Source organism: Grampus griseus (assembly GCF_964374135.1).
Source record: "Grampus griseus genome assembly, chromosome: 2".
In the NCBI taxonomy this organism is placed as follows: Eukaryota; Metazoa; Chordata; class Mammalia; order Artiodactyla; family Delphinidae; genus Grampus; species Grampus griseus.
The window spans coordinates 31,682,158-31,788,143 of NC_139018.1; the positions used below are offsets into that span (position 1 = coordinate 31,682,158).

General features: G+C 38.7%; 1 protein-coding gene across 1 annotated transcript; it reads left to right on the plus strand.

Moving 5' to 3' along the window:
* Positions 1–38,301: 38,301 nt before the first annotated feature.
* Positions 38,302–83,308, plus strand: SYNJ2BP (synaptojanin 2 binding protein). The gene is made up of 4 exons (XM_082648949.1): positions 38,302–38,463; positions 69,275–69,411; positions 78,109–78,204; positions 80,807–83,308. Exons 1-4 carry the CDS (start codon positions 38,400–38,402, stop codon positions 80,945–80,947), a joined length of 438 nt encoding a protein of 145 aa, XP_082505075.1. The 5' UTR covers positions 38,302–38,399; the 3' UTR covers positions 80,948–83,308.
* The last annotated feature ends 22,678 nt before the right edge of the window (positions 83,309–105,986 follow it).

Below are 105,986 nucleotides of genomic sequence, written 5' to 3' on the forward strand. Positions count from 1 at the left end.
TGACCATCCCCGCATGACCAGCCTCTATCCTGTGACTATCTAGGGACCCACAGTGAGTCATCTCATTAGCATAAACTCAGCTGTGGTCCCAATAACAAAGATGCTCCTGTCACTCAGGAAATTCCAAGTGAGTAGCTCCCTCCCAAGAACCCAGGACCAAGACCAGACAAATTCTTTATTATGTAACACGTGGGTATTGCGATGGCAGTTGTGCAGAAAAGAGATGATGGGGGCCTAGACTAGAATATTAGAAGAAGATATAGTCCGAAATTGTCAGATTTAAGAAATATTTTGACAGAAGTCAGTGATGGATTAGATGTGAGATAGGAATTAGAGGAGCTAAAGATGACTCCAGAGAAGCTGGCTTGAGTAATTGGATGAAAGTATTTGACCTTAATTGGGATGTGGAAGATTGATTAGCAGCAGATTGGGGCAGAAAGAGTGTTGGGGTAAAAAATCAAGAATTTTTTCATGTTAATTTATATATACCTGTTAAACTTTCAAGTGGAGATGTGAAGTAGGAGGGCAGGTCTTCACTTCAGTGGGATGTTTCCCACTGAGAATGTACATTTGGAAGTTGTTAGGTTATAGAAGCTATTTAAATCCATGGAACTGGATGGCATCACCTAGGGACTGTTTTGGTTGTGAATAGGTAAAAAAGGTGTGAAGACTGAGCCTTTTGAGATACTCCAACAATTTGAGATGGGAAGGTGAGGAAGAATGAATAAAGGGAGGCTGAGAGGAGTTAGGAAAATCACAGGTGTGTCTTTTTGTTACCAACTGGGGTTCTTGGCCTTCCTTAATCAACAGATATTGATAAGAGGCCAGACAAGAAATTCAGGCAAGACTTTATTAGCAGGGGGGAGCGAAAACAGGTAACAGGTTCCCTCGCTCGCTTGAACCCCTAGGGTGGGGGCCAGCTGATTCCTTATATGGGGAGAGCGTAGGGATGTGTCCATGGGTGGGGCTAAAGGGGTGGCTTAGGTGGTCTGCCCACCCCTTTGTGGTGTTGAGTGTAGGGGGCACGTGCAGTACCCTGCTTTTACTCCTGACACCGTGTTTTTGAGCCTGTTATACACCCAACAGTTTGTACTTCCCACGCCCTCACCCCTATTGCCCCTCGCCTCTCCCCACTGGTAACCACTAGTTTGTTTTCTATATTTGTGAGTCTGCTTCTTTTTTTGTTTTATTCACTAGTTCATTGTATTTTGTAGAATCCACATATACATGCTATCATAAAGTATTTGTCTTTCTCTGTCCGATTTATTTCACTTAACATAAGGCCTTCCAAGTCCATCCATGTTGCTGCAAATGGCAAAATTTCATTCTTTTTTTATGGCTAAGTAAGATTACATTATACGTATATATACATGTATATATACATATATATATATATACACACACACACACCCCACATCTTTTTTTCTATGGAGTATAATTGCTTTACAGTGGTGTGTTAGTTTCTGCTTTATACCAAAGTGAATCAGTTATACATATACATATGTTCCCATATCTCTTCCCTCTTGCGTCTCCCTCCTTCCGACCCTACCTGTCCCACCCCTCCAGGTGGTCACAAAGCACCAAGCCGATCTCCCTGTGCTATGCGCCTGCTTCCCACTAGCTATCTATTTTGTGTTTGGTAGTGTACATATGTCCATGCCTCTCTCTCGCTTTGTCACAGCTTACTCTTCCCCCTCCCCATATCCTCAAGTCCATTCTCTAGTAGGTCTGTGTCTTTATTCCTGTCTTACCCCTACGTTCTTCATGACATTTTTTCCCTTAAATTCCATATATATGTGTTAGCGTACGGTATTTGTCTTTCTCTTTCTGACTTACTTCACTCTGTATGACAGACTCTAGGTCTATCCACCTCATTACAAATAGCTCAATTTCGTTTTTTTTTATGGCTGAGTAATATTCCATTGTATACACGTGCCACATCTTCTTTATCCATTCATCCGATGATGGACACTTAGGTTGTTTCCATCTCCGGGCTATTGTAAATAGAGCTGCAATGAACATTTTAGTACATGACTCTTTTTGAATTATGGTTTTCTCAGGGTATATGCCCAGTAGTGGGATTGCTGGGTCATATGGTAGTTCTATTTGTAGTTTTTTTTTTCTTTTTTTTTAATAGGAGGCATTTTGTTGCTTGTATTGACCTTGCAGTCTCTTTTTTAGATGTTGGGGGTAGGAGTTTAGTAATTTATTTATTTATTTTTGCTGTGTTGGGTCTTCGTTTCCGTTCGAGGGCTTTCTCCAGTTGTGGCAAGCGGGGGCCACTCTTCATCGCGGTGCATGGGCCTCTCACTATCGCGGCCTCTCTTGTTGCGGAGCACAGGCTCCAGACACGCAGGCTCAGTAGTTGTGGCTCACGGGCCTAGTTGCTCCGCGGCATGTGGGATCCTCCCAGACCAGGGCTCGAACCCGTGTCCCCTGCATTAGCAGGCAGATTCTCAACCACTGCGCCACCAGGGAAGCCCTATTTGTAGTTTTTTAAGGAACCTCCATAGTGTTCTCCACAGTGGCTGTATCAATTTACATTCCCACCAACAGTGCAAGAGGGTTCCCTTTTCTCCACATCCTGTCCAGCATTTATTGTTTCTAGATTTTTATGATGGCCATTCTGACTGGTGTGAGATGATATCTCATTGTAGTTTTGATTTGCATTTCTCTAATGATTAGTGATGTTGAGCATTCTTTCATGTGTTTGTTGGCAGTCTGTATATCTTCTTTGGAGAAATGTCTATTTAGGTCTTCTGCCCATTTTTGGATTGGGTTGTTTGTTTTTTTGTTATTGAGCTGCATGAGCTGCTTATAAATTTTGGAGATTAATCCTTTGTCAGTTGCTTCATTTGCAAATATTCTCTCCCATTCTGAGGGTTGTCTTTTGGTCTTGTTTATGGTTTCCTTTGCTGTGCAAAAGCTTTGAAGTTTCATTAGGTCCCATTTGTTTATTTTTGTTTTTATTTCCATTTCTCTAGGAGGTGGGTCAAAAAGGATCTTGCCGTGATTTATGTCATAGAGTATCCTGCCTATGTTTTCCTCTAAGAGTTTGATAAGTTTCTGGCTTTACATTTAGGTCTTTAATCCATTTTGAGCTTATTTTTGTGTATGGTGTTAGGGAGTGATCTAATCTCATACTTTTCCATGTACCTGTCCAGTTTTCCCAGCACCACTTATTTGAATAGGCTGTCCTTTCTCCACTGTACATTCCTGCCTCCTTTATCAAAGGTAAGGTGACCATATGTGTGTGGGTTTATCTCTGGGCTTTCTATCCTGTTCCATTGATCTATCTTTCTGTTTTTCTGCCAGTACCATACTGTCTTGATTACTGTAGCTTTGTAGTATAGTCTGAAGTCAGGGAGCCTGATTCCTCCAGCTCCATTTTTTGTTCTCAAGATTGCTTTGGCTATTCGGGGTCTTTTGTGTTTCCATACAAATTGTGAAATTTCTTGTTCTAGTTCTGTGAAAAATGCCAGTGGTAGTTTGATAGGGATTGCACTGAATCTGTAGATTGCTTTGGGTAGTAGAGTCATTTTCACAATGTTGATTCTTCCAATCCAAGAACATAGTATATCTCTCCATCTGTTTGTATCATCTTTAATTTCTTTCATCAGTGTCTTATAATTTTCTGCATACAGGTCTTTTGTCTCCTTAGGTAAGTTTATTCCTAGATATTTTATTCTTTTTGTTCCAATGGTAAATGGGAGTGTTTTCTTGATTTCACTTTCAGATTTTTCATCATTAGTGTATAGAAATGCCAGAGATTTCTGTGCATTAATTTCGTATCCTGCTACTTTACCAAATTCATTGATTACCTCTAGTAGTTTTCTGGTAGCATCTTTAGGATTCTCTATGTATAGTATTATGTCATCTGCAAACAGTGACAGCTTTACTTCTTCTTTTCCAATTTGGATTCCTTTTATTTCCTTCTCTTCTCTGATTGCTGTGGCTAAAACTTCCAAAACTATGTTGAATAAGAGTGGTGAGAGTGGGCAACTTTGTCTTGTTCCTGATCTTAGTGGAAATGCTTTCAGTTTTTCACCATTGAGGACAATGTTAGCTGTGGGTTTGTCATATATGGCCTTTATTATGTTGAGGAAAGTTCTCTCTATGCCTACTTTCTGCAGGGTTTTTATCATAAATGGGTGTTGAATTTTGTCGAAAGCTTTCTCTGCATTTATTGAGATGATCATATGGTTTTTCTCCTTCAATTTGTTAATATGGTTTATCACGTTGATTGATTTGCATACATTGAAGAATCTTTGCATTCCTGGAATAAACCCTACTTGATCATGGTGTATGATCCTTTTAATGTGCTGTTGGATTCTGTTTGCTAGTATTTTGTTGAGGGTTTTTGCATCTATGTTCATCAGTGATATTGGCCTGTAGTTTTCTTTCTTTGTGACATCCTTGCCTGGTTTTGGTATCAGGGTGATGGTGGCCTCGTAGAATGATTTTGGGAGTGTTCCTCCCTCTGCTATATTTTGGAAGAGTTTGAGAAGGATAGGTGTTAGCTCTTCTCTGGATGTTTGATAGAATTCACCTGTGAAGCCTTCTGGTCCTGGGCTTTTGTTTGTTGGAAGATTTTTAATCACAGTTTCAATTTCAGTGCTTGTCATTGGTCTGTTCATATTTTCTATTTCTTCCTGATTCAGTCTTGGCAGGTTGTGCATTTCTAAGAATTTGTCCATTTCTTCCAGATTGTCCATTTTATTGGCATAGAGTTGCTTGTAGTAGTCTCTCATGATCTTTTGTATGTCTGCAGTGTCAGTGGTTACTTCTCCTTTTTCATTTCTAATTCTATTGATTTGAGTCTTCTCCCTTTTTTTCTTGATGAGTCTGGCTAATGGTTTATCAATTTTGTTTATCTTCTCAAAGAACCAGCTTTTAGTTTTATTGATCTTTGCTATCGTTTCCTTCATTTCTTTTTCATTTATTTCTGATCGGATTTCTTTCCTTCTGATAACTTTGGGGTTTTTTTGTTCTTCTTTCTCTGATTACTTTAGGTGCAAAGTTAGGTTGTTTATTCGTGATGTTTTCTGTTTCTTAAGGTAGGATTGTATTGCTATAAACTTCCCTATTAGAACTGCTTTTGCTGCATCCCATAGATTTGGGTCATCGTGTCTCCATTGTCATTTGTTTCTAGGTATTTTTTCATTTCCTCTTTGATTTCTTCAGTGATCACTTCATTATTAAGTAGTGTATTGTTTAGCCTCCATGTGTTTTTTTTTTACTTTTTTTCCCTGTAATTCATTTCTAATCTCATAGTATTGTGATCAGAAAAGATGCTTGATATAATTTCAATTTCTTAAATTTTCCGAGTCTTGATTTGTGACCCAAGATGTGATGTATCCTGGAGAATGTTCCATGTGCACTTGAGAAGAAAGTGTAATCTGCTGTTTTTAGATGGAATGTCCTATATCAATTAAATCTATCTGGTCTATTGTGTCATTTAAAGCTTCTGTTTCCTTATTTATTTTTATTTTGGATGATCTGTCCATTGGTGTAAGTGAGGTGTTAATATCCCCCACTATTATTTTACTGTCAATTTTCTCTTTTATAGCTGTTAGCTGTTGCCTTATGTATTGAGGTGCTCGTATGTTGGGTGCATATATATTTATAATTGTTATATCTTCTTCTTGGATTGATCCCTTGATCATTATGTAGTGTCCTTCCTTGTCTGTTGTAACATTCTTTATTTCAAAGTCTATTTTATCTGATGAGTATTGCTATTGCAGCTTTCTTTTGATTTCCACTAGCGTTGAATATCTTTTTCCATCCCCTCACTTTCAGTCTGAATGTGTCCCTACGTCTGAAGTGCGTGTCTTTTAGACAGCATATATGTGTTTTTGTATCCATTCAGCAAGCCTGTGTCTTTTGGTTGGAGCATTTAATCCATTCACATTTAAGGTAATTATCAATATGTATGTTCCTATGACCATTTTCTTAATTGTTTTGGGTTTGTTTTTGTAGGTCCTTTTCTTCTCTTGTGTTTCCCACCTCAAGAAGTTCCTTGAGCATTTGTTGTAGAGCTGGTTTGGTGGTGCTGAGTTCTCTTAGGTTTTGCTTATCTGTAAAGCTTTTGATTTGTCCATCGAATCTGAGATCCTTGCCAGGTAGAGTAATCTTGGTTTTAGGTTCTTCCCTTTCATCACTTTAAGTATATCATGCCACTCCCTTCTGGCTTGTAGAGTTTCTGCTGAGAAATCAGCTGTTAACCTATGGAAGTCCCCTTGTATGTTGTCATTTTTCCCTTGTTGCTTTCAATAATTTTTCTTTGTCTTTAGTTTTTGCCAATTTGATTACTTGTGTCTTGGCGTGTTTCTCCTTGGGTTTATCCTGTATGGGAACTCTCTGCCCTTCCTGGACTTGGTGGCTATTTTCTTTCCCATGTTAGGGAAGTCTTCGACTATAATCTCTTCAGATATTTTCTCGGGTTCTTTCTCTCTCTCTTCTCCTTCCGTGACCCCTATAATGCGAATGTTGTTGTGTTTAATGTTGTCCCACAGGTCTCTTAGGCTGTTTTCATTTCTTTTCATTCTTTTTTCTTATTCTGTTCCACAGCAGTGAATTCCACCATTCTGTCTTCTAGGTCACTTATCCGTTCTTCCGCCTCAGTTATTCTGCTATTGATTCCTTCTAGTGTAGTTTTCATTTCAGTTATTGTATTGTTCATCTCTGTTTGTTCTTTAATTCTTCTAGATCTTTGTTAAACATTTCTTGCATCTTCTCGATCTTTGCCTCCATTCTTTTTCCAAGGTCATGGATCATCTTCACTATCATTATTCTGAATTCTTTTTCTGGAAGGTTGCCTATCTCCACTTCCTTTAGTTGTTTTTCTGGGGTTTTATCATGTCCCTTCCTCTGGTAGATAGCCCTCTGACTTTTCATCTTGTGTATCTTTCTGTGAATATGGTTTTTGTTCCACAGGCTGCAGGATTGTAGTTTTGTTTGCTTCTGCTGAACATTATTGCTACGATTTATGTCGTAGAGTGTTCTGCCTATGTTTTCCTCTAGGAGTTTTAGAGTCTCCAGTCTTACATTTAGGTATTTAATCCATTTTGAGTTTATTTTTGTATATGGTGTTAGAGAATGTTCTAATTTCATTCTTTTACATGTAGCTGTCCAGTTTTCCCAGCACCACTTATTGAAGATACTGTCTTTTCTCCACTGCATATTCTTGCCTTCTTGGTCATAGATTAATTGACGATAAGTGCATGGGCTTTCTCTCTTGTTCCATTGATATACATGTCTGTTTTTGTGCCAGTACCATAGTGTTCTGATTACTGTAGCTTTGTAGTACAGTCTGCAGTCAAGGAGCATGATTCCTCCCCCCCGTTCTTTCTCAGGATTGGTTTGGGTATTCAGGGTCTTTTGTGTTTCCATACAATTTTCAAAATTATTAGTTGTAGTTCTGTGAAAAATGCCATTGACAATTTGATAAGGAATGCATTGAATCTGTATAATCTGTATATTAATTTTGTTGTTTTCTAGTGATGTCTTTAGGGTTTTCCAGGTATAGTATCATATCATTTGCAAACAGTGACAGTTTTATTTCTTCTTTTACAATTTGGACTTCTTTTATCTCTTTTTGTTCTCTGATTGCCACGGCTAGGACCTCCAAAATGTGTTGAATAAAAGTGGTGAGAGTGGGCATTCTCTTACCACCCACCTATATAAATACAGCATTCTATCTGAAAGTAGCAGAATACACATTTTTTTTTTAAGAATACACATTCTTTTCAAGTGCATGTGGAACATTTTCCAGGATAGATCACATGCTAGGCCACAAAACAAGCCTCAGTAAATTTAAGAAAATTGAAATCATATTAAGCATATTTTCTGACCACAATGCTATGAGACTAGAAATCAACTACAGGCAAAAAATTGCAAAAAACAGAAACATGTGGAGGTTAAACAATATGCTACTAAATAACCAGTGAATCACTGAAGATTTCAAAGAGGGAATCAAAAAATACTAAGAGAAAAATGAAAATGAAAATGCGATGATCCAAAACTTATGGGACCCAGCAAAAGCACTTCTAAGAAGGAAGCTTATAGCAATACAAGCTTACCTCAGGAAACAAGAAAAATCTCAAATAAACAAGCTAACCTTACACCTAAAGGCACCAGAGAAATAAGTACAAACAAAACCTAAGGGTAGTAGAAGGAAAGAAATCATAAAAATCAGAGCAAAAATAAATGAAACAGTGACTAAAAATACAATAGAAAAGCTCAAGGTAACTAAGTGTGGTTCTTTGAAAGGGTAAAGAAAATTGATAAACCTTTAGCTAGACTCATCAAGAAAAAAGGGAGTGGGCCCAAATCAATAAAATTAGAAATTAAAAGGGGAAGTTATAACCAACACCACAGAAATTAAAAGGACTATAAGAGACTACTGCAAGCAACTGTATACCAGTAAAATAAGCAATGTAGAAGAAATGGACAATGTCTTAGGAAGGCACAATCTCCCAAGACTGAACCAAGAAGAAACAGAAAATATGAACAGACAAATTACCAGTACTGAAATTGAATCAGTACCTAAAAAATTCCCAACAAACAAAAGTCTAGGACCAGTTGGCTTCACAGGTGAATTCTATCAAGCATTTAGAGAAGAGTTAACCTCTATTCTTCTGAAACTATTCCAAAAATTTGCAGAGGAAGGAACACTCCCTAACTCATTCCATGAGGCCAATATCACTCTGATACCAAAACCAAACATACCACAAAATAAAATTACAGGCCAATATCACTGATGAATATAGATGCAAAAATCCTTAACAAAATATTAGCAAGGTGACTCCAACAAATACATTAAAAGGATCATACACCATGATCAAGCAGGATTTGTCACAGGGCTGCAAGGATTTTTGAATACCTGATTATCAGTCAATGTGATACACCACATTAACAAATTGAAGAATAGAAATCATATGATCATCTCAAAAGATGTAGAAAAAGCTTTTGATAAAATTCAATGTCCATTTATGATAAAAATCTCTTCAGAAAGTGGGCATAGAGGGAACATACCTCAACATAATACAGGCCATATATGACAAACTTACAGCTAACATCATCCTCAATGGTGAAAAGCTGAAATCATTCCCTCTAAGATCAGGAACAAGGCTGGTGGTATTCTTGAATATACCATGTACATTTGACAAGTGAGGGTGAGGCTTATTGGGCCATTCCCTCTTATTATTTGCTGTGTCCAAGTTTTCCCATCCTCAAAAGGGAAAATCATTCTGGAGAGTCACATCTTCACGGGTCAACTGTTTAGTTTAGCCAAGAGTCAGCAGCAAACTAATACTTGCTTTTCAAAAGGAGTATACCTGTAGTCATGTTGGGGAGATGATGAATCTGAAGCCTCAAGGGGTAGGGCCTCTTGAGTAGAAGCTGCCTCCCTTTGCAGGAGGCTCCATTTGCAGTATCATCAGTCACAGAGGCTGGTAACTCAAAAGGTTCATGGCTGTGTGAGCCCAACGGTAGAGAGTGTGGAACAGCTTGCTGGCAAGTTTCCAAGACAGCCTTTTGGTTTGGGTCTTGTCTTAGTCCATTTGGGCTGCTAAAACAAAATACCATAGACTGGGTAACTTATAAAAACAGAGATTTACTTCTCACAGTTCTGAAGGCTGGGAAATCTAAGATCAAGTCTCCAGCAGATTCAGTGTCTGCTGAGAGCCTGCTTCCTGGTTCATAGCCAGTGCCTTCTCACTGTGTCATCACATGGTAGAGGGAGCTAGGAATATCTCTGGAGCCTCTTTTATAAGGCACTAATCCCAATAATGAGGGCTCTATCCCTAAAAGCATCTTTTAAAGGCCCCACCTCCTAAAACCATCATCTTTGGGCGTTAGGATTTCAACATATGAATTTTAGGGGAACACAAACATTCAGGCCATAGCAAGTCTCACTCAAAGGATGCTGATTTCAGATTATCCAATATAAAGAAAAAATAAGGTTCCTCAAAGAAGCACATAACTCTCTCCAATATTCAAAGAGTTCAGTATGGTGCTAAACCTCTTTCTTGTGTGTTTGGGGGTCAAGGAGGCAGCAGTTTTTCCTTGTTTGACAGAAAGATTGAGCTTTGTGAATCCTCACAGAATCCTAAACAGTTTTGCTTGTTGAGAAGCCCTCTGGATTTTGTCACGGTTAATCAGACAACCCTGCTAGTGGAAATGTGCTAATGTCAGTCGGAGCCATGAGACTGTGGCTTCTGATATGCCAACTAACAAGGTATCATCTATACAGTGAAATCTTTGGACACCAGAGAACAGAGGCACTAAATCCAGACCCACTCTGCTTACGGCTCAACCAAATTAACTTCTAATGTTTTTGGCCCATCTAATGTCTAAATCTTCATTGTGGACATCCTTTATTTCCACTCTTAGAATGCTTTGACTCAGCAGCTACAGCTGCACTGCATTTTGGCTGGGGCTACAGGTCTTTCTGCCTCCATTATCATAATAACATCCTTCCACATCCTACTTTGGAGGAGAATGAGCAACAATTAAAGTAGCATTTGATTGACTTGTTTGAATCCTAACTTTTGCTACTCAGCCTCTAAACACGCTTTAAAGGTAGGACAGAGGGGAACCCTTAGTCCCTTCTTGTCTACTACTTGGGCAAGACCATTCAGTAATGGACCCAGGTGAGTCTTCTAGTATCCTGTAAGCTGGCCTGTGGGGGCTTTTGTTCTTTTATTCCAGAAAACTATGTCCCTGTCAGCACGCCATCTTTGTCACCAAAAACTGTCCAGAAATGTGATAGGTCTAAGATTTTACCCTACATGCAACTTAACAAGTTAGCCTGCCACAGTTTCAAGGATGCTGGCAGAAGATAATATGATGCCTGGTTCAGAAAAAGGAATTTATTACTTATAGCACAGCAAGGAGCATGAGTTTCAAGTTCTTGTCAATTTAACTTACTGTAAAATCTCAGTGGGGTAAGGCAGAGGGGTCCTGGGGATACTGCACATATAGTACTTTTACATCATAACTGAGGAACTCTATGCTTTGGGAAACCAAATCTTTCATGGTAGGGTAGCAAATCTGCCCAATTTCTGCCCCGAAGGAAGACACTGTCTTTATTATATTGGACAGTAAACAAACCTGTCTTCTGTTCTGGAGTGTGACATTTTATCTTCCAAGTCAGTGCACTACGCAAACATCCTTGAGGATGTTCTAGAATAGTACCTGTCAGTGCTTCTGCATGTAAGATGTACAGAAATGTAAGAGATGCATGGAGAACTGTCTCCCTCCAGGTAAAGATATAGATAAATGTATTATCTAGTTCAGCCTTCTGAGAGGGACTGGAGGCAATTATACCCCAGTAGCAGTAAACACACTTCATCCCCAGATCTTGTGTTATAAAAAGCACAGTGTGCTCAAAGAAACCAGGTATCCTTGAAGAAACTGCTAATTACAGGACTCAAGCAGGTAAAATACAAGATAAGCCTGAAATATTTTGTGCCAAAGAGTAATGAAATGCTCAAATAATGATGGAGATATGTTGAAATGACACAGATACCAGCTTAAAGATGCTCCCGTGGGTCAAATCCAAGGCAATTTAGCATTAAAGTAAGTGAATTAGAGTAATGGACTATAAGCCTTTAATTATATGGAAGCCAACGAGTCCATACTGACACAATAAACAAAGGAAGTAAGGGAAGGGGGAAATCTGTTTATTACAGTAGAATGCCAAGTAATACATGTGGATAGAATGATGGGTAGAAAATCATCATTTGACAGTCTTCATTGTAACACCTCTTTCAGTGGAGGATTATCAATAAATCCTAAAATTAGTGGGTAAAAAATTGATGAGGAAAAGAATAATAACATAGTCTTAAAGTAATTCTCCATAAATTTCACATTAATTATAAAGAGAAACATGGTCACTTTTCAGTAGAGCCATCTATTAGACAACACTGTAAGTGTTCAAAGTTAACATAACCAATAATAGGACTGACCGACATCTTTACCTACTGATAATATGTGCTGAGATGGACATAACATTGATCACTTTTGTGGTACTGATTCCAAAAATAAAGTCACAGCTAAACGAAAATTGATGGATTTTCTACAAAATAATTGTAGTATATTCTTGTCATGAAAGACAATAAAAGACTAAGGAACTGGTCCAGGCTGTAGATTAAAGAGACATGGCAACTGAATGGAATATGTTAGGACAGGGAAAAAAGATGTAAAGGACAATTAAGGAACAGTTGATGAATGTGGTCCATGAATTAGATAATAGTATTGTATCGATATTAAAAGTGCTGGGGCTTCCCTGGTGGCGCAGTGGTTGGGAGTCCGCCTGCTGGTGCAGGCGACGTGGGTTTGTGCCCTGGTCCGGGAGGATCCCACATGCTGCGGAGTGGCTAGGCCCGTGAGCCATGGCTGCTGAGCTTGCGCGTCTGGAGCCTGTGCTCCGCAATGGGAGAGGCCACAACAGTGAGGGGCCCGCGTACTGCAAAAAAAAAAAAAAAAAAGTGCTGATTTTGATAACTATACTGTACTTATGTACAAGAATACCTTTTCTTGTATGTATCTTTATCTTCTTCCCTCCCTCCATTTCTCCTTCCCTTCCTTTCTTTCATCCTATTATCTTCTTTCTATTAACCTATGTATAAGTTATATATATGAGACAAGAAAGTAAGAGCAAGAGCAAGAGAGAGAGGAAACACAGTAAAGAAGTAAATTATAAGAAACTGGAGACATGGGTAAAAGGTAGATGGAAGTTCTGTGTAGTCTTCTGCAATCTCTCTGTAACAGCTAATTCAAGCCTATATAGAAAAAAACAAAAACAAAAAACAACCCAACAGAAAAAATGGGAAAAGAGCAAGACTTTTCAGAAAAACAAAAAATGATAACAAATAAAAGGAGCCAATAAATAATTTTAAAATAATCTCAACAGCATTCATGAGTGAAAAATTCAAGCTAAAATAATATACTATCTTCCACCTATCATTTTGGCAAGGATGTAAAGGTGTGATGCTAATTCTATTAGGGAAAAAAGACTTCTCATATAATGTTGGTATAAGGATGATTGGTGCAAGTTCTTTGAAGTAAAATTTGGTGATATTTATTACAAATTAATATGTAGTTACCCTTTGACCCAGAAGGTCCACCTCTAGAAATTTTACTCTCCCGAGACACACACTGATTCTGAATTTTCACTTAAAACTGTTGTAGGAGTAAAATTTAACACAAATAAAAATACCTGTCAATAGAAGTTAAAAATCTTATGAAACATCTATATATGAACTATACCACTACAGATGAAAGTAGACAGACTAAATACATTATTAAATAAACAAATCAAGTTACAGATAATTACAGTGGGGGAAATAATATTCCTGTACTTCCTACCATATATCCATCTTGATCCACAGGAAACTCCAAATCTCTCAAACCTATCTTCAACTGCTTAATTAACATCATAGTTAATCTGATGGGTTGGGGTTTGACCTTCCTGTTACCAACTTTATGGGCCAATGCAATGAAAGCCAAGGCACCCTGGCTATTGTCTAATCCATCTTTGGCCATCCTCCCAGCAGAAAGTTGTGGTCCCCATCCAGGCAAAAACAGGGTTGGTCATACCTCTCCAAGAAAACCTGAAGGGTACTATAAAATATAAATATAAATATATTTATATTTTGGGTGAGAGATACTAAGCTTATCTTCAGCCTCACATATAAGCCATATTTTCTGACACAGTTTTATGAGAAGCACTGATGTTTAGGGTTTAGGAGTACTTGCTCAAATTAAGAAATCCAATTTGTGATTCACCTGGTGATCATTTCTTGTTCCCTCCACTTGAAAGAATCCAGAGAGAAAGAGATCTGATGGTATGATTTGGGTCCCCTACCATTTCTGATGTGACACATAGAAACGTAAGTGTGTTTGGGTGTGTGTATGTGTTGTGTTTATGTATGTTTTGCTAGTTATACACTTGTATCACAGCAGCAGGCCTACCCTTCTCTACTACTCTTTAATACTGGGGCTGTGACTCAGCAAACTAATTTCCCAGATTCCCTTGATGGCTGCCTTCTGTCTAGGCTCTGCAAACCAGAGACACTAGCAGGAGTTTCCAAATTGGGAAAGGCATTTTCTTCCTGTTTGTACTTTCTGTCAGCATTTCTGTAGCAGCAAAACACAACTCTGGCTGTAACCTCCACCTTGTCTTGGTCATCCTATCACAAGCTGTCCCACCTCAAAAATACCACAGCTAGTTAGCTGCTGTGAGTCCTGGGTGGGTAATTCCCTATATTAAGTAAATCTACGTAGTTTGAAATATTAGTATGGTTTCTATTTTCATGACTAGACCTTGAAAGGTATTTATACATACTGAGAATTTCTAGATACTAATAGAAAAGTTAAACAATGTTACCCTTGGGGAGTGGAACTGATAAAGCTGGGAGAAAAGGGAACTTTCACTTTTATTCCTTCTGAATTCTGTTTTATATCTACTATAAACTGTTTCACTCCTACTATAAACTTGTTATTGCTGTCTGTAAATTATTTCACAGTATTTCAGCATATACACTTAGTTGCCCTAATCAGAAGTACAAATTTCAGTGATGACTGGCTAGGACTGAATCAAAAGCCCCTACTCCAGAAATGATTACTACCAGTTTTTTAGCTATCTTCACCCTGATCAATACCAGACATTCTATTAATTATTTTAATGGATTTTAGAAATAGGTTTTCATTGTTCTGAGTTTCACTGTTCTAAGTTCTGAGTTTCACTGTACTAAGAAATAATTAGAAAATTGTTTGAATATCTGCCAAACTCACAGTCAAAAGTTGATGTCTCATTATTTTAATTGGTGAGTCTGGGCATCTTTTCATATGATTTTTTCTATATTTTTTCATTTTTAACTGTTCATAGAAAACCTTTTTAAGACTGAATAAATGTTCTTGTGTTGTATTATTATCTGACCGAAACCAAGCATACAAACAAAAAAGTCATAAACTACTATATACATTTAGAATTCCACCTTTTTGTCAACAGAAATAGAGATGTACGTATAGATATTGATATAGATACATAGACATACTTCTATTTGTACCATGAACTTAAGCTAAACATTTAAAACTCCGATCTCATCATTTTCTTTCTCCAGGTTCGCTAGTACACATAAAGCAACTAACTAACCCCACATTCCTTAACTGCTTTATTTTGACTAAAATGTTCAATGGCAACAGATATTTGACTGCAGGTAACCACTGGTAATAATTTATGTAACTGTTCTGTCACTGAATGCTATGGAGAACCAATTTCACATTCCTACCTTAGGTTCTGTTCCTCTGGAAACACTTTTGGTACCAATAACCTTTTCATTCAGGACTCAGTCAGGGTTGCAGAATCACTATCAGTGTTTTAGGATAAGGGATTCATATAAAGGATTTAGACCTTATACAACTATGCAGAAGTGAAAGTCCAAAAGGAGGTCCTGGTGAATCAGAGAAGGGATCACCAACCAAACAATCTGAGAAGCCACACACATCCTGCTTCTGAAGTAGGAATGTAAAAGGAAGTTATTGCTTCCTCTGGAAGCAGATGACCCAGCAAGTGCTATGACTGAAAGCAAGAACATGTAGAAAGAAGGCCAGTGTGGTTGCAAAGTTGGCAGGGGTGGGAAGGTGGTTAATAGGGGGAAGGAAACACTGTGGTAGTATACGAGTTAAAGAGCTAAAAAGAGGCCATATCATATAGGCCCTATGGGCAAAATTAAGACTTTGGCTTTTCTTGTGAGATGGAAAGCTATTGAAGGGTTTTAAGTGGGGAAATAATATAATCCAAACTACACTATTAGAGCAAGAAAATGTAAGAAATAAAGGATAAAGGTAGGGAAAGCCAAATCATGAAGCACTGTATGCCCTTCTAAGGAATTTGGCTTTTACCTGAAGGCTAAGATAAAACATTGATGGATTTTAAGCAAGACACTCATAGGATAAAATTTGGATTCTAGAAAGATAACCTGGAAACATATGGAGGATGAATTTAGGTTTATAAGACTACAGTCAAAGAGACTATTGAATAGGTTCCTAAAACATTGTAGATAAGACTTCAAGGATATTAACTAAAGAAATTAGTTAAAGAATGGAGAGGAAGAAATATTTTTGATACTTAAGCACAAGGATTGACTGATTGATGGAAGAAAGAAGGGAGGAAGGAAGCTAGAGAGCAGTCTGGGCTATCTCACAGGATTGGTCCTTAAATTGCTAGGTGTATAGAGATATGTTTCACCTAAATAGAGAATAAATTAATAGGAATAGATATTTTTTCTGAGTGTCTTAAATGAGGGGACTATAAGACTTGTTTAAAATTTCTTAGACAAATTTATCTCAAGCACATGTCAAACTTTATTAACTCCTTTTTTTTTTGTTTTGTTTTCAAACTGCTCCATCCCACTGGGCTTAGGTTCATTTCATTCATCCTTTGATGCATCTGCTGGGGGCCAAGTGTCAGAGAAAAATGCACATAGGTGATGTGGAACTGGCATCAGAGTTTGTGTTCCAGGGTCACGTGCTGCCACATCTTGCTTACAACAGCTGCACAAACGCAGCCACTCGTCCCCGGGGCCACCCAACTTCTCTGGAGGGCCATGGTCTGTGCACCCCTCTGCAAGATGGGGCATGCCAAGGGGCACCCAGGGCCTTTACTCCAGAAGCTTTGGGAGGGGGACCGCCCAACGCTCCAAGGTACGCTTACAGTTCCTCAGCCACTCATGGCGCCCACTGCTCTGCCCTTCCCGCATCTTTATTACCTTCTTAACAAGGAGGCCAGATAGATGACTAACAAAAGAAAAGTGGACCAATTGAGAGAAGTTATGAAAGATTATATACGAGGGAAACACAGAATATTTACATAGACAGCTAATTGGGTTCTTTTAATTAAAAATATCAAAAATTAATTTCATAAGGTCATAAAAATATCATGTCCATATCAGTTGTTACAAAGGAAGTCTGTGAATGATAACTGAAGATGCCAGGCAGGCCAACTCTCTCCAAAAGGAAAAAACAGCACATTTAAAAAGCAAGTGATAGGGCTTCCCTGGTGGCGCAGTGGTTGAGAGTCCGCCTGCAGATGCAGGGGACATGGGTTCATGCCCCGGTCCGGGAAGATCCCACATGCCACGGTGCGGCTGGGCCCGTGAGCCATGGCTGCTGAGCCTGCGCGTCCGGAGCCTGTGCTTCACGACGGGAGAGGCCACAACAGTGAGAGGCCCGCGTACGGCAAAAAAAAAAAAAAAAAGCAACTGATAATATATCTGGGTCTAATACTGGAATAACAAGGTTTCATTCCCAACAGTAGCATCTGATAGGGCCAATTACCAGGAAAGCAGGAAGGTCAGCAGAGACCAGAAGCAACAAGTTCTAATTTTAAAGAGACCGTTGCCAGTTTATACAAAAGCAAAACGAAGATGCAGAATATATACCTTAACCAGGTGTTAGCAATAGGACAAAATTTTCTTTTGACAACCTGAAAAAAAACAAGGCTGCCTTTTGGAGGCAAACATTCTGGATTTTAAGGGTATCATTTTGAGGGTATCAGCAATGTCAATGGGAACAGCTAGAACTAAGTAATACAGGCAGGAAAGCCAAGACACTAGAGGGAGCAGCAGATGATGAAACAGCAAAAGACAACTGCAGTAACACCTTCACCAAGTGATTGAGTTTTAGTTTTGCCATCACTGAAATACATTCATTCACTGAAGGCCTACCATGTGCTGCTATCTATTCTAGAGATAAAGCACTGAACAAGAAGGAGTGGGGGCAGATAGCACACCAAATGCAAAGATCTAAAGGAAAAACGTAGAGGAATTGAGGAATAGATAAAAGGCCTGGGAAGATGGAAAGTAGTGAGTGGGGGTGGGGTGGTGGTTGTAGTAGTAGATGAATTAGAGAGCTAGACAGAGGCCAGATCATGTGGGATCTTATAGGCAATATTAAAAAACTTGACTTTTATTCTAAGTCAGATGAAATCAATTGAAGGATTTCAAGCAGAGGCATGATATCATCTGATCTACATTTTTGTAAGACTGAGCCGACTGCTATGGGAAGAATAGATTGAGTGTGGAGAATGGCAGCAGGGAAGACTGTTAGGAAGAATAGCAGAAGTCTAGGCAATAAATACTGGTGGTTAGGAATAGGATGATAGTAGCAGAGATGGTCCAATACAGGGTGTATTTTCCTGTATGTAGAGACAACTGGATTTTCTAATGGGTTGTATGTGGGGTATGAAGAACAGAATAGAATTAAGAATGATTCTTCAGCAGGCTAGCGCCAGTGTCAGGACCCACAGGCTCTGCAGCCAGCTTCCCTGGGACATAACCCACCCAAGAGAGGGTCAGCACCAGCCCCAGAACCCCTGGGCCCTGCAGCCAGCCACACCAGGACTCACCCTACTCACCAGCAGGTGGCATTAGCCTCAGGACCCCCCAGGCCATGCAGGCAGCTATATCAGGACCTAGACACACCCACCAGGGGCCAGCAGCCTCCGCGCAAGGCAGGGCCTGCCAGCCAACTGGACCAGGGGCCAGCCCCACCTACCAGCATGCCCACAGTATAGTTGGCTCCAAAACAAAAGGAGGGCCCACTCAGCCCATATAGGGATATCCGTAGATCATAAAGCTCTGGTGACCAGAGTGTGCTTCTGGGACACATAGAACATCGCCTACATAAGACCATTTCTCCAAGATAAGGAAGTGTAACCTTACTACCTAAGACATAGAAATAAACACAGAATTAGGCAAAATGAGGCAACAAAGGAATATGTTCAAAACAAAGAGACAAGATAACACCCAAGAAGAAGAACTAAGCAAAATGGAGATAACTTGGGAGAAGAATGGATGTACACAATGGAAGTTTAACTAAGAGTTAGAGAATATAAAGAAGAACTGAACATCTGAAGAATAAAATAACTGAAATAAAAAATACACTAGAAGGAATCATTAGTAGATTAGATGATACAGAGGAGTGGATCAGTGAACTGGAAGACAGAGTAGTAGAAATCATACAAACTGAACAGAAAAAAGAAAACAGAATTTAAAAAACTGAGGACAGTTTAAGAGACCTCTGAGACAACATCAAACATACTAACATTTGCATTATAGGGGCCCCAGAAGGAGAAGAGAGAGAAAGTGGTAGAGAACTTATTTTAAGAAATAATAGATGAATTTTTCCCTGACCTGGAAAAGGGAACAGACATCCAGGTCCAGGAAGCACAGAGAGTCCCAAACAAGATCAACTCAAAAAGGTCTACAACAAGACACATTGTAATTAAAATGGCAAAGATAAAGAGAGGATATTAAAAGCAGCAAGGGAGGGACTTCCCTGGTGGCACAGTGGTTAAGAATCCGCCTGCCAATGCAGGGGACATGGGTTCAATCCCTGGTCTGGGAAGATCCCACGTTCTGTGGAGCAACTGAGCCCATGTGCCACAACTACTGAGTCTGCACTCTGGAGCCTGCAAGCCACAACTACTGAGCCCACATGCCACAACTACTGAAGCCCGTGTGCCTAGAGCCCATGCTCTGCAACAAGAGAAGCCACTGCAACGAGAAGCCCACGCACTGCAACAAAGAGTAGCCACCGCTAGCTGCAACTAGAGAAAGCCTGCATGCAGCAATGAAGATCCAATGCAGCCAAAAATAAATAAAAAATAAATAACTTTATTTTAAAAAATCAGCAAGGGGAAAGCAACTAGTTATGTACAAGGGAACTGCCGTAAGACTGTCAGCTGACTTCTCAGCAGATACTGTGCAGGCATGATATATTTAAAGCAATGAAAGGAAGATACCTACAACCAAGAATACACTACCCAGCAAGGCTATCATTCAGACTTGAAGGAGAGATAAAGAGTTCTACAGACAAAGAAATGCTAAAAGAAAGAGTTCAGCACCCTAAACTGGCTTTACAAGAAATGTTAAAGGGACTACTCTACGTGGAAAAAAATTTTTCTAGAAGTATGAAATTTATGAAAGACAGTCCCTGCTCCACTCCATCCAGTTGAGGGACATTTTGCCCTCTGCTTCTGGGTCCCTTGGGCAGCCACCCCTGTGGGCACACACCTAGGCGCCATTCCTGCCCTGTGCTCCCTCCTGCTGCCTTTCACTTCCTAGCTGCCAAGATCTTGGAAGCTTTGAAGCTCAGCAAAGAAGGGAAATCCATTGAGAATAGTCTATAAAGAGACAAGAGACAAGATGGCAGAGTAGAAGGACATGAGCTCATCTCCTTTCACAAAAACACCAAAATCTCAACTAACTGCTAAACAATCATAGACAAAAAAGACTCGAACATACCAAAAAAGATATTCTATACCCAAAGACAAAGAAGCAGCCACAATGAGATGATAGGCAGGGCACTTTCGTGATATAATCAAATCTCATGCTGCCGGGTGGGCAACCCACAAACTGGAAGATAATTATATTGCAGAGTTTCTCCCACAGAAGTAAAAGTTCTGTGCCCCACGTCAGGCTCCCCAGCCTTGGGGTCTGAAATAAGGAGGATGAGCCCCCAGAGCATTTGGCATTGAAGGCTACTGGGGCTTCAGTGCAGGAGATCCACAGGATTGGGGGAAACAGACTCCACTCTTGGAGAATGCACACAAGGTTTCACATGCAATGGGAGACAGGGCAAAGCAGTGACTTTGTAAGATCCTGGGCCAGACCTACTTGCAGGTCATGGAGGGTATCCTGGGGAGTCAGGGGTCAGTTGTGGCTCACTGTGGGGGCAAGGGCACTGGTGACAGACACCCCAGGGAATACCCATTGGTGTGAGCTCTCTCGGAACTCACCATTCTGGCACTGATACGTGGCCCCACCCAATAGCCTGCAGGATCCACTGCTGGGATGCCTCAGGGCAAACAACCAACAGGGTGGGAACACAGCCCCACCCATCAGCAGACAGGCTGCCTAAAGTCATCCTGATCCAACAGCCACCTATAAACACACCCCCTTGACATGGCCCTGCCCACCAGAGGGAAAAACCCAGCTCCACACACCAGTGGGCAGGCACCAGTCCCTCCCACCAAGAAGCCTGCACAAGCCCCTGGACCAAGTTCACCCACCAGGAGGCAGACACCAGAACCAAGAAGAATTACAGACCTGCAGCCTGAGGAATGGAGACCACAAACACAGAAAATGAGACAATATGAGATGGCAGAGAAATATGTTCCAGATGAAGGAACAAGATTAAACCCCAGAAGAACAACTAAGTGAAGTAGAGATAGGTAATCTGCCTGAAAAAGAGTGCACAATAATGATAGAAAGGATGATCCAGATCTCAGAAAAGAAATGGAGGCATGGGCCAAGATGATACAAGAAATGTTGAATAAAGAGCTAGAAGCTTAAAAAAACAAAGAAAACATTGATGAACAATACAATAGCCGAAATGAAGAATAAACTAGGGCTTCCCTGGTGGCGCAGTAGTTGAGAGTCCACCTGCCGATGCAGGGGACACGGGTTCATGCCCCGGTCTGGGAAGATCCCACATGCCATGGAGCAGCTGGGCCCGTGAGCCATGGCCGCTGAGCCTGCATATCTGGAGCCTGTGCTCCGCAACGGGAGAGGCCACAACAGTGAGAGGCCCGCATACCGCAAAAAGAAAAAAAAAGAATAAACTAGAAGGAATCAACAGGAGAATAAGTGCATCAGAAGAACAAATAAGTGGATGGAAAACAGATTGGTGGAAATCACTGCTACAGAACAGAATAAAGAAGGAAAAATGAAAAGAAATGAGGACAGTCTAAGAGACATCTTGAACAACGTTAAACACACATTTGCATTACAGGGGACCCAAAAGGAGAAGAGAGAGAGAAAGAGGCTGAGAAAATATTTGAAGAGATAATACCTGAAAACATCCTTAATACGGGAAAGGAAAACACTCACGCAAGTCCAGGAAGCGCAGGGAGTCCCATACAGGATAAACCCGAGAGGAAAATGCCAAGACACATATTAATCAAATTGACAAAAAAAAAAAAAGAGAAAATATTAAAAGCCACAAGGGAAAAGCGACAAATAGCATACAAGGGAATCTCCAGAAGGTTATCAATTGATTTTTCAGCAGAAACTCTGCAGGCCAGAAAGGAGTGGCAAAATATATTTAAAGTGATGAAGGGAAAAACCTACAACCAAGAATACTCTACCCAGCAAGGCTCACGTTCAGATTTGACAGAAAAATTAAAAGGTTTACAGACAAGCTAAGAGAATTCAGGAAAACGAAACCAGCTTTACAACAAATGCCAAAGGAACTTCTCCAGATGGAAAAGAAAAGGCCACAACTAGAAACAGAAAATTACAAATGGGAAAGCTCACCACTAAAGACAAACATACAGTAAAGGTAGGAAATCATCCACGTACAAAATATGATATCAAAACCAGCAATTGTGAGAAGAGGAGACTACCAATGAAGGGTATTGAAAATGCATTTGAAATTAAGAGACCAGCAACTTAAAACAACCTTGTATGTGTATGTGTGTGTGTGTGTATGTATATATATATATATATATATATATATATATATATATATATATAGACGGCTATATTTAAACTTTATGGTAACTGCAAACATATAATCTACAAGAGATACACACAGAAAAGCAATCCAAACACAACACTAAAGTTAGTCATCAAATCACAACAAAAGAAAACAAAGGAGGTAGGTAAGAAAAGAGATATACAAAAACAAATCCAAAACAACAAGATGGCAATAAGGACGTACATATCCCTAATAACCTTAAATGTAAATGGATTAAATGTTCCAACCAAAAGACATAGACTGGCTGAATGTATACAAAAAGAAGACCCATATATATGCTGTTTCAAAGAGATGCACTTCAGTTCTAGGGACACATACAGACTGAAAGTGAGGGGATGGAAAAAGGTATTCCAAGCAAATGGAAATCAAAAGAAAGCTGGAGTAGCATTACTCATATCAGGCAAAATAGATTTAAAATAAAGGCTGTTACAAAAGACAAAGTAGGATACCATATAATGATCAACAGATCAATCCAAGAAGAAGATATAAAAATTGTAAATATATATGCACCCAACATAGGAGCTCCTGAACATATAAAGCAAATGCTAACAGCCATAAAAGGAAAAATCAACAGTACACAATAATAGTGGGGATTTAACACCCAATTTACAACAATGGACAGATAATCCCAACAGAAAATCAATAAGGAAACACAGGCCTTTAAATGACACATTAGACCAAATGGACTTAATTGATAGTTATAGAACATTCCATCCAAAAGCAACAGAATACACATTCTTCTCAAGTGCACACAGAACATTCTCCAGGATAGATCACATGCTGGACCACAAAGTCCTCGGTAAACTTAAGAAAGTTGAAATATCAAGCATTTTTTCCCCCAACAACAACAGTATGAGATTAGAAATCAACTTCAAGAAAAAAAAACGGGAAAACACACAACACGTGGAGGCTAAACAATATGTTACTCAACAACCAATGGATCACTGAAAAAAAATCAAAGAGGAAATTAAAAAATACCTAGAGACAAGTGACAATGAAAACACAATGATCCAAAACTTATCAGATGCAGCAAAAGCAGTTCTAAGAGGGAAGTTTACAGCAATACAGTCTTACCCCAGGAAACAAGAAAATCCTCAAATAAACAACCTAACCTTACACCTAAAGCAAGCAGAGAAAAAAGAAAAACCAAAACCAAAGTTAGTAGAAGGAAAGAAATTATAAAGATCAGAGCAAAAATAAATGAAATAGAGATGAAGAAAACAACAGCAAAGATCAATGAAAGTAAAAGCTGGTTCTTTGAAAAGATGAACAAAATTGCCGAACCTTTAGCCAGACTAATCAAGAAAAAAAAGTGAGAGGGCTCAAATCAATAAAATTAGAAATGAAAAAGGAGAAGTTACAATGGACACCACAGAAATAAAAAGGATCATAAGAGACTACTACAAGAAACTATAAGCCAATAAAATGGACAACCTAGGAGAAATGGACAAATTCTTAGAAAGGGACAATCTTCCAAGACTGAAGCAGAAAGAAATAGAAAATATGAACAGACCAATCACCAGTACTGAAACTGAAAGTGTGATTTTAAAAGTTACAACAACAAAAAAAGTCCAGGACCCGATGGCTTCACAGGTGAATTCTATCAAACATTTAGAGAAGGGTTAACACCTATCCTTCTGCAACTCTTCCAAAAAATTGAAGAGGAAGGAACACTCCCAAACTTATTCCGTGAGGTCAACATCACCCTGATACCAAAACCAGATACCACAAAAAAGCAAAATTACAGGCTAATATCACTGTATTAGTGATATTAGGTGACTATAGATGCAAAAATTCTCAACAAAATATTAGGAAACTGACTCCAACAATATATTAAAAGGGTCATACATCAGGGTCAAGCAGGATTTATTCCAGGGATGCAGGGAAGTTTTCAATATCTGCAAATCAGTGTGATACACCACATTAACAAACTGAAGAATAAAAACCATATGATCATCTCAATAGATGCAGAAAAAGCTTTTGATAAAATTCAGTGTCCATTTATGATTAAAAACTCTCTGGAAGGTGGGCATAGAGGGAACATACCTCAACATAATAAAGGCCATATATAAAAACCAACAGCTAACATCACACTCAACAGTGGAAAGCTGAAAGCATTTCCCCTAAGATCAGGAATAAGACAAGGATATCCAATCTCACCACTTTTAATCAACATAATTTTGGAAGTCCTAGCCATGGCAGTCAGAGAAGAAAAAGAAAATGAATCCAGATTGGAAAGCAAGAAGTAAAACTGTCACTGTTTGCAGATAACATGATAGTTTACATAGAAAATCCTAAAGATGCTACCAGAAAACTGCTAGTGCTCATCAATGAATGTGGTAAGGTTGCAGGATACAAAATTAATATACAGAAATCTCTTGCATTCCTATACACTAACAGTGAAAGATCAGAAAGAGAAATTAAGGAAACAACCCCATTTACCATCACATCAAAAAGAATAACATACCTAGGAATAAATCTACATAGGGAGCAAAAGACCTGTACTCTGAAAACTATAAGACAATTATAAAAGAAACTGAAGATGACACAAACAGATGGAAAGATATACCATGTTCTTGGATTGGAAGAATCAATATTGTCAAAATGACTATAGGACCCAAGGCAATCTACAGATTCAATAAAATTCCTATTAAATTTCCAATGGCATTTTTCACAGAACTCGAACACAAAATTTTTAAATTTGTGTGGATACAGAAAAGACCCTGAATAGCCAAAGCAATCTGGAAAAAGAAAAATGGAGATAGAGGAAACAAGCTCCCTGACTTCAGACTATACTACAAAGCTACAGTAATCAAAACAGTATGGTACTGGCACAAAAACTGAAATATAGCTCAATGGAACAATATAGAAAGCCCAGAAATCAATCCATGCACTGATAGTTAAGTAACCTATGACAAAGGAGGCAAGAATATACAATGGAGGAAAGACAATCTCTTCAATACATGGTGCTGGGGAAACTGGACAGCTATATGTAAAAGAATGAACCTAGAACATTCTCTAACACCATGCACAAAAATAAACTCAAAATGGATTAAAGACTTAATGCAAGACTGGATACTATAAAACTCTTAGAGGAAAATATAGGCAGAACACTCTTTGACATAAATTAGAAATATCTTTTTGGCTCCACCTCCTACAGTAATGAAAATAAAAACAAAAGTAAACAAATGGGATGTAATTAAACTTCACAGCTTTTGCACAGCAAAGGAAACCATAAACAAAATGAAAAGATAACCCACAGAATGGGAGAAAATATTTGCAGATGATCTGACCGAGAATCTCCAAAATATACAAACAGCTCATGCAGCTCAATATCAAAAAAAACCAAACAACCAATCAAAAAATGGGCAGAAGACCTAAATAGACATTTCTCCAAAGAAAACATCCAGATGGCCAAAAAGCACATGAAAAGATGTTCAACATCATGAATTATTAGAGAAATGCAAATCAAAACTACAATGAGGTATCACCTCACACTGGTCAGAATGGCCATCGTCAAAAAAGTCTACAAACAATAAATGCTGGAGAGGGTGTGGAGAAACGGGAACGCTCCTACACTGTTTGTGGCAATGTATTGATAAATTGGTACAACCATTATGGAGAACAGTATGGAGATTCCTTAGAAAACTAAAAATAGAACTACCATATGATCCAGCAATCCCACTCCTGGGCATATATCCAGAGAAAATCATAATTCGAAAAGATACATGCACCACCCCCCGCAGTGTTCGTTGCAGCACTATTTACAATAGCCATAACATGGAAGTAACCTAAATGTCCATAGGCAGAGGAATGGATAAAAAAAATGTGGTGTATATATATATATATATGTATGTGTATGTGTATATATATATATGTATATATGTATGTATATATATATATATGTGTGTGCATGTATATATGTATTTGTATATGTATATATATATATAAAAGAATAATATAATGCCATTTGCAGCAACATGGTTGGAGCTAGAGAGTATCATACCAAGTGAAGTAAGCCAGACAGAGAAAGACAAATATCATATAATATCACTTATATGTGGAATCTAAAAAATGATACAAATGAACTTATTTACAAAACAGAAACAGATTCACAAACATAGAAAACAATCTTATGGTTACCAAAGGGGAAAAGTGGGGGGAGGGATAAATTAGGAGTTTGGTATTAACATATACATACTGCTATATTTAAAATGGATAATCAACAAGCACCTACTGGATAGTACAGTGAGCTCTACTCAATATTTTGTAATAACCTATATGGGAAAAGAATCTGAAAAAGAATGGATATATGTATATGTATAACTGAATCACTTTGTTATACCTGAAACTGACACAACATTGTAAATCAACTATACTTGAATATAAAATAAAGATTAAATTAAAGAAAGAAACTTTCAAAAAAATTGTGAAAGAAAAATCTCATTGGTAAAGAAAACATACAGTAAATATAGTAGAACAGCCGTTCATAGCGCTAGTAGGAAGATTAAATGATAAAAGTAGTAAAATCCCTATATCCACCATAAGTAGTTAAGAAATACAGAAAATAAAAAGATGTAAAATATGATGTCAAAGAGAGTAAACATGGGTGTAGGGAAATAAAATTTCCTATGTAGGGAGGGTTATTAGAATGCATTCAAACTTAAGAGATCATCAACTTAATATAATCAGGTTTATATATGTCATTATATATAAACCTTATGGTAACCACAAATGAAAAGTCTATAGTAGATAAACACACAAAAAAGAGAAAGGAATCTAACATAACATAAAAGAAGTAATCAAATCACAAGGGAAGAGAGCAAAAGAAGAAGGAAAGAACAAAAAACTAAAAAAACAACACCAAAACAATTAACAATATGGCAACAATTACATTCCTATCAATAATTACTTTAAATCCAAATTGACTAGATGCTCCAATCAATAGACATAGAGTGGCTGAATGGATATGAAAACAAGACCTGTATATATGCTGCCCACATGAGATTCACTTCAGATCTAGACACACACAGACTGAAAAGTGACAGGATGGAAAAAGGTATTCCATGAAAATGGAAATCAAAGAAAGCTGGGGTAGCAATACTTACGTCAGTGAAATCAGACTTTAAAATAAAAACTGTTACAAGAGGCAAAGAAGGACATTACCTGTGATCAAGGAATCAATTCAAGAAGAAGATATAACAATCTTAAATATGTATGCACTTAACAGATGACCACCTAAATACAAAAAAGCAAATATTCACAGGCATAAAGGGAGAAATTGACAGTAATACAATAATAGGGGACTTTAATACCCCACTTACATCAATGAACAGATCATCATGAAAGAAAATCAATTTAAAAATTGGTTAAAAAAATTGGCCTTAAATGACACATTAGACCAGATGAACCTAAGATATATATATATAGGGAGAAAGTTCTATCTGAAAGCAGCTAAATATACATTCTTTTCAAATGCATATGGAACAGTCCCCAGGATAGATCACATGCTAGGCCACAAAAGAAATCTTGATATATATTAAGATTGAAATAATCTCTACTGACCACAATTATAAGAGATTAGAAATTAACTACAAGAAAAAAAAAAGCAAAAACACAACTGCATGGAGGCTAACAATATGCTAGTAAACAAACCAATGGGTGCTGAAGAAATCAGAGAGGAAATCAGAAAATACCTGGAGACAAAATGGAAACACAATGATCCAAAATCTATGGAACACAGCAAAAGTAGTTCTAAGAGGGAAGTTTGTAGCAACACAAGAAGAATCTCAAATAGACAACCTAACCTTACACCTAAGGGATCTAGACAGAGAAGAACAAACAACACCCAAGGTTCGTAGAAGGAATGAAATGATTAAAATCAGAACAGAAATAAATGACATAGAGATGTAAAAACAAACAAAAACAATGGAAGAGATCAATAAAAGTAAGAATTGACTGTTTGAGAAGATAAAGAAAATTGATAAACCTTTAGCCAGATTCATCAAGGAAAAAAGATAGAGGATCCAAATAAATAATGTCAGGAATGAAAAGTGATAAATTATAACCAACATCACAGAAATACAAAAGATCATAAGAGATTACTGTGAACAATTACATGCCAATAACATGGACAACCCAGAAGAAACGGATACATTCCTAGAAGCAATCTCCCAAGACTGAATCAGGAAGAAATACGAAATATGAGCAGAACAATTACCAGTAATGAAATAGAATAAGTAATAAAAAACCTCCCAAGAAACAAAAGTCCAGGATCAGCTGGCTTCACGGGAATTCTACCAAATACTTAAGAGTTAACACCTATCCTTCTCAAACTATTCCAAAAACTGAAGAGGAAGGAACACTTCCAAATTCATTCTGAGGCCAGAAAAACCCCGATACCAAAAGCATACAAAGACACCATACCAAAAAGAAAATTACAGGCCAGTATCACTGATGTATATATGTGTAAAAATCCTCAACAAGATATCAGCAAAGTGAATTCAACAGTACATTAAAAGGATCATACACCATGATCCAGGGGGATTTGTGCCAGGAATGTAAGGATGGTTCAGTATCCACAGATCATTCCATGTGAGACACCATATTAATAAATTGAAGAATAAAAATCATATGATCATCTCAAAAGATGCAGAAAAGGCTTCTGACAAAATTCAACAACAATTTATGATAAAAATCTCAACAAAGTTGAGTGTGGAGGGAACATATCTCAATATATAAAGTCCATTTATGACAAACCTACAGTCAATGTCATACTCAGTGGTCAAAAGCTGAAAGCATTTCCTCTAAGATCAGGAACAAGACAAGGATGCCCATTCTTGCAACTTTTATTTAACATAATATTGGAAGTCCTAACCACAGAAACCACACAAGAAAAAGAAATAAAAGGATTCAGATTGAAAAGGAAGAAGCAAAACTCACTGTTTGCAGATGTCATGATACTATATATAGAAAATCCTAGAGACACCACCAAAAAAATTTAATAGAACTACTAGAACTCATCAATGAATTCAGTAAAGTTGCATGATACAAAATTGATACACAGAAATCTGTTGCATTTCTATACACTAACACAAACTATCAGAGAAATTAAGAAAACAATCCCATTTATAATCACATAAAAAATAAAATATCTAGGAATAAATTTATCAAATGAGGTAAAAGACCTGTACTCAGGAAAACTATAAGACACTGATGAAAGAAATTGAAGATGTACAAAAATTGGAATATATACCATACTCTTGGATTGGAAGAACTAATATTGTTAACATGATCATGCTACCCAAGGCAATCCACAGATTCAATGCAATCCCTATCAAAATACTAATGGCATTTTTCACACAACTAAAACAAATAATTCTAAAATTTGTATGGAAACACAAAAGACCCCAAATAGCTAAAACAATCTTCAGAAATAAGAACAGAGGTGGAAAAATCAGGCTCCCTGACTTCAGACTATACTACAAAGCTACAGTAATCAGAACAGTATGGTACTTGCACAAAAATAGACACATAGATCAATGGAACAGAATAGACAGCTCAGAAATGAATCCATGGTTAAATGGGCAACTAATCTACAACAAAAGAGGCAAGTATATAAATGGAGAAAAGACAGCTTCTTCAATAAATGGTGTTGGGAAAACTGGACAGGCACATGTAATCAAAGTGGACTATCTCACCCCATACACAAAAATAAACTCAAAATGAATTAAAGACTTATGTAAGACCTGAAACCATAAAACTTGTAGAAGAAAACATAGGCAGCATGCTCTTTGATATCAGTCTTAACAACATTTTTTGATATGTCTCCTCAGATAAGGGAAACGAAAAAATAAACACATAGGACCTAATCAAACTAAAAAGCTTTTGCACAGAAAAGGAAACTATCAACAGAACAAAAGGCCACCTGCTTATTAGAAGAAGATATGTGGAAATGATATATCCAGTGAGGGGTTAATACCCAAAATATACAAAGAACTCATACAATTTAACATCAAAAATTAAAACAAACAATTGATTAAAAATGGCAGTGAACCTGAATAGATATTTTCCCAAAGAAGTCATATACATGGACAACAGACACATGAAAAGATGTGCAACATCACTAATCATCAGGAAAATATAAATCAAAACCACAATGAGATATGACCTCACACCTGTCAGAATGGCTATCATCAAAAAACAAAAACAAAAGCAAAAAACAAAACAAAACAAACGAACAAGAAGGAATAACAAGCATTGGCAAGGACGTGGAGAAAAGGGAAGGTTTGTGCACTGTTGGTGGGACAACAGTGGTGCAAAATTGGTGCAGCCACTATGGAAAACAGTATAGAAGTCCCTCAAAAAATTAATACCATACGGTCCAGGAATTCCACCTCTGAGTATTTTTCCAAAGAAAACAGAAACACTAATTTGAAAAGATATAGGCACCCCTATGTTCATTGCAGCAGTATTTACAATAGCCAAGATATGAAAACAACCTAAGTGTCCATCAATATATGAAAGGATAAAAAGATGTGTGAGATATATGTGTGGGTATGTGTGCATTTAATGGAATATTAACCATAAAAAAGAATGAAATCCTGCCATTTTCAACAATATGGATGAATCTAGAGGGTATTATGCTAAGTGAAATAAATCAGAAAGATAACAACAAATACTATAAGATTTCATTTATATGTGAAATCTAAAAGAACAAAACAAATGAACAAACATAATATAAACAGCCTTAGAGAACAAACTGGTGATTGCAGAGAGGAAGGCCTTGGGGTGAGTAAAATAGATGAGGGAGATTAAGAGGTACAAACTTATAGTTATAAAATAAATAAGTCATGGGGATGTACAGCATAGGGAATATAGTCAATAATATTGTAATAATTTTGTATGTTGACGGTAACTGTACTTATTGTGGTGATCATTTTATAACATATAAAAATATCAAATCACTATGTTGTACACCTGAAACAAATATAATATTGTAAGTCAATTATACTTCAATTAAAAATAAATAGTAAAAAAAAAATAATAAATAAATAAATAAATAAATAGTAGAAGCTGGGGAAAATAAAAGAATTATTCTGAATATTTTTATTTGAATTGGGCAAATCCAGTTACCCAGGAAGAGGAAAGACTAAAGGAGGTATAGGGGATTAGGAATTCTATTTTCATCATGATAATTTAAGATGCCTGGTGACTGAGGAGCCTCAACATCAGTCCTCTACTATCTATTTCCAGAGTTCTTTAATGTGAGAGAAATAAACTTCCTTAGCCTATCGCATATAGAATTAAGTGTATATCTCTGTACTGGTGGGGTTTTTTTCATGATCTGTTTGTAGCCTATTTTTTGTGTCATCACCTACCAACCCATTCTGCTTTTTCGCTCATAGATTATGTTCTATTTTCTTTTCCCCAAATGCTCATTATCGTGAGCCAGCCAGGAGGTCTATTCCCATGGCAGGTTGACCCCGGCCAGGGGCAGCCCCTTCCCAAGCTCCCAGCAGCTGCTGGAGCTCATTTTGCTCCAGGGAACTGGGAGCGACTCTCCCTGACAGGCGCCAGCCGCCCCACAGCACAAGGCTGTTTGGAGCAGACAAACATCCAGAGCTATGGTCCACATTTGGTGTCACTTGGGGTAAGTCGCTCCCCCTTGTTCAGGCTGGGATTTCTCTCCACTCCATTTGGGCTGCTTCCCTTGCAGGAAGTGAGCCACTTTAGGTCTGTTCACTTTTGAGAGCTGGGCCACTCTGTTTGTAGGCCTCAATCTGTGAGTGGAAGTGGAATTTTAGACTACACCTCCTCTGATTTTCTGTCTGTGTGACTGTAGCTTATTTGTTGTTTGTGTGTGTCATCTTGGGGTGAGCCACTCTGGTTTGTGCTTTTGTTTGTGGGACCATGTTTGTTATTTGTTATGTTGTACGTGTGTGAATCAGTACTTGTATTGGCTAGTTGAGACGTCTTTGGTGAATAATGTAGCTCACAAGTGATGACACCAGGTATCCTTCCCTATTGCATTGGGTTTCACCTGTGTTGGAACATTGGTTGGGATTTTCCCTTTGCAGTGGGTGGGAATCTCCTTTTTGGTGCTAGGGAACTGTGATCCTGAGAGACCATTTTGCATTGCATTTGTTTGTTTGATATTTAATAACACCTGCCATGATAATCAGAGCTCTATTCCATCTTATAGAGCTTACACCCCTAGGGTGTAAGAAAGAAGATTTTTTTACCACTGTGTGGCCACTATGTTCTTTAGACTCTGGAGGAAATTTGGTTAAGATGAAACCCTTTTGAAATTCCAAAACTTGTTCTTTTTGCATATGTAGTTAGAGAAAGCTGGTTTGATGAAATACTTTTTTTTCAGAATTCTGACCCTGAGAAAATAAAAATATTTCTAGGAGAAAGCTTGGAGTTAACTAAGTAAATTTAACTTATTCCAACTGTTTTTTGGTGTTATTTTCCTTTTTGGTTTTGCATTTGCCAGATCAATTGCCACGACATATGCAGTCATGATTCCCTATCTTTCCATTTGCATGTTGTTTGTTGTTAAAAAGAAGGATCTTTGCTTGAAAAAGTTGAGGAAATTGTTGAACTTCACCCTTTTGTTTTTGTCCTGCAGGAATTAGATTTTGTTCCTTGTGTGTATGTTTGCATTTGTCTTGTGTGTAATTGTGCTGGCTATGGGAAACTCAAATTTGTTTCCTGAATGCAGCCCCTTGAGATGCATTCTCCAGAACTGGACCACTTTCAGTTATATTACAGCTAAGTTAACTTGTAAGTGAGCTCTATTTTTTTTTTTTTTTTTTTTTTTTCTCAGTACGCGGGCCTCTCACTGTTGTGGCCTCTCCTGTTGCGGAGCACAGGCTCCGGACGCGCAGCCTCAGCGGCCATGGCTCACGGGCCCAGCTGTTCCGCGGCATGTGGGATCTTCCCGGACCGGGGCACGAACCCGTGTCCCCTGCATCGGCAGGCGGACTCTCAACCACTGCGCCACCAGGGAAGCCCCCTAAGTGAGCTCTATTTAATTGACTCAAAAGTAAGTGCTTACAAATGAAATACTTTTTAATATTTAGAAAGTTGGCCAAAATGAATTTCAGGTCCTCATGACCTGGGAAATGTTCAGTACTGAATTGATATCTGGCACTGAAGCTAGCTTAAGCTTGTTAAGTATAATACTTCTGTTGTACCTAGGTTATTTAGAGATCAAATAAGACCTTATATCTGTTGCAAATTTGTCAGCAAGAAAAATAACTTGATATAATGAAACCTTAAGTCTATCTAAAATAGCCTCTCCAAACTGGTAACTTGAAACTGAACTAAGTTAAATGGCAAGAATTCATTGACCATCTAGGTCATTTCAAATAGGATAAAATATTGGAACACTGGTTGCTGGGCAAATCTAAGTTTACCTACCTTTGCCTTCTTAGGAGAGGAAAACCAAAGCATAAGTTTCCAATCAGAAAATGCTGGTATGACAAACAGTTCACAATTACTTGCCTCTTAGTTTTCACTAAAAATTAAGGTACTTAAGAGTTGAGGATTCTAATCTAAATATGTAATTAAAGCTACTAAAATATTTTTAAAAACATTTCAGTTTACAGTAGGAAAGTAGGATATATGTTTTGAGTAAAAAAGGACTTTTATGCATGGTCAGGCTGAGATTAGATTAAATTTAGGTAAATGGATTTTGTTATCAATATTAAAAGTAAGCTGGTGCGAGACTAGATTTGGTTCCTCTCTGCTAAGAGAACAAGTTTACCTAGAATGCTGCTTTTGATAACAGGTTATATAAACTTCCTTCCTTTAAGTGATCTGTATTTGCTTTTAAGTTCTCTTCTCACTGTGGATAAGAAACAAGTATTGTCTTACAGTGACTGATGATCTTATTTGACCAAGTGTTTTGAAACTTTTTGGCAAACTTCCCAAATATCAAATTTTAATTAAAGTTCTTTTGACCTCCAGCTAACTTTGGGATTTGTTAGGGGGCCCCTAAGGCATCTCAAGGAGGAATATTTAACTAGTATTATTTGGTACATTGAATTACATGGGAAGCATTGTCAAAGGAGTAATAAGCCTTCCTTTATTATACTGTACAGATAAATGTTACTACTATAGATATTCTAGAAATTATATAAAGTTTCTGAAATGTAGATATGTCCTGGTATAATCTATCAGCCATAACTCTGGTCATATCATAGCAAATTGATTCAGTTTTGTCAACACATTTTGATCAGATTTTTAACCTTGCCTTTTTAAGTCTTTAATAGACAGTTAAGCTGATGCTTTGCAAAAGTGCTTCATCTTCAAGAAGATTCATAGGGAGGACTTTTTTGATAAGTGCAGGTCTCTAATAAAGTTCAGATTATACCACTGAACTGGGTAAGAAATTTAAAATTCTAATGGAAGACCTGATGGCTTCATAAAAAGATAACAAAAGGATTGGTTACTGAGTAAACTGGTATATATGGTTATAATGGTTATGCGTTTTGTCTGGAATATTACTGATTTTGATCTGTGTTCTCTAGATATAGGGAAGCCCTTCCCCTCAAGTTACTCGTGACTTAAAGCAATTTGGTAAATTATACTTCTATGAGTCTGGCTTTGTGGCAACAAGTCTCCCCCAGCATGCCAGGTCCATACTGGTTTTCAGGCTTATTCTCCTGAATTCCTCAGGGAATGAGATCTTTCTTATACAAGACTTGGATCCAGGACTTGGAACTTGGGATTATTTCCAACTCGGTATCCATGCCCCAAATCAAGGTAGGACTGTGTCCCATTTTAGCAGGAAGTAGCTAGAGTGGTCATCACCCCATTCCCTGAAAGACTTGGGGAAGGATGAAACAGAATTGGAGGTTGAAACCAAGTCCCCCTAAAACTGAGTTCCTCTGCCAAGTTCATGATTAACCACTCTATCCAAAACATACCTACATGTTCTCCTCAAGATTGAGGAATATCAAAGAAAAGGGGGGAATTGTAATAGAGCAGGGCGTGCAGCCATTGGCAGGCGGCAGTTACCAGGCAACCATTACTGCAAGACCACTAGCATGGTGGTTAGGGGGCCCATTAGGCCAACCCTCGGGTGTGGTGGTCACCAGGCAGAGAGTTAGGTAAGAGGCGGATCCTGGCCTTCTCCCCCTGGGCCCTACAGCTCACCTGGCCTCAGGCTGGCAGGTGAGCTGGGAGGCCCAGGGAACAGGCAGGGGGCTGTGTCCTGCAGGGCTCCATAGGCCTCACCAAGGTCATCCACTGGCCGGTCCCAGGCCTTGAGGTAGTGATGAACCTCTCCCCCATCCCCACCTCTGCAACCTAATGGCAGTGGCAGTCTGCATGGGTTGTGGTCCATTGGACCTGGCTCCCTACCCCCCATTTAGGCAGCCTGAGGCACCTGAGGACCAATTGGGTCCTGGGCACCTGGCTCCCTCAGTGACGATGGCTGGGCAGGGACTGGGGACCTGGCCCTGAGGGCACTGCCAGCTGAGATCTGCCTATTTAGCTGGGCCTGGGTACTGGCGGGAGGACCCAGACTGGGTGCTAGACGAACGCTCCTGGGCAGGGAAACTGGCCCCCGCAGGGATCCCCTCCCCTTAGCCAGGACCTGGACCTCGGAGGGTGAAAGGTGAAAGTTATGCCTTGGGACCTTGCCCTTTCTTGTCAGAACAGAGAATAACATTTGTTTGGTGGAGATTTACAGGAACACCATCACTTGACCATGACCTGACCTCAAGAACAAAGGATCTGACACCAAGAAGTTTGCAACAACTAACCACGCCCCTCCCTCACCTTTCCTATAAAGGGGCTGTGCTGAAAGCGTTCAAGGAGTTTGGGTTTTTTAAGGCATGATCCACCCGTCTCCTTGCATGGCCCTGCAATAAACCATTCTCTGCTCCAAGCTCCGACATTTTGGTATTGTTTGGCCTCACTGTGCGTCATCAGGCACATGCACTTGTGTTCATTAACACCGTGATTACCCTGATTCCATAGCTTTTCTCAATTGTTTTCTCTTAGTGGAAACTCCTATTTCCTCTGTTATCTGCCTTCCTACATATTAAAGTTTCCTCATTCTTAAAAACTATACTTACATTAAGGTATAAAGACAATTTACATGCCTTATCTGTCACTCCACTTATTACCAGCACTTCCTAAACTTATTTGGTGACCTTTTTTCTTTTACTGCTCTTTGTGTTTCTTTTGAAACTGAGGGCTCAGGTGAAAAGGGCAATCTTCCCAGGTACAGATTAGTGACTCCCCTACCCCCACATAGTCTACAAGAAACTTTTATTTTTCTTCAAAATTTCTTCATTAATAAGTTTCCTGATTTTCTTTTCCTATTTCTATCTGATGTCTTCTCTCTTGGCATTCCAATATCACCTACTTACTTTTTTTTTCACTTATCATACTTTGTTTTTCACTTTATTCACTCATTCAATTAACACGTGTTAGGAGGGCTGGAAGTTGAGGATGGCATGAATCTGAGTTTGAAGTTGAGAAGTCATTTTTAAAATTTTCATCTCATTTACTCATTTCAAAAACATTTTTAAAGATCTATTATCATGCCCTTTTTAAGATGGGGAAACACAGTTGGGAGATATTAGGTTACCCGATCAAAGCCAGACAACTGGAAGATGGAGCTGAAACTTGAGATCAGGTCTTCTAACATCACCTCCTGTGTTCTTTCCACTATTGCATATTAACTTCTCTCAGGATTGGCAAATAAGAGGCCTTCCTGCTGAATCTGCCTCTTTCTTGTTTTGTTTGATAAACACAGTAGCTTCTGGTTTGAGAAATCACCTGGAGTCAGACCACAGGGATTGATGGAAGATTGAAAAGTTCAATTCCAATTAAGGCATTCCAATTCAGATTAAATAATCAAACCAGAAGCTACTGTGTTTACCAGTCTTACTGCAGGGACTTAAAAAAAAAAAAAAAAGATTGAATTTTCCCTGTTACCAAAAGGAAGAGACCTTTACCCCTCTCCCCTTTCATAGAGAATTTTCTTGAACAAATTTGTAATTATAAATCCTTCCTATGTCTCTTTTATATGTATATAAGTCTTTTTAAAAGCTAAACAAGACTCTTACCAGGTACAACTCAGTAAAGTTTTTCTTAAGGTCCTGGGAGCCAACTCTTTGAAATCTAAACATCCAGGAAGATAGTGCCCCATATCCTCGCACCATAGAAGTTAGCCTAGGCTCGTTGCTCCAAGCTAAAAGTACCTTCTTGTCACAGAAATAGAAAAGTTTTCTTTTTCCCTTCGATAATGGCAATTAACGAACACAAATGGCTACCCCAAGCGTGACCTACCAAAGAAGGTATAGCAACCGGTGTGGTTACGTAGTACTCTTACATGAGAACATGCACGTAATGGATTGTATCTGCTTGTCTATAAAAAAGGGTGAGATTCTTTCTTTGCAATCGCATTAGCAATTGCCTGTGACACCCATCCCAGTCTGGTTCAGGGCTTACTGAATAATATAATTTTTTTTCTACATTCGGTAAGATTTTCTGAGATGGCAGGAGATCTTAGTTTTCATTTTTCCTTGACAATATCAATTCATTTATGTCTCTTACCTTCCCTATCCCTACCCAGGATAGAAATGCGCTCCCTACTCACCTCACAGTTTGTTTTGACCACCAGGTGAGATAACGCCTCAGAACGGCAGCCAGAACCACGACTCCCAGCATTCCTGGCGCTCGCCGCTCTCCTTGCTTCCTCTTCCGGTTCAGGGGCTACTGAAACCGAAAGTGCGATGCTGTGGCCGCCGCCGGGGTGATTTTCACCTTCGCCTGCGCGAGCCCTCGCTGACCCAGGTTGGGAAGCCAGACAAGAGTAAAATATGAACGGAAGAGTGGATTGCTTGGTTACTGAGGAGGAGATCAATCTCACTAGAGGACCCTCAGGTATGTGCAGAAATGATCATCGCTGGGAGTAGGGTACTTGAGGCTGTAATTGCAGAGCGGACACCTCTTCTGCAGAGCCAGATTCTTTTGGCCTTGGAGAAGGCAGGCCCCAACCAAGATATTTCCTGCAACGCTTGTGAGCACATAGAAGGCTATATTGGCATCCAGCGTTAGCCTGAGACGGATCTGAGGGATCCACCTCATTTTGCAGTCGGGTTACCACATATATTTATAGTCAGGAAGTTTCTTTCTGCTAACGGTACTAGAAAATCTTGGGGGAAAGCCTGCTTTTTAGCCAGCACCCATGAACACCACACCCTTCCTTCCGTTTGCCTGCTCTATCCTTGTTTCTATGAGAGACAGTTTAGTAAAAATGGGAGCATAAACGGTGTGTACTGTAAATGCATAGCCGTTTTCTTGGTGCTAGTATCCCTCCCTCCCTCCTTTCATTTCTGGGAAATTCATTTAGACGGTCAACTGGAATGTTAAACCAGAAAGAGACCTTAGAGATCTGCTACAGATGTTCCCAAAGCTGGTTTCGCCTCAAAATTATCCAAGGTTTTTTGGTTTTTCTTTTTTTTTTTTTTAAAAAAAAAGTTAATTCCTAGGACCCACCTCTGTGAATTTGGATTCAATACAGATGTTTCTTTGGTCCTTTTCATCCCTTCCTTCCTTCCCACAAGCCCGTCATGTGATTCCGATACTACCAAATCCTCACTTTCACCTACAGTGCTTTTATCTCCTGATGCATTTCACTCCACTAGGCTCTTAATAGTACTACATGCTGCCCACTTTGGCTTTTGTTGCCTTTCCTTTACAGCTGTCTAGTGTATCAATTAAGAGCTTTAGCTTTGGGCTTATGTAGGTCCAAAAATGGTATCTAACCTCTTACTAGTTCTTTGATATTTATTAACTAACTTTACTGATGTAAGACGTAATTTCTCATATGTAAAATGTGCATGATAATAGAGTACGCTTCCTCTGGTATGAGAATGAAATCAGTTAATCTATGTAAAATATTTAGAACATTGTGTGCTAAGCACTGTGTGTTCACTACTATTGTTGTTTTTATTGTTAGTAGATAAATGGTTAGGTTAACACAGTAAATACTGCTAAATACTGTTATTTCAAGAGTCTCCAACAACTCATCAAGTACCATGAACTCTATCGGAAATAATTTTTTAAGTCTTTCACTCCTTTCTGTTTCCATCGTCACTACTTAGACCAGTCCATCTTTTCCCATCTGGAATTTTGCAGTAGCTTGACCACCACTCATAGATTATTTTTCATAAAATATGGCTTTCTTTTTTTTTTTTTTTGTAACGCGGGCCTCTCACTGTTGTGGCCTCTCCCGTTGCGGAGCACAGGCTCCGGACGCGCAGCCTCAGCGGCCATGGCTCACGGGCCCAGCCGCTCCGCGGCATGTGGGATCTTACCAGACCGGGGCACAAACCCGTGTCCCCTGCATCGGCAGGCGGACTCTCAACCACTGCGCCACCAGGGAAGCCCAAATATGGCTTTCTGAATCATCCATGCTTTGTCTTCTTTCTTGTTATAAAAAAATTGGAAATCAGCTTTACTTATGAGAGTGTAATTTATTACTAATCTGCATGGTTTAATGTCATGCTTCATACGATCTCCTAAACTTTTGTCAAAGGCTCATTCAGTGTGCCCAAGTCTCTTAGGTACATTTTTCTTATTTTATGTAAATTTCTCCTTCTCTCCCTGTTAATGGTTATTGACTTTTGAGGCTAACATGGAAAATTATTGTTAAACCAAAATCTGTTTTTCTGTACTTTTCATCCATTGGTACTTGTTCTTCTCCTAGGGCCAACTGAAACAATGGTAGTTCATTTTCTGATTGCCCTGCAAGTATTTAAAGGCATCTGCTTGTTCTCCTGTTTTGTCTCTTCTACAGCCTAAATATCCCTAGTTGTTACATTAGCTCTCTTGTGATGTGATTTGAAGTTTGATTCTTGTCTCTTGCTTAAGAATTTAACGTATTTTGACATGGTCCTTTTGCTGCAGTATCCACAGTATTTTCAGGATCTCCTGACTGGAGCAGAGCAGAACTCTGATATTCTCTTGCATATTCCAGTCACTAAATATTTTAAAAGTTTAGTGTAATATCACTTCACCTTTTTTGGTATTTACATAACAGTGTTGATTAATGTTCAGCTCACTATTCACTGAAATTTCTGATCCTATTGATCTTGCAGACCTGAAGTTCCTAGTGTTACCATTTTTCTGCATTATTAGAATTAGGACAAACGTCAAAGGACTGATTAAGAATACTTGTATATGCTAATGTGTCTCACCTCAGAGTTGTTTCATTTCTGTTTTGTATGTGCATTTATTCAAAAATGAATGAATTTATTCACCTAGTGACTTTTAATTTTTTCTAAGCATTTTCATGTTTTACTCATATAAGTTGATAAACTTAAAAGTTTAGATGAGTAGAGCCACAAACTTGGATAAAAACAGTCATTTGAAGTTTGATTGGTTCATTTAACAAGGTTCCAAGTTTCTGTTTATCACCTCCCAAAGCTAGTTACCTGGTATGTGGTATTCCTAAGAAGTCTCACAGTCTAACTCGGCTTTTCCTCACTGTGCCATCATGAAGATGCATAGGGAAGAAGTCAGTTATCACCACTAGAAGCTTCCAGTAATTTTGGTAGTCCCATAGTGTTCTTTCTTTCTATAGAAGAAATATGAAAAGCCTATAGTTCCAAGTATGCATCTCTGTTTGTAGTCAGCATTGTCACTCTTTGTTTCAGTACAGCGTCCTTTGTAGGGACCTGATAGTTTAATCAGGTAACTGCAAGGATGTACATACTTTTGCCTTTTTGTGTCAGTGTTCTGTTAGGGGCAAGAGTCTTGGGTAATTCCAGTGTTTAGGCCCATTTTGCAAGGCAAATGAACCTATTCTGTCTGATCTTGCTTACTGCAAGGGAAATAAAATCTTGGGGAAGTTATGACTATGAAGTGAGTATCTGGTGAGGCAAAAGAAAGCTTGGTACATAGCTTGACATCTATCCTATGCCTACTTCCTCAGCCATGTAAGGAGAGGCTTAGGCTGGACGACTTTGTAAGTTTCTTCCACTTCCAAGAGTTCATGATTCTTTGGCCATGTGTTGTTTTATGGTTCCTGCCATTTTGAACCAGCAGTAGGTGGTCTGAAGAATCAATCACAATCTCAAATGAAATGCCCTCAAGGGCTTGAAGAGTTTACTTTTTATCCTTTATGGAACACTCTTCTTTCTATGGGCATCCAGCTTGACTATAGTCTCGAAGCCTCCCACTTTTATCAAATTGAGAGTTTTTAATGTTGGAAAGACTCAGTTACTCTAAGAAGTATGACAAGAATCTAATTTAGCTTTTTTTCACTGTAACAGGTACATATTGGCCATAAAGACAACCCTACTTCATGTTGGATATTAGGATTCCTTGTTCAGGACTGAGTTATCAGTGAGTTTCGGCAAGTTGCTCCCGATTACCACCTTTAAAGAGGGAACAGAATCTCTATTTTTCTACTTTCTTTAAAGGAGTTGCAGAGGGTAATGGGTTGGTACAATGTTTTAATAATGAATAATTAAGGAAGTATTCTCTTTCTGGCAGTGTGCTAGTTACTTTTTATATATATATAAATTTTTTTTCTTCACAACCACCGTGAATGGTGATTAATCCACATTATTAATTGAGGAAATTATCTCTCAGAGAGGTTAAGGATTTGCCCAAGTTCTAAAGCCAGTAAGTTTCAAAAGCCAGGAATTAACCCAGATCTGTTGATTATAGTGTTCCATATACTACCTCCCACTATAGTAGCTATGTCTAAGGAGTTGGCTCCCAGCCTTTCTCCTGACCTTTATTTTGTTATATCATGCCTTATTTCCAGAATGATTTGAGGCATCCTATGACTAACACAATCCGCAGTGGAAAGTTTTTATAGTTTTCTATTGACAGAGCTGACAGCGTATCAAGGTGAGAACCTAAAAACAAAAACCTCATAAAGTCCAAGCATCTAAGCCTCTACAGACCTGCCGTGTGCTTTGTGTTTAACCCCGAGACTGGTGCTAACAGTTTTCTGACCCTTCATATGCCAAATAGAGCTGAGAATAAAGTGCTGTATCCTTGCCCTATTTTCTCTTTTTATTTTTATTTTTTTATTTATTTTTTTTTTTTGCGGTACACGGGCCTCTCAGTGCTGTGGCATCTCCCGTTGAGGAGCACAGGCTCCAGACGCAGGCTCAGTGGCCATGGCTCACGGGCCCAGCCGCTCCGTGGCATGTGGAATCTTCCCGGACGGGGGCACGAACCCGTGTCCCCTGCATTGGCAGGCGGACTCTCAACCACTGCGCCACCAGGGAAGCCCCCTATTTTCTCTTTTGATTATGTGACGTCTAGCCCTCATTGAATTTATGTTCCGATGGAGATACGACATTCACATGTAAAAAGTTAAATCTCAGTGCAGAGGTGCAGATGGTTAAGGACTGTGATGAGCATGAATGTAATAGGAGGACAAAGGAAGTGTGTAGAGAGGTATGTTAATCTAACCCTGTGCTAGAAAAGGTGAAAGAATGGAGGCATTGGTGGGGGCCAGACTGATCAATTACAAGAAGGTGGAACTTATGTTGCTCTTATAGACAAGCTTTAGGCTAGTGCCACAACCAGGGATGGCTTAAGGAGAAATAGAGAAAAGAAAATAAGTAAGCATATTCTGAGATGAGTGAATAAACCAGCCTGGATAGAAGGAAGGGTTCATTTAGGAGAGTTAAGGGAGAAGAGGTTGCTAAGATAGGTAGAGACTGGATCATGAAAAGTTCTCAATGCTGGTGTGAAAACTTAACCTTTCTCTAAGATTCCATCTTGATTCCTTCCCCTTCCTATTCATTGATTCCTATTCATTCATTGATTAAGATTCAATTCAAGAGTCACCTCCTCCAGGAAGCCTTCTTTACCCAGGCTAGATGCCCCCTTATTATGAATCTCAGACACCATTTATTGTCTGTCATGTATTGCCAAACTAAGCACTTTGTCTCATCTACTCCCAGCAAGGAATAAATGGTTATTATCCCATTTTGCAAAGGAGAAAACCTTGACTCTCATCACACAACTCTTTAAGTGGCAGAGTTAAGAATTGGATCCAGTGCAGACCTACTAGAGAATGGACTTGAGGACACGGGGAGGGGGAAGGGTAAGCTGGGACAAAGTGAGAGAGTGGCATGGACATATATACACTACCAAGTGTAAAATAGATAGCTAGTGGGAAGCAGCTGCATAGCACAGGGAGATCAGCTCGGTGCTTTGTGACCACCTAGAGGGGTGGGATAGAGAGGGTGGGAGGGAGGGAGATGCAAGAGGGAAGAGATGTGGGGATATATGTATATGTATAGCTGATTCACTTTTATAAAGCAGAAATTAACACACCACTGTAAAGCAATTATACGCCAATACAGATGTTAAAAAAAAAAAAAAGAATTGGATCCAGGTCTATGTGACTTAAAAATCCAGGCTCTGAACGATCCTAGAAAGATCACAGAGTCCTGTGGGAACACAGAGAGAAAAAAATAGCGTTATTTCTATATTTGCTTCCTTACTTGTGTCTCCTCTTCCCTCTACTTCAGTCTGAGCTCTTCTGATTAAAAGGATATATATATTTCATCTCTTGTTTTCCTAATGCCTTGCCTGGTACATGACACAAAGTGGTCAGTAAATGTTCTTGAAAGGACTAGGCAAATTGATGAATATCAGAAAAGTATAATAGGATGTTGTTATGTAAAGATAACCAGTAACATGGTCTATTTCAGCTTTCAAAAAGTCATAAACAAGGTTCTCCACTAAATACAATTTGAGAAAGAAGAATCAGTTTGGTCCTAATGTGATATAACGGTAGGAAACTGACTAACATTCCAGAAACAAGGAGATGGAATAAGTGGAAAAACACAGAGAGTGAGAAAAGTATATGATACAAAGAATGTGTCTCTAAAGATTGCTTCAAGGATCAATCTTACTGAGAATTTTTTCAAGATAGAAGTAGAAAGGCAAGCTGATAGATGCTCAACTATAGAAACATTTTGTAAAGCCATGTGACTAGGCAACAAAGTAGCCAATGATTGTATTTGAGTAAATGCACAATTATTTATTGAGGAAAACTATCTATACTTGATTGATTGAATCAGAACAAACTTGGTTTCAGGAGGCTCAGAAATAAAGGGAAGCTGTTTTTAAAAATATTCATTTAGTGTTTACTATGTACACTATGATTAGGAATCATTGATACTAGGATAAAGAATAAGAAACGATCCCTATTTTTAAGAATTTTGCAGTTCAGTAGGAGGATAATTATGGTAGGCATGTGCTAACTATCCTCAAGAGGTAGAATATCCAGAGACTTATGGACCTTCATAAGATACGTTCCCAGTAGAGTCAGACTCAGTGGAACATTTCAGACAGAAGACCAAAGGAAATACTCAGTGCCTTTAGGAAGTGTCTTAGAAACGAATTAGGTAATGTCCTTCTCCCCTTGTACAAAACTATGGTGTTTTCATGCCTGTTGCTATGCACAGCTTACCATATATTGGGCAAGAAGCAGCAGAATAAGAGAAAATTGATAAGAGGGCAACAGATAGGGTATAAATTGTAATATCAGGCAAAAATTAAGAGATCGAAACATTTTGAAAGCAAGGGAGCAAGTAGAGACATGATCTAGTAGAGACCGGATATACAAATTCAGTGCTTGCAAAAGGGCTTATCCTGGAGTGAGAGAATAAGGATGCTGTCGACTGAAGAAAATGCACAATCTAAATGTTGAGAAAATATGCACAATCTAAATGTTTTATTTGGCATTCTTTCTGAGGACTTCAAGCCCAGAAGACAGCCTCTCAGATACCTCTGAGGGACTGCTCCCAAGAGGTAAGGGAGGAGCCAGAATATATAGGGGTTTTGAGACAAAGAAAGGCCAGGTAGTCAGAACATCAAAAGATTACCGTTAATGATATAAAACCAGATATCCCAAGTTAGGGAATTTAGGGCTTTTCTATGTATGGAAAGATGCAAGTCTGGGCTCATTGAAAGCGTTCCTTTGATACACACCTTAGCTATCTAGGGCCAGTATCCTGTTCTTTCCCATCCTGAGTCCCCTCAGGCTGCACCATTGGGCGTGTCTGCAGTGGCTCAGGGCTTGGCGGTGGGTCAGCCCCTTTGTCTCCATCCTGAGTTCCCTCAGGGCTCATTGTCAGGAGCAGCTGTAATTTGATGGCTTGATGGTTACAACATCCTTTGTTTACCAAAATGGCAGGCAACACTTTTCACACGGAGTCCCTCCCCTTGGTCATAAATTCCCAACGTTTGGGAGACATTTCATGACTGATTTTTGTCCCACAGTGCTAGGAAGGCTCATTCCTAGGTCAGGCAAAGATTCTGTTGATATGCCACTCAAGGTGCCAATTTCTGGATTAGGCCCTGTTGCTAATTTAAAATTCTCTGGATCCGCCGTCTTACTAGTTTATTATGATCCAGGAAATGTTTTCCCTTGTTGCTTCTTCCCATACCTAGAGTTGCACTATTACAATTATTCTGTATAGAGTTATATAGGTTTAACTCTCAAGACATCACTAATTTTGTTGGGGGCCTGGGGTAATGCAGGAGACAACAATCTTATAAAATAGACAGGATATAAGTAATACGGCTAGTAACATTAACAAAGTCATACTGCAGCAGAGAGACAAAAAGCACAAATAATTTGGAAACAGAGAACAAATTAAAACGATAATTAGTATAACTAGTTGTAATCTGGTTGCAATAAACCATCAAGTCCACAGGAGAGCCAGCTGGAAAAGCCAAATTCTGGAGGGATCAGGAATAGGTAGATCAAATGCCTACCTAGATATTTGAAAGAGAAACTTAGGAGCAATAAAAAGAGGCCCAGATGTATGTCCTGGCATGTACTGCCTGAAACATCTTTGGTCTGTATTGACTGAAAAAAAAAAAAATGCACAACCTAAAAGTCGAGAGTTAAGTTTTATTTAGCAGACAAAATTGGACTTAAGCCTGGGACGCAGCCTCTCAGATAGCTCTGAGAGTCTGCTCTGAAGGGGTAAGGGAGGAGCCAGGACACATAGGAGTTCTTGCAACAAAGACCAGGTAGTCAGAACATCAAAAGGTTACTGTTAAGTAAAGAAAACCAGACATCTCAAGTTAAGGAATTTAGTGCTTTTCTGTGTATGGGAAGATGCAAAAGTCTGGGCTCATTGAAATCATTCCTTTGACATGCACCTCAGCTATCTGGGGCCAGTGTCCTGGGCTTTCTCACCCGGAGTCTCCTCAGGGTACATCACTGGAGGTGGCTGTGGTGGCTGACTGCTTGATGGCAGGCGTGCTGCTTCCATCCTGAGTTTCCTCAGGGCTCACTGTCACGGGCAGCTATAATGTGATGGCTCGATGGCTGCAACAACCTTTGTTTACAGTGTTGCAGGCAATATTTTTTTCATTCACACAGGCCATATTCTTTGTCGCCTCCATCAAATGGGGCACCAGGATGGACAGAGACGGACCATGGGCGTAATACATTTTTTGTTGCTGCACTGTCTTTCTGTTTCTTTGAGGTTTAAGATTTTCCCTCTTTCTCTCTTTGTCATGTTACTCTCTTTTGGGAGAAGTAACAAATAACAACTGACATATTTCATCTTTGGCCCAGAGAGTCTCCAGAGAATATAATAGTTTTGGGTGAAAAGATGCCTAGTCATTTAACCTCTTGAATCACTTGTTTGAATCATTCATTCTTTCTTTCTTTCAATCTCCACATTTATTGAGCAATGACTGTAGCGCATGTTGCTGTGCCAGGCACTGTGGATACAAAGAGAATGAATTTTAATATAATTGTAGTGAGCAGTAAAGCATAGTGATTAAGAGCCAGAATACCTGTGTTACTAGCTATGTGCCTTGGGCAAGTTACCTCACTTCTATACACTTTGATTTCCTTAGCTATAAAATGAGAGTATTAACAGCACCTATTCAGACTTGTTGTGAGAATTAAATGGGGGTTTTGTTTTGTTTTGTTTTACAGATACTTTTATAGTGTTGATTCTGTATCAGGCACTCTTCTAATCAGTTTACCAAAGATAACTCATTTAATTAATTAAATGGTGCCTGTCATTACTGCTGCTGTGTGGAAAATAGATTTCAGAGGAGCAAGAGTTGAGTCATCCAGGAAAGGCAGGGTAACCTATGTCATAGGCATTTTAGGGACATTGGGTTTCCCCTTCTATATTTCCCTCCTTTCCTTTTGTGCCTTCTTTCTCAGGTTATGAAAAAGCCTACTGGAGGCTCACAGAGACGTTATTAACGTTGCTGCATTTCCCCAGAATTAGAAATGTTAGGAATTCCTGGCTTAGGTGTTACTTCCAATGGCTTTAACAGTCGCTTGCCACCAACTGAGGTTTGTATGTGTCCTAGGTACTGGGTGGGCACAGGAGATACAAAAATGAAAAAAAGCCAATCCCCTGTGCATGGATGTTTATAGCAGCTTTATTCATCATTGGAACTATTGATAATTACTGCAATAGTGTAAAGAGCTAATTAAACAAGTAATTTCAGTGAAATATGTTTCTAGGCAAAAGGAAGAAGACATCGAAAATCTTGGAGACATGGAACAGCTGTGTGTGTGTAAGGGTGAAAAGCAGGGAGGTGGTAATTATTATTTTTTTTTAATTAAGACTTTATTAATTTAGAGCAATTTTTGTTTCACAGCAAAATTGAGAAGGTACAGAGGTTTCCCATATCTCCCATCCCCACATATGCATAGCCTCCCCCATTATTGACATCCCCCACCAGAGAGGTACATTTGTTACAATTGATGAACCTACATTGATTGACCCATTGTAAATACCCAAAGTCCATAGTTCATACTAGGGTTCACTCTTGGTGTTGTACATTCTATGGGAATGTACAAATGTATAATGACCTATGTCCATCATTATGGTATCATACAGAGTATTTTCACTACCTTAGATCCTCTGTGCTTCACCTATATATCCCTCTCTTCCCTCCTAACCCTAGTAACCACTGATCTTTGCCTTTTCCAGAGTGTCATATAGTTGAAATCATACAGTATGTAGCCTTTCCAGATAGGCTTTTTTCACTGAGTAATATGCATTTAAGGATCCCCACATCTTTTCATGGCTTGATAGTCCATTTATTTTTAGTGCTAAATAATATTCCATTCTCTGGATGTACTACACTTTATCCATTCATCTACTGAAGGAGTTTTGGTTCCTCTAAGTTTGGGTAATTATGAATAAAGTTGCTGTGAATATTCATGCATAGGTTTTTGTGTGGACATAAGTTTTTGATTCCATTGGGTAAATACCAAGGAACGCAATTGCTGGATCATATGGTAAGAGTATGTTTAGTTTTGTAAGAAACAAAGGTGGCTGTACCATTTTGCATTCCCACCAGCAGTCAGTGAAAGTTCCTGTGACTCCACATCCTCACCAGCATTTGGTGTTATCAGTGTCCTGAATTTTGGCTATTCTGATAGGTGAGTAGTGGTATCCGATTGTTGTTTTCATTTGCATTTCCCTGATGGCATACGATGTGGAGCATCTTTTCATGTGCTTATTTGACATCTGTAGATCTTCTTTGGTGAGGGCAATTATTAAGTTTTGTTGTTACTGTATAGTGTAGAGCAGGGAGGGTCCAAAGCTGGCTAGAAAGGTAGGTTATAAGGATTTTGAGTTTAAACTTCATCTTCTATATCAGCATTTTTCAGTTCTTTTTAACTTTCAACTTTCATTCACATTAACATCTTGAGACTGTGCTTAGAATTTAAAAAAAAATCATTTTATCATATTTGCATTGAAAAGATACTGTGTGAGAAGTAGGGTACTGTAATCACATTTTTTGCCCAATTATCACCAAATAATCGGTGCTTCAAGTAACTTTAGACTGTCTTTTATTATTGATTAATAATAAGAGTCAATGATAGTTGCTTAGGATACTTGCATTTTCACACTTAAGAATTACCAGATTCATTTTAAAATCAATTTTATTGCAGTATGATTGACACGTAATAAAGTGCATTCATTTTAAGTGTAAAGTTCTAAGGAGTTTGGCGAATAATATACACATGTGTAATCATGACTCATCACTTTAGAAAATTCTCTGTGTGTTCCTGCAGTGGGCCCTTTCACCCCATCCTCTAGGCAACCACTGATCTGATTTCTAACACTGTAGATGAGTTTTGCCTAATATAGAATGTCATAGAAATGGTATCATATAGAGTGTATTTAGGCTTCTTTCACTCATCTATGCATTTATTTGTTATTACTGAGTAGTATTTCATTGTGTAAATATACCACAATATACCACATTATGATTATCCATTTACCTATTAATGGACTTTTGGGTTTCTGGGTTTTGATTATTAAAAATAAATCTGCTGTGAGTATTCATATGCAACTCTTTGTGTAAACACGTGTTTTAATTTGCCTTGATTAAATACCTAATAATTGGGAGTGGGTTTGGTGGGTTTTATGGGTAAGTGTGTGTTTAGCTTTAAAAGAAACTGCCAAACTTTTTCAAAGTATGTGTGTCATTTTACAATTCTATCAGCTGTGTATGACAGTTCCAGTTATCTCACATCCAACATTTGCCAACGTTTGATATTATCATTCCTTTTTATTTTAGCCATCGTAGGGGTTGTGGAGTGGTTTTTTGTTTGCATTTCCCAGATAACTAATGATGATGAGCATATTTTTATATGTTTATTGGCCATTCATATATATTCTGAAGTATTTGTTTAAGTCGTTTACCCATTTTTATTGGATTGTTTGTTTTCTTATTATTGGATTGTAAGAGTTCTTTATATATTCTGGGCACAAGTCCTTTGTCATGTATATGTGTTGCAGATATTTTCTTTCAGTTTGGCTTGCCTTTCCTTTTTGGGAAGTAGGGTTTGTGTTTTGAAGAGTAGAAGGCTTTAAGTTTTATGAAGAACAGTTTGTCAAGTTTTTTTTTTTTTTCTTTTATGGTTGTGCTATTTGTGTAATGTCTAAGAAATCTTAAGTACCCCAAGGTAAAGAACATCTTCTTCTATGTTTTCTAATAGAAATGTTATAGATTAGCTTTTACATTTAGTTCCAAGATACATTTCAAATTAATTTATTTTGCATGTGTTTGAGTTAATCATTAAAATTCATTTTTATCTCTATCTCGTATAGATACGCAGTTGTCTCAACACTTATTGAAAACATCCTTTCACCATTGAAATACATTATTATCTGTATCAAAAATCAGTTGACCATTTATATGTGGGCCCAATATTGATCTCAATTTGATTCCATTATCCTGTCTTTCTCTATACAAATACCATAGTATGTTGACAAATGTAGCTTTATAGTAAACCTTGAAATAAAGTGTGAGTCTTCCAATTTTGTTTCTTTTCAAAAATGTTTTGACTGTTCTAGAACTTTAATAATATAAGTTTCAAAAAAAAACCACCCCAGAGTATTAATTTCCATGTAAATTTTAGAACCAGCTTGTCAGTTTCTACAAATACATCTCTGTTGGATTTTGACTGGGATTGCATTAAAATTATCCATTTTATGAAATAATGCCATTTGCAGCACCATGGATGGATCTAGAGATTATCATACTAAGTGAAGTAAGTCAGAAAGAGACAAATACCATATGCTATCACTTATATGTGTAAACTAAAATATGACACAAATGAACTTATCTACGAAACAGGAACAGACTCATAGACATAGAGAACAGACTTGTGGTTGCCAAGGGGGAGGGAGGGGAGGGGAGGGATAGATTGTGAGTTTGCGATTAGCAGATCCAAACTGTTATACATAGAATGGATGAACAACAATATCCCACTGTATAGCACAGGGAACTATATTCAATATCCTGTGATAAACCCTAATGGAAAAGAATATGAGAAAGAATGTGTGTGTGTGTGTATATATATATATATATATATATATATATATATGTATGTATAACTGAATCACTTTACAGCAGAAATTAACACAACATTGTAAATGAACTATACGTCAATAAAAATATATAAATAAATAAAAATCCATTTTGATTTAGAGAGAATTGTATCTTAAAAGTACTAAGACATCTAGTCCAGGACATGGTGTATCTTCATTTATTTAGTTTTTTATTGTTTCCCACAGTTTTTAATATATTTTGATTTGTCATTCAACTAAAATGTTTTCTATTTTCCCTTATAATTTCATCCTTAACTCATAGGTTATTTGTTTTCCAAACATTTAGGGATTTTTTAGATATCTTATTTTTGAGGACAGTGTTTGTGTCCCTCCAAAATTCACATGTTGAAGCCCTAATCTCTAATGTGACTGCATTTGGAGACAGGGCCTTTACTGAAGTAATTAAGGTTAAATGAAGTTATGATGATGGGGCCCCGATCCTATAGAATTAGTGTCCTTATAGAAAGAGACCCAGAGAGCTCACTCTCTCTTTGTGTGTAACAAAGCAGTCACAGGACCAGAGAGCAAGATGGTGGCCACCTACAAGTTAAGAGAAGAGACCTTAGAATGAAATCTGTCTTGCTGGTACTTTGATCTTGGACTTCCTTAGCCTCCAGAACAGAATTTCTGTTAAGTCACTCTGTGGTATTTTGTTATGTCAGCCCAAGAAGACTAATACAGTTATTTTTGTTGATTTCTAATTCATTTCTGTCTTGAAATTTATTGAGACTGACTTTCTTGACCTACCATCAATCCTTGTGAACATTCCCTTTGCACTACAAAAGAATGTTTATAGTTGCTGAGTATGTTGTTCAGTAAATGTAAATTAGGTCAAGTTCATTCTTAGTGTTGTTCAAGTGTTCTATATTTTTACTGACCTTTCTGTTTACTTGTTCTATCAATTACTGAGGGAGAAATGTTGAAATCTACAATAGTCCTTTTTGACTTGCCTTTTTCTCATTTCAGTTTTTGTTTCATTGATACTCAAATTCTGTTATTGGGTACATTCATATCTAGTGTTTCGTCTTCTTACGAATTGACTCCTTTTTTATTAGGAAATGCCCCTTTTTATCCCTTGTAATATTCCTTTTTCCAAAGTTTACTTACTAATACGGTCAATCCAGCTGCTTAGTATATCTATGTTCATTCTTTTTATTTTAAGTTGCATTTACCCGTGTATTTATGATTTCTGGTGGTATTCATTCCTTCATAGAGATCCAAGTTTCCATTCAGTATTTTGTTTTTGCCTGAAGAATTTCCTTTAATATTTATCATAATGTAAATCTGCTTAAGACACATTCTGTCAGCTTTTGTTCTGCTCACAAAGTGTTTATTTTACTTTACTTTTTGAAGGCTGTATTCACTGGACATAGAATTATAAGTTAACTTGTATTTTTCTTTTAGCATTTTAAAGATGATGCTTCATTGACTTATGGCTTGCATAGTTTCTGAGGAGAAGTCTATTGTCGTTCTTATCTTTATTCCTTTGTACTTAAGGTGTCCTTTTTCCCTGTGAACTACTTTTAAGATTTTCTCTTTATACATGGTTTTGAGCAATGTGATTATGATATGTCTTACTGTTTTTTTCTTTTGTATTTATCCTGATAGGGGTTTGTTGAGCTTCTTGGATCTGTTTGTTTATATTTTCATCACATTTGAGCTAATTGTTTTCTTCAGACATTTTTTTCTATCTCCCTTTTTTCCTCTGCTTCTGGAACTCTAGTTACATATATATTAAACCATGTCCTGTTATCCCACGTGTTACTGTGGTTTCCCTATTATGTCTTACCTTTTATTCTGTGGTATCAAATCTGTTGTTACTCACATCTAGTGTATTTTTCCTTCCAGATATTCTAGTTTTCAAACCTATAAGTTTCATTTTCCTAAAAAAATCTTCCATTTTCATCAGTAGAACAGGATAGAGAGCCCAGAAATAAACCCATGCATATATGGTCAATTAATTTATGACAAAGGAGCTAAGCATATACAGTGGAGGAAGGATAGTATCTTCAGTAAATGATGTTGGAAAAACTGGACAGCCATATGCAAAAGAATGCAACTGGCCTACTGTCTTACACCATGCACAAAAATCAGCTCAAAATGAAGTCAAAAGCTGCTTCAAGACTGGGGGAAAAACTTCCATTTTCACATTATGTTTGACTTCCTTTAGTTATTTCCACATAGTTATAATAGCCTTTTAAACATCCTTGTCTGCTAGTTTCATCCTCTGTTATTTCTGGTTGTTTCTATTGACCAGTTTTTTTCTTGATTCTAGGTCATGTTTTCTTCTTAGCATGTTAAATTTTTTTAATTAGATTCTGGATGTTGTGATTGTTACATTGTTCAGTGTCTGCATTTTGTTTTCTTACATTAACATTTTTAATATTACATTGTTGAATTTGTTTTGGTAGGCAGTTAAGTAACTTGCAGGTCAGTTTCACCTCTTTAGACCTGTTTGTAAGCTTTCCTAGGGTGAGTCGAAAGTAGCATTCAATTCAGCGATAGTTGAGCCCTCCAAATGTTCTAAGTGGGTCTCCACTGAATTTCCTAGTGAATCGCTGAGGATTTCAATTCTGGTTGGTCAAAAGTTGAAAGTCTCCCTGCCTTGCTGAACTCTGAGAATTGTTCAGCCTATAACTTACTAGTTTTTATTTGTCTAGCCTTGTGGAGTTCCACTCAATGTATACATGGCCTCTTGGAAAGACTCATGCAAATACCTGGAGCTCTTTTTCTTTTTCTTTTCTTTTTTTTTTTTTTTTTTGTCTAACTTCCTCCTTTCCAGAACTTTGCCCTGCAACTTCCAGCAACCTCACCCTCCCCAAACTCTGATCCCCATTTCCTCCAACCAGTGAAGCTGCTAGATTCTATTTGGGTCTTATTCCCTGTGGTGGTGATTTAGAAATTGTCTCCACACAGAAAGCTATGGTGATCATAGAGGTACATGGTTTTAATTCAGCAGCCTATTAAGAAGATTATATACCGTGACAAAGTGCAGTTTATTCCAAGAATGTGAAGATGGTTCAATATAAGAAAACTGGTTGATGTGATACAACATATTAATAGAATAAAGGCAAAAAAGCCCACATGATCATCTCAATATACAGAAAAAGGATTTGAGAAAATTCAACACCTTTCCACATTAAAAACACTCAGTAAACTAGGAATAGAAGGAACTTGCTCAACATGATAAAGGTCATATATGAAGAATCCATATATGGGTACATCATAGTCAATGATGTAAGATTGAAAGCTTTTCTTCTAAGATCAGGAACAAGACAAGTATGCTTGCTTTCACCACTTCTATTTAACATAGTGTTGGAAATTCTATCCAGAACAGTTAGGCAAGAAAAAGAAATCAAAGGCGAACAAATAGGAAAGGAAGAAGTAAATGGTCTCTGTTCACAAATGATACAATCTTATATGTAGAAAACTCTAAAGATTCCACCAAAAAAACTTAGAATTAATAATAAACTTAGCAAAGTTGCAAGATACAAAACCAGCACATAAAATTAGTTGAGTTTCTATACATGAGCAATCTGAAAAGGATGTTAAGTAAACATTTCCATTTACAATAGCATCAAAAATAATAAAATACTCATAAATAAATATAACCAAGGAGACAAAAACTTGTACATTGAAAACTACAAAATTTGGCTGAAAGAAATTAAAGGCATGAATAAGTGGAAATACATTCCGCATTCATGGATTAGAAGAGTTAATATTGTCAAGGTGACAGTACTATCCAAAGCGATCTGCAGACTCAGTGCAATCTTTATCAAAATCTCATCTGCCTTTTTGCAGAAATAGAAAACCCCATCCTAGAACTCATATGAAATCTCAAAGGACTCCCTATTAGCCAGAGTAATCTTGAAAACAAACAACAAAGTTGAGGGACTCACAACATCCTGATTTCAAAACTTGTACAAAACTGCAGCATTCAAAACAATGTGGTACTGACATAAGGACAGATATATAGAGCTGTGGAACAGAATAGAGAGCCCAGAAATAAGCCCTCTCATATATGGCCAAATGATTTTTGAAAGGGTACCAAGACCATTCAGTGAGGGGAAAGACAGTCTTTTCAACAAATGATGTTGGGAAAACTGGATATCCACATGGAAAAGAATGAATTTGGATCCTTGCCCTACATCATATACAAAAATTAACTAAAAATGCATCAAACACCTGAATATGAGAGCTAAGATTAAAACTCTTAGAAGAAAAGATAGGGAAATTTTTTCATGACATTGGATTCAGTGATGATTTTTTCGATATGACACCAAATGCACAGGCACAAAAGAAAAAAGATTAATTGGGTTTTACCAAAATTAATAATTCTATGACTCAAAAGATGCTATAAAGAGAGTTAAAGATAACCTACAGAATGGGAGAAGATATTTGCAAACCATATATCTGATAATGGATTAACACCCAAAATATATAAAGAACTCTTACAACTCAACAACAACAACAACAAAACAACCGGATTCAAAAATAAGCAAAGAACTTGAAGAGACATTTCTTAAGAAATATATAAATGGGCAATAAGCTCATGTAAAGATGTTTGACATCACTAGCCTTTGGGAAATCCAAATCAAAACCACAGTGAGATACCGCTTCACATTCATCAGAATGACTACTATCCCAAAACCCCCCAAAAATGAAGGTGACAAACATTGATGAGGATGTGGGGAAATTGGAACCTTGGGCAATGCTTTTTGGAATTTAAAACGTGGTACAGCTGCTGTAGAAAACAGTTGGGCAGTTCCTCAAATTGTTAAACATAAAATTACCATGTGATCCAGCAATTCAATTCCAGATATACACCAAAAATAATTGAAAACAGGAACTCAAACAGACACTTGTACACCAGTGTTCGTAGCAGCAGCATTCACAATAGCAAAAATGTTGAAACAACCAAATATCTATTGACAGTTGACTAAACAAAATGTAGTATGTACATGCAATGGAATATTATTCAGCCTTTAAAAGGAATGAAATTCTGATACCTGTTACAACATGGATGAACCTGGAAGACATTATGCTAAGTGAAATAAGCAAGACACAAAGAACAAATATTTTATAATTCCATTTATATGAGGTATATAGAATAGGCAAACTCGTAGCGACAGAAAGTATAATAGAGGTTACCAGGGGCTGGGGGGTGGGGGGAGGAGCGAGGAGTTATTGTTTAATGTATATAGAATTTCTATTTGGTATGATGAAAAAGTTCTGGATATGGATACTGGTGATGGTTGCACAACATTGTGAATGTACTTAATGCCACTGAATCATACACTTTAAAATGGTTAAAGTGTTAAATATTATGTTGCATATATTTTACCTCTACACAGACAGTAAGTTGTTTGTCCAGTGGTGCTTGATTTTGTGTTACATATATTTTACCACAAAATGATTAGATGAATAGTGGGTTGTGTGACCAATAGAGCTTGACTGGTGTCTAGGGAAAATTAGTGAGATTATCTTGGGATAGAAAAACCCTGCAGGTAGATAGGGGGAAAGTAGAGTGTTTGTCAATCTAGTGTTCATAACAGTGGCTATCATCATTGGGGTTAATCGACTGTTTTGTTTCATTTTAATAAATTATTTTTTCCAGAATAACAGATTGTGAAACACTGCTTTTTTACTTTATAACCTTTAGATTTTAAAGAGAAGAATCTGAAGGAAATGAAGGATTTTTTGTTCTCTATCATGATAGTAAGAAATAGGGACCCTGACTATGGTGGCAGAACTACAGAATGACCAATTCTTCCTCTGGAATATATTATCCCTGAGGATTGTTCTACAACCATTATCCCAGCATTGCTTATTCCAGCCAGCCCCCAAACAAGTTGAATTCACAGACTTTTTTCTAAAGCAGTTGTTCATACTTTCTACAAAGATACAGTATAGCAAGATGGTTTAAAACTTACACTTAGCAATCAAACATCCTAACTTAGTGTCTGGGCTTTGCAAAGAGTTAACTGTGTGACCTTTTATAAAGTTACTTAATCTCTTCCTGCCTCACTTTTTAAATTCACCTGTAAAATGTGAGTGATAAACACTTCATGTGTTTGTTGAGAAGACTAAATGAGATAATATACATAGAGTACCTAGCATAGTACCTGGTACATATTAAACTCTTAATAAATATTAGTTGTTGCTGCTGCTGTTGCTGCTCTTATTTGGAAACAAGCTCAAGATCCAGACCTGGAGACAGGAGACGTCCACAAGATGGCATGTCTTGTTTAATTTTACAGGGCTCTTATACTAGGCACATTTTCTTTCTCTCCCAGTCCTATGATGGTGTCATTCTTACGCCATCTGTACTTTTTTGTGGTTAGACTTCTCTTCCAAATTAGAGGCCAAGCAATCCATTTTAATCTTGCCACATTTAAAAAATTTATTGGCACGTTATAACCAGGGTTCACTGTGGAGTACGTTTTCATTCACTCACTTTTTTAAAAAGTCTATTGAGTCCCCGTCTTTTTCTTTCTCCCTCTCCCTTCAACCCCTTTTGGATAGTAGATGCCAAGAACTGAATTAATTATACTCTTCAGCTCCATAATACATTGTCCTCATCAGTACGTGCAAGGTCCCTCTTTGGTTTTATTTTTACCTTTCATCCCTAAACCTCACCCTGTATCCTTCCCTCACAGATAATGTGTCTTTACATGTCCTTAAATATGCATGCATTTTTGTAAATAGGTAATACTGTTCTGCATGAATGTGTTTTTAAGAAGATTTTATACTATTAATACCAACATTACATTTTAAAACTCTGTTACTTTGTGTATAATTATTCAGTGCTTCTGAATTTTAATTATCTCTCAGTTACCTGTTCCCCAAAGCAGCAATCCCCCACCTTTTTGGTACCAGGGACCGGTTTCGTGGAAGACAGTTTTTCCACAGATGGTTGTGGGGGGGGGGGTTCAGGTGGTAAAGCAAGTGATGGGGAGCGGCAGGTGAAGCTTTGCTCATTTGCCCGCCGCTCACCTCCTGCTGTGTGGCCCGTTTCCTAACAGACCATGAACCACTACCAGTCCACGGCCTAGGGGTTGGGGACCCCTGCCCCAAAGGATGAACACCTAAATTACCATCAGTTCCTCAATACCACAAAACATGCGGCAATTAACATATTCTTACATTACCCTTGATAGGATGATCACATTGGTCCAAACAGATGCTTTTGACATTGAAGGGGACTATTTTAATTACAGAGACAACAGGCGTATATCAAGACTCCCAAACAAACCAAGATATGTGATCCACCCTATTTATAGAAGATTTTCCTAGGACGTAGCCAATAATCAGCAGTTATATACTGGGATAGCCCTTCCCCCTTCTGGTTGTTTCTAGCTGGCATCTGGTTGGTGCATGTGCTGGCCTGGTTACTGCATATTTTAAATACCACCATTGCTAGAAACTACACATGAGGGAGATGTGTAGGTCACAGGTAAGAGACATCCTTCATTTCAATAAGTTTGAGTTCCAATCCATTCTTGTCTTATTAATAGATGGGTGGACTTTTTAATCTGTCTTCCTGTATTTCAAGACTTTTCACATTTGTACTTTATATTTATTCATCCTTTCTCCATCAGACTGTCTAGTTTGGGGTTGTCGCAGGCACTACTAGTTTTTTTTTGTTTTGTTTAACATCTTTATTGGAGTATAATTGCTTTACAATGGTGTGTTAGTTTCTGCTTTACAACAAAATGAATCAGTTATATATATACATATGTTCCCATATCTCTTCCCTCTTGCATCTCCCTCCCTCCCACCCTACCTATGCCACCCCTCCAGGCGGTCACAAAGCACCGAGCTGATCTCCCTGTGCTATGCGGCTGCTTCCCACTAGCTATCTACCTTACGTTTGGTAGTGTATATATATCCATGCCTCTCTCTCGCTTTGTCACAGCTAACCCTTCCCCCTCCCCATATCCTCAAGTCCATTCTCTAGTAGGTCTGTGTCTTTATTCCTGTCTTACCCCTAGGTTCTTCGTGACATTTTTTCTTTCTTAAATTCCATATATATGTGTTAGCATACGGTATTTGTCTCTCTCTTCCTGACTTACTTCACTCTGTATGACAGACTCTAGGTCTATCCACCTCATTACAAATAGCTCAATTTTGTTTCTTTTTATGGCTGAGTAATATTCCATTATATATATGTGCCACATCTTCTTTATCCATTCATCCGATGATGGACACTTACACCATCATCGGATGAATGGACACTTAGACACTTGTTTCCATCTCCGGGCTATTGTAAGTAGAGCTGCAATGAACATTTTGGTACATGACTCTTTTTGAATTATGGTTTTCTCAGGGTATATGCCCAGTAGTGGGATTGCTGGGTCATATGGTAGTTCTATTTGTAGTTTTTTAAGGAACCTCCATACTGTTGTCCACAGTGGTTGTATCAATTTACATTCCCACCAACAGTGCAAGAGTGTTTCCTTTTCTCCACACCCTCTCCAGCATTTATTGTTTCTAGTTTTTTTGATGATGGCCATTCTGACTGGTGTGAGATGATATCTCATTGTAGTTTTGATTTGCATTTCTCTAATGATTAGTGATGTTGAGCATTCTTCCATGTGTTTGTTGGCAGTCTGTATATCTTCTTTGGAGAAATGTCTATTTAGGTCTTCTGCCCATTTTTGGATTGGGTTGTTTGTTTTTTTGTTATTGAGCTGCATGAGCTGCTTATAAATTTTGGAGATTAATCCTTTGTCAGTTGCTTCATTTGCAAATATTCTCTCCCATTCTGAGGGTTGTCTTTTGGTCTTGTTTATGGTTTCCTTTGCTGTGCAAAAGCTTTGAAGTTTCATTGGGTTCCATTTGTTTATTTTTGTTTTTATTTCCATTTCTCTAGGAGGTGGGTCAAAAAGGGTCGTTCTGTGATTTATGTCATAGAGTGTCCTGCCTATATTTTCCTCTAAGAGTTTGATAGTTTCTGGCCTTACATTTAGGTCTTTAATCCATTTTGAGCTTATTTTTGTATATGGTGTTAGGGAGTGATCTAATCTCATACTTTTACATGTGCCTGTCCAGTTTTCCCAGCACCACTTATTGAAGAGGCTGTCCTTTCTCCACTGTACATTCCTGCCTCCTTTTTCAAAGATAAGGTGACCATATGTGTGTGGGTTTATCTCTGGGCTTTCTATCCTGTTCCATTGATCTATCTTTCTGTTTTTCTGCCAGTACCATACTGTCTTGATTACTGTAGGTTTGTAGTATAGTCTGAAGTCAGGGAGCCTGATTCCTCCAGCTCCGTTTTTCATTCTCAAGATTGCTTTGACTATTCGGGGTCTTCTGTGTTTCCATACAAATTGTGAAATTTCTTGTTCTAGTTCTGTGAAAAATGCCAGTGGTAGTTTGATAGGGATTGCATTGAATCTGTAGATTGCTTTGGGTCGTAGAGTCATTTTCACAATGTTGATTCTTCCAATCCAGGAGCATGGTATATCTCTCCATCTATAATTTCTTTCATCAGTGTCTTAAAATTTTCTGCATACAGGTCTTTTGTCTCCTTAGGTAGGTTTATTCCTAGATATTTTATTCTTTTTGTTCCAATGGTAAATGGGAGTGTTTTCTTGATTTCACTTTCAGATTTTTCATCATTAGTGTATAGGAATGCCAGAGATTTCTGTGCATTAATTTCGTATCCTGCAACTTTACCAAATTCATTGATTAGCTCTAGTAGTTTTCTGGTAGCATCTTTAGGATTCTCTGTGTGTAGTATCATGTCATCTGCAAACAGTGACAGCTTTACTTCTTCTTTTCCGATTTGGATTCCTTTTATTTCCTTCTCTTCTCTGATTACTGTGGCTAAAACTTCCAAAACTATTTTGAATAATAGTGGTGAGAGTGGGCAACCTTGTCTTGTTCCTGATCTTAGTGGAAATGCTTTCAGTTTTTCACCATTGAGGATGATGTTGGCTGTGGGTTTGTCATATATGGCCTTTATTATGTTGAGGAAAGTTCCCTCTATGCCTGCTTTCTGTAGGGTTTTTATCATAAATGAGTGTTGAATTTTGTTGAAAGCTTTCTCTGCATCTATTGAGATGATCATATGGTTTTTCTCCTTCAATTTGTTAATATGGTGTATCACATTGATTGATTTGCGTATATTGAAGAATCCTTGCATTCCTGGAATAAATCCCACTTGATCATGGTGTGTGATCCTTTTAATGTGCTGTTGGATTCTGTTTGCTAGTATTTTGTTGAGGATTTTTGCATCTATGTTCATCAGTGATATTGGCCTGTAGTTTTGTTTCTTCGTGACATCCTTGTCTGGTTTTGGTATCAGGGTGATGGTGGCCTCGTAGAATGATTTTGGGAATGTTCCTCCCTCTGCTATATTTTGGAAGAATTTGAGAAGGATAGGTGTTAGCTCTTCTCTGGATGTTTGATAGAATTCGCCTGTGAAGCCAACTGGTCCTGGGCGTTTGTTTGTTGGAAGATTTTTAATCACAGTTTCAATTTCAGTGCTTGTGATTGGTCTGTTCATACTTTCTGTTTCTTCCTGGTTCAGCCTTGGCAGGTTGTGCATTTCTAAGAATTTGTCCATTTCTTCCAGGTTGTCCATTTTATTGGCATAGAGTTGCCTGTAGTAATCTCTCATGAACTTCTGTATTTCTGCAGTGTCAGTTGTTACCGCTCCTTTTTCATTTCTAATTCTATTGATTTGAGTCTTCTCCCTTTTTTTCTTGATGAGTCTGGCTAATGGTTTATCAATCTTCTCAAAGAACCAGCTTTTAGTTTTATTGATCATTGCTATCGTTTCCTTCATTTCTTTTTCATTTATTTCTGATCTGATTTTTATGATTTCTTTCCTGCTGCTAACTTTGGGGTTTTTTTGTTCTTCTTTCTCTAATTGCTTTAGGTGCAAGGTTAGGTTGTTTATTCGAGATGTTTCCTGTTTCTTAAGGTAGGATTGTATTGCTATAAACTTCCCTCTTCGAACTGGTTTTGCTGCATCCCATTGATTTTGGGTTGTTGTGTCTCCATTGTCATTTGTTTCTAGGTATTTTTTGATTTCCTCTTTGATTTCTGCAGTGATCACTTCGTTATTAAGTAGTGTATTGTTTAGCCTCCATGTGTTTGTATTTTTTACAGATCTTTTCCTGTAATTGATATCTAGTCTCATGGCGTTGTGGTCAGAAAAGATACTTGATACAATTTCAATTTTCTTAAATTTTCCGAGTCTTGATTTGTGACCCAAGATGTGATGTATCCTGGAGAATGTTCCATGCGCACTTGAGAAAAATGTGTATTCTGTTGTTTTTGGATGGAGTGTCCTATAAATATCAATTAAGTCCATCTTGTTTAATGTATCATTTAAAGCTTGTTTCCTTATTTATTTTCATTTTGGATGATCTGTCCATTGGTGAAAGTGAGGTGTTAAAGTCCCCTACTATGAATGTGTTACTGTCAATTTCCCCTTTTATGGCTGTCAGTATTTGCCTTATGTATTGAGGTGCTCCTATGTTGGGTGCATAAATATTTACAATTGTTATATCTTCTTCTTGGATCGATCCCTTGATCATTATGTAGTGTCCTTCTTTGTCTCTTCTAATAGTCTTTATTTTTAAGTCTGTTTTGTCTGATGTGAGAATTGCTACTCCAGCTTTCTTTTGGTTTCCATTTGCATGAAATATCTTTTTCCATCCCCTTACTTTCAGTCTGTATGTGTCTCTAGGTCTGAAGTGGGTCTCTTGTCGACAGCAAATATATGGGTCTTGTTTTTGTATCCATTCAGCCAATCTGTGTCTTTTGGTGGGAGCATTTAGTTCATTTACATTTAAGGTAATTATCGATATGTATGTTCCTCTTCCCATTTTCTAAATTGTTTTGGGTTCGTTATTGTAGGTGTTTTCCTTTTCTTGTGTTTCTTGCCTAGAGTAGTTCCTTTAGCAGTTGTTGTAGAGCTGGTTTGGTGGTGCTGAACTCTCTCAGCTTTTGCTTGTCTGTAAAGGTTTTAATTTCTCCATCAAATCTGAATGAGATCCTTGCTGCATAGAGTAATCTTGGTTGCAGGTTTTTCGTCTTCATCACTTTAAATATGTCCTGCCAGTCCCTTCTGGCTTGCAGAGTTTCTGCTGAAAGATCAGCTGTTAACCTTATGGGGATTCCCTTGTGTGTTATTTGTTGTTTTTCCCTTGCTGCTTTTAATATGTTTTCTTTGTATTTAATTTTTGACAGTTTGATTAATATGTGTCTTGGCGTGTTTCTCCTTGGATTTATCCTGTATGGGACTCTCTGTGCTTCCTGGACTTGATTAACTATTTCCTTTCCCATATTAGGGAAGTTTTCAACTATAATCTCTTCAAATATTTTCTCAGTCCCTTTCTTTTTCTCTTCTTCTTCTGGAACCCCTATAATTCGAATGTTGGTGTGTTTAATGTTGTCCCAGAGGTCTCTGAGACTGTCCTCAGTTCTTTTCATTCTTTTTTATTTATTCTGCTCTGCAGTAGTTATTTCCACTATTTTATCTTCCAGGTCACTTATCCGTTCTTCTGCCTCAGTTATTCTGCTATTGATCCCATCTAGAGTATTTTTAATTTCATTTATTGTGTTGTTCATCATTGTTTGTTTCGTCTTTATTTCTTCTAGGTCCTTGTTAAATGTTTCTTGCATTGTCTCTATTCTATTTCCAAGATTTTGGATCATCTTTACTATCATTATTCTGAATTCTTTTTCAGGTAGACTGCCTATTTCCTCTTCATTTGTTAGGTCTGGTGGGTTTTTATCTTGCTCCTTCATCTGCTGTGTGTTTTTCTGTCTTCTCATTTTGCTTACCTTACTGTGTTTGGGGTCTCCTTTTTGCAGGCTGCAGGTTCGTAGTTCCTGTTGTTTTTGGTGTCTGTCTCCAGTGGCTAAGGTTGGTTCAGTGGGTTGTGTAGGCTTCCTGGTGGAGGGGACTAGTGCCTGTGTTCTGGTGGATGAGGCTGGATCTTGTCTTTCTGGTGGGCAGGTCCACATCTGGTGGTGTGTTTTGGGGTGTCTGTGGACTTATTATGATTTTCGGCAGCTTCTCTGCTAATGGGTGGGGTTTTGTTCCTGTCTTGCTAGTTGTTTGGCATAGGATGTCCAGCACTGTAGCTTGCTGGTCGTTGAGTGAAGCTGGGTGTTGGTGTTGAGATGGAGATCTCTGGGAGATTTTCGCCGTTTGATATTGTGTGGAGCTGGGAGGTCTCTTGTGGACCAGTGTCCTGAAGTTGGCTCTCCCACCTCAGAGGCACAGCACTGACTCCTGGCTGCAGCACCAAGAGCCTTTTATCCACACGGCTCAGAATAAAAGGGAGAAAAAGTAAAAAGAAAGAATTAGTAGAAGAAAGAAAGAAAGGAGGGAGGAAGGAGGGAAGGGAGGAAAAAAAGAAAGAAGATAAAGTAAAATAAAATAAAGATAAAATATAATAAAGTTATTAAAATAAAATAATTATTAAGAGAAAAAGAAAAAAAACGGATAGAACCCTAAGACAAATGGTGGAGGCAAAGCTATACAGACAAAATCTCACACAGAAGCATGCACATACACACTCACAAAAAGAGGAAAAGGGGGAAAAATCATAAATCTTGCTCTCAAAGTCCACCTCCTGAATTTGGGATGATTCGTTGTCTATTCATGTATTCCACAGATGCAGGGTACATCAAGTTGATTGTGGAGCTTTAATCCGCTGCTTCTGAGGCTGCTGGGAGAGATTTCCCTTTCTCTTCTTTGTTCTCACAGCTCCCAGGGGCTCAGCTTTGGATTTGGCCCCGCCTCTGCATGTAGGTCGCTGGAGGGCGTCTGTTCTTCGCTCAGGACGGGGTTAAAGCCGCTGACTCGGGGGCTCTGGCTCACTCAGGCCGCGGGGGAGGGAGGGGCACGGAGTGCGGGGTGAGCCTCCGGCGGCAGAGGCCGGAGTGACGTTGCACCAGCCTGAGGCGCGCCGTGCGTTCTCCCGGGGGAGTTGTCCCTGGATCCCGGGACCCTGGCAGTGGCGGGCTGCACAGGCTCCCCGGAAGGGGGATGTGGAGAGTGACCTGTGCTCGCACACAGGCTTCTTGGTGGCAGCAGCAGCCTTAGCGTCTCATGCCCGTCTCTGGGGTCCACGCTTTTAGCCGCGGCTCGCGCCCGTCTCTGGAGCTCCTTTAAGCAGCGCTCTTAATCCCCTCTCCTCGCGCACCAGGAAACAAAGAGGGAAGAAAAAGTCTCTTGCCTCTAAGGCAGGTCCAGACTTTTTCCCGGACTCCCTCCTGGCTAGCCGTGGCGCACTAACCCGCTGCAGGCTGTGTCCACGCCGCCAGCACCAGTCCTCTCCCTGCGCTCCGACTGAAGCACGAGCCTCAGCTCCTAGCCCCGCCCGCCCCGGCCGGGGAGCAGGCAAGCCTCTCGGGCTGGTGAGTGCCGGTCGGCACCTATCCTCTGTGCGGGAATCTCTTCGCTTTGCCCTCCTCACCCGTTGCTGCGCTCTCCTCCACGGCTCCAAAGCTTTCCCCCTCCGCCACCCGCAGTCTCTGCCCGCGAGGGGGCTTCCTAGTGTGTGGAAACCTTTCCTCCTTCACAGCTCCCTCCCGCTGGTGCAGGTCCCGTCCCTATTCTTCTATCTCTGTTTATTCTTTTTTCTTTTGCCCTACCCAGGTATGTGGGGGGTTTCTTGCCTTTTGGGAGGTCTGAGATCTTCTGCCAGCGTTCAGTAGGTGTTCTGTAGGAGTTGTTCTACGTGTAGATGTATTTCTGGTGTATCTGTGGGGAGGAAGGTGATCTCCGCGTCTTACTCTTCCGCCATCTTCCAGGCACTACTAGTTTATTGACAACTACTCTTAGTGCAGTTACTCCATATAGCAACCACTACATAGTTTATAAAGGAGTTTTTCAGATTTTATGTTATTGGATGCTAACAACTACCTTTTGAGATAGAGAGGACAGAATTTATAATCCTTACATTACAGAAGAAGCTGAGGATCAGAGATACACTCACTTGTTTTAGTCCGCATACCAAGTAAGTTATGGAGTTGAATTTGTGGCCAGGTCTTCTGACTTTAATTGACTTCTGCAGAATCTAAAAGGTACAGGAAAAAGGATAAATTTCTATTTGTTGTTAAAGCAGGGACTGTCCAGTTTAGCTTTATGTTTTCCTCAGAATATAATGCAGTGCCTGACACACAGTAAATGATCAATAATTTTTACTGAGTAAGTGGATAGAGGATTACGTAGGTATCCATGGGGCCCAGGTTTAAACTGGTAGTATTGGTACTCAGTTCTTCGGTGATTCCCGTTTATTGCAGCGATGCTTCAAATTATAGATAAGTTCAGTTTGTAAATGTTGTAACCGTAGAAAGGGACTTCATGTCAGTCCAGAAATTCTCATATTAATTGGTGTGGTTCATTTACAATTGAAGTAGCAATAAGCATGGTTATAAACATGCCTATATAATGTGATGGGGGGAATAGACTACACTTGTTTGTTTATAGAAAATTTTGGTAACATTTTTTTCCACTCTCCTTTTTTTTCTTTTTAATTTTTATTGGAGTATAGTTGCTTTACAATGTTGTGTTAGTTTCTACTGTACAGCAAAATGAATCAGCTATACACATACTCTGTTTTGGATTTCCTTCCAATTTAGGTCACCATCCACTCTCCTTTTTTTTTTTTTTTTTTTTTTTTTTTTTTGTGGTACGCGGGCCTCTCACTGCTGTGGCCGCTCCCGTTGCGGAGCACAGGCTCCGGACGCGCAGGTTCAGCGGCCATGGCTCACGGGCCCAGCCGCTCCGCGGCATGTGGGATCCACCTGGACCGGCGCACGAAACCGTGCCCCCCGCCTCGGCAGGCGGACTCTCAACCACTGCGCCACCAGGGAAGCCCCACTCTCCTTTTTTAATCACTGTTCTGTAGCTTTAAATAAGCAGTAGCAGAGTCCCTTTTCTCCCTAATTACTATGTTGCATTCAGCTGCTTAACACATACTTCCTGTTCCCAGGATCCCCAGAGGCAGCTGTAGTGTTTGGTGAGGATATTGAATTTCATTGAAAGAGTTTCTCCAGATAGTTTCTTCCAGTAGTGAGAGAGGCTGGTTGACCTCAACCACCTTGCTCAAACCTGTCACAGTCTTAAAGTTATTTCAAAGCCTTTTATAATCAAGGTCCACCTACCTTTCCATCTGATCTAAATTAACTACCTCCCATCCCCTTTCCAATACCTCCCACCCACTATGATTCAAATTAAGAGTTTTCTGAGGGAAACCATTTAGTAACATAAAATTTTCATACCCTACCCTTTAAAGAAACTGAAATAGTCATCTTCCAGTGGAAGTTCTTTCTATTATGTATTATTCTTTTCATTCTCTAGCTATAGGTACACTGTACACGAGGTATGATATTTCAATTAGACATTTCCTGCTGCTTCCTTCTTTGGCCATGTTTCCATAAATCATAGATCGATTCGCTACTGCTTATGTTAATATTGTGAGGGTCACTTATAAGCTTTCCTCTCACCTTTTTAAGTATCTGTTTTCTGTTGAAATCAGTAGAAGAGGCTACTGATTATGGCTGTTTTTTCCAGTTGTGCCACCAGATATTTGTTTTTCAATTGTTTCCTAACTATCTCCTTTCTCTTTGCACTGTGGCTTTGAATTCTACAGTACCTGACATAAAGAAAGCTCTAGGGAAGTTCCCTTTTCTTTCATTTCTTTTTATTGCATAGATAAAATCCCTATATAAATGGTTTTGTAAAATGAAGTCCTTCCCACAACTTAGTGTTTGGTCCATGGAAAAATTACCTTGGTAGTCAATTTTCCTTCTTTTTTAAATTCAGTTTTATTTTATTGTGGTAAGAACACTTAAATGAGATCTGCTCTCAACAGATTCTTATGTGTCTAATAAGGCTGTTGTTATCTATAAGGCACAATGTTGTACATCAGATTTCCATAACTTCCATCTTGCATAACTGAAATTTTATCCTTGTTTAAAATAATCACGCACTGAAGTGAAGAATAGAATGGTAATTGCCGGGGGCTAGTTAAAGGGGGAAATGGGTAGTTGCTAATCAATAGGTTATCAGTTATCTATAGTGAATAAAACTTGGCAATCACTGTACCCAAGAATGTGGTTATTTGTACTTGAGGTATAAAAGGAAAGAAGAGTGAATTTGGTGATTTAGTCCTGTCATGAAGCATAAGTTACCTTTTTAGTTCCCAGGTTTTCTGCCAACACCTACAGTACTGCCCCCTCAATTCAAACTAGGAAAAAAAAAAAAAATGAACTCCCAAGGTCATTTCTTCCAAAGCACCACCATCCACAAACTCTCCTGACGTTAGGAGAAGTATTGAGGGGATGGTTTGCTTAAGAATCTCTCTCCTACTAAATAAGGAACCGTTCGTTTGCCGATTAGTTTAAAGCATAGCTTCTTCTAAGCAGGAAAGTCAAGATTTGGGGCCTCTGAATGCCACCAACAGAATCAAAATCAAATGTGAGCAGAAGTACATCTTAAAAGAATCAGCATTATTTTTTCACTGAGCTCAGTATAGATCTTTCTTTTTATATTCACCTAACCATGTTGATCATTGTGTTTGTATTTTTAGTCCTGCCTGGTCTGAGTGGGCAACTCTCGGTACTCTTGACCTCTGTTGGTGATACTAATCATTTACCTTGCCCATGACTAGCCACCAGCTACATCACAGTCTTAACTTCCCCGCCTCCTACCCCCCCACTCCCCAACCCCCACCCTTGCCACATGGCCTTTCCTTTCTCCTTCTCCTTTTCTCTAATCCCTTTCCTTCTTCTTCACCCCTATCTCCTTTACAACTCCTCCATGATTTTCTTAGGGCTGGGCTTCAACATCGTCGGTGGCACAGATCAGCAGTATGTCTCCAATGACAGTGGCATCTTCGTCAGCCGCATCAAAGAGAACGGGGCTGCAGCCCTGGATGGGCGGCTCCAGGAGGGTGATAAGATCCTCTCGGTGAGAACTGGCTTCCACCTCCTTCACTGTCCCTGGCTCCCTAGACCCTAGTCCCTACCCCCAACTCCTTCCTTGGGAAGATTCCTGCCTGCCCTTTTGGATCAGGAAATACAGTAAGGAAAACTTGAGAATGGGTTAAGATTAAAGTATAGTATGTAGTTAGAAACTATGCAGTTTAATATTTTGACAGATAACTGCATTCTCTCCAGAACACTGGGAACTAGGTTCTATGGTGAAGAAGGACTTGAAAAATACAGGGGTTAAGAAGAGAGCCATATTACTCAAAAAGTTTTGGTTAAATGTAAATTATTGAAAAATGAGAATGGTTAGAAAGTTTTGAGCACTCTGTGCCAAGCAGTATGCTGAGAACTTTAAACTTATTTAATATTGTAGCAACCCTATGAAGTGGTACAATTATTATGCCTGTTTTGCAGCTAAGGAAGCTGAGGCTTGGTGAGGTCAAACAGCTTGCTCAAGGTCATTCAACTAGTGTATGGCAGAGGACTTGGTCTGTGAATTTGGAACCTCTACTCTTAACCCATATACTATATTGCCTCCTGAAAGATAAGTGAGGAGCTAGGGTTCGTTATCCTAAACAGAAAGTTGCATGGTTATTTAATAATAGAGTTTATGTATGGTTCTGTATAAAAACTGAAATTAGTCTTTTCTATTAAGGGTAGAATTAGGGAACAAAAAGACATAAACCTCAGTGTGAGAGAATTTATTAGACACAAGCCAAGATAAGGAGCCTTTCTTATGTGAGCCATCACCTCAGAGAGAAAAGAAATTATTTGAAGGCCACTCAAGTTTCTTAAAAAGGTATGGTAGGAGATAAATGTTAATGAAAAGAAAAGTAGATATCTAAGAAACTGAGCTCATTTGTCTTTAAAATTTTTAGCGAAGAGGACTTGACTATCAAAATAAAAGAATTATTACAAAGATCTCTACAAGATATAAAACACTACAAATATATGTACGACATTGATTCAAGGTTATGTTCTAGCCAATTAAGGAAAAAGTATGTGAAAGAAGAGAGGAAGAAATGCCAGGCAAAGAAAAGGCAAAAATATAAGACAGGTAACGGAGAGAAAAAAAAGACGACAGAAAGAGAAAAAGATGGAGCTTATGCAAGAGGAAAAGGCCAGCATATTCTCTATTCTATCTAGGGCTATATTCCCTGACTCCAGTTTCCCTGCCAAGAGTTTGCTCCAAAATTCAAATTCTAGATCCTGTTTCTTAAGAAATATTGCCTCACCATCCTATTTCCACTGTATCCTTAAGTGAACTTGTTAGGTATTAACCATTAAATTGTTCCATCTATTCTTGAGCTCACTTTATCTCTTTGATGTACTTAAGTACTCACTTATAATTGGCTTTGGAATCTCTGTAAAATGATGCTAAATTATTTATTAGCCTATATTCTCATTTATTCTTTACGGGATTCCCTAGTTTCCTCACATGGTTATTTTTCCATGTTGTAAAATTTGCTCCAACTCTTTCTTTTAACTGTTGCCAGATAATCAGACTAATAATATGTCCTTTCCTTAGTGCATATCCATTTTGGGTAACTAATAGAAGTATCATTAAGTGGTCTAGATTTCAGGTGAGTTATTAATGACTATTAATTTAATCTTTCCATTTCTCCCTAAATAATGCCCATGTTTTATCTTAATTTCAAGTTCTAAAATTAAATAACTGCATGATTTATCATGCAGTTTCTCCTTTCTCATCAAAAGTGAAATTTAATTTTTTGTGATCACTGTGGATGAATGTAAATGATTTTTAAGACCCTATTGTATCTGACAACCATGAAACAAAAACAGATATTACCAATAGAAGAAAAGATCTGAAGTTGAGATGAGGGTTGGAGAGTCCTTACCCAAAGTTCATTTGTATGTGTGTGTGATGGTGAGAATGCTTTAATATTTATTATATAGGCTATCAGAGAACCTGGGAAAATTATATTTTTGTAAACAAATAAACTATGTAGGTTTCTCATTTCTCCTGTGTGTCTACCTAAATGAAGGGAGGTAGATAGTCAAGAATAGTCAATTCTCAGTGAACTCTACATGTTTAATGAAACTTATAACTTCAGGGTGATGTAGCTGATTATAGGATACAGATTAATGTTCCATTTTGACCAAACCTGTTATATAACAGAATGGCATGGATTGGGCCATTAGTCAGCTGCATTTCCTATTCTCTTCAAACAGAATTCTTACTTTGGTGAATAAAAGAGTTGAGTAGTCATCAACATATATTAACTATTGTATTTGATGGCCTGCAGAGCACTGCCAGGTGCCATGGAAAATTAAAAGAAAATGAAAGACCAGTCTGTGGTCTTAGATCAATGGGGAAGACCCACCAGAAACCCTCATCCAATCAGCTACAGAGACGTTGAAATATACAGAATCCTTTAGACCAAGTACCTTTAAGGAAGAGTCTTTGTCTTCTCATCTCTATCTGCAGCATGTAGGCCTGTAGCTGGAACAGAGTAAGCATCTAGTAAATTATTTGCTCTGTGAATGAATTATAACTTTTTTGGTTTGGCTTGATTAATTGGAGCTAGATAATCTATTTTTTTTCTTCCTTCAACTTTAATGGAAAGAGAGGACCCCTCCCCCCAAATTGTAATTCACTTCAAGATTTTGGGGGAAAATGAAAATATCCAGAGTATAATCTGAGGTCAGTGCTTATTAAATTGAGCCCATTCTTTCTATATTTTATACACCTGTATTTGTATTATCCTATATAGTTAGTGCTCCAGTAACTCTTACATTATCCTAAGATAATGTTAGATTATCCTAAGGCAATCCAAAATTATTTATCATCCAAGAAAACATATTTTAACTCAGTTTACTCCTTTCCTAAGGCAAGAAATAGGAAACTCATAGATTGATAACAACCACAGTTAAAGCAAAAAATTGTATGACTCCCCATCAGTTAACTAGAATACCACAATCCCAACACTCTGAACATTCAGTTAACAAAATTTTCTAGCATGTTGCAAATCTGTCATATCTCAAGTTTAATATAACTTATAATATCATGAGTTAAGGAAACTGAAGTAGCAAGTTTAGCAGTATTCTAAAATTTCTCAGTTGAATGAATAGCTCTTGATAGTAAAAGTGAGGTCCAAGGAATCTGGCCTTCGCCTGGGAGCTGATTACAAATGCAGAGTCTCAGGAAGCTCCTCAGACCCAGACCCACTCAGATAAAAATCTGCATTATAACAGATCCTTGGGTAAGCCCATGAATAAAGTTTGAGAAGCACTGCTGTAGGCAAGTGTCTTTCAGACATTTTGAATTATGACCCATAATAGGAAATACATGCACACACACATAACTGAAGCAAAGTTTAACAAAATAATACCTATTTCTTCTATATATGATGCATTCTAATATTTTGTGTTTTCTTCTAATTTCACTTACTTAAAATTAAATACTGGTCTTGACCCACTGGATTGACTTCACTATCTTTTGGAATGGGTCAACAGACTTATATTTGAAAAATCACTACTCAGTAAATGGAAAATCACTGATGGAATCTGTGGATTAAGTAGGCTGGGTGTGGAGAAGACTCAGGCAGTTTAGGTTAAAGCTAACTCAAACTTCACCAGATTGCTAGGATGGGACCTAATAGTTTGCACTTTTAACAAGTTCCCAAGTTAATGCTGCTGGTCCTGGGACCATACTTTGAGAACCTCTGGTCTATATTAGTAAGGATGGTGATAAAGAGAAAGTGGATTCCACATATATTTAGGGGTAAAAATCTACAGAACGTGGAGGTTAGTCAGTATGAGCTGGAATCTGTAAAAGCAGTTAGAGGAGGTAAATATTGGAAAGCAAATTTGGCTTTGGAGTAGAGAGATATATTGTCAATTGAAAAAGAATCATCATTTGTTTTATAGAGCTGGTTTACCTCCAGCATACTTGACAAAGGATGAGAAATGGTTCTTTAAAAAAGAAACTCCCTTTGCATTTCTAAAAGGCCTCTTTTTTTTTTTTTTTTTTAAGCAATTAGAGTAACTGACCTCATACATTAGGATACCTTTAGAATTAACTAGGAGGGTTGAAAGGTATAATTGGCCTGTGCTCCTTTGCCTGATGTCACCCAATGTCTTTCTTCCCTGCTAGCAAAAGTAAACTCACATGAGGACCAAGATTACACACTGAGTCATTGGCAGCTAGAGCTGCTATTAGAGTCTAGGCCTTTCAGCTTTGTGTAATATCAATAAATGTCACCCAGGCTTTGTGTAGTTATGGCTTTTGCAGAGTATACTCTGCAGCCAAACCTCAGGAAATCGTGTGGCATTTATTATCCTCAAATGTTGTTCAGAGCAGTATTCAGGTACTATAGGGGTGATAATGATGAGTTGAGATCCAGCCTAAGTTATTTACAGTCCAACGTAAAGTGTTACAAGACAGTTCAGTTTGAGCTTTAAGATAGTTACATAGTATGGAGATTCAGGAAGTAAATCATTCACATCTAGTGCAGTTATCTAGAAAGGCCTTGTCAATGAAGTGGCACTTAACTAAATTGCTTTTTTAATGTGAATGCCACTTCAATATATAAAATGAATAAAAATACTAACATATAAACACCATGTGTCTTCATACAACTCTAAATTTTTTTAAACGTATAGTATAACACATAAAACTGAAACTCCAAAACCAATAAAAATTTAATTTACAACATTAATGTGATGGATAGTGATAGGCTGCAGAAATAAAATTCTTGCTTACAATGTAAATTTCTAAAGTTTAGTGTTGTTAGTGAAGGTTTGGGGGCTGGGCTGCTTGAGTTTGAATCCTAGCTTTGCTACCTCCATTCTGTATGTCCATGGAAAGGTTGCATAGCCTCTCTAGTTTTATTACTTATAAAATGGGGTTCCAAACTTATAGGACTATTGTGAAGATTAAATAAGTTAGTACATGTAAAATGGATAGACAGCTCCAGACATGATAATAAATATACAGTGATTCCCGGCTATTAAAACTGACGGCTACAGCAAAGATTATTTTGAGCTCAGTATTCCTGTCATTGAATGTCATGTAGTGACTCAGTTTTCCCACTTGGATTCATATCATTATGAAACTTGTCTCTGTTATGGAGCTATGACATCTTTGGCATTTGTTGACAAGACTGCATCACTAACTTATTTGTCTGCCTCTGAGAGAAAATACCTATTTCTTTACAATGAGAAATGCAGTTACCCTATGGGCAAGTTTAGTTACGTGAGTATTCCCACTACCATCAGCAATCTCATACCTATTCTCTCTCTACCAGGAATTAACTAGAAAACTGAGTCTGAGAATTCACTGTGATGGTTCTAGAAATTCTGCAGTTCTTTCCCTTTGACAAATCTACCGGCCAGAAAACCAAGACATAATCAGAAGGTGGCTTGGTAGCATGAAATCACAGTCTATCAACTAGAAAACCCTGTATTCATTTCTACACTATATAGGTAGCATGACTAATCGTATTTAAGATCAGTCTTGGGAGATAAATAGAATTTTTTAAAAGGGAAAGGTATTCAGATGATGGGTATAGCTTGAGCCCAGGTATGAAGGTAAGAATATATGTTTTATGTCCCAGGATCATTGAGTTGTGTGATTTAGCTAAAGCATAGGATGTATGAAAGGGTAATGAAAGATTAAACTGGAAAGGTAGGTTTCCAGTCCTTCATTTCCTGGAGGACTTTGCATATCAGAATGAGAAATCAGGCATGCACGCTTTCCTCCCCTGCTCCCAGTTTTGTGTTTGTTTTTGAGCAATAAAGTGGCATGAACAGAATTATACTTCAGGAAGATTGATCTGGAGACGTAATGTTTGAATAGGTTAGAATGAGGGAGGACCCAGAGGAAAGTAAATTAGAGAGAAGGCGATCCCAGTAGTTCAACTAAGAGTATTCATAACCTAAAGAGAGGGGCAATAGAAAGAAAATAACATATGAGTAATGTTATTATGTTAGACTACAGGAGTTGCCAATATATTGTATGTAAAGATTGACAGAGAGAGTTTTTAAATATTACCAAAATTTTAGTCTGAAGGAATGGTAGTGTCAATAAGAAAGAAGTCAGGATAGTTTGGTTTTGTGGGAAATAAAAAAGAGGCTTTGGATATGTTGAGTTGGGGTCTTAACAGAATATGCCCCAGCTGGCAGAATAGGTACCCAGCAGGAAACCGGCAAATCCAGAAGTAGAAGTAGGGATGAAAATGTGGGAGTTGTCTAGCAGATTATAGTTGAAATTGTGAAAATTCACCATGGGAGAGAAGAGGACAAAGGACTATTGATACTGAGGAATATTTACTTACCTTAAGAAAGAAGGAAGGGATACAGAACAGTGCAAGAACTAAGAGATCCAAGTGTTCATAAGCTAAGACAAGAGAGAACTGCAGAAGGGAGGAGGTGGTCTGAACACTGAAAAAGGGCTATAGGATTTGGTGGTTGGAAGTTACTGCTGACCTGCAGGGGCAGCATGTTCTTCCCTGCCCCCCCCCCCACCTCATATACTAAGAACACAAGGAAATAGAGGGAGCGGATGGTGAGGAAGTGGAGACAGTGCATGAAACAGTTCTTTCAAAAAGATTGGCAAAGAAAGAGGAGAGAAAGAAGATGGGAAGAGGGTTATGGTGGGTTCCAAGGAATACTTGTGTGTGTGTGTGTTTTAATAGATGAGGGTAACTTTAGTTAAGAAGGAGCAGAGAACAATAATACTTAAGGAGTCAAGAGGGTAAGTGACTGCTTAAGTTCTGTCAGGAGGCTGGAAGGAACATGATCAAGAGCACTAGTAAATGGGTTAGCCTAGATAAAGGACTCTAATTCAGAAGTAAGGGGGAAGCAGCACTAAGAGAGATCAAGGAACTGAGGGGAAAGGAAAGAAAGTGGAGAGAAGTGTTTGTCAGAAGTTCTCAGTATTCTCAAGAAAGATAAGGCAAAGGAATCTGCTGAGAAGAGAGATGTGATTGGAGTTGGAGTTTGATGGTAGGAAAGGTCTTGGAACAGCTACCACTGCATATTTATTAGGGAGTTCACCAGATGAGAAGGGTTGTAAGGATGCAGCAGGAGCCAGCTAGTATGCGTCTGTGGTAGAGAATGTGACTGTGTATCTTTCTCTAGGAATATTAAACACACTGATGACAAGGAAAGTAAATGCAGTGTGTTGCCCAGGACTGGAAAGCTGGCAGAAGATCGTGGGGATGAGGGATTCTAATAGTTTTCCAAGTGCTTTTTTGAAATAATAGGAACTCCTAGATGTGTAAAATGCTTTGATGAGGATAAAGGGGGAATTCACAGAGGTATAGGAAGTATGAAGAAAGTAGAAATTGTTTTTTTTTAAGAATTTGAGATATTGGAGCTGTAGCATGCCTAATGTTGAAGTTGAAGGCTTATGCCAATTGGCGATTAGAATGGAATAGAGCAGGAATTCTTCACTTTGGAAAGGTAGACAGTTTATAAGGCCAAAGTGTTGATAGATTAATTCACAAGGATATTGGCAGGAAATAGCGTGGAGGGACAATTTTGAACCTCTTGGAGAAGGAAAACTGTGACAAGGAAGATGAGAAGGTTGAATAAGTCAGTGACTTGATCTTCAGCTGAGGAAAGAATAGCTGGTGAGTCAAGGTGGAGGAATAATCGTGCAGAAGGAGCAGTAAAAGGCCAGGGCACTTTAGTCTTCCTTCCAGGATATAAAACCCCTATAGCCCTAGCTTCTACACTTACTATGACTTTAGGTAAATTACGTAGCCTTGCTAAGCTTCAGTTTTTTCATCTGTGAAAACAAGATAAAAATAGTGTCTACCTCATAGGATTATTGTGATTACTCAGTGAGATAATGTATGTAAAACATATAGCACAGAACCTACCAAATATATTAGATGTTCTTGCTGCCGTTGCTGACATTGACATGTATGAAAGATACGTAGATTTTGCATAAAGTACGCTATGCTGTGTCACTGATTGCAGCATAGAATAGATACCACTTGTGGCCAGTGTCACTCCTGACACTGAGCAGTGTTAATACCAGAGTCCTTCACATCTCTCACCTTTAAGTAGTAGGACTCACCTTCACCGAAACATTTTAGAAGTTTGTATCATCACAGAAATACGGTTTTTAGTAAATTTGAGGAGGATAGGGATATCCATGGAGTCAAGGGAAATTGTTCAAAAGAAAACAAGAACAATAGAAGGAACTAGTAGATTTGTACCACATCAAACTAAATTGTGGAAGAGCTTCTCAGAGTTGTATTTCTAGAGCTGAAGCTGGCCATGCCAGGGATTAGACATATAAAGGATAGAGTGATAACCTGGGAGACCATGTTAGCTGTAGGGAAGCAGGCTGATGCTCGTGGAAGACATACAAATACAGTAACAGAATCCCAAGTGTCAAAACAGGGCAGGCAGTAGGAGCTCAGGAAAAGGAGAGATTCCTTTTGTTGTTGTTGTTGTTGTTGTTGTTGTAAACTTAGGTACTCTTCAGATGGCCCATGTAACCTCAGTTCTAGGAAAACATAGCTTCAAAAATGAAAAAAGTTACTCTGAGTTCTAAGTAACTTTACCCCTTCTTCTAGCCCTTGGGATTTGCTCTGTAGGAGTTTGTTTTTTAAATCTTTGGTCACATGAAAGTAAATCTTTGACTTATGAGAGTTCACATTCTACGTCTCTTACTACTTTTCCTTGCTGTTTTTGGCAGGTAAACGGCCAAGACCTAAAGAACCTGCTGCACCAGGATGCTGTAGACCTCTTTCGTAATGCAGGCTATGCTGTGTCCCTGAGAGTGCAGCACAGGGTAGGTGTCATTTGCTGCCGCCAGGCTTTTGTAACGTTGTGAATAAACCATGTGGTGTAATTTTCAGTAGTGTGTTTGGCTTTTTTCCTTTCACTGTCATTCTTTTGAAAAACCTGTCTGGCACAGGCAGGGGTCTTCTGAGACTTCTGCTTATCATTAAAGGAAATTTATAACAGTATGTTTGCAACCCAGGTCCTGGCTTCAAGGTAATGTGCCCTAAAGATAAAGCTTGACAACCAAATTAAAATAAATGGGGAAAAATACAACCAGAATCAATTTTATTTCTTACTAGGGAAGGAAATATATGTCTGCCCTTGAACATTCTTATTTATGAAACTCTAAGTGCAACGATGGTGGGTTTTTTGATACCCACTATGTGCTTTTCCCTATCACCACAACGAACCCTTTTCTTATCAACTTGGGGATCCTCTTGACCAAAGTTCTAGTGCTCAAAGGGGAGCTCCAGGAAAAAGGAAATGGGATTCAGAATTCAGTCAAGTTAGCACCTATTCTACATCCATTCCTTAGGTCCTAGTGTTTTATAATTTGGATAATGAGAAGAGAAGCCTGAGTGGACATAATTCCTCCCATAGCACGAAGGACTTTGGAATGCATTTACAACACAGTTTAGTTGTACCTTTAAAGTTACTCCCTCTTGAACTGATGCTGTCTTTGCTTCATTAACTCCTGAGTGAGACTTCAAAGTTCAACAGGAGATAGTTAAAAAAAAGTGGAGAGGGCAAGGCACGAAAGATATCTGAGAAAACAGCTGGGGTTGCAAGCAGAATCTCAGCGTGCTGGATTAGAAAACAGGTTGATAGGAGACATTGGTATTCAGCTGCTTCTGCCTTGGCTCTTCTTTGTTTCGAAAGCATGGGAGAATGTATGCAATAGGGAAAGGCAAGCAAATATAGGCATACGCTTTAGATACGATTAGAGTTCTTTTTGAAGGCATGTGAGAAGTGATTTCCAAGGTTCATTTTTTAGGAAACTTCCATAAATAACTCCAAACAAAACAGATTCTTCTGGTCAAGGAATTGGCCTAGCCCTAAAAACCATGTCTTTCTACTGAGTGTGTTCTCTCAGGACATCTCATCAGGAAATGAATGAAAGATGTAGAGGTGGGATAGAGGATAGAAAAGGTAGTTTGTTCAGTCTTGTCTTTCAGATTGAGGGCATCAGAGTTTCATGGATTGTAATGAGGAGATTAAATCTAATTAAAGATGGCATCACAGTTGCTGCCACTTACCTATTAAAAGTTAATGTTAATCTAATTCGAAAAGATACATGTACCCCAATGTTCATAGCACTATTTACAATAGCCAGGACATGGAAGCAACCTAAGTGTCCAGATGAATGGATAAAGAAGATGGGTGTGTGTGTGTGTGTGTGTGTAATGGAATATTACTCAGCTGTAAAAAAAGAATGAAATATTGCCATTTGCAGGAACATGGATGGACTTAGAGATTATCATATTAAGTGAAGTAAGTCAGACAAAGACAAATACTGTATGATATCACTTATATGTGGAATCTTAAAAAGTGATACAAATGAACTTATTTATGAAACAGAAATAGACTCATAGACATAGAAAACAAACTTATGGTTACCAGAGGGGATAGTGGGGGCAGAGGAGGGAGAGATAAATTAGGAGTTTGGGATTAGCATATACACAGTACTATGTATAAAATAGATAAACAAGAACCTACTGTATAGCACAGGGAACTATATTCAATATCGTGTAATAACTATAATGGAAAAGAATCTGAAAAAGAATATGTATATAAGTGAATCGCCTTGCTGTACACCTGAAACTAACACAACATTGTAAATTAACTATACTTCAGTTTTAAAAAACGGTTTAAAAAAAAGGTAATGTTAAGAAAGGCTACCTTTTACAAAATTGATTGAAATAAAGAAAGACCACCAGCCTCAAAATGGAATGCTTAGGCAATGAAAAATTATAACTGTTAGGATATGATTTATTTTTACTTATTTACCTTTGAGTCTTTTACTTCCGTTCCATATAGGTTTCACCTTTATCTTTGCCTAGTATTACAGAATAGGGGATGAAGGACAGGACCCCACCTTTGGAAGGAGTGGGTACCTTTTGGGAATTGGAAGTATTTCTAAATAATGGCATTGCACCTGTGTTAATATTGCTCAGATCTGCTCTTATTGCACTCTGATGACTGATAATCTTTCTAGAAAGATGGACACACCCTGCCCCTGGCCAGTAATTTCCAGGCTCCCTATAGGATCAACAGGCTTCACCTCATATCTTCATTTTCCTGGTATGATACACATATAGCTTGGTGGAGACAGTACAGAAATAGAAAGAGGTTATCTCAGGGGTCCCTTTAGGTCAGTAGCACAGCAAGGTTAAATGCCTCCCCATCAGATTTATTTTGTTTCCAAAGAATTAGTGAGATTGTTGTATCAACTCAGGACAAACAGAGAGGACTCCTGTTCGATAGTGCTTGGGGTTTGCAGCTTTGGGTGGTATAGAGACTGTAGACCCAGGTAATGTGTCAACTTGGACATTTCAGTTGTGGTAAACACACATTGGTCACTACAGTTAACATTTTTCTTCCCCTTCCAGTTACAGGTGCAGAATGGGCCTCTAGGACATCACGGTGAAGGGGAGCCAAGTGGTATTCCCATAACTGTGGTGCTGGTGCCCGTGTTTGCCCTCATCATGGTAGCAGCCTGGGCCTTCATGAGATACCGGCAACGACTTTGAAAGGCTTGCTTTCTTCCAGTGCTCCCGGAGAAGAAGATACATTTCTCTCTTTCTCTCACCCTCCTCCCCTGCCATTCTCCCATAACTTTCCCTCTCTCTACATAGCCAACACACAATTTAAAGAGACTGCTACCCAACCAGAACCTTGCTGCTCAAAATCTCTAAATCCTCATACTCTGGTGGGAGAGTAAAGGCATTGTTTGAAGGAATGCTGAAAGAAGGACTTGCTTAGAACAAATGAAGAGTTATATATTTTACTAGGACCACCAATAGGAGTTCAGCTGCAACCCAGAGAGGGAGAGGTCCAGTCTTCCCATCACCATGCGTGATTCCTTTTTTCTTACCTGGCATGTGTCAAAGATCAGCTGTAATAAGAGGAAGAAAGGATTTTTCTCTTTAATGATCTTCATTGGGAAGTTTTTGTGTCCTTTATTTAATTTCTAACTACCTACTTGGGCACCTACTTTGTATCAAACAGAGGTGAATGAAGAGAGAATTTCTACTTTTTTAAGAAAGCAAAAAAAATACACACACACACACATACATACACATATTCATATATGATAGTATAATAGTGATGCCTTATGGAGAATTAAAGAGAAATAACTCTGGTTTCTGGGTTTCTGATGTAAGAATTAAGGGATAATCTTAATTGAAGAATTCGATACATAGCAGGAGTGAGAGAGTGAGCCTTAAGAGAGGATGCAGCTAATTAAAAATCTTAGAACAATATTTCCTCTCATAATAGCTGCGGTGAAGTTGAGGTAAAATGACATAATCCAGCTTTGTGCAAGTCAGTCTGTTTAAAAAACTCGGGAGATGTAAATATAAACCTTACTAATCTCTGGGCTACCCTAGTGACTGTTTTGGTACCTTACAGACCTGATAAAGGATCAGCTGGAATGACTGTGGTCAGAGCTATAACTATGACGATGGGGCCAAACCAACCCAGTGAAAAAACTCAGGCTATCTACCAGTCTTGTTTCGACTAACAGGCAAAATCTGAGAAAGGGACTGCTGCCAGCAGGATGGGCATGAAATCAGCTCTGCTTCAATTCAGTTAAGTTGAAAGGATTTGGATTGCTACTGTTTTTTGAAAGGTTCTGAACACTGGTTATGGCTTTTAATGAATAAATCATTTTGCGGGGAAGGCTTAGAAAAGAGTTTTGTTTGTTTTAGCGGCTAGGGAAGTTTGGTGGATGTTTCAAGGAGAAGCCTTACGAATGAATGGATGTTAGGGAATACCAAGGAGATAAATGAGGTGGGAACCCTCCTGTTCGTGTGGTATTGAAGGTTGGTTTTAAAGCACTAAGGAGAGCTGAACCAAGACTAACTTTCTGGCTTAAAGAAAATCATTTCCATCCTCTAAATATACTGGCCAGGCTATAGGCTTTATATAATCTTGACAGCAAGAGTATGAAGACTTTCCCTCAGGCAGTCAGTTGTGTCCAATTTTTAGCATGGACCATCTGGTAAGAATTTTATAAATGTTGATTGGACATCAGCTTTGTTATGACTTTTACAAAGAAGCAAAATACTTAGCCTCCATTCCTAAAGGGTTTTTTTTTTTTTGGTTCCAGTTGGGAATAGAACACCTTTACACATAAAATAATAAACAATTACCTCCATAGGCAAGGCAATGTAAGTTAGTGTCAAATTTATATTGCAAACCAAAGGGAACGGTTACTGAGAATAGAGGCACTTGAGAAAGTTGCATGGAGGAAGGGAACAAGTTAAGGACCCTTGAGGAGCTCACAGTCAAGAGAATTCATAAATAGATGAGAGGTTAAAAGTATATCATCAGGTTAAGTAATAGTTGAGAACAATAATAAAAGAAATGGTACTTTTCAGAGTATGATGCAGCTACAAAGACGTGCAGACACATTTTCTTTTTTTTTTTTTAGGAATTCAGAAAAAGAAAGCTGTCACGTAATGGCATCAGGCCAGAGTGGAAAGGGAAGGCTTTTAAAAATAAAAACCCCAGTTAAGACCTTGCCTCTGGGTCACCTATTGGTATAAGAAGAAACTTGCTGTAAACAATCCTAAGAGGATTTCTGCCTTCAGATCTGAACTGTTCAGTACCTCTGAGACTCACTTAGACAACTGCATTCAGTATTCCAGTTCTCACCTCAACCAGCCCCTCTGTGGAGGCACAACCTCGGGTGCCCTCCCTGTATCTGGAGGAATGTGCAGCAGCTTCTGCAGTGGGCCTGCTTTCCTCCCAGGATTCCTTTCGGGGTTTGGACATTAACTCCTGAGAGGACCTTGAGACATACAAAAGGAAGCAAATGGCAAGCAGGAAGGAAAGCTATTTTGTTTTTTGTTTGTTGGTATATGTAAATAAAAACACCTATCTCATCATTGGTAGAGGTTTTGCTTTGGTTGATAATAGGGATTCCAATGCACTTTAATAATTCAGGTTTTCTCTGGAATTAAATAGCATTTAAAGATCAATATAGTAAAGGTTTAGGCAAGTATGCTACTTCAATTATATTCTTATTTCTGATTCTCTAGAAAGTTAAATTATTATCATAGATGAAGTATTGGAGTCCATTGTAGGTCATTAAAAAATGCATCCTATTTATAGATTGACTAACATTTCTATCACTTTATCGATTGTAGGTAATATTCTTCCCACCTAAATTACTATGTTCAAAGTTTTAAAAATTGAATGAAAATCTTTTTTAAGACATTTACTTAAAACACTTTGCTACATTTATCATCCTATATTATACATACAATTCTAATAAGACATTGTTTGCTTCAGTCGTCTCTCTTTTCCTGCCAAGTTTTAACCAATGCTATTGATTTAACTTAATCACACCATCTAGAATGTATAATAGAAAAAGGAAATTAATACCTGTTACTACATTCTGTGCCAGGTACTAAACTAAACCCTGATTGGTAACACTGTTTCTTCATGCCTCACAACTCTGAAGTCTAAGTATTGTTAAAAAGACACTAAAGAAAAGAGAATAAATTGTTCTACTGAGATTACATAGGTGGTAATAGTAGAATCAGGATTTAAACTCAGGACTTCAGGTGCCACCACCAATATTTCCTTACTGGCAGTGGTTCTCAAAGTGAGGTCTCTGGACAAAAACATCAGCACTACCTGGGAACTTGTTAGGAAAGCAAATTCTTGGGCTCTACCCTAGACCTACTGAATCAGAAATTGAGTAGGGCACCCAGCAATCTGTTTTAATACTCCCTCCAGGTGACTGATGCACATTAAAGTTTGAGAATCACTGCTCTATGCCAATAGTCACCTTTTTCTCAGGTTAGAATCACCCAGAGAGCTGATAAAAATTCTGATGCCCAGGCTGCACCTAGATCAGTTAAGCAGAATCTCTAGGGGTGGGAATAGGGCAGCAGTAGAACAGAGTTCATGTAATTCCAGTGTGCAGTGTCAGGAAAAACAAAAACAAAAACGCTCTGGCATTTAAACCTAGACACTATTTAAATTATTGAATTACATACGGGCATTGCTCCAGCCAAAAATGAGAATTGCACTTGGGCCTTTTTGGAGCCCAGCTCTCATTAGCTTCTGCCTCAAGTATAGATGTGGAATAAGAAGTGGAGCAGTATTTGGCTTCTGATTTGCTAAGGACTGACCAAACTCCAGCAAAATGTATTAGCGTGTCAGTGTGTGCCTCTATTAAATTAAAACCAAATCATAGAACATTGGAGCTAAAAGATTCTAGGATGAATCTGTCTTAAAGATGAGAAAATCAAGGTTCAGAGATGTGAACTAACTTAACCCAGACCAAAGACTTAGTCTGTGGCAGAGGTGCCCTTTCTGTCTCATATATATGTCTTGAATGTATCCACTATATGAACATAGACAAAGCTATCCTTTTTATCTCAGTCCACTTCCATCTTCTTTCTTTGGGCCTTGAATAAAGATCAGAAGAACTGACAGCTGAAGGGTATTGCAAGCATCATGCAGAATTGGGAGATTACACAGAGTAATCTGAGAAAGACCTTGTATCAAATTCAATCAGATGAGTTCTTCTGAGACTAATTCCAATAGTTCAAAACTAGAAAAGTATTTTTTTTACATTGGACATTGTTTTTGTTGTGTAGATAAGCAATTTTTAAAATATTTTTTAAAATGAAACATAAGGTTCTCAACTATGTGGGGGAGTAGAGTTCATGTAATTTCATGTGAAGACAATAAACATTTTATTATAACTATTTTAGTTGAAATTTATCTTTGGACAGATGAGAGTTTTTTTCCTCATTCAACAAATGAGTGCCTACTATGTGCTAGGTGCTGATAATATAAATTAAATATGGTCACTCTAAGCTGAAATAGCTCATTATCTGAAAGTGGGGGAGTATTTGTTGGTGATCTTGATGTTAAAGTATTTTTCTGATATCACCTAGAAATAGTAGATTGAGTTGTGAAGCTCTTTACCTCTCATTTATAATAGGTTTACAGTTGGTTGGTATCCTGGGTAAGCCCCTTTTGCTGTTTCTGTTTTTATCTGCAAATCTTTTTGAGACAAGCACTCACATCCAAAAGGGCAATTGCTACCAAAAGGAAGACAGTATTTTAAGGAATTCTGTTCTGATCAGAACCAAGTCCTTAACAGCCATAGTCTCTTGCCTGATGTTGATATTTATAGAGAGACTCCAAAGCACTTGATCTGCTTACCTGATATACTTGACGATACTGTAATAACCTATATGATAAGAAAGCATTGTTGTGTCTAAAGAATCAAATTATAGCAACCACTAGGTCTTGTTTCTAAATGTTTTCCTTACTGTTCATATTCTCTTTCTTTTTGCAGGGGAAAGGGGGAAAGGGAGAGAGCTGAAATGTGGTTTCAAATGCAAGTCAATCATAAACAGAGTCATTTACAAAAGAACTTTGTATTTACTGTAATCATTAAATTGCTTGACCAGTCACAAGAAAATGGGTGATCCTTCCTACTTTGCAGATTTGCGAATGGAATCACAAAATTGAATCCCATTTTAATTCTGTATTGGCAATGCTGATTTGAATGAGTTTCTTATTACTGTTTTTGACGTTGAACGTTGTTTTTATTGTGTGAAATACATGCGCATTTTACCCCCAAGACATGTTAGTCTTTATAAGATTATTTTCCTTATGAACCTTATTTTGTTTTGCTTCCTTTCTACTTTGATCCTAACGTCATATTGCATGCCTGGATCTAAAGAGCAGTCAGTTTCTCAGATCAAATAGATGCCCTATAGCAACTTGGAAGACATATGGAGATAAAACCATATTTTCTAAGGAATACCATTATAAATTAAATATGTTAATGATGCCATCAAAACAGATAATAATCTCTCTTAAGCTTTTCTATTTGATACCAGATACAGTACATGAAATAATAGTGTATCTAACTGTGCCTAACTTAGTACTGACATTCAACAAAAACTTGTTGCATTTGTCAGTAAATCTTTACAATCTTTTCCACCTTATTTTGGGGATTGTTGAATAAATATCTCCTTATTTAACCACCAACTTCCTGGGATAACACTCTGACAGAGCAATGGAAAGAGAAAAGAAAGAAATCTAAATGATCAGTTTGAGGCTTAGCTTTGACATAGAAGATTAGGAGATAAGGATAAGGGCTCTATCATGTACTGCTGATAATAATTGGCTAACAATTATTAAGCTCTCATCAATTTATTTCTATCTTAATCTTATTTTAGCTACTGTGCTAAGCCCTTTACATGTGTTTATTTAAGCCTCACAACAACTCTATAACTGCTGCTGTTATCCCCATTTTACAGATGAGATAAGCGTCAGACATAGATTAATTTGCCTGAAGTACACAGCTATTAAGTGCCAGAGCTGGGATTTAAACTCAGGCGGTTTAGCTCCAGAACCTACATACATAACTATTACACTATGCTGTCTCTACTCTCCATGGTTTCAGGCACTACATTGGGCCATCCTTTTCCATAACTTATAAATGTCAGTGAATTCTCACAACTATGCGAGTCAGTATCAATAATTCTATTTTTATAGATAGGGTAACTCAAGGCCTAAAGAAGTTAATAACTTGCTCAAGATACATTGCTAATTAGCGCCAGACGTGGGAATTTCCTTCAAGCCAGTGAGGAGTCTCATTTCTCTTCCATCATTCCAGGAAATTAAAGTTTATTATACTGAATTTGGTTCAACCATGCTAGCATAGCCTTCCATTATGGATAATAGGGAATTGACTGCATTAGGTTAAATGTTCTACCACAATAGCAGTAGTAGTACCATTATACAAAGTTTGAAAACAATTACCAACATTTGCTATCTGACTTGTCTTCCCTCCATCCCCCAAAACCTTACAAGATACATAGAATACAGAAAGGAGTTTGTGCCACAGGATGTGAAAGGACTTGTCAGAACTGAATATTGACTTTTGCCCAAGTTACCTTGTATATAGCTGACTCTGATATGAAAAGTCATTATTGCTGCGTCATATGACTTAAGCAAAGACCAGACCTGGAGTCTAAGTGCTAGTGTCTAACTGTAATGTGTACAGAATGGCCATTTTCTCCCTTGATGGGCAAAGAAGGTATGTAAGTTATCAATTACATAACAAACCACTGCAAAACTTAATGGCTTAAGTTTTTAAAAATTCTTTTCAAAGAGATTCTATGAATTGACTGTTTCTTCTGCTACCACCTAGAGTCACATGGAACAGCATTCATCTGATGGCAGAAGAACGGTAAGTAGTCCAAGATGGCCTCTCCCTCCTGTCTGGTACTTAGTGCTAGCTATAGCCAAGGGTGCCTTGCTTTTTCTCCACATGGCCTCTCATTTTCCAATAGACTAGATTGGGCTCTTCATAGCAGTGGAAGGGGGGGTTCTCAGGGAATTGTTCTAAGAAGGCAAGTCCCAATGTGGAAAGCGCTAGTCAAGCCTTTGTACTTGTCACACTTGCTGATGTTTTATTGGCCAGACCAGGCCATGGCCAAGCCTAGAGTCATTATCGGATGGGACCTAAACGCCACCTCTTGCTGGAAGCAGTGCAAAGAATTTGTGGTCATTTTTAATCCACAGAGGAAGAAACCCAACTTCAAACAGCGAAGACCAGGGTTCAGCAAATTTTTTCTCAAAGGACAAGATAGTAAATATTTTAGGCTTGCAGGCCTTGGGTCTTTGCAGTTTTGGTATGAAAGCAACCATAGACAATATATATATGCAAAAGGGTGTGGCTGTTTTCCAGTAAAACTTTATTTACAAAAACTGAGGTCCTGCTACACTATAGTTTGAGGACTGCTGCCAAAGACTATCGCAGGTTGAGATAGACTTCTAAGAGTGAAAACGAGAGAAGAAAGCTCCCAAATGTTGATCCCTTGGAGTCCCAAATTGAGGAGCATTGACACATTTCCTAGGAAAGGCTCTTTTTAAGAATCTCTTATCCTACAAGAAAGAGAAGCCAGGGAAAGTTCAATGAAAATTTCCCCTGCTGTAATTTTGGAAATGAATTGAAGAGTGACCATTGTCAGACTTCAAGAAGCACCCATCATAGCCAGGATACCATCCAAAATTCAAGGATTTACATAAAAGTTATAACAATATTAAGAACTCACCAGGCACTTTATGGAAGTTATTTCATTCCATGCTTAAATAATGTTATTAGATTGAAATTATTACCCTATGATAAAGATGGAAAGATAGAACTTTGGAGTTGTGAAGTTAACTGTCTCTAGTTAATATCATTATTAATGTTAAAACCTAAACAGTCAAGGTTTGAAACCAGAACCAGAATATTTTCTGGCTCCTTATACTCCACCACATTGTCCTTGCCTTTTGAGTTTGGAGGAAAGTAATCTGTGTAGAAAACTTACTGGAAAAATTATTTGGTACTAGTCACACACACACACACACACACACACACACACACACACACAATAGTGTCTCTTCAGATGCAGAAAAAAGATAGGGAATAAGAAAGGATTGGTAGTTTACTCCTACCTGTTTTAAATATTGTGCATTAATAGAATACTTGAGGTATAGTAAGGCCAAAAGATCAGGAGAAAACTGACATTGAAAAGATAGTTTGTTACTCACAGTTTCCAAGAAAAGAGGACACACTGTGCCATGGGGGCCACACAGGGAAGCACTGATGCTGGTCACAAAGCAGAGGGAGAGGGAGGAACTGTGGGCAAGAGACTTTATTGTGGTTTCCATGAGAAGGAACAGACAAGGCCAGGTAAGCAGGCTTAGGATTGGCTAGTTTGAATAATGTCAATGGTCTCTGTGGCATAGGGTCTGTCCCTAGCTATCTGGTACCTGGCCTTGGGGGTGATTAGGGCATGTGGATAATGGCCCTAAGTGTGAGAGCTGAGAAAGGAGGTAGTTGGAATGTGGGCTCTGGATTGTCTGGTTTGTATTTGAAAACTGTGCTCATGGGAGAGTTGTTTACTATCTCTAGAAATTGACTCACACTGGGAGGAGTAGTCCATTCAGGGTCAGGAAGGCCCCAGATGTCAAAGCATCAAAATACAGAAGATAAAAAACACTGGTTACACTGCCACTACTACTATAGTGGGATCTCTGTCCCTCTAATTTCTGCCTTTACTCCCAAACCTACAGAAATGGCTGAGATAGCCAAAGGTAATCAGAACTATCTAGAAAATAGCCAAGAACAAGGAAGGAAGCAAAACAACAACAGAGGGTTCTGGTTCAAGATGACAACATAGGAAAACCCTGATCTCACTTCTTCTCACACACTGAGTCTACAGCTACCTACAGAACAATTTTCTCTTAAAAAAACCTAAAGACTGGCTAAGTGATGACCACATCAGGCAAACAAGAGGAAAACCACCTCAAACTGGGCGGGAGGCTGGGATACAATCTTGCCATAAACCCCATCCCCAGCACAGTGGCACACAACCCAGAGAAAACTCAAAACCTGAAGCTTCTCCCTGAGGAGCAAAGGGTTTTATTTCCACATCAGTAACCTCAACTTTTAGGACCTGCACCAGAGAGATGACCCCCAACATCTTTGAAAACTAACGGGACCCACAAGACTGTAGTAATCTGGGAGACATTTCTTAAAGGGCCCATGCACTGAGAAGAGCACCAGGGCTCAGCTCATCCATCAGCCAATCACACCCAGACTTAAAGTGAAAGAGGCTCGAAGATCAGGAACAAGACAAGGATGACCACTATCACCACTTTTATTCAACATAGTATTGGAAGTCCTAGCCACGGCAATGAGACAAGAAATAGAAACAAAAGGAATCCAAATTGAAGAAGTAAAGCTGTCATTGTTTGCAGATGACATGATACTATACATAGAAAATCCTAAAGACACCACTGGAAAACTACTAGAACTCATCAATGAATACAGTAAAGTTGAATAATACAAAATTAATATACAAAAATTTGTTGCATTTTAATACACTAACAACAAACTATCAGAGAAAATAAGAAAACAATCCCATTTACAATCACATGCAAAGAATGAAATACCTAGGATAAAATCTAACGAGGTAAAATGACTGTACTCAGAAAACTATAAGAAATTAATGAAAAAAATTGAAGACAATACAAACAAATGGAAAGATATACCATGCTCATGGATTGGAAAAATTAATATTGTTAAAATGAACTTACTACCCAGGGCAGTCTACAGATTCAGTGCAATCCTTATGAAAATACCAATAGCATTTTTCACAGAACTATAACAAATAATTCTGAAATTTCCATGGAAATACAAAAGACCCTAAATATCCAAAGCAATCTTGAGAGAGAACAAAGCTGGAAGTATCACACTTCCTGAATTCAAACTATACTACAAAACTACAGTAGTGAAAAACCCACATTTATACAGAAATTAACCTACAACAAAGGAGGCAAGAAAATACAATGGGGAACAGATAACCTTTTTGGTAAATTGTGTTGGGAAAACTGGACAGGAACATAGAAAAGAATCAAACAGGACAACTTTCTCATCCCTTATGTATAAATAAACTCATAATGGATTAAAGACTCAAATGTAAGACCTGAAATCATAAAACATCTAGAAGGAAACAGAGAGTGCATTCTTTGACATTCTTCTTAGCAATATATTTTTGGATATGTCTCCTTTGACAAAGGAAACAAAAGAAAACATAAACAAATGGAACCTAATCAAACTAAAAAGGTTTTGCACAGTGGCAGAAACTATTGACAAAGTGAAAAGGCCGCCTAATGAATGGGAACAGATATTTGCAAATGATATATCTGATGAGGGGTTAATATCCGCAATATACAACTAAACATGAAAAAAAAACCCAATAAGCTGATTAAAACATGGGCAGAGGACCTGAAGAGTTTCCAAAGAAGACATATAGATGGCCAACAGGCACATGAAAAGATGCTCAACATCACTAATCATTAGAGAAATGCAAATCAAAGTACAATGAGATACGACCTCACAACTTTCAGAATGGTTATTATCAAAAAGACAAGGAACAACGAGTGTCAGCGAAGATGTGGAGAAAAGGGAACCGTCATGCACTGTTGGTAGGAATGTAAATTGGTGCAGCCACTATGGAAAATAGTATGGAGATTTATCAAAAGCTAAAAGTAAAACTACCATATGATCCAGCAATTCCACACCTGGGTATATATAAAAAGAAAAGGAAAACACTAATTCAGAAGGCCAACAGCTGAAGTTTCTGTGGAAATGCTAGAGGCCAGAAGAGAATGGCATCTGGCATCATATATTTAAAGTGTAGTAAACTTAAATGAGTATAATCTATAAATATATTGAATCACTGTGTTGTACACCTGAAAACAATATAATATTGTAAATCAACTATACTTCAGTTTAAAAATAAGAAAAGAAATCACGTTTTTTCTCATGGTGAATTCTCTTCAGGCTGAGTTAAATCATACTTGTATCTTTTTGAATATTCCTGGGTGCACTGATTTTTAAAAAATCCTCCAGTATTGCATACAACACATTTACACAGTGGTACATTCTTCTTTTCTAAATATTAATGTGTGTGTTAATATGATCCACAAGAGGATTAGTCAAGTGAGATAAGCTGTTCATGGTAACTTCCTTATTTTGAGTTGATTCAACTTACAAGCAGTTCTATGTAGAAATGATTTTTGAAAAGACAAGGAAAAGGAAGTAGGAAACAGTGATGATCATGATAGTGATGCACTCTTCTGGAAAGAGCTAAAAAGAAGCTAAGGTCAGAATTTTTTTATAAATCAATTCTTTTGAGGTATACTCAGCATACAATAAAATGCACAGATTTAAGGATGCGGCTTGATGAGTTTTCACTTGTAAGCACCATCCTGTCTTAGTCTGTTTGGACTGCTATAATAAAATACCTTAGACTCGGTGTCTTATAAACAAGAATACTTAATTTCTCACAGTTCTGAAGGCTAGTAAGTCCAAGATCAAGGCACCAGCAGATTTAGTGTCTGGTGAGAACCACTTCCTGGCTCATAGATGACTCCTTCTCACTGTAACCACACAGGGCAGAAGGGGTGAAGGATCTCTCTGAGTCCTCTTCTATAAAAGCACTAATCACCTTCCAAAGACCCCACCTGCTAATACCACCACCTTGGGGGTTAGGATTTAAAACGTACATCTTGAGAACACCCCAATCAAGATTCAGAAGTTTCCCATCACTCCAGAAACTTCCCTCCATCCCTCCCTTCCCTCACATCACGAAAACAGTGATTTTATTTCTGTTCCCCTATATTATTTTTTGGACTATTCCAGAACTTCATACACATGAAGTCCTGTATGAAGTTTCTTTGGTCTGATTTCTTTATCATAATATCTATGAGATAGATACATCCATGTTCTTACACATGTTGGAAACTTGTTCATATTTACTGAGGATTATCGTACTAAATGAATATGCCAGTTTGCCATTCATCTATTCAGTACTGGTTGTTTGTTTCCAGTCTCTGGAATAAACTTGTGAATAATGCTTCTATAAATATCCACATACCACTGTGGGGAACGTCCTATGGCTGGAATCACTGAGACGTAGGGCAAGTATAAGTTTAACTTTATTAGAAACTATTATTATCCACCCTACCTTTTCCACTCGTGACACTATTTATTCTTTCATTCCGTTAATCACCCCCAACACATTCCATTTTTATAAAGTATGAGAGAATCTGATTCTTTCCTCAAAATTCTTACACAAAGAAGCTTCCATTCTCCTCTCCATTTTGTAATTTCTTAATTACAAATTGAAGCCTTGTCTCATTTTGGTTTCAGGAAAAAAATGTCAATCACTGTCTTAAAATTGCACGACACCCACTGATTCTTCCCCTGTGACTTCTCCAAGAGGCCACGGGACCACTCAGCCCAAGCTATACACTCCGTTTTTCCTAATTTCTCCCATGTTTCCTCCTCTCTAAGAGCCCTGTGCCAGGATCCCCAGGATCACTTAGCACAGCCCCTCCCCCTTATGAATACACCATTGTTATGTAAGAGCTTCCCCCTCCCTCCTCCACCTCTCTGGGGATGCCCAGCCTCCAGCCTCTCTCTGCTCTCCTCAGGACTAGACTGCTTTTTAGGAGTTGCTGTTGCAGGGATAGTCTTGCCTGCCTCCCGCTGGAGTGGATTTCTTTGGTCACAGGCTTCTTCACTCATGGGGCCTGCCTGGGCCCAGGCCCACCTGGCAGGTGATCTCTGGCTGCTTCTGCTCTGGCTACTCCTGTTTCCGACCTGCTGCTCCCATGACCCCCCAGGTTGGCGCTTCACTTCCTCTGAAATTGTGATCCCCAGGAAGGTGTCCCACAGAGTGCGTGGAGCCGCAACACAAGGCCAGCTCTCCTACATGGTTTGCTTCAGTGGCCAAAGACACGTGCTTCACATGAGAGTCAAGAAGAGCTTGCTGCCCAGGCATTTTCCTGTTAATCACCGATAACGACCAAGGCGCCATGCAGGAGGACTACCCTTTTATCCCCTGAGACTGTTACTACTTTAGCTACCTGGAAGGGGTTCCTGGGTCCATGGGCACACTGGACACCTGCTATGGGGGTCTGCATGGCATGCTGCAGGTGGATGACTTCACTTACGAAATCAAACCACTGGAGGCTTCTTCCAAATTTGAACATCTGATTTTTTTTTTAACATCTTCATTGGAGTATAATTGCTTTACAATGGTGTGTTAGTTTCTGCTTTATAAAAAAGTGAATCAGTTATACATATACATATGTTCCCGTATCTCTTCCCTCTTGCGTTTTCCTCCCTCCCACCCTTCCTATCCCACCCCTCTAGGTGGTCACAAACCACCAAGCTGATCTCCCTGTGCTATGCGGCTGCTTCCCACTAGCTATCTATTTTATGTTTGGTAGTGTATATATGTCCATGCCCCTCTCTCACTTTGTCACAGCTTACACTTCCCCCTCCCCATATCCTCAAGTTCATTCTCTAGTAGGTCTGTGTCTTTATTCCCGTCTTACCCCTAGGTTCTTCATGACATTTTTTTTTTCTTCCTAGGTTCCATATATATATGTTAGCATACGGTGTTTCTTTTTCTCTTTCTGCCTTGCTTCACTCTGTATGACAGTCTCTAGATCCATCCACGTCTCTACAAATGACCCAATTTCATTCCTTTTTATGGCTGAGTAATATTCCATTGTATATATGTACCACATCTTATTTATCCATTCATCTGTCCATGGGCATTTAGCTTGCTTCTATGTCCTGGCTATTGTAAATAGTGCTGCACTGAACATTGGGGTGCATGTGTCTTTTTGAATTATGGTTTTCTCTGAGTATATGCCCAGTAGTGGGATTGCTGGGTCAATGGTAATTCTATTTTTAGTTTTTTAAGGAACCTCCATACTGTTCTCCATAGTGGCTGTATCAATTTACATTCCCACCAACAGTGCAAGAGCATTCCCTTTTCTGCACACCTTCTCCAGCATTTGTTGTTTGTACATTTTCTGATGATGCCCATTCTAACTGGTGTGAGGTGATACCTCATTGTAGTTTTGATTTGCATTTCTCTAATAATTAGTGATGTTGAGCAGCTTTTCATGTGCTTCATGGCCATCTGTATATCTTCTTTGGAGAAGTGTCTATTTAGGTCTTCTGCCCATTTTTTGATTGGGTTGTTTGTGTTTTTAACATTGAGCTGCATGAGCTGTTTATATATTTTAGAGATTAATCCTTTGTTGATTCATTTGCAAATATTTTCTCCCATTCTGAGGGTTGTCTTTTCATCTTGTTTATGGTTTCCTTAGCTTTACAAAAGCTTTGACGTTTCATTAGGTTCCATTTGTTTATTTTTGTTTTTATTTCCATTACTCTAGGAGGTGGATCAAAAAAGATCTTGCTGTGATTTATGTCAACAAGTGTTCTTCCTGTTTTCCTCTAAGAGTTTTATAGTGTCCACTCTTACATTTAGGTCTCAAATCCATTTTGAGTTTATTTTTGTGTATGGTGTTAGGGAGTATTCTAATTTCATTATTTTACATGTAGCTGTCCAGTTTTCCCAGCACCACTTGTTAACGAGACTGTCTTTTCTTCATTGTATATCCTTGCCTCCTTTGTCATAGATTAGTTGACCATAGGTGTGTGGATTTATCTTTGGGCTTTCTGTCCTGTTCTATATCTATATTTCTGTCTTTGTGCCAGTACCATATTGCCTTGATTACTGTAGCTTTGTAGTATAGTCTGAAGTCAGGGAGTCTGATTCCTCCAGGTCCACTTTTTTCCCTCAAGACTGCTTTGGCTGTTCGGGGTCTTTTGTGTCTCCATACAAATTTTAAGATTTTTTGTTCTAGTTCTGTAAAAAATGTCATTGGTAATTTGATAGGGATTGCACTGAATCTGTAGATTGCTTTGGGTGGTATAGTCACTTTCACAATATTGATTCTTCCAATCCAAGAACATGGTATATCTCTCCATCTGTTGGTATCATCTTTAATTTCTTTCATCAGTGTTTATAGTTTTCTGCATACAGGTCTTCTGTCTCCCTAGGTAGGTTTATTCCTAGGTATTTTATTCTTTTTGTTGCAATGGTAAATGGGAGTATTTCCTTAATTTCTCTTTCAGAATTTTCATCATTAGTGTATAGGAATGCAAGAGATTTCTGTGCGTTACTTTTGTATCCCACAACGTTACCAAATTCATTGATTAGGTCTAGTAGTTTTCTGGTGGCATCTTTAGGATTCTCTGTGTATAGTATCATGTCATCTGCAAATAGTGACAGTTTTACTTCTTCTTTTCCAATTTGAATTCCTTTTATTTCTTTTCCTTCTCTGATTGCTGTGGCTACGACTTCCAAAACTATGTTGAATTATAGTGGTGAGAATGGACATCCTTGTCCTATTCCTGATCTTAGAGTAAATGCATTCAGTTTTTCACCATTGAGAATGATGTTTGCTGTGGGTTTGTCATATATGGTCTTTATTGTGTTGAGGTAGGTTCTCACTATGCCCACTTTCTGGAGAGTATTTAGCATAAATAGGTATTAAGTTTTGTCAAAATGTTTTTCTGCATCTGTTGAGACGATCATATGGTTTTTATTTTTCAATTTCTTAGTATGATGTATCACATTGATTGATTTGCGTATATTGTAGAATCCTTGCATCCCTGGGATAAATCCCACTTGATCATGGTGTATGATCCTTTTAATGTGTTGTTGGATTCTGTTTGCTAGTATTTTGTTGAGGATATTTGCATCTACATTCATCACTGATATTGGTCTGTAATTTTCTTTATTTTTTAGTATCCTTGTCTTGTTTTGGGATCAGGGTGATGCTGGCATCGTAGAATGAGTTTGGGAGTGTTACTTCCTCTGCAATTTTTGGAAGAGTTTGAGAAGGATGGGTGTTAGCTCTTCTCTAAATGTTTGAAAGAATTCACCTGTGAAGCCATCTGGTCGTGGACTTTTGTTTGTCAGATCTTTAATCACAGTTTCAATTTCCTTACTTGTGATTGGGGTGTTCATATTTTCTATTTCTTCCTGGTTCAGTCTTGGTAGGTTATATCTTTCTAAGAATTTGTCCATTTCTTCCAGGTTGTCCATTTTATTGGCATAGAGTTGCTTGTAGTAGTCTCTTAGGATAATTTGTATTTCTGCCATGTCTGTTGTAACTTCTCCTTTTTCATTTCTAATTTTATTAGTTTGTGCTCTCTCCCTCTTTTTTTTTTTGTTTTTGCGGTACACGGGCCTCTCACTTTTGTGGCCTCTCCCGTTGCGGAGCACAGGCTCCGGACGCGCAGGCTCAGCGGCCGTGGCTCACGGGCCCAGCCACTCCACGGCATGTGGGATCTTCCCGGACTGGGGCACGAACCCGTGTCCCCTGCATCAGCAGGCGAACTCTCAACCACCCCACCAATAGGGAACCACTGCGCCTCCCTCTTTTTCTTGATGAGTCTGCCTAATGGTTTATCAATTTTTTTTATCTTCTCAAAGAACCAACTTTTAGTTTTATTGATCTTTGCTATTGTTTTCTTTGTTTCTATTTCATTTATTTCTGCTCTGATCTTTATGATTCCCTTCCTTCTAGTAATTTTGGATTTTGTTTGTTCTTCTTTCTCTAGTTCCTGTAGGTGTAAGGTTAAATTCTTTATTTGAGATTTTTCTTGTTTCTTGAGGTAGGCTTGTGTTGCTATAAACTTCCCTCTTAGAATTGTTTTTGCTGCATCCCATAGGTTTTGGATCATTGTGTTTTCGTTGTCATTTGTCTCTAGGTATTTTTTTATTTCCTCTTTGATTTCAGTGATCTCTTGCTTATTTAGTAATGTATTGTTTAGCCTCCATGTGTTTTTTTTTTTTACTTTTTTTTCTCTGTAATTGATTTCTAATCTCATAGCATTGTTGTCAGAAAAGATGCTTGAGATTATTTCAATTTTCTTAAATTTACTGAGGTTTGATTTGTGACCTAAGATGTGATCTATCCTGGAGAATGTTCCGTATGCACTTGAGAAGAAAGTGTAATCTGCTGTTTTTGGATGGACTGTCCTATAAATATCAATTAAATCTATCTGGTGTATTGTGTCATTTAAAGCTTGTGTTTCTATATAATTTTCTGTTTGGATGACCTGTCCATAATTGTAAATGAGGTGTTAAAGTCCCCCAGTATTATTATGTTACTGTCGATTTCCTCTTTCATAGCTGTTAGCAGTTGCTTTATATATTGAGGTGCTCCTATGTTGGGTGCATATATATTTGTTATTGTTATATCTTCTTCTTGCATTGATCCCTTGATCATTATGTAGTGTCCTTCCTTGTCTCTTTTTTTTTTTTTAAACATCTTTATTGGAGCATAATTGCTTTACAATGGTATGTTAATTTCAGCTTCACAACAAAATGAATCAGTTATATATATACATATGTTCCCATATCTCTTCCCGCTTGCGTCACCCTCCCTCCCACCCTCCCTATCCCACCCCTCCAGGCGGTCACACAGCACCGAGCTGATCTCCCTGTGCTATGCGGCTGCTTCCCACTAGCTATCTACTTTACGTTTGGTAGTGTATACATGTCCATGCCTCTTTATTGCTTTGTCACCGTTTACCCTTCCCCCTCCCCATAGCCTCAAGTCCATTCTCTAGTAAGACTGTGTCTTTATTCCTGTTTCACCCCTAGGTTTTTCATGACATTTTTTTTTCTTAAATTCCATAAATATGTGTTAGCATACGGTATTTGTCTCTCTCTTTCTGACTTACTTCACTCTGTATGACAGACTCTAGGTCTATCCACCTCATTACAAATAGCTCAATTTCGTCTCTTTTTATGGCTGAGTAATATTCCATTGTATATATGTGCCACATCTTCTTTATCCATTCATCCGATGATGGACACTTAGGTTGTTTCCATCTCTGGGCTATTGTAAATAGAGCTGCAATGAACATTTTGGTACATGACTCTTTTTGAATTATGGTTTTCTCAGGGTATATGACCAGTAGTGGGATTGCTGGGTCATATGGTAGTTCTATTTGTAGCTTTTTAAGGAACCTCCATACTGTTCTCCACAGTGGCTGTATCAATTTACATTCCCACCAACAGTGTAAGAGGGTTCCCTTTTCTCCACACCCTCTCCAGCATTTATTGTTTCTAGATTTTTTGATGATGGCCATTCTGACTGGTGTGAGATGATATCTCATTGTAGTTTTGATTTGCATTTCTCTAATGATTAGTGATGTTGAGCATTCTTTCATGTGTTTGTTGGCACTCTGTATATCTTCTTTGGAGAAATGTCTATTTAGGTCTTCTGCCCATTTTTGGATTGGGTTGTTTGTTCTTTTGTTATTAAGCTGCATGAGCTGCTTATAAATTTTGGAGATTAATCCTTTGTCAGTTGCTTCATTTGCAAATATTTTCTCCCATTCTGAGGGTTGTCTTTTGGTCTTGTTTATGGTTTCCTTTGCTGTGCAAAAGCTTTTAAGTTTCATTAGGTCCCATTTGTTCACTTTTGTTTTTATTTCCATTTCTCCAGGAGGTGGGTCAAAAAGGATCTTGCTGTGATTTATGTCATAGAGTGTTCTGCCTATGTTTTCCTCTAAGAGTTTGATAGTTTCTGGCCTTACATTTAGGTCTTTAATCCATTTTGAGCTTATTTTTGTGTATGGTGTTAGGGAGTGATCTAATCTCATACTTTTACATATAGCTGTCCAGTTTTCCCAGCACCACTTATTGAAGAGGCTGTCCTTTCTCCACTGTACATTTCTGCCTCCTTTGTCAAAGATAAGGTGACCATATGTGCGTGGGTTTATCTCTGGGCTTTCTATCCTGTTCCATTGATCTATATTTCTGTTTTTGTGCCAGTACCATACTGTCTTGATTACTGTAGCTTTGTAGTATAGTCTGAAGTCAGGAAGCCTGATTCCTCCAGCTCCATTTTTCGTTCTCAAAATTGCTTTGGCTATTCGGGGTCTTTTGTGTTTCCATACAAATTGTGAGATTTTTTGTTCTAGTTCTGTGAAAAATGCCAGTGGTAGTTTCATAGGGATTGCATTGAATCTGTAGATTGCTTTGGGTAGTAGAGTCATTTTCACAATGTTGATTCTTCCAATCCAAGAACATGGTATATCTCTCCATCTATTTGTATCATTTTTAATTTCTTTCATCAGTGTCTTATAATTTTCTGCATACAGGTCTTTTGTCTCCTTAGGTAGGTTTATTCCTAGGTATTTTATTCTTTTTGTTGCAATGGTAAATGGGAGTGTTTTCTTGATTTCACTTTCAGATTTTTCATCCTTAGTGTATAGGAATGCCAGAGATTTCTGTGCATTAATTTTGTATCCTGCTACTTTACCAAATTCATTGATTAGCTCTAGTAGTTTTCTGGTAGCATCTTTAGGGCTCTGTATGTATAGTATCATGTCATCTGCAAACAGTGACAGCTTTACTTCTTCTTTTCTGATTTGGATTCCTTTTATTTCCTTTTCTTCTCTGATTGCTGTGGCTAAAACTTCCAAAACTATGTTGAATAAGAGTGGTGACAGTGGGCAACCTTGTCTTGTTCCTGATCTTAGTGGAAATGCTTTCAGTTTTTCACCATTGAGGACGATGTTGGCTGTGGGTTTGTCATATATGGCCTTTATTATGTTGAGGAAAGTTCCCTCTATGCCTACTTTCTGCAGGGTTTTTATCATAAATGGGTGTTGAATTTTGTCGAAAGCTTTCTCTGCATCTATTGAGATGATCATATGGTTTTTCTCCTTCAATTTGTTAATATGGTGTATCACGTTGATTGATTTGCGTATATTGAAGAATCCTTGCATTCCTGGAATAAACCCCACTTGATCATGGTGTATGATCCGTTTAATGTGCTGTTGGATTCTGTTTGCTAGTATTTTGTTGAGGATCTTTGCATCTATGTTCATCAGTGATATTGGCCTGTAGTTTTCTTTCTTTGTGACATCCTTGTCTGGTTTTGGTATCAGGGTGATGGTGGCCTCGTAGAATGAGTTGGGGAGTGTTCCTCCCTCTGCTATATTTTGGAAGAGTCTGAGAAGGATAGGTGATAGCTCTTCTCTAAATGTTTGATAGAATTCGCCTGTGAAGCCATCTGGTCCTGGGCTTTTGCTTGTTGGAAGATTTTTAATCACAGTTTCAATTTCAGTGCTTGTGATTGGTCTGTTCATATTTTCTATTTCTTCCTGATTCAGTCTTGGCAGGTTGTGCCTTTCTAAGAATTTGTCCATTTCTTCCAGGTTGTCCATTTTATTGGCATAGAGTTGCTTGTAGTAATCTCTCATGATCTTTTGTATTTCTGCAGTGTCAGTCGTTACTTCTCCTTTTTCATTTCTAATTCTATTGATTTGAGTCTTCTCCCTTTTTTTCTTGATGAGTCTGGCTAATGGTTTATCAATTTTGTTTATCCTTTCAAAAAACCAGCTTTTAGTTTTATTGATCTTTGCTATCGTTTCCTTCATTTCTTTTTCATTTATTTCTGATCTGATTTTTATGATTTCTTTCCTCCTGCTAACTTTGGGGGTTTTTTGTTCTTCTTTCTCTAATTGCTTTAGGTGCAAGGTTAGGTTGTTTATTCGAGATGTTTCCTGTTTCTTAAGGTAAGATTGTATTGCTATAAACTTCCCTCTTAGAACTGCTTTTGCTGCATCCCATAGATTTTAAGTCGTCGTGTCTCCATTGTCATTTGTTTCTAGGTATTTTTTGATTTCCCCTTTGATTTCTTCAGTGATCACTTCGTTATTAAGTAGTGTATTGTTTAGCCTCCATGTGTTTGTATTTTTTACAGATCTTCTCCTGTGATTGATATCGAGTCTCATAGCGTTGTGGTCGGAAAAGATACTTGATACAATTTCAATTTTCTTAAATTTACCAAGGCTTGATTTGTGACCCAAGATATGATCTATCCTGGAGAATATTCCATGAGCACTTGAGAAAAATGTGTATTCTGTTGTTTTTGGATGGAATGTCCTATAAATATCAATTAACTCCATCTCATTTAATGTATCATTTAAAGCTTGTGTTTCCTTATTTATTTTCATTTTGGATGATCTGTCTATTGGTGAAAGTGGGGTGTTAAAGTCCCCTACTATGAATGTGTTACTGTCGATTTCCCCTTTTATGGTTGTCAGTATTTGCCTTATGTATTGAGGTGCACCTATGTTGGGTGCATAAATATTTACAATTGTTATATCTTCCTCTTGGATCGCTCCCTTGATCATTATGTAGTGTCCTTCTTTGTCTCTTCTAATAGTCTTTGTTTTAAAGTCTATTTTGTCTGATATGAGAATTGCTACTCCAGCTTTCTTTTGGTTTCCATTTGCATGAAATACCTTTTTCCATCCCCTTACTTTCAGTCTGTATGTGTCTCTAGGTCTGAAGTGGGTCTCTTGTAGACAGCAAATATATGGGTCTTGTTTTTGTATCCATTCAGCCAATCTGTGTCTTTTGGTGGGAGCATTTAGTCCATTTACATTTAAGGTAATTATCGATATGTGTGTTCCCATTCCCATTTTCTTAATTGTTTTGGGTTTGTTATTGTAGGTCTTTTCCTTCTTTTGTGTTTCTTGCCTAGAGAAGTTCCTTTAGCAGTTGTTGTAGAGCTGGTTTGGTGGTGCTGAACTCTCTCAGCTTTTGCTTGTCTCTAAAGGTTTTAATTTCTCCATCAAATCTGAATGAGATCCTTGCTGGGTAGAGTAATCTTGATTGCAGGTTTTTCTCCTTCAACACTTTCAATATGTCCTGCCACTCCCTTCTGGCTTGCAGAGTTTCTGCTGAAAGATCAGCTGTTAACCTTATGGGGATTCCCTTGTGTGTTATTTGTTGTTTTTCCCTTGCTGCTTTTAATATGTTTTCTTTGTATTTAATTTTTGACAGTTTGATTAATATGTGTCTTGGCGTATTTCTCCTTGGATTTATCCTGTATGGGACTCTCTGTGCTTCCTGGACTTGATTAACTATTTCCTTTCCCATATTAGGGAAGTTTTCAACTATAATCTCTTCAAATATTTTCTCAGTCCCTTTCTTTTTCTCTTCTTCTTCTGGAACCCCTATAATTCGAATGTTGGTACGTTTAATGTTGTCCCAGAGGTCTCTGAGACTGTCCTCAGTTCTTTTCATTCTTTTTTCTTTATTCTTCTCTGCAGTAGTTATTTCCACTATTTTATCTTCCAGGTCACTTATCCGTTCTTCTGCCTCAGTTATTCTGCTATTGATCCCATCTAGAGTACTTTTAATTTCATTTATTGTGTTGTTCATCGTTGCTTGTTTCATCTTTAGTTCTTCTAGGTCCTTGTTAACTGATTCTTGCATTTTGTCCATTCTATTGTCCATTCTATCTCCAAGATTTCGGATCAACCTTACTATCATTATTCTGAATTCTTTTTCAGGTAGACTGCCTATTTCCTCTTCATTTGTTAGGTCTGATGGGTTTTTATCTTGCTCCTTCATCTGCGGTGTGTTTTTCTGTCTTTTCATTTTGCTTATCTTACTGTGTTTGGGGTCTCCTTTTTTGCAGGCTGAAGGTTCGTAGTTCCTGTTGTTTTTTGTGTCTGTCCCCAGTGGCTAAGGTTGGTTCAGTGGGTTGTGTAGGCTTCCTGGTGGAGGGTACTAGTGCCTGTGTTCTGGTGGATGAGGCTAGATCTTGTCTTTCTGGTGTGCAGGTCCACGTCTGGTGGTGTGTTTTGGGGTGTCTGTAGACTTATTATGATTTTGGGCCGCCTCTCTGCTAATGGGTGGGGTTTTGTTCCTGTCTTGCTAGTTGTTTGGCATAGGATGTCCAGCACTGTAGCTTGCTGGTCGTTGAGTGAAGCTGGGTGCTGGCGTTGAGATGGAGATCTCTCGGAAATTTTTGCTGTTTGATATTATGTGCAGCTGGGAGGTCTCTTGTGGACCAGTGTCCTGAAGTTGGCTCTCCCACCTCAGAGGCACAGCACTGACTCCTGGCTGCAGCCCCAAGAGCCTTTCATCCACAGGGCTCCTTAATTTGGGATGATTGGTTGTCTATTCAGGTATTCCACAGATGCAGGGTATATCAAGTTGATTGTGGAGCTTTAATCCGCTGCTTCTGAGGCTGCTGGGAGAGATTTCCCTTTCTCTTCTTTGTTCTCACAGCTCCCAGGGGCTCAGCTTTGGATTTAGCCCCGCCTGTGCGTGTAGGTCGCCGGAGGGCGTCTGTTCTTTGCTCAGAGAGGACGGGGTTAAAGGAGCCGCTGATTCGGAGGCTCTGGCTCACTCAGGCCCGGGGGTAGGGAGGGGCACGGAGTGTGGGGCGGGCCTGCGGCGCAGAGGCCGGCGAGACGTTGCAGCCTGAGGCGCGCCTGTGCGTTCTCCCGGGGGAGTTGTCCCTGGATCCCGGGACCCCGGCAGTGGCGGGCTGCACAGGCTCCCCGGAAGGGTGCGTGGCCAGTGACCTGTGTTCGCACACAGGCCTCCCGGTGGCGGCAGCAGCGGCCCTAGCCGCTCTGGGCGGCCCTAGCCACGTCCGTCTCTGGGCTCCGCACCCCTAGCCGCGGCTCGCGCCCGTCCCTGGAGCTCTCTCAAGCAGCGTTCTTAATCCCCTCTCCTCGTGCACCAGGAAACAAAGAGGGACGTAAAAGTCTCTTGCCTCTTCGGCAGTTCCAGACTTCTCCCCGGACTCTCTCCCGGCCAGCCGCGGTGCACCAACGCCCCGCAGGCTGTGTTCACGCCGCCAATCTCAGTCCTCTCCCGGCGCTCCGACAAAAGCCAGAGCCTCAGCTCCCAGTCCCGCCTGCCCCGGCGGGCGAGCAGACAAGCCTCTCGGCTGGCAAGTTCCGGTCGGCCCGATCCTCTGCGCTGGAATCTGTCCGCTTTGCCCTCCGCACCCCTGTTGCTGTGCTCTCCTCCGCGGCTCCCAAGCTCCCCCACTCCGCCTCCCGAAGTCTCCACCCGCGAAGGGGCTTCCTAGTGTGTGGACACTTTTCCTCCTTCACAGCTCTCTCCCGCTGGTGCAGGACCCGTCCCTATCCTTTTGTCTCTGTTTAGTTTTTTCTTTTGCCCTACCCAGGTACGTGGGGGGTTTCTTGCCTTTTGGGAGGTCTGAGGTCTTCTGCCAGCGTTCAGTAGATGCTCTGTAGGAGTTGTTCCACGCGTAGATGTATTTCTGGTGTATCTGTGGGGAGGAACGTGATCTCCGCGTCTTACTCTTCCGCCATCTTCCCGGAAGTCCCATAAACTTTATTTATCAAGACACAGATCTTTTATGTTTGCTTTGAGAAAGACCTGAAGTTTGTGGAGTGGGTGTCAGAGGAGTCGCAGCTGTAAGTTATTGTGAATTGGCCCTCATCACCAAAGGGCAGCTAAGGCACACCCTGACCTGACCGTGCGCGCCGCCTCTGGAGTCCGCATTCCATGTCGCCGAGGACCGCCCGGTCCCTGGTGGTTCCCTCGGGCTGCGAGCGTCCGCGGGGTCCTCCTTCCCGGGTCCTCGGCCTCCGCGGCTCCTCGCGGCGGCCCCGCCGTTCGGGCGGCTCTTGGGGGCGACCCTTCCTTGTCTCTTGTAACATTCTTTATTTTAAGCTCTATCTTATCTGATATGAGTATTGCTACTCCAGCTTTCTTTTGATTTCCATTTGCATGGAATATCTTTTTCCATCCCCTCACCTTCAGTCTGTATGAGGCCCTAGGTGTGAAGTGGGTCTCTTGTTGACCGCGTATATATATATGGGTCTTGTTTTTGTATCCATTCAGTGGGCTTGTGTCTTTTGGTTGGAGCATTTAATCTATTCATGTTTAAGGTGATTATCGATATGTATGTTTCTATTACCATTTTCTTAATTGTTATGCATTTGTTTTTGTAGGTCCTTTTCTTCTCTTGTGTTTCCCACTTAGAGAAGTTCCTTTAGCATTTGTTGTAGAGCTGGTTTGGTGGTGCTGAATTCTCTTAGCTTTTGCTTGTCTGTAAAGCTTTTGATTTCTCCATCAAATCTGAATGAGATCCTTGCGGGGTAGAGTAATCTTGGTTGTAGGTTCTTCCCTTTCATCACTTTAAATATGTCATGCCACTCCCTTCTGGCTTGTAGAGTTTCTGCTGAGAAAACATCTGTTAACCTTATGGGAATTGCCTTGTATGTTATTTGTCCTTTTTCCCTTGTTGCTCTCAATAATTTTTGTTTGTCTTTAATTTTTGTCA

Coding starts and splice junctions, on each gene's coding strand:
- SYNJ2BP (XM_082648949.1), top strand. CDS start 38,400: ATGAACGGAAGAGTGGATTGCTTGGTTACTGAGGAGGAGATCAATCTC. Junction 38,464..69,274: donor TCTCACTAGAGGACCCTCAG/GTATGTGCAGAA, acceptor TGATTTTCTTAG/GGCTGGGCTTCAACATCGTC. Junction 69,412..78,108: donor AGGGTGATAAGATCCTCTCG/GTGAGAACTGGC, acceptor TGTTTTTGGCAG/GTAAACGGCCAAGACCTAAA.